The following is a 144,179-nucleotide window of genomic DNA, read 5'->3' on the forward strand; positions in this document are numbered from 1 at the left end:
ATCCATTTCCAGAAGTTTTCCATTATCCCAAACTGAAACTCTATCCCCATTAAACACTAATTCCCCGTCCCCTCCCTCCCCTTAGTCCTGGGCAAACATTGTTCTACTTTTTTTGTCTATGAGTTTCTGTCCTCTGTGAGTGCCTCTAGGTACCTCATGTAAGTGAAATCATACAATATTTGTCCTTTTGTGACTAGCTTATTTCTTATTTCACTTAGCATAATGTCTTCAAGTTTCCTCCATGTTGTAGCATACGTCAGAATTTCCTTCCTTTTTAAGGCTGAATAATATTCCATTGTATGTATATACCACATTTTGTTTATCCATGTATCTGTCAATGGACACGTGGGTTGCTTCCAACTTTTGGCTACTGTGAGTAATGCTGCTATGAACATGGGTGTACAAATATCTGTCTGAGTCCCTGCTTTCAATTCTTTTGGGTATATGCTAGATCATTTGGTAAATCCATTTTTAATTTTTTGAGGAACCATCATACTGTTTTCCACAGGGGCTATACCATTTTACATTCCCACCAGCAATGCACAAGAATTCTGAATTCTCCATATCCTCGCCAACATTTATCTTCTGTTTTCTTTTATAGTAGCCTTCCTAATGGGTATGAAGTGGTATTTCATTGTGGTTTTGATTTGCATTTCCCTCGTAATTGATGATATAAAGCATCTTTTCATGTGACTATGGCCATTTGTTTATCTTCTTTGGAGAAATGTCTATTCAAATCCTTTGCCTATTTTTAAATTGGATCATTTGTTGTTTTGTTGTTGAGTTGTTAAGAGTTCTTTATATATTCTGGATATTAATCGCTTATCAGATATATGATTTGTAAATATTTTCTCCCATTCTGTAGGTTGCCTTTTCACTCTGTTAATAGTGTCCTTTGATACAGAAAAGTTTTGAATTTTGACAAGGTCCAATTTATTTATTTTTCTTCTGTGGTCTGTGTTTTGGTGTCATACCTAAGAATTCATTGCCAAATCCAGTGTCATGAAGCTTTTCTCCTATGTTTTCTTCTAAGAGTTTTATAGTTTTTAGCTCTCACATTTAGGTCTTTGACCCATTTGGAGTTAATTTTTATGTGTGGTGTAAGGCATGGGTCCAGTTTCATTCTTTTGCATGTGGTTATTCAGTTTGCAAGCACCCTTTGTTGAAAAGACTGTCCTTTCCCCATTGAATGGTCTTGGCACCCTTGTTGATCATTCACTTTTATTTTACATTGAGAAGAGGAAACTGTTAGAATTACATTTCATCTTTTAGATTTACATTTCACTTTTTGATAGGTTTTCAAAATCTATCCATCTGCCACAGTTTTTTACCAGCCCTTTGCTCGAGAGTCAATGGGGGTAGTGACTTTACCTCTATTAGGGATGACAAAACTCTGCCAGGCTGATGGCACTTGGATGGTTTGGGGAATCCAGACTGCTCCACATTTTCTCTGCTGGGTATCCTACAGATTGAGCTCTCCTCCTAAGGAACATATTAACAAACTTCTGGAATGCCAGTGCACATGGGAGGAATAAAAAATATTAGTCACTCACATGCAAGTGTGAATTCATTTACATTACTTGCCTCCCAGTTGATTACCGAGAAGAAGGCAATTTTAACTTTAACTTGATTAGAGGGTTGGGGCGAAGTAGAAGGAGAAGGAGAAACACTATTTTAAGGACAAGGCAACATTTCAAGAAGGGCAGGCCCAGGTGTGGTGCTACCCCAGACAACATGAGGCATCGAGCACTGTGTATGGACCCACAGAGAGGACCATGGCCCAGACAGGGAAGTAGGAGAATCTAAAGATAAATTTTGCATACTCCACAGCTGTGCCAGGGAGGGGCTGTGGAGGTGAGCATGAGTAACCCAGAGATGTGCAGAGCCAAGGCCTGGCCCTTTCATGGTTATTTTAAAGCAGTAGCCCATATTTCTCTAGGCCTGGAGACATTTCTTTTAGGTATTGTCTGTCTAATCCTTCTTTTAAGGGAAAAATGAAAAGAGCGCAGAGCTGAAGAACATCTTACTGGGGGAGTGGGAGCTCTCAGACAGCTAATGTTTCTGTGACCCTCACCTCCACCTCCAAAACACACATGCACACACACACACACACCCCTCTCGGGAATTTGTCCTCATTTTGTAATGATTTTATTTTGAGTTGATTGCACATATTTACATAACAGATATTTAAAATGTAGACTACATTGTTGATGTTGATGCTGGTGTACCTCTGGTGAGTACTGGGTATTTTAAAAGTTCCATTCATACGTTTCAAGAATTAGGATGATTTGTAAATTATTAAAGATCGACATTTTGTCCTGGAAGCTCCTGTTCCTAGTCAAAATCGTCCCTACTACACAGTAGAGAAAAGTAGTTCTACAATTTGGTTCGGCTATTTTTTTTTTTAATTTTATTTATTTATTTATGGCTGTGTTGGGTCTTCGTTTCTGTGCAAGGGCTTTCTCTAGTTGCGGCAAGCGGGGGCCACTCCTCATCGTGGTGCACGGGCCTCTCACTGTCACGGCCTCTCCCGTTGCGGAGCACAGGCTCCAGGCGCGCAGGCTCAGTAGTTGTGGCTCCCGGACCTAGTTGCTCCGCGGCATGTGGGATCTTCCCAGACCAGGGCTCGAACACATGTCCCCCGCATTGGCAGGCAGATTCTCAACCACTGTGCCACCAGGGAAGCCCTGGTTCGGTTATCTTTAAAGCATCTTTTATTCACAAAGGGAAAGATGTATCTAGATCACATTCAAAATTTCACTAATGCCTCATTGATCTAATTAATTTGGCCACATAAGACTTGACCATTGCTGGGTGTTAGTCCCATAGAAAAGTATCACAGAGGCCACACCCTTAGCCGGGAGCTAAGGGTTTTCCCTTTTCTATTACAGAACTACTTATCTCTCACTTCTCGATCTTTGTACTGTTACAAGAGGGTTGACTTGTGACACTAGAGTGCAGGATATCACAAAGCACTCCAGCCAATGCTTTTTCTCTTTAACAAATCACACTTGACCATTAAGTTAACAAGAGAGGCTATCTTATGCTATCATTAGGAAGCTGGGGATTCCACTTTCCATTATCTTTCCATCAGCATCTACTTCCTTTTTTTTTTTTTTTCCACTTATGTTGTCCAACACTTCAGGCCCTCAAATTGTGTGACTAATTTCCCCTACTTTCAGGTAGACTATGTGACCATCCCCTTAGCTGCAAATATATATATACATCAAACAAACAAAAATATATTTTAACACAGTAGTAGACATCTTGCTTGATTAGCTCTTATATATTTCCTTTATTTACATTTTGGGGGAACACATTTTTTTCCTATTTGGAATTATTACTATTATTTGAGGTAATCTCTGACTAAAATAGCTAGAAAGTTTTTGAATAGGGAAGAATAGAATAGAAAGCACCTTTAACCTTGGAATAAGATTTTTCTGATAACAATTTTTTCTTTTAAAGATTCCAGTGTGGGGACTTCCCTGGTGACGCAGTGGTTAAGAATCCGCCTGCCAATGCAGGGGACACGGGTTTGAGCCCTGGTCCGGGAAGATCCCACGTGCCGCGGAGCAACTAAGCCCGTGCGGCACAACTACTGAGCCTGCACTCTAGAGCACATGAGCCACAACTACTGAGCCTGCGCTCTAGAGCCCATGAGCCACAACTACTGAGCCTGTGCTCTAGAGCCCATGAGCCACAACTACTGAGCCTGTGCTCTAGAGCCCAGGAGCCACAACTACTGAGCCTGCACTCTAGAGCACATGAGCCACAACTACTGAGCCTGTGCTCTAGAGCCCAGGAGCCACAACTACTGAGCCTGCGCTCTAGAGCCCATGAGCCACAACTACTGAGCCTGTGCTCTAGAGCCCAGGAGCCACAACTACTGAGCCCGTGTGCCATAACTACTGAAGCCCACGCGCCTAGAGCCCATGCTCCGCAACAAGAGAAGCCACCGCAGTGAGAAGCCCGCGCACTGCAATGAAGAATAGCCCTAGCTCGCTGCAACTAGAGAAAGCCCGCGTGCAGCAATGAAGACCCAACACAGCCAAAAGTAAATAAATAAACAGATAGGTAAATAAATAAATATTTTTTAAAATAAATAAATAAAAATAAAGATTCCAATGTGGTATCATGGGTGTATGCGTTTGTCCAAACTCATCAAATTGCAACATTAAATATGTGCAGGGGTTTTTGTGTATCAGTTATGTCTCAATTAAGCTGCTTTAAAAAAAATAGCTTTGTTTCTGTCAGGTAAATAGAGACTCAGTCTTGCCAAAAAAAAAAAAAATTCCAATAAATGGAGAGAGATACCATATTCATTGATTGGAAGACTCAATATTGTTAAAATGTCAGTTCTCTCCAAAGTAGTGTAAAGATTCAATGTAACCTCAGCAGACTTTTTAATGTGTTAGAAATTAACAAGATAATTGTAAAATCTATATGGAAATGCAAAGGACCTAGACTTGTCAAAACAATCTTTAAGAAGAATAAAGCTAGGAAATAAAGAGGAAAGTATGGAGTAAGGACAGAACAGAAAGTCCAGAAATAGATCCTCACTTACGTGGTCAGCTGATTTTTGTCAAAGGGTCAAGGTAATTCAATCCAGGAAACAATAGTGTTTTCAACAAATGGTGCAGGAATAACTGGACAACCGCATGCATAAAAATGAACCTCAACCAGTACCTCACAGCATATACAAAACTTAAGATGGATCCTAGACATAAATATAAAAGCTAAAACTATAAAGCGCTAGAAAGATAACATAAGAGAAAACATTCATGAAGTGGGGGTAGGCAACTATTCAGACAGGACTCAGAAAGCAATAACCATAAAAGAAAAAATTTATAAATTAGATTTCTTCAAAATTAAGTATTTGTTTATTAGAAACACTATTAAGAAAGTAAGCAATCCATGGCCTGGAAGAAGACAGTGGCAAAGGTATATCTAATAAAGGAGTTGTATCCAGAAGATATAAGGAACTCCACAATTCAATAATAAAGACAACCCACTTCTTCTTTTAACCTCATCAACGTTTATTGAATTGTGAACCGTTGCAAATACTGCTGAAATCTCAGACTCACTCACTCCAATCCCTCTCTCAGTTTCCGCTTGAAAAGGAAGCCTAGAGAAGGACCACCCCATACACACACACACAGGCAAAGACCAGGGTAGAAGGGAGCCATGGGGGAATGCAGGGAGATGGGACATAGTGGGAAGAGGAAGGAAGGAGCAGGACCAGCATGCATGGTTAGCCTCATGGGACACACACACACACACATACACACACACACACACAGGCAAAGACCAGGGGTGTCCATCTCTGCCCCACCCGGTGGCCGTGAGGACATCAGGGAAGGACCAGGCATCCATGAGACATTTCAGTCCTTCCTGTCATGAAGCGAAAGCCCACTTTTTAAAAAATGGACAGAAATCTTAAACCCACACTTCACAAAGGAAGATACATGAATGATCAGCAAACACATGGAAAGATTCTCAACATAATTAGTCATCAGAGAAATGCAAATTCAAACGACAATGAACTAAGACTACACACCCATTAAAATGGCTAAAATTAAAAAGACTGAGAACATCAAATGTTGGTGAGGCTGTAAGCAACTCCTGTACAATGCTAGTAGAAATATAAAAGAGTATATCCACTTTGGGAAAAGGTTTAGCAGTTTCAGATAAAAATCAAACACACACCTACGCTTTGACTTGGAAATTCCACTCCCAGAGAGAAATGAAACACATGTTCACAAAAAGGCTTGTACAAGAATGTTCACAGGCGCTTTATTCATAATAGCTCGAGAATGGAAACATCCCACATGTGCCTCAGTAGGAGAACGGATAGACAAATTTTGGTGTATTCATACAAAGAATGAACTACTGATACATCCAACAACATTGGATAAATCTCAAAAACACATGGAGCAAAGGAAGCCAGACACAAGAGGACATGCTGTGTGATTCCATTTATAGAAATTCTAGGAGAGGCAAACTAAGGTGGGAAAAACAACAACAGCAAAGCAGTGGTTGCCTCTGAGAATGGGGAGGAACTGGGAAGACACAGAGGCACTTTCTGGGGAGACGGAATGTTCTGAATCGAATGAGGAGTGTGGATTACAGGTGTGTATCCTTTTGTCAGGTTGTACAGCTGAGATTTGTGCATGTCAGTGGATGTAATTTTTACCTCAAAAAAACTGCAAAAACATAATAATTGAGTGAGGAGTAGGAAGACATAAAGGTGATGCAAGAATGTCAGGATATTGGTAATTGTTAAACGTGTGTGATGGATACGTGGAGGTTCATTATATAGGTTCATATAAAGGTTCTCTTTATATGTGTTTGAATTTTTCCATAATAAGAAGTGTTGAAAGTGTGTATGAAATTAAAAAGTGAATTGATGGATGGATCATGAGTTGCTCTGGTTGCCATACTTTTCTGGGCAATGTTCGATTATCCATATTAATGGGGGAGAGCAGTGGTTGAAGATTACAAGCTTTGGAACCATTTACTATCTCCATGGCTTTGAGAAAACGCCTTGATTTCTCCATAGTTCAGGTCTGCCATAGGGCTTTGTGAGGTTTAAATGAGACGAAATACGTGTAAAGTGCTTTGCCAAGTTCTTGCTCAATAAATGTTAGCTATTACGATTAGCGGAGGGAAGATGTGGCAGAGATCACTTTAAAAATTTATTTTTACTTGGCTTTGAAAAAATCCTTTTCTGTGTAATTTGAGTGTGACTGTTTCTGATATTTGAGGAGTCGATATGATGGGATCCCACTGGGGAAGGTTTGGCTGAGAAGAAATTAGAAAAGCGCTGCTGCCCTTGCAGTGAACTTGGAAATTAACACCTAAACTTTATCTCCATGAGGTTGTCTTCAAATTCCTAACATGAAACGATGACATAGACAATCCCAAAATCTTTTTTTCTTATTTGTTCGCTTTTCGAATTTGAACTTTTTTTTTCTTTTCTTTTGATAGCACCTGTCTCTGGGATGTTTTGCTTGGGCCAGTATTTAAATTGGCTGTTTTGTAACTTCAAAACAGCTAGTGGTAGGGAGAGAAGGATAAGATGTTGGGACCTAAAAATAGCAAAATAAATAATCCCCAGCTGGCTAATAAAAAACCAAGTATATAACCATATTCACTCTCAGGCCTTGGAGAACACTTGACTCTGAGCGTCTTTTGTTAGCAGCTTCTAACTCCAAGCCTTCACATTGTTATAGGAAATCTTTTCCTTTATGGCTGGAATTCGTAACCTCATTCATTCAGGGATAACGTTTTGAGCACCTTGTTTATCCCGGCTGTCAGGCGCTGGGGAGGCGAGGCCGAGCACGGCCCGCGGCTCTAAGGCTGGGACACACTCAGTAAATAAGGATGATCTCATGGGGACACAGGAAGGGTTGTCAGGGAAGGTCTCTCCGAGATTCATGGATGCACGTCCTGTCGGATGAGACGGGCTCCGTTGGTCTCTTTTTCTTGCTTTACATACTGTTGGGTTTTGGTGTCATTTTTCTTTAAAGGACCTAAATGGAATTTGCCAGACAGAGCTGGCTTTGAAGACTGATTTGTGGTGACAGTCTTTCCACTTCCCATTAGTTTCTCTGAGCACCACACATATTTCGTTGTAGAAAAGCAGATTTCGGCCCATCTGCTCAGGGTCAAAGTTCTCCACACACCCTCACGTGTAGCAGAGAGGTTCCCACGCTTGGGCTCTGGGCGCGCCTGTGATTCCCTCCTTCCCTTGCCCCTGAGGGTGCTCACACGCTCCGATCTGTTTCCGCCCTCTCCCTCCTCATCCTGAAATGTAAGGAGCGTCTTTTCAAATGGAAGTGGCCTTCCCAGGAATCTTCTCCAGGACATCTTGTTTTGGAAGCTTCAGTGTGTTATCCCCCTTTATCTTGCATTTTTATAAAACCTCTTTTGTTGTTGCTTTTTCATCTTTTTTCCTCCGCTTTTTAAAAATAGAGGCATTTATGCTAATTAAGGTTATAGCTGCTGCTTTACGTGTGTGTATTATTTTCCACGTTTCTTCAGGATGATTTTGAAGGGCTTGTCTCCCTCACATTCTGGTTTCCCCAACTGTACTTCTGAAATAATTGGCTAAATTTAGCTTCATTTGAATAACTCAAACACATATCACATTACTCCACACGATTTCTCTGAGTATTTTAATCAGTTGGGTTTTTTTAAATCCCTCTTTTAGGTTTTCACTAATATTTATTGAGCACCTACCATTTCCTCATGTCAGGACTGGGATTTTCTCAGTAACCTGGACCCTTGCTTCTCACCCTCCTGCCTTCAGGCACCCCCCCCCCACACACACACTTCTCTCCGTGTCCTTCCAGGCCTCGCCGCTCCGGTGTCCCCGTGGTCAGGCGGTGCTCCGGGGCTGCTCTGGCCCACGGCCTTCTCTGCCTCGTGAGCGCTTATCACCTCCATCACTGGCTTGGCAGTTAGTCATAAACAGCCATGTGACATGTACCAAACTTCTCCTGTACTGTCTTCCACGATTACTAGAGTCTTTTCATCCCTGGGCCCTACATCACTCTCTTCCTCCTGAGTGTTCAAAATATTAGATTTTTTAAAAAAGATTAATAGCTCCTTGCCTTCTACTTCTCCAGCTTTAGCTTCAGGCACCTACTTTGGTTTTCAGATGACCAAGAAAAGTTTCTCCCTTTCTCAAAAGAATAGTCAACCAGGCAGCTTTACCTGCGTCACAGAGGAACTCATCTGAATTTATAGATGTGTTGGAACAAAATGAGCTGACTGGCCTCCAGTGATTTGTGACCTCTTACTTAGAGACAGAACTCAATTAGGTATTACACCACCAACAACCCCCCTTTAAATAGTTGCCTAACAGATTGCAAAAGACTGTGCCCCAGGCTTTTATGGAGCACAGCTTCTTAGTGCAGTTTCTCAGAATATAAATCAAGGGCAAGGTTTATAATCAAATCTCATAGGCTTAAGAATCATTTTTGCTTAGAAATCAACATAATTTGATCTCAAACAGTTCTTGGGACTAGAGGAAATATTTTAAATTCATTTTGTTTGCCTAAAAAACAAAAATCAAAAGACAAAAACCCTCTAGAATTTCTACATTCCACAGATTTGTCTTAACCAGTGAAGATGAAAGAAAACATCTGTCCAGTCCCCTCTTTAAAGATCTTCATAGGAGGAATTCTGGGCATGTGAAAGGAGTCAAGGTCACAGTATAGGCTTCCATCTACAGTACAGCCAGGTCTGGATAGGGCCTTGCAAGGAACTCAGTTCTGGCTTCCTGCTAAGGATAAGTAGAAGGCATTTACTCTTCATTATGTGGTTGCTTTCAACAAAATTTATGAGAAAGCAAAAGGAAGTTTCTAAACTACTGCCATATGGCAAGTACTTGGAGCACTGAAATGAGACTAAAACCCAATCAGAAAGAAGCATAACCTATTTAGGACAAGACATCCAGGCCTCTTTTGAAACTGAAGCATTTCCAGACCTTCTGTAAAGACATATAGGCTGATTTTACAAAGTTATTTCTTGAGTATAACATTTAGAAATAAAAGTCAAACCTGAGTGACAAAGTTGACCTCAAAACAGTCTCCTATTTGCTGTCTGTTCTTTGCTCTTGTTAAGTAAGTTTCTTCCCTGTTAAAGCTACTTTTGAAGCTTCTTTTTCCCCATCTTTTGTACAGAACAACTGGTATCATCACCCCCTGGTACAAATGATGGCTTTTCAAAATATACCCTTGTAAGAACACTTGATATGTATCTTGTTTAGTCCATGATTCTATGTGTCTTTTTCCATTCTCACTGAAGCCATGCTGAACTAGTCTTACTAATCCATTATTTTTAACCTTCTGACAGTTTTACTTACTTGCATCACTCCTTATTCTGGTACTTTCTGTATGAACAGGGACATTTTTAAAACAAACAAATCAAAATAGATTCCAGCTACTTTCAAGATCGCCCTGCTATGTAAGCAGTGGCTTTTATCTATCATTCCTATCCTGTTGACTTTCTGTTCATATATTTATAAAGCACTTTCAAATCATGAAAGCCTAATTTCTTGAGAGTCAACATTTTGTTCAGAATTCCTCTCTTATAAAGTCAGCATCTGTAGAAGGCTGGATCTGAAGGACACACTTTAATACTAAGGTGGGCAGCAAGGGAAGGTGTCAAGTAAGTTCCCTGACTCCTCTGCTATGACCTGGATGGTTTAATAAGATCTGGGTTGACATCCTCACAAAGGCTTATAAGTAACAATGCTGTGATTTGTATATTGACCAGAGCCTTGAGCTTTATTTTTTTTAATTTATTTATTTAATTTATTTATTTTTGTCTGTGTTGGGTCTTCGTTGCTGCACGCGGACTTTCTCTAGTTGTGGTGAGCAGGGGCTACTCTTCGTTGCGGTGGCTTCTCTTGTCGCGGAGCACAGACTCTAGGCGTGCGGGCTCAGTAGTTGTGGCGCACGGGCTTAGTTGCCCCGCGGCATGTGGGATCTTCCCAGACCAGGGCTCAAACCCATGTCCCGTGCGTTGGCAGGCGGATTCTTAACCACTGCGCCACCAGGGAAGCCCCGAGCCTTGAGCTTTAAGTTGATTTTCTGATTGAGCTTATAGATCTTTTCTTATCCAGTCCCTCATGTGACTAAGCCTGCATGTTCACAGAATAGTGGTGCCGCCCGTGAGCATGAAACAGAGCAAAACCAACTGGACCGCAAGGGGAATGAACCCCTGACCCTGGGCTCATTAGCTCCATTTGTAAACCAGGGCAGCCCAACAGTCAGCCAATTAGTGCTTCACTTGGCAGGATGGGCCAGACCCATGTGCTGATCCAGTCCAGATCCAGGAAAGTCTATCAGAAGAATAGAGTGGCAGCTGTCAAGAGCAAGGCTCGCTTACTTCCATTTTTAATGTTGAAAAAATCTTGTACATTTTAAAACTTGAATCATACTATGTGTTCTGCAAGCTAGATTTTTGATTCATCATTAGGTTGAGATTCATCTATGTTGTTTTGGAATTTATTCACTATTTTGATTGCATTTATGACTGTATTATATTTGATCCATTCTACCGTGATGGACACTTGATTTCTGGTTTTTTGCTATTATAAGTAGTTCTGCTGTGCATGTTCACGTTTGTGTCTTCTGGATTGCATGTGCAAGAGTTTCTCCAGGTTCTATACATACCTAGGAGTGGAATTGCTGGCCTATAGGATACATCTTTAATTTTACCAGATGATATCAAAGTGTTTGTGCAGGGCTCTGTTCCAGTTTATATTCCCACCAACAAGTATTCCAGTGATGACACATCCTGGCCAATACTTGATATTGTCAGACTTTAAACATTTTACCAATGTGGCATGTGTGAAGCTGTATTTTAATTGTATTTAAAATTCGTTTTTTCCTCCATTTTCTAGAATACTAGTAGAGTTGTACAGTTTTTTGTAGATTTACTGGCCATTCAGCCTTCCTTTTTTGTGAAGTACCCATTCCAGTCTTCTGTCCATTTTTCTTTTGTCTTCATCAGTGAGCGTGTGTACTTACATTCCAGATGGTAATGCTCTGTCAGTTATGTGTTGCAAATATCTCTCCCAGTTTGATTTGCCTTTTTACACTTTATAATATCTTTATAGTTCTCATTTTGATGTAACTGGTTTGTACTTTTTGTCTTATTAATACACAAGCTCTTTCCCCACTGTCATATAAATGCTCTCTTATGTTATCTTTTAAAAGTTTTATTCCTTCCCTATTTAAGTATTTAATCCATCTGGAGTTGACCTGGACTACTACATTCATAGATGGGGTTAGTGGTCTAAATTCCTTCCATAAAGATAACCACCAGCACCGTTTGGTGGGAAGTCCTTGTGTTTCGTGCTGATCTGCAAGGCTGGCTTTCGGAAATCAAGTTTCCCTCTGTGGGCATGTTTGCTTCTGGGGTCTGTTTGGGATCTTCGATTATTGTATTTATCTCTGTGCCAACACCACACTTTCCGTCTAGTGTTATACGACTTCTTGCTGTCTGGTAAGGCCTCACCTGTTGTTCTCTAAGAGCATCTTAGCTATTCTTGGCCCTCTGTGCTCCTGGAATAGAAGAAATGCTGTTTTCTAAATGTTCCTTCTAAGAGCTAACTGAATTTGCAGTTAGGCAAGGAAGATAGAAACAAGGTTTAGATGTTCTGAACAGTAAATATCAGAGTAAATGTGTTTACTTGAATTTTACTTGGTCATAAAAATTAAGTTCATGAAATTTAGATTTGAGATGAGAATTTATGTTCAGAAAAAGTGTTTTTTTAAAAAAATTGTCCAATATCTACAAACCATATTAATACAGATATGTTAAACCTGTCTGGTTGGTTGTGCTGTTTTTATCACAAATTTAATTAACATTGAACTTGGACCACTTCCCTGAGCAGTAATGTAGATGCTTGGCCAGTGAAGCCACATGAGACTATAACTAGAGCTCATGAAATAATGGTCTCAAATTATTTTGAGTGCTTGTAATTTTTAGTAATATGCAGGCCCAGGTACAGATATCAAAAGGGAGACTCAACTAGGGGTGTGTGTGGGGGTGTGTGTGTGGGGGTGCGCACTCTGGTAACTGCTCACTAAAGGAATAAATAGAGAATTTTAATGTACACATTCAGCCTGGGAAACTTTGTATTGTTTATTAAATAAAGCAGAGAAAGCAAGAGAGGAGTCAGCACAGCGGGAAATAAGGTCACCAGATAAGGCTTCTTTGCTACCCTGTTTCCTGTTCTGGATGGCTCTGCCGTCCACTCGGAGTTTCATTCCTCTTACCCAGCTTGACAATTTCCCATTTCCTGTCACTCTCTCTGCCACCTCCCCCATTCTTGAGCTGCCAAACCAAAGCAGTTCAAACAGATATAGACACAGTTAACTTGCTGAAGAGCACAGAGCTTTCAGTAAACACCTTCTTCCTGCATAGTACTGTGTAGAGATGACAGGAGCTTTATCAGCAGAATGAGAACTGGATCAACTTCTTACTGTACATGTCTATTAGGTCTACACCCAGATAGCAAGTCAGCTCACCTCTGCCTTTCTTTGCAACTATATAGCTGCAAAAAGAGGGAATGGCTACAGTAGCCACAAAAACGTTTTGGAAGGGGGTGGCAGGATTTTTTGGAATCAGTGTCTGCATTTTTAGAATAAAGCAGAGCATAGACGGCAGCTGTGCAGGGTCATGTGTGGAGGAGAGGCATTCAGAAGTATCAGTGATGATACTCTGTCACAAGGGATGGATTTCAGAAAGCCCTGTTCTTATTTTCTGAATTATCAAAGTGGTGAAGACATTACCATGTTTTGATTGATGGTCTAAGAACAGCAGCAGCCCTTGTCAAACTTAATTATAGGGGGTAGAAAGAATTATGAAAGGTACAGGATAACGATGCATTCCAGAGAATCAAAAAAGTTTTGAGATTAAGACAACCTAACATTTTACTAAGAAACTACTACATTCAGTGTAGGTACAGTTAACCCTGTGTGGTCTTTCCTACATAAATTAAGGGTCAGGAACCTAGGTTGGTCTGATCCCACTACATCACTGATAACTAAAGCACCTTAATAAGACTTTTAACATAAAAAAAAAAAACTGTGGAATACAAAATGAAATAAGCACTATCTGCTACACTGTTGCTTTTTGGCCTGTGTAAGAGCAAGTCAAGAACTGCCAATTGGCTTTCCTTCTACAAAGTTCATGTCTCTGGGGTTATAGCTGTGTTAATTAGCTAGGTGGTGGGAATCCTTTCAGTGTGTACCTCCATCAAATCACAATGTACACTTTAAATATCTTAGTTTGGTCAATTATACCTCAGTAATACTGGGGAAAAATAAGTTCACATCTCTAGGTACCTGACTTGAATTTCAAGGTTTTGTAAAAAATAATTTGTACCAAGTGAAGATTACTGATTAACTACATCAGGGGCTTCCACCTTGTCTCTAACCTCCTGATTTAAGAGAAAGAGTCAGAAGGGAGCTTAGTCTCCCATCCCCTGAGCCTTTACATCCACTTAAAGCTGAGTCACTGAGCAGAAACCAGAAACTATGTTGCTGCAGGCCCTGCCAGTGTTCTTTTCACGGACTGGTATCATCTCTGTAGAGAGATCACCACCAATAGGGTTCCCCAGGATTCTTGAAGGCTTTGTTTTTAATACCACTGGACAGGGAGATGGGAACCAGGGTTCCACTTCTAGCTCTGCCTTGGCACTTGTCAGTTATAGCTGTGTGACTTCAAACAGGTCACTTGGCCTCTCTGAGCTTCACCTATAAAATGAGGTTGAATTGCACGAATCTTTAGATAATGTATGTGAAAGCACTTAGCATGCCTCTTAGTGCACAGTTGGTGTGCCAAAAATGTTTCCTCCGTATTAAACTATGCTGAGGCTGAAAAATTCTAAGTTGTAATAATTCCTTGATTTCCAAGATGGCCATCACTATATTCAATAAACAAATGTATGTTAACTGATCCTAGGTAGAAACCATGAGGCTCAGATCCAGTCCTCAAGGAAGTAATAATTTATTAGGGGCAATAGGACATACTCAATAAAGATGATTGCTCTTAAGTTCCAAAAAGGACCAAATTCAATGGCAGTTCAGAGTAAGAGAAAATTTTTGGCTACAAGGAAACTTGGAAGTATTCATGGAAGAAAGAACACTTGAGCTCTTTCTAAAATTTGTAAAATGCTATAGAAAGTTGAGATTTGGACAGGTGGAGACTAGAAGGTTTGGGGATGAAGACATCGCAGGTTTGGGGAATGACATGGAGATGGGCAAGTGCAAAGTGTATCTGCAGCCGCCCAGTTTGAGTGAAGTATGCAGAAGACAGTTGGGAGATGAGGGTGAAAAAATGTGACCTGGGAAACAGGCCACAGACCTCTGAGCACTTAACTGGGGACTTTTAGCTTTTATGCTGTAAGCAACCAAGAGTTATTAGAGCATAGCCTGTTGCTGTGCTGGGGCTAAATTAATCTTGAAATCACTGGGAGGGCAGTGGGGCAACCAGAGGCAGGGAAGTCAGCACAGAGGCTCCTCTCTCCCTTGTGGGGAGGCCATGGGACCATCATCAACGACTCGGGCACGCCATAGACTAAATATATTTTAGGGCTTTTAGCAAGTGACTGTACAAGTTGGTGATCTGTACTTAAGGGAACATATTATTACCTTTTTTTTTTTTTCTTTAATGGGAAGGAGCTCTTAAATTTATGTTATGACCTGGCCTTAGAGTACAAAGAAAAGCCATGGAGAATGTGACACAGACCAAAGAAACCCCTGAATTCAGGGGATGGTGAGAGCAGTGACAAACGAAAGACACTGGGCTGCATGAGGGAAATATCAACAGGGCTTGGCCTGATTAACTGCAAGGGGTAAAGGAGAAAGTCCAGAACTGAAGTTCTGAGTCTGAATGATGATGGGATAGCAGTAACAATACAGAGGAGTAAATTCATAAAAACTGTGTTTTTTGAAACTGAGTCAGTCGTTTTACTGTTTAAAACCAGTTCTGCCCAAGTCAACCAGTGTGGTTCATCTGTCATATTTCTGTTTATAGCTATATTTCTAACATATAAATATTTTACAGTTCATTCCTAAGTAGTAGGAAAAATGAGGGGTTTCTATTTAAGTGGAAGACTCCATCTTAGAGATTAAGTACGTCTGTCTGGTGACACTGCAGAATACTAAGCAAGCTGTTCTTACAAGCTGCAGGTAAGCACTTCCAAAAGGCAAAAGATCATTTCTACAAAGTTAATGCCATGTAAACAGTAAAAACAAGAAGTACAAAGAAACATTAAATAAAAGATTTTGCTTTTATTTAAAATAAAATGCATTTATACAGTCTTTAAACCATGGATTATTGAACAATACTGGTAATCTACCCCTCCCTGGCACCCTTCTGGGCTACGTGAGCTAGGAATTTTCTGACTAGCACCAATGCAGATTGTAACAGCGCAACAGACCAGAACACAGCCAGTCCAGGCATTCGAGTTAAGGACACTGTGGCAAATCATGACTATAATGAAGTCATCCTTAATTTAGCAGATATTAAAACTGCACATTAATTATATTTTAAAGAGCATTTAATTAATGCAAAGAAGCAACATCCAAGCCATTTGCTAGTTGTGAGTAGTTTTTTAAAAAACTGTACAATTTTATAAAATTTGTGTTTGTACATTAGTTACATAAAATGCATACTTCATAGACCTTTACTTCATATTGTAATGCAAAAGTTGCATATTTTAGGCAGACAGTGAATATGCTGGTGAATACTAAAAGTGTTGTAATACAATATGGTGTAAAAATAAAAACACAAGACAATATACATACATGCTTATTCAAGGACAAAAACAAACCAGGCATGACGACTAACAGCATTTTCCTTCAAGATCAAACAACGACAGTATTAAATATCAGGCACCTTCTGCAGGCCTGATTTATTTGGGGGGGGGGGGGGGGGGTTGGGGGCGGACGGATGACAAATGGCGACCAGAAGTAGGCTGTTTGAAAAATACAGGTCAAATTAAACATACATTAAAACACATGCATTAAACATGATAAATAGACTTCATATAGTTTAAGCCCTGGATAGCTTTAAAGTAGATGGCTTGAGTTTCTTACATACAGTTTGGCTAGCTTGAATCAGTGATGTTTTGTTTCCGACTTGCCCACTACTTCAGTTTTCAATTCATGGCCCTAAGGAACGTGCGCCATATTCGAGTCCGTATACTGTATCACGATAGCGATTAATAGTCGTGCTTGTTAGTGCACATATTAACTGGTCTGGTAAGGCAAAAATGTTTTCATGGTAAAATAATAAACTTCAAGCTTACTTTATTAAGCAGCATATAACAAACAACAGCTTTTAAACTTAAATAACTGTTATGGCCATGGAGCTTCATTACACAGCGTTTCTGTTCACACCCAACCGCTGGTGAGTTTGTAGAACATCTCTTCATCTAAACTCTCATTCTGGTCTTTTGCGCGTGTTGAGAGGAATATGTAGCCACCGATGAATTCATGAACCACTTTGCAGTCTACTTCAGTACAAATGAAGGACAATCGTACTTCATCTGCAAACTCCACAGTGACCTAGAACAAAGACAGAGAACGATCAGTCCCTGCAAAACTCCAGATGGCTGGGTCCAAGCGAAGCTACTGTGCTTAAGGTCTGTCCTTATCACAAAATACTTGCTGGTCCTCAAATATTTTTTTAATCCTAAACTAATAATGCCTTTAAGTCCAAAAGCATAAGTAAAGTTTACTAGCCCCTCCCCTCCTCCTTTTTAGTTTTCTTGTTCTGAAAAGGAAGACTGAATGCAAGGGGGCTTTAGGTCATTAGGTTCCCAAATGGTCTCTGGTGATTCAATTAATGAGAATGTCTCTCTTGAAGTCCTGGGAGAAAACCTACTTCCTGTGTTTAATATCTGCTTTAGAGATTTAACCTTTAGGTTTCATGTTGGAACATTTCAGAAATACAAGATTCTATGAAGTAACTGAAATCGATACAACAAGCCCAGCGACCCTAAAACAGATGACTTACTAGTAAAACATTCTGTTTATTTTAAATGATAATCATGCACTCTAAGGCTAGGGGTAGCATGATGTGCCAGGCTTTAGAGCCCGAAGCATCCCAGGTGGAATCCTGATTCTGTTACTAAGCGTGTGGTCACGGACAGTGACGGCCCTCAGTCCTCTAAATTCTAGTGTCCTCATTTGTAAAGTGGGGATAACCCATCAACCTTACAGGGCTGAGGTGAGGTTTAGAAATGTGGTACAAATGTAAAACATCTAGTATCATGCCTGACACAGGCATTCAATAAAGAGTAGCTGCGGGCTTCCCTGGTGGCGCGGTGGTTGAGAGTCCGCCTGCCAATGCAGGGGACACGGGTTCGAACCCTGGTCCGGGAGGATCCCACATGCCACGGAGCAACTAGGCCCGTGAGCCACAATTACTGAGCCTGCGCATCTGGAGCCTGTGCTCCGCAACAAGAGAGGCCGCGATAGTGAGAGGCCCGCGCACCGTGATGAAGAGTGGCCCCCGCTTGCCACAACTAGAGAAAGCCCTCGCACAGAAACGAAGACCCAACACAGCCATAAATAAATAATTAAAAAAAAAAAAAGAGTAGCTGCTATTTGTGAGTGGAAAGGATTTATCCATTATAGAAAGATAACCTTAAAGATGAGGCAATATTGTAAAATATTATGTTCTTAGAATTTAATACCTAGGCTAGTTATGAAATAGGCAAGTTTAAGGAGGAAATGAATAGAATAACCAACCATGTTTTACACTTTAAGAGGTAATGGTACAAATAATCTTCAGAATTTATAGGCCTTTTTCTTCTTAATTCATTCATTTTTAGCAGACGGACTACATACGCATTCAAGTAGCATAGTTACAGCTTACCATTTTTATTTCCCAGTTTACATTCCACTGTTTCATGTTACTGAAACGCCAGGTTTTAATTGCATCTCCTGTGCTGGCATCCATCCTAATCAGTCTGTTGTATGCAATTCCAATAAGTTCTTCTTTTTTGCCCCCTTGGAATCTACAGCATTAAAAACAAAAATAAATGTTTTAAAACATGTTGGGGGTGGGAGGGGGACATGTTGGTCTGTTTTTCTTCAAGACACGTGTGTTTTAATTCTAAAAAAAGTGCTATTCTTGCACAAAACAGAAAGGCAATCATTTTGAATTTTTGATGAAACAATTTTAAGTATAGAAAATACCATTCCAACAGTCTTTAAATTTTACTGTGTAACAGGTTAATGGGTCTCAGGAGGTAGCTTTAAATGTTTAATTTCTAATTAGATGAAGTAGATTAAGTAAAAAGGCACAGATTAAGGTTTACACATAGGTGCTTAGTAGAACCACTGACCTTGCAATAAAGTGTGTGATGCCGAATTCTGGTAATGACTGCCAAGCTTGAATAAATCTCATCTTGGCTTCAATAAGACTCATCTGTGCTACATTCTGATGGGCCTCCAAGATTCTTGCTGTTATCTAAACGTGATTAAACATCACCTTTACCATTAGATATTATTCTTTCATGGTAGAATCAAGACAAAAAAAGATTAAAACATTGAATTATGTGCCCCACCCAAAATTATGTATTGCAAGAGTTGGAATTAGAAAATATCTGAAGCTACATTTGGGAATTTTAGTAAAATAATGACTTTCCAAAATAAACCTCAATATATATTTTTTCTTAATTTTAGTTTCCATATGTCAAGAAACAGTGAACTATTAGGAGTGCATAACTGCCATTCTTGAGACATATTCAAGTACACATACATATGATACTGCATTATAAAACTATATTTTGTAATCCTCATATACATGACGGGTTTTAAATTCAGCACCAAGATATATGATCAGAATGAGTACCTGGCATACAAGTTTCTAGCAGGAATAATATCTATTTTAGCAGCTTTAAAGTACTTGAAATCACTGTAATAACTTTAAAATGTTTCTAAAGCAATCATTAGAGAGGTTAATTTTTTAATTTAAATTATACTCACTTTGGGATGATTATTCCCTCAAAGAGTAGAAGGAAATTAATCCATGAGGGGAGATTGTAGCTAGGGCTTTAAATATTTTTAATTATTTCTTTTCTTTTTCTTTTTTTCTTTTTTTTTTTTTTTGTAAATATGGAGAACTTACCAAATCTCTTATATAGCCTGGCTGTAGATGGCAATGCGAGGAAAAGAAAAAGGAAGCAGAAAGAAAAAAAGGCAATCAGAAAAAATGGCAATGAAGCAAAGAAAAAGTTGCGGTAACCTGCAAACCAAAATTCCAGCCAAAAACCATGCAAAAAATTACTTTAGATGGAAACCAAGCAAAGTAAACGCAAGCATGAAAATGAAAATGAGAAAGCAGCAATTACTTTCCATTTAGAATACTGAGAAACACTCCACATTATTTTAGATTGTTAAGTGTTACTAAAATTAAGGGTAGAAATTTGTAGGGAGAAAATTAAGAGCAAATAACCTTTCCCCCCTCATGTACCAGTTCTTACTGGTTAGGGTAAAGCTAATTATTTTAGTAGCAAAATAAAAATTAATATTCAAAAGCCTTTAATGTTGTCTCATATTGAGTCAGCTAATATATCCATGCACCGCTTTTCAGAAATAAGTTGAAGGCATAAAATAAGTGCAGTGACCATTACTGTTTTTTTTATTTACACAAGAAAAGCAAACCCCTCAATTACCATCTGTTTTTTGCATCCTTTTTCCTGGAAGGGAAAATAAAAATATGCCATACACTACAGTAGGAGTGGTGGCTATAAACATATTGGTCCATTTCAATTTGGATTAACATGGATAAGAACAATTCTTATCCTTTAAAACGTAGAACAATTCTATCCTTTAAAATGTTAAAATCCAGTTTGGGAGTCATCTATGTAAAAAATATCCATAGCAAATTTAATTAATATACAGTTTTTGGGAATTAAAGTAGATTAACTATAACAAAGGCTATATTGATGGACCCAAAGACTTTATGCCCTGGTAGGGCTGAATGACCCCATGGCCTGCACATCTTAGACCTACCTGACTCCAGAGTGCCACTGGATCATACAGTTTAACAAACAATTACTGAGCAATATATCCAACGACTACTACAGCACCTGACACAACTAAACTAAACTAAACTCCCGCTTCTCAGCACTTACTAGGTGTCAGGGCAATAATATGACTCAATCTCCAAGTCTAGTTAGGGAAAGGAGAACTCAGAAAGAATGTGCATTTGATAAGATGCCAATGTGGAAGACAGGGCTAGAAAGATCCTTAATCTCAGACCACACACATACTGCCATCCTGCCAGTTAAAGACAGTCACACATTCTCTGTTCTCAAGAGAATTTTTAGCTGACATCTATTCAAGAACTCACCAACAGAAAAGTACCTTTTTAAAGCAAAAACTATCATTTTAAAGGCTTCTGAGAAAACAATACCTGTCTGACAACTAAACCAACATTTGGCAGTCTTCACAATTAATACTTTAAGATCTTTTTTTCCTAATACCTGATAGTGAAATGAGATTGCTAAAGATCTGAAACTATTCATTGACTTTGAAGGCAAATGAATCCACTTTTAGAAACAAGTCCATTTATAAATAATTTTTAAATGAATTAACTAAGAATAAAAAATGAAATTAGAACTCGATTCACTTTCCCTTTTTAACTTACAATCTACATTCCACAAAGCTCCCCAGGGCAGCATTTCCTCCATTCCTCACTACTCCCACATCATATGACCGTGGGATAGACCATTTCCATACAGTTTACACAACCTCTGCAACTTAAAGACAAATACTTGGTGATTAAAACTTCTGAACATTTCTAGCTAAGTGATTTCAGATCCATATGATAAAGACTGTATTTAAAGTTAAGAATTAGTAAGTGTTCTGGATATATCACTGGGCCTTTCCAGTAATGTTTTAAAATTACTCCTTAACAAAAATAAAAATGAAACTAGATAAAAATGAAATATTTATTTCAAAGTTCTTCTTCCCTCCCCTCCTAAACTGGAGCCTTTTCCTTTTATGGCATGATGCTGGGTGTAGAGAATACTGGGGGCTATCCCAAGTGAAACTCCCCTGGCAAAGAACCTTCTTTGTTGTACCAAAGAACCTTTTTCCTAAATAGCAATCCTCTTATGGTATTAATTTCCAGGAAAGGAATTCTAAACAGAGGGAACAAAAGCAGTGAATTGCAATGAAAATTTACCAAACTTTGTCACATTATGCAAATGTTGCTTAGGTCTTGACTGTTAATGTTAAGAAAAGACAATGTTCAACGTGGACTATATCTACCCTCGTAAAGTTTATTTCCAAAGCTGAAAAAGTCAATTTTGACAGCAAGAAGAGTCATCACAGATTTGGTTGGGAAATGCTGGCTGTGCTTTATATCAGACTTACAGAACATCCTGTTAGCAGAGTGATTTCCTCAGGTTGTTTAGAATAAATATGCTCCCAATATTCCACCTCATTATCTTTCATATTAAAATAATAAGGCTTTTCTTAAACGACCAATTTAAACTGACTGAAAGCTATTTATTTCTTATTTTATATTTTAACCACCTGATATGAAATTAAGACTACCAATTAAAATGAAAAAGTTGTGTTTAAGAGGGGGAAACTAAAGTATATGTAGAAAATTATAAAACAAATCAGCAGAAAATAGCAGATGAAGTAAAATGAATCAAGTACCTGCTTGTTCTTGTACTTTTTTAGATAGCGAGGGGACACCAAACATTCAGGATTTATATCAGTTGTGATCTGCTCTGGTATTAACTGAGGATCTGGATTTAAATGCTGCATCTTCAGAAAGGAAAGAATATTTTGAACTTCTAAGTTATAAGAACTGTCCGCCATGGTCTTGCCTTTGGAGGCCAATCTGCAGGCTGCCATCCAGTGTGCATACTGTTTTTCCTGTTGAAAAGAAATACTGAGGTTTGAAATCTATCACATGATGGGTCCTTTGAGTATAAAATATAAGAATGAATGGTCAACTCACTAAGTAAGGAAGCAAAGAAAATTGAGGTTTACTTTTAATCAGAAAACTTACATTGTCACAACGAAGCCAGATTTCATTCATGCCCTCTGCAACTGGAATGAGGAGTTTAATGTTAAATTTTTGGCCTGAAATGTTCACATCTGGGGTAACTTCACACCCTGTAGTAAAAAAATTATTAAAATGATCAAATTTACTCTTAAGAAATCCCAAGCCAATATAGGCAGCCCTCATTTTATCGCATCTTAACATGTTGAATTTGCTGTCGTGGAATCTAAGTCAGGGAATAAATTCTTTATGCGCAGTAATTTTGTCCGGGTGTGGAGCAAAGAATCAGATCTATATAATATACAAGAGATTTAACTGCACAGAGTTTGTGGCCCTTGATTGAGAAGAGAAGGAAAGAGTCCTATTAAAAGGATATTTTACCAAAAACACTTGCACTCCATCCCACAAGTTTTATTATGTATTGTTTTAATATCATTCAGTTCTTTGAATCTTAAGTTATTTGGGATTTTTTCCCGAAGTTTCTAAATGTGCAGGGATTTTTAAATATCTTTCTATAATTAAATTCTAACTTAATTGTGTTTGGGTCAGAATAAATGACTTTTATGATGCTTTTAAAAAAAGGCATGTTTCAGGTGGATTACCCAGTTTGAGCTGGAGTCCTATATAAGGGCCTCCTTAGGACCCCACTGCTCCCTAACTCAACTGCTCTCCTCTCCTATTCCTGTGTGGAAGCAAGAAGCTTAATGGCAGAGGGGAGGGGAAGCACAGGATCTCCTGATTCAACTGAATGCTCCTGGGCACAGGCCTCCTTCCAAAACTCCAGGGTGTTGGAATACTTAACAAGCAGTTCGATTCAGAGGGTGATCATCTGAACAAAAATACTTTCTTAGTCATTTCTTTGTACATATGAAAAATTAACTGTAAGCACAATATATTAGAAGTCCGTCTGGTATAGAAGGTAACATAAACTTATATACATGGGAAGTCAGTATGAAAATAAGTGGCATGCAGAATTTCACTCTACTGGCAAGTTTTCAGGAATACATACATTTATGGATTATAAAAATCCATGTAATCAACTCTGTTAACCATTAGCTGGTGGCTTTACAGAAGAGAACACAGATCTATTGAATGTATATACCCAGTTAGATAATGGGACAATGCTCAGAATAAATTAGTAACCAGTATAATATAGTGAAGAAGAGCTCTGCAAGCAGACAGATTTGGGTTCCAGACCCTTCTCAACCACTTCATAATCATGTCCAATTTATTTATGCCCAAATATCCTGACCTTAAACTCTACCTCACAGGGATGCTGTAAGGATCAATAAGATAATGAACATGTCAAAGCTCCCTAAAGAGTATTCCAACTGTTAGTACTTAGTTCATGTCACCCTCAATACGTGTTAAGACCATCCAGTAGGCTCTATGAGGAAGAATGTAAACTGTTAGTTAGCAGGGCCTGCTGTTGCCTTTCTCCTTGTACTGGAGCAACTTCTCCCGGCACAGAGAGTACAAGGAACAAGATAATAAATCTCTATGTATCTATCACACAAAAAGAACATATGTTTAAATTGTCATTTTTTTCCCCATCACATAAATGTTTTAAGTATCATATAAAAGAAACAGAACATGTTAGATAAATGAGAGATCCTCTCCTCTCCAGAATTAACTTCAATCATTCACTTGATGGACCTTCTCCCCTCTTTGCTTTCTTTTTAGAACATTTACTCCACATAAATAGCTACCACATTAACTCCTATACAATCATTAGAAACAATTAGGAAGTTGTGTGGCAATGTGTTTAACCTTCAAAGTTAAAACAAAGAGATGTTTGAAGATACACAATCTTTTCCACAAATTTCATTGATCATGCAAGTAGATTTAAAGTACCCAAGCCCATAATAATTAGACCTCTTTTTAAAGTAAAATACCAAAAAAACTAAAAAGGGAGAGACCAAGCAAGTGTTAACTCAGGCACTACTGTAAGCACAGAGGCACTCAGTAGCCACATTTCAGACAGTATTCACCCCATGCCTGCTCCAAGCACAGGCTACCTGCTTCCATGGTAACATGCTGGACCTCACTGTAACCCAATTAGTAGTCCTCTGAAGCATTAAATGCAAACAGCCCACTCTGATCACAATCTTCCATCCTAAATCTCCTCAAGTTCTTTGAGAGACCCAATCCTGTGACCCCATCACTTTCTCCCCATCATGTTTCCACCTCTTCCTTCTCTGCAGTCCAGCCTGGACCCCGCTGCGCCAGCTGTCACCTCCAACTCCCCAGACTCACTGTCTTTCCATTATACACACTCAGCAAAACCTTAACCCCAGCTCAACCCAGCCATCTACCACTTACTTGCCTGTGCTCTGGCTGCTGAGCACTCTACAAGGGAAAGGGGGAGAGAAAAAAAAATCACAAAACTGAGCAGATAAGTTTCACCAGAAATTCGTAAATTCCCAACCTTAGCCTGCCCCTTGACACTGGCAAGCCTTCTGTGTTAACAGACCTTCTCAACAATGTTTATTTCACATCTTCTCAGGCCTCCTATGCCACTCACTCTCAGGGGACAACCTCACACGTTACTTTCCCAAGAAGACGAAAGCCATCGAAAGTGAGGTGCCCTAACTTCCTGCCACCAAAGCAGATAAACCTGGCTGCCCTTGCTTCCACACAGTGGAAGAGGTGTCTCTCCTCCCAAGGCTCTTCTGTCCGAGGGGGCTGAATTTTCTACCACCCGTCAGGAACCTTGCTCCATCACAGAGATCTTCTCCTCCCACCTCCCTTCCTTTCATTCTACTGTGACGTTTCCATCAGCATTTAACTTCCTTGATTCTCTCATCTTAAACCATAAAACGCCTCTCTCCTCTACCTTATACCTCTCTCTTCTATTACTGCCCTCTTTCCTCCTTCTCTGTCACAGATAAGGTGCATCAAAAAGCTATCTTTGTTTCCTATGTACCTCTCAATGACTGTACTTTGGCTCCCATACTTAAAAGCCCACTGAAATCTGCTGAATCTGTTCTTAATCAAGGTTACTAACCACCTCCATGTAGCTAAATCCTATGGAGGCTTCATCTTACTTTTCTGTAGCATGTGACACTATTGACTGCACTGTCCTTTTCGAAACAACTTTTACCTTAACTTCCATCATGCCTCATTTCCATGGTCTTCCTATACATTATTTTTTGTGGTTTATTTCCCTTGCAAGTTCCTCCTCCTCTAATCTGCCCTGTCCCTTCAACACGGGTGTCGTGCACGGTTCTGCTCCTAGCCTTTTCATATTGTAGACAACTATTCCGATGGCCACGTCTACCATTAATACTAACTGCTACCACATCGCTATCTGCAGCATGGATCTCGCCCGTGCTCCAAACACATACCCAACTGGCACCTCAAATTTAAAATAACCCAGTTAAATTAAGCTCATCTTCCTCCCCAAACTCATCTCTTCTATATTCTCAATCTCAGTATCACCCTGTCCACCCAGCTATACAAGCCAGAATCAAGTCCCTCCCCGAGCCTCTCCCAGGTCAATCACCCAGTCTGTTGATCGAACTTCCTCAGAATCTAATGAAGTTGCGCCCTTTTCTCCACCCATATTGATAAACGTAATTTGGATCACTATCACTGCTCTAAAATTACTCCTCTACGCTGTAGCCAATATAAATATGATGGATCCCATCATTTTCATAATAATCTTTCAGTGTCACTTCATTGCTGCCAGTTTAAAAAACTTAACAATTTTATCCTCTAATTCCTGCCAATTTCTTCTGCCATTACCGCTCATAGTTAGCAGGAATGGATCAACAGCTCTGAAGGAAGGGTTCATCCTCCCCCCTTAAACTCCACAGTCCGGAAGGACAACCCGCCCTGTGACTGCTGATGCTTCTCTCCACGCATGTGCACACCAGTCTCTTTTACCAACTCTCCTCCTTCCTTCCACAGATCACAATTTTCTCTTTTGGATCTTAACTGTGACATTATTTCCCCCACGAAATCTCTCCTAATTCTCTCCAACGTCACTGAAGACTAACTGATACAGCACCCTTACCTCTTTGCTCCTCTGATCTATTGCTTACTTTTTAAAGTACGATTTATTGCCCGAACTGTAGCAGTTTATCTCCTGACGTGCTCTAAACATCTTGGAGGATGCGACTATAATCTGTTCTTGCTCCTGTCTCTAGTACCTGGCAGGAGATCAATCAGCATCTGCTGAACTGCACTTTTTAGAACTGTGCATTTTAGATATCTTAGGGGCCTTAGAGAGCATCCAGTCCAACACTCTCATTACTCAGAGGAAGATACTAAGGTCCAGATAGGCTACTTTTCCAAAATCACAGAGCAGAACAGAATCTAGGCCATTTGATTTAGTTTAGTGGCAGAGCAGAATCTAGGCCGTTTGATTCTTAGTCTAGTGTTACCTTCACCAGTGTGACGTGCTAGAAAAGTGCTCCTTTGAGAGGACTTGGGAGAAGTGGGATTAGGACACCCTGTAGGCTGTTCTCCATACCAGGACTTAACTTCTCAGTTATAGAAGGAGAAGACTAAGGATGTAATAGGGACAGAGAAGACAGGGGCCAGAGAAGACAGGGGCCAGAAGACAGATTAAGTCTCTAAATCAAGAGTGGATAATTGCAGCTGGTCCTGAGCAGCTTAGAAGGGAAGCAAGAGGACAGCTGCAATAGATTTTGAGAGTAACAAATAATGGTAAAGACTCAAAAGTTAAACTCATGACTTAGAGAAAAAGACAGTGAGTCTAACTAGAAGTTGTAGGAAAATTACAGAATTTCAACCCATAGGCACAGCAATCATCCACCCAGGGCAGAGGTCTTCCTGTTTATTAAAATGTGTGTAACAATACAGCAATAGTTCAGATGGCTACTGGGCAGAGTAGAGATAGGGTAGAGATTTGGACATCTTGTTGAAATATACTAAAAATATACTAATGCACAATTTACTAAGAAAAATTAAGAATACAGATCTACAGATGTAACTCCAGAGTCTGGAAGCACCTAAGTCCTTTCTTAACTGCCTCTCCAACCCCTTAAAACTCAGGAATTCAAGTCTCACAAGAATGCATCTGACTGGAATCTAAATCTCACTGGAAATGAGTCTGGAAAATGTATTTTAGTCTTCCAGCTTTTGCTGTAAGGGAAGGCACAGTAAAAGGAGTGTGGAACAGTGAGGAGCCCATCTGCTGCATCCTCCACCAAGTATGCTGGGTGCCACGGGGGCAGTGAGTGCTGTGGGAGCCTGTGGGAGAGCAGGCTTCCTGGAGGAAGTGGTATCTAAACTGGAAGTGAGCTGGCAGTTTTAAGTAACATCACCGCAAGTGAGAGGCTCATGAACAATCTGCAAGACCAGATAAAGGCTGCAGAGAATCACAGAAAGAGGCAGCAGGATGTCTTCCAGCCACAGAAGAACCAGACCAACCTGGAGAGGGAACTCTCCTACCACCTGAACCAGTGCATCCAACAGATGAGAGTGGTGAAGGAGCAGTGTGAAGAACCAACAGAACTCACTAAAACCAAGATGAAGCTGTAACTCCACAGACCTGAACAGAAAAAAAAAGACCAAAACCAGCAGCTCTGAGCCCTCGGCCAGGCTCAGTCTGGGCCACAGGAAGCAAGCCTGCCACAGCTGCCACAGGACTGTGGAAACAGGTCCAGCAATGTGTGCCTCAAATACCAGCCCCTGTTCTGAGACAGCTTTGGATCTGAAGAAATAAGAGGAAACCAATGAGATTCAGGTCGTCAGCTAGGAGGAGCCTCAGAGGGGTACCCTGGGGCTGCCCCAGGAGCCAGGACGAGAGCAGTGTTGAAGATGATGAAAATGTGCAGGGAAGAGGTGTTGGGAAAGGGGAAGAACTCAGCCAAACCCTGCAGGTGGCTAACCCACTGGTGAGCCAGAAAACCAAGAGACTGGGGACCTGAGCGGGACCAGCTTGTTACCAGTGAAGGTCAGGAAGAGGAGCAGGATGCTGATGAGGGAGAAACCAGCAAAAACTGGGAGGAGGTGACTACAGCACAGATGAGAATGAGGCAGAATCCGAAAATTCAGTGGGCAGCTCCTGCAGGATGAGGAAAACCTAAATGTCCTAATACTGAAGAACAGAAAAGAGACATCAATAAATTTACTTGGGATAAAAGTAGAATCACACACTTCAAGTGAGGACTGCACAGAGATTACAACAAAATATTCATGTGAAGTTGAATACTAAACATAAAAAAGTACCTAAAGGAGTTAAGAAACTAAAAAACTAAAAAACTTTATCCCCCAGCAAAACAAAGTTGATTGAATATTAGCTAACAGATACTCCACCATCAATACTGGTCATTCCAAGGCTTCCTCACCTCTTAGGTTCATCTGATGAGCTGGTGTGCCACTGGATTCTTCTTTGCTCTTATAGCAGGAAATAGACGTGTCTTTAAAGGTGCACCAATACTGCCTGTAACCTTTTAGAGTCAGTTTTTTTGGCCTATGTGTCAAACAGAATTAGAAGAAAAAAAAAAAAACACTTTTGAAATAACTTTATCAATGCTATGTTTTAGCAGCAAAGTTTCACAATGTTAAAAGTCTGAGACCAAGTTTTACATATGCTGAATTCAGTTCCCTTTTGGCCAGTGTGTTACATTCAATGTTGCTGTTACTGGATTTGCCCCTCCTTTCTCAATCTACTCAGGAAGATCTTACAGTGAGTGGGCAGAGGAAGACAGTAAGGCAAACATTCCAGTATTTCTGTCAGTTGTAGCTGTCCCTATCACTAGCAGATCACATGGAAAGCACAGGAAAATAAAGGTGAAGTAAATGTCAATAATTGGAAGGTTCCTAGGTCCTGTAATTACCTGCAAGTTCGTGATGTCCATAGGGCTGCCTTTGGAGACTCTCTAAACAAGCAAGTTTACCTGGCAAGACTAAAGTGAGGGAAGTGCTTCTCTCTCAGGCATGTATTTCAGTGGTGACTTTAACTTGTCACTCCAATGTCAAACATGAAGCATGAGGAAGAGAGGATAAGGAAAAGTGCAGGTAGATAAAAAAGGTGTGTAAAGGGAGAACAAAGTAGGGGTAGGGAGCAGCATTTGAAATTGTGCCATTAGCTCAGAAATGTTACATATGTGGAGCTGTTGTATGTTCACCTACAGTAAATGGTTTATTCCAAAATGGCTTTATGTATCTTATATTCCACATCACCTCCTTTCCTCTTTCTGCCTTAATGCCTAGCGCTCTTGATTCTGTGGAGTATGACTAGATCGACTGTTCAAAAGTCTAGATAAGATACACTGGAACCTTGTTATAAAATGTCCCATCCACAAATGAACAGAATTCAATAGATTCTGGGGCTCTAAACAAGGAAACCGCCACTGACAACAGCAGTTCATTATGTACCGCTTTCACCCAGACGGGATGCTTTATACTGATATGCCACTGTATGTTTCAGAATCTGCATGATGCAATCCATCTAGGTTTACACAATCTCCTCCCCCACCTTAAGGAAAATGTTTATCAGATAAAACAATAAGTACTGCAATTTTAATTTGGTAAAGATGGTTATTTTCTCTCATTTGCCAGTCAGAGTAAATTTCAAAAATGTGAACATGGCTATAAAACTGACATTTATTCATTAATATTTGGAATTCCTCCTCTTTTGTACTTACTTGAAAACTTTAATATAGTCAGCAAGTTCAGGAATGGAAGTGATGTCACCCTAGGAGAAGAATTAAATCATTTTTTTCTCATTAAAAAAAATTGAAACTCTAATGTTTAGTATCTGATATCAAGAACCAGCTTATTCAGTAAACAAGGAAAATTACATAAAACACAGATTATAAAGATTTTAAAGGTACAATCATATTATATGGTCACATAGTACAATGGTATTTTCAAATGGCATAAAAAGCTATTAAAAATTTGATCAAAATAGCAATTTATACAACCCACAAGAATATAGTGTTGATTTTAATATAGCTAAAACTGCTTATAGCTGCATATGGAACTTTTGTAACTCATAACAGTCCTTAAAATAGTGTTTCTTCTGTAAAAACTAATACCTAAGCATTTAAAAATTTTCCTGAGATGTATTTTTCTCTTCTTTTTGTAATATTTCAAATTTGGAGATCACTAAATGGATTTTACCATGACGAGATTAATTTTTCCTCTGAAGAAATATTCTCCCACTACTTGTAAGAGAATGTGCAGACTGTCAAGATCTATCTTTACTGTGTTGGAAGCACTAGACACTAGAACAATATTAATGTTAAAAACTTCCCTGAAAGTTTCTGGAAAATTGATGTCTGTATTTTCTAAAGCGCTAAATATTTCTCTGTATCCCCCAAACACTGCATGAAAACCTAATTCCACAGAAAGGTATAAACATCAGTTCAAACTAAATTAGTAGGTAAAAGATTCACCCTACCAAAATTGTTGATGTTTTACCCCCTTCCAAAGTAATCTCCAGGTCTGAAAGGGCAGCATCAACTTCATCCACTTCTTTGTCACTGTTGTTCAAATGATTCTCTGATGTCATGATCGACAGCTTATTGATATGATACTGAAACCAGAAGTGATATTTTATTTAAATGATTGTTCTAACTATAAATTTTAAAATGAGGTTATTATCTGTATCTATACTGAATATCTTTCATCACCTAATCTGAAAAGCTAAACGTCTCTAAGAATTAGAAGGATAGGAAAATAATGGGCATGGCACCTGAAATCAATGTCCTAAACCTGCTAATAAATGTTTACTCAAAAAAGTAGGGTCCCTGGACAAATACAAATGAATTCAGTTTGGGTGTCCCTAGGATTTAGAGAGTTAAACACCTCTCCCACTGAACTCTACATGAGCAGAGACTTTTTTTTTTTTTTTAATAAATTTATTTATTTTTGGCTGCACTGGGTCTTCGTTGCTGTGCACGGGCTTTCTCTAGTTGTGGTGAGTGGGGGCTACTCTTCGTTGCGGTGCGCGGGCTTCTCGTTGCAGTGGCTTTTCTTGTTGCGCAGCACGGGCTCTAGGCACGCGGGCTTCAGTAGTTGTGGCTCGCGGGCTCTAGAGCGCAGGCTCAGTAGTTGTGGTACACAGGCTTAGTTGCTCTGTGGCATGTGGGATCTTCCCGGACTAGGGCTCAAACCTGTGTCCCCTGCACCGGCAGGTGGATTCATAACCACTGCGCCACCAGGGAAGTCCACGAGCAGAGACTTTTAACTGTCTTTTTTCCCCACTGCACTTTTCCACGTCTAAAACGCAGGCTAGAACCAACAAGTATTGGATGAATGAACAGAATATGCATAAGGTCTTCTGTAGAAATCGATTAACATTGGTTACCTTATATTACTACTATTATCCAGCAGAGGAAATTTAGTTATCACTATTATGTTGAAAACTAAAGTTCCACTTTCCCCCATCCTCAATTCAATGCTGAAAACCTGATCAGAGAGAGATGACATTTACCTTCTCATTCATACGTTAGAATAAGGTAGAATACGTTTATATGTGAATACATATACCACCACTGACACACACGAATACTCCCATATACATATATGTATATATATAATGAGTAGTGATAACTCCTCCTATATGTAGATAGAAAAATCTTTGGGTATAGAACTAGTCATGATTTTAAATACACTTAGGTAAGTGGTTTAGAACAAATATTAATGATTAGATTTTGATGCTAAACTTTAGAGAGGTTTTATACAAAGTTAAGCAGAACTTTTAAATCATTTAATCAGTTACCTTTCAAAGCACTAAGTAGCAATCTGTATTTCTGAAGGATTCATTCACTGAATACAATCTATTCATGGGAACATTTAATGAACTAATCCTGAGCCCAAATATCAACGTTCCTCTGTATTTTAAGATTTAGTGAATTGGTAATGACTACTCTCTGGCTGTATCTTCAGTTGTGCTGAAATGAGATCCTTATAGTGGTAGAAATTTTCATATTCACAAATCATGAAGAAAAAGGCAGGGTGAGGCCCCCAGGCAGTGGCCGCAAATAGCAGAGCATATTAAGAAGCATATGGAGAGCTGGTTAAAAATATAGATGCTTAGGTTCGTTCACCCCCAGAGACTCTGATTCAGCAAATATGGGGTCCAGCCTGGAATCTGCATTTTTACTAAGTACCTTAGATGATTCTGATGCAAAAGGTCCTTCTGAGTTACACTGGAGAAATCCTGGATGTGAATGGGACTGGTCATAAAATCCAGTTTTGCTTTCAAAGGGGCATGGGGTATCTGTTAAATGTTATAATACATGACTGGTCCTAAATACTTGAAAAACAGTGTTACTAGCTTACCTAATTTTTTTTATCCACAGCTTCTTACTTTGAGTTATTTTGTTTCTTTTTACTATTGTAGATTTATTTTACACAAGGAACCAGAAGCTCTAAGGAGAGAATAGTTCAGATTGTAACCTATGTCTAAAATAAAAAACCCTAGGCGTCTCCTTGCCATACTTTCAGAGTTTCCCCCTTCTTGTACTGGATGGCTTCCAAGAGGCTTTGGGTCAGTCTCTTGGAAGGCTTCTAACAACTCAGGGGATTTGTAGTCCAAAATTCTCTCAATGAATCTAGATTCTAAAATGGTCCAGGAAAGCTATGCTTTGGGGCATTCAGTCTCCATGAATTAAAATCCATGGTTCTGAGGTGTTTTTCACTGAATCGAAATGGAATATCTAATGTTTATTGGGCTGGGGTGGGAGTTGGGCAAAGCTGAAGAATAATCCCATTTCTATGACAGCACGACTGTGTGTATACTCATTCAACAAATATTTTTTGAACACCTATGTGCTGGGATATATCTGTTGGCTTTTTTAAAAAATGCATTATTTTTATAATAAAAAGATAAGAAATACTATATAAGAAAACCTGTGGTTTTCCCCACATACATTTTACATGTATTATTATTCTGTCATTAGCAAAACTTTCACTAGAAAATTATGAGCCCATACTCTAAGTGAGAAAGATGTAGAGAGAACGCTATATAACCAAGTGAGATACTTTGAATAAAATTGCTCCAGAATTTAATTAAAGAAATTCTTCAGGTAGTCTGAATCACCCAGAAACACAATATAAGAGTCTTAACTGATTAGGCAAGTCTCTAGAAAATAACTAAACTAATTCATCTGTCATTACCAATTTTCCCTGTCTGAGCTTCATTTTGATTCCCTTCTTTCAGTGTGTAAACTAAGGAGAAATGAGCTGCTCTTCCTCTCCAAAGGACAACTTTTTTGAGTCTTAACTGAGAAACTCTTCTGGGTACATAAAAACATTTGGAAGATTGAGAGCATTTTTATTTGTGTTCTAAGGAAATAATTAAATCATTGTGATAGTGAAAGATATTCATAACTGAATGTCAACCTTGCTTCCAGTACTTAAATAGAATTCCACCATAATCTGAGGACACTCACCAAAGCCTCACTCAGATATCTGAAATTATTAATCTAGAAAAATTTATCTAGTGGTCAGACCTCAGTGTCTCCAAGAATGATTTGTGGATGCCACCTTAATATTACTTTACCAGAAGGGACAGCAGTAATGAAGTGGGCAATTAATTTTTTAATAAGCCCTACTGTAATTCTGAAACAGGTGGTAAGCAAGAACCACATTTGGAAAAATACTAGTTTAACGTTAGCTACCTACTTCTTAAGGATTACCATTCTAAAAACTTACCTATGTTTAGTTTCACTAGTCTCTTAAAATTTTATCATCTTAAAAGGTATTAATTTCTGCCATAGCCCATTTTACAAATATTACCATCCCCAGTTATTTATGAAGTTATGCAAAGCTTCATTTCAGAAATCTGACTCTTAATATAGATTTTATTTCCAGGGGAAAATTGGACAGTTTTAAGCTTATATACATCTAGGGGTGGAAGGATATTTTTCTCCTACAGGATACAGAAAAGTAACTATTAAGTATACTACTAATCTCTTATAAAAGACAAAAATTAAATTAAATTCACACATATTTTGCCTTCTAAGTGTCTATTCACTTTCTACATAGCAAAAAGTAAAACACTACCTATCAAAATGCTACTGGAATTACTATGCCACTTTACCATTTAAATAATCCCCTACCCTTTCCCCTGAAAAGTCCCATTTACCAATACTCGCCACTACCTGCAAGGCTGCAAACATCATCATTTCTTCTTCGGTGCATTCAATTTCTTCCAAGAGAATAGCCCATTTGGCCTGCTCATAAAGCTGATTAATTCTGATTGCATCATACTGCAGCAAAAGAGATACAATTCTTTTGTAATATATTACCTTTTACATTAACAATAAGGAAAAAAGCTACCTATAGGGTTACGTATACCTAAATATATCCACATCTAATTTTTCATTAAAAATGGCATTAAAATATGCCAAAAGATTTTTACATATTCAGTATTAGAAGTAGATTCTGTATGTTATTTTCCAGGGAAATAACCATTAGGTATTACAGCCCTTAATAAAAGGAATTTAACTTGAAGACATTAAAGTAAGGTAGAACTGACTGTTTTTCAGTATTGTTGTTGCAATTTACCACACTAACATGTCATAATCAGACAGTAAATTAATTATTTCGGGGAACATCTTGCTCACTCTGGAAAAGCATAGCCAGACAAAGTGGCAGGTCCTTGGAAACAGTAATTATTTTAAGAATCCAAAATAGAGGGCATACACAAACATACATAAGCACACACACACATTTGTAGAAAAGATTTACTTAAATGTTATTGAATTATCCATTTAGTTATGTTAATCAAAATCAATAGTAATACTGTAACAGTACTATCTTAGAATGGTCACAAAATACATAGCCCCCTCCCACCCCATGCAAATATAACTATGTTCCCAGAACAGCTTTGGCTTTACCAAAATTAGGTATGATATAGCCTAAAAAGGGATTAAAATGATTTTTTGTAATTCTACTATATACGTTTTACTGTTGTATGAAGAATTATTTAAGCACATAATTTAAAATGATAAATATATACATTAAAATCTAGGCTATAATCTAGCATGAAAAGGATGAGAAGCAGACAAGAGAGGTCCCCTCACCCGCAAGGATGACATGAAAGCAAAAGACCCAAATCTCTGTGCCATGTGTTTTCTGGGAGAAAACACTCCAGATCTCTACAGCAAATTTAAATCTTATCAGAAAAGCAAAGTACTTCAGTAGCACAGATGATGCCAACCGTCTGATAGTAAAAACATATTACAATATGTGGCTATTAAATTGAGAGAAATATAGACTTAAAAAGAATTTTTTTTTGAAGCAACATCTTCTGGGATATATAATTATGTACAGTTGAAGAGAGATGTTAAAAAAAAACACATAAACTAACTTTACCAATTCTGTAGTACCTAACTAGTTCCTTTAAAATACAAATCAACCAAAAATTCAATTATTTAACAAAAAGAAAAGGGTTTAGTTATGCTTCCAACTTACTAAAACAATAGACTACTTTAAAATACAGGTGCCTTTGTCCAAAGCTTTGAGTTTTTAATATTATTCAAGACTTGCTATATATATCCAAACAATTCCTTACCCCACCAACTTCCAAAAAGCAAACAAAAAGGAACAAAAGACATCCCTCTAAACCCTCGGTACCTTTGGATTCAAATCAAAAAAGCTGTAATACTTGAATCGGAGCAGCAAGGCCTCATTTTCCTTCACATCTTGTTCCATGAGAGATCTTGAGGAATCAAGCCACCTGGACAAATTAACAATAGTGGAACAGAGCAAGACAAAATTAATTCTACCTCTATGTGGATAAAGAAATTCTTAAATTGTATCTATATTTTAAAACTTACTCTTGGTTGGGCGGGATAAATTAGGAGGCTGGGATCAACATATACACACTACTATTTATAAAATAGATAACCAACAAGGACCTACTATACAGCACAGGGAACTATATTCAATATTTAGTAACAACCTATAAGGGAAGAGAAACTGAAGAAGACTATATATACATATACACACACATATATATACACATATATATACACACACATATGCTATATGTATATATAGCTGAACCGCTGTATATGTGTGTGTGTATATATATACACACACATATATATAAGTGAACCACTGTGCCGTACAATTGAAACTAACACAATAGTGTAAATTAACTATAACTTCAGTAAAAAAAAACAAAAACAAAAACAAAAAAAACTTGTAATTGGTAAACAGCAAAAAAACAAAACAAAAAAAACTTACCCTTGGTTGATTTTTGCTTTGTCAAGAAGGGCTTGAGGCTTGAACATTTTGGCCAAGATTTCCGGTGATGTTATTGGCTGACTGACAGCAAGTATACCAGGGTTGCCTTCTGACAAAGCACTGTCACCGAACCAAGCAGAAGTTGGTGACAAGGGGCTTCCATCATGAGCATCGTAAGTGGGGGTCATTGTTTTACTATAAAGTCCTGGGCTTGAATATATACTTCCTAATAAATAACATGAAAAACAGGTAGTAAGTATGAAGTATAGTTATCTTAGTTTTCAGTAATACATGCTATAATGATATAAAGCATACTGTGAAACACAAGCTTCATTCTGGAAAGAAAAGCTTTAGTACATTATTTTACCTCTCTTAAAAACAAGTGAAATTAACTTTACTTGTATAACATTAAGAACATGTATAACAATAAGGTCAAAAAATATAACTAAGTTGGAAACTCTAGGGAAAAAATCAGTTCAAGAGAGTTAGAATATAAGTTAAGGATATTGCTGAAGCAGATAGACCAACACTTTTGTTTTTTAATTGTGCCAAGGCTCACCTTTCAGAGGGCCAATGTAAAGAACATCAGTGCCTATAGAAAAGGAAAGAAAGGAATTCAGAAGGTAAAGAAAGGCAATAATAGGAGACAGAAACAAAGAATGAAAATGAAAAGAAAATGGGAAGAAGAAAATACAGATTTTTTCCTAATTGTGAATTATAAACTGAAGTAAATATTCCAAGTGTATTTAAGAGTAAAGAACCTTAGAAGCTATAATCTAAGTAAAACAAGTTTTGTCCAATTCAGAACAATGAGGTTGGGCTTCCCTGGTGGCACAGTGGTTAAGAGTCCGCCTGCCAATGCAGGGGACACGGGTTCGAGCCCTGGTTCGGGAAGATCCCACATACCACAGAGCAGCTGGGCTCGTGTGCCACAGCTACTGAGCCTGTGCTCTGGAGCCCGCAGGCCACAACTACTGAGCCCGCGTGCTGCAACTACTGAAGCCCACGCACCTGGAGCCTGTGCTCCACAACGAGAGGCCACCGCAATGAGAAGCCCGTGCACCGCAATGAGGAGTGGCCCCCGCTCACTGCAGCTTGAGAGAGCCTGTGCAGCAATGAAGACCCAATGCAGCCAAATAAATAAATAAATAAAAATAATTTTTTTAAAAAGTCATTAAAAAAAAAAGAGGTTGTGCTCTAGTCATGTGTTAGTGACAAACATGTATACATTTATCACCCTTTGAAATCACTGTACCCTGTTTTAAGACAGCTCAATGTAACTGAATACATTCACATAAATTAAGGGAATAATTTTCTCAGTGAATAGCTGAAACTGGCTCCAACAGATTTACAAATAAAGTATTCGAGCAAAGGGATATATAAATATTGCCCTAGAAAGAGGCTAACAAGGTGCATTTTATAATTAAAGCCCTGAAGCTGTAGAGATACTGTCTTTTTAATCTTCTGCTTTCTCAGTGTTAAAGGGCTAGGTATGTAGTAGAGGCACATTAAAAAAAAATTGTTGAATTAGTCCACTGATGATCTATCCTCTGTGATTTAGACTATAAAAATTAAGGAGATTAAATTAAGACTTTAAAAAATTCAGAATGACATTAAGTAAAAGCACCCCTTCAAAGTTCTAACTCTGTTAATATATTTTATCCTGTAGTCATAATTTTTAAAAAGAAAATGTGTAAATGGGTGTCACACTGTTAATGGATGATGTTAATGGAATGGCTGTTTTCCTTACCTAATTTAGGAATATGCTTAGGAATTTCTCTCCTTTCATCTCTAATGACATACCAACCCCCAACACACAATGACAGAAACAATTACCTATGAAAAAGTGGTGGTAATGCTAGAGATTTTTGAAGTTGTCAAGACGGAGTCTAGGAAGAGAACACAAAGTGAAAAAAAAAAAAATCTCTTAACTAGCCTCAGGGTATCTGATTTGATACCCCTAAATGTATTCTCCCAATGGATACTTAAACAACTTGTAGAATGTGAACATTGTTAAATAAGCAACAAAGAAAGCTGTGAATGCTCCTTTTCAGCCTTTGAGGAAGAACACTGGGATATTTAGTTGTACCTTTAAAGCAAGAACCTTAAACTACAAAGGCATTTTGTGAAAGAGTTACTTATTAAAAGGGCTGAAAACATTACTCCAGCTCATCTGGGCAAAGAATAATTCTGCTATAGGGAGTATACATGTAAATACCGTGTGGAAAAAAAACATTACCTTCTAGGCAGAATCTTCTCATTGTTTATTTCAAAGATCTAGCAAACAAATCTTTTACTAAACATGTCAGAATACTGAAAATTCATTCCTGGTATGAACTATAATTACTATTCAGAACTGAGTAAAGTTAGAATTGATTTAGAAACTTCTTTATGAAGTTTCTAAAACAGAAAATATATTCCCCTACATTACATATCATTTAATAGAATCAGCCACCCAATCAATTCCCTTCCCTCTTATTTACCTATACTTTGTGTAATCTACACGTCGTATCTGATCACTTCATTTTTCCCGTTTGTTCTTTTTTGTTAGGCAATCTACAGTAATAACTCATTTAATGTTCCCAACAAACCTATTATTGTCATTTCAGAGGAGCAAACTGAGGCAAGGAGAAGTTAATATACATGTCCAATGTCAAGAGCTATTAAGTTGCAGAGCCAAACTGTAAATCAGCAGTCTGACTGCAGCTAAATACACTGCCTCCCAGGTACCGTAACTTATTAAGCCATTCCCAGTTGGTGTGCATTTATTCATTTTAGAGCTTTATTACTGATGTCACCACTGCTATTGCAAACAGTGCCTTCCGATAAACAGTTTTGTACCTATTCCCCAATTCTAGCAGCACTGCTGGGTCAGAGGGCATGTGTGTTTAAGTCCCAGTTCAGTGATAATCCCAGCCAGCCTGTATTCCTGATTGCCCAATTTAAGCCGTATTTGAAGCAGAAAACGAATACAGGGTAAGATGAAGTAGCAATAAAATATGAGTTTCCTGAACAACATGCAATGATAACTTAAAAACTATAAGGATGAGAAACAAAGACTTCAACAAGCACTACAGTCTTGGGACACCTACTATAAATATTAAAAACCCAATGTAACCTAATAGCTCCTGAGAGTATCCCTATATTTTAATACAGTAGAATCTGCCTCATAACTTAGTTATTATACTCACATATATCCTTTTTAAAAAAATACTGAAGTATTTAATACACTTAAGAAATTTTTCCATCAAAGTATCTAGCTCATACCATACTTAGAAAACACATTACAGGTGAATTAAAAATATGAATATTGATATTAGATAAATTAAAATATATAAATATGAAGTAATTATAAAAGTATTAAAAGGAAATATAGAAAATTTTCTGTAATATTTGTGAAGATTTTATTAACAGTGAAAACAGAGAACTACAAAATAAATGCCAGATTTGACTACATAAAAATGTAAGACTTTAGTATAGTAAAAAAGAGCACAGACAAACTTAAATACAGAATGCCAGTATAGGGAAAATATTTATCACATCAAAAGATTAATATCACTAAAACAAAAACATAGATAAAAGAAAATGGACAAAGTCTATAACTGAAAATTAAGAGAAGAAACAGGAATGGCTAATAAATATATGAAATATTATTCAACTATTGTTCACACTCAGTGTTTACCAGGAAAATAAAAAAGTAATTCTGAGATACCTGTCACATTGGCAAACATTTTTGTAAAGATTTACAACATTCAGTATTGGGCAGAATGTAGGAAAAGGGGCACTTTCATGTACTGTTGATGGGAGTGCAAAACCGTCGCCTTCATAACTCTTTCTGGGAGTAAAGTCAACCCTTGAAGAACGTGCATCAACGTTTGAACTGCGTGCGTCCACTTACATGTGGATTTTTTTCAATCCTAAATACTACGGTACTACACGATCTGTGGTTGGTTGAGTCTGTGGATGTGGAACTTCGGGTATGGAGGGGTAACTACAGGTTATATGCAGATTTTCGATTTCAAAGAAGGTTGACCTCCCAACCCCACATTGTTCAAGGGTCAACTGTATGTCTGAATCTTGGAGAAACTTTCTGGAGTATATTTGACAGAAAAATTAGATACTAGTTAGCTAGAGAAACAGTTAAATGTAGTTCTTCTACATGGAAAAATTTGACACTATATACATAGAAGTAGGGAGACCTCTACTCTGACACACAGAAAGATCACCAAAACATACTGTTCAATGAAAAAACTCATACTGCAGAACAATATATAATATATATGTCTCTCATTAATGTTATAAAAACAAAACTAGACATGCAAGTAGATATAAAACATAGAAAAGGTACTGGCAAGTTGTACTCCAACTGTTTACAATATAGTTATACACAGTGATTAAGAAATGGCTACTTCTTGATAGGGAGTACCAAGGGAATGAACTGAAGTCAAATTTTCAGCTTTGGTTTAGTACATTTTCTATACTATGGTACTTCTATTTTTTATAATGAGGCTGTACTAATGTATAACTTTTGTAATTAAAAAATGATATAGGGCTTCCCTGGTGGCGCAGTGGTTGAGAGTCTGCCTGCTAATGCAGGGGACGCGGGTTCGAGCCCTGGTCTGGGAAGATCCCACATGCCGCGGAGCAGCTGGGCCCGTGAGCCACAATTGCTGAGCCTGCGCGTCTGGAGCCTGTGCCCCGCGACGGGAGGGGCCGCGATAGAGAAAGGCCTGCGCACCGCGATGAAGAGTGGCCCCCACTTGCCGCAACTGGAGAGGGCCCTCGCACGAACCGAAGACCCAACACAGCCAAAAATAAATAAATAAATAAATAAATAAATAAATAAAATCAAGTAAAACTTTAAAAAAAAAAAATGATATAAAGTCCATTAGTATGTATCACTGAGTGAAAAAAAACACAGATTATAAATGCATGTATAACACAGTCCCACTTTCATCATTAAAAACAAAAACAGGGGCTTCCCTGGTGGCGCAGTGGTTGAGAATCTGCCTGCCAATGCAGGGGACACGGGTTCGTGCCCCGGTCTGGGAAGATCCCACATGCCACGGAGCAACTGGGCCCGTGAGCCACAATTGCTGAGCCTGCGCGTCTGGAGCCTGTGCTCTGCAACAGGAGAGGCCGCGACAGTGAGAGGCCCGCGCACCGCGATGAAGAGTGGTCCCCACTCGCCGCAACTGGAGAAAGCCCTCGCACAGAAACGAAGACTCAACACAGTCATAAATAAATAAATAAAAGAACGTGAATTTCTAAAAAAAAAAAAAAAACATAATTCTGTAATATTTGAATTTTTACTATGAGCATGCATCCCTTTTATAATTTTTTTTTTTTGGCCACGTCACACAGCTTGCAAGATCTCAATTCTCCAACCAGGGATTGAACCCGAGCCACAGCAGTTAAAGCCCAGAATCCTAACCACTAGGCCACAAGGGAACTCCCATTGCTTTTATAATTAAAGAATAGTTTTTAAAAATTTTTTTTGATGTTTAAAATGGCAAATTCCAGTTAGGAAAAATGGCATCCTGCACGGTGATTTTCCTGACAGTGCCAAGCAAGTTAAGTACTGATTACTTTCTCTGTTACTTTAGGACCCAGACTTTTCCTTTGTCTAGCTGCTTTTAAGATTTCTTAGGAAAGTTTCTAATGAAGTAATTTTCTATTTCTATTTACATAATAAATCCTGAAATTGGTAGTCTGTAAGTCAGTACTATACTGTAAAGTTAATTCTTACTTGGAAAAGCTGTTTCCCCCAGACATGGGATCAGGCTACTTAAATGGTTCCTTCCTCACAGGTATTTGGAGATTAGATATTCACCTAGTTACAGCTATGAAGTGGCAAGGCACTCAAGAGTGTATCACTTGAGCACAGTCTGTAAGCAAGGTATTTAAAAACTCAGAATTTTACCATAATTCTGTATAAGAGTTTGACTGAAGTCTGAGAATCATTAATTCACTCATGATCCTTTACCTCTTGAAACATTACTTTTAAAAAAAGCTTTGTTGAGGTATAACTTACACACCAATATTTTATCATATGTTCGTATGAGAATTCATAAAATATTTACTTTAAATGTTATAATTGGAGAGATGATGTTACATAAGGGTTAGAAACATGAGTGCTAGAGCCAGAGAGTAACCTGGATTTGAATCCTAGCTGTGTCCCTAATTAGCTTTGTGACCTTGGGCAAATTACTTAACCCTTGTAATGTTCTTTCCTTGTAAGTAAAATGGGGATAATGCTACCAGAATCATAGGTGTTCTGTGAGGATAAAATGAAAGATAATGTATGTAATAAATAATAATCATCATTTATTGAATATATACACACATATACATAATTGTTAACCATGCTCACACTGAGATGCTCACAATTCAAGAAGCACGTGCGCACTAAGGGAAACTGAGCCTGTTTCCTCCTCAGTAAAATGAAAATTACACCTACTCCTTACCACACCCTGCAGTACAGGAACATCTTTGAAGCACTGAGCACAGTATCTGACACCCCGAAGATGTCATAAACTGAGACATATGGACCTGTTGCTAGTTATTATGGGCACAACATGCAAGTGATCATATTTTTCAGTATTTGGTGCAATAATTGACTAACATGACTGATAAATCATAAAGTCATGCAAACTAGATATTTAATATTTGTTTTAAAAATTAATCACATGTTGGGGCTTCCCTGGTGGCGCAGTGGTTAAGAATCCGCCTGCCAATGCAGGGGACACGGGTTCAAGCCCTGGTCCAGGAAGATCCCACATGCTGCGGAGCAACTAAGCCCGTGCGCCACAACTACTGAGCCTGTGCTCTAGAGCCCAAGAGCCACAACTACGGAACCCGCGTGCCATAATTACTGAAGCCCACGCGCCCAGAGCCCATGCTCTGCAACAAGAGAAGCCACCGCAATGAGAAGCCCACGTACAGCAACGAAGAGTAGCCCACACTTGCCACAACTAGAGAAAGCTTGCACGCAGCAACAAAGACCCAACGCAGCCAAAAATAAAATAAATTAAATAAATAAATTAAAAAAAAAATTAATCACGTTACTTTTCATGTGTATATGGGACTTCTTCTCTACAGATAATCAGTCCTCTACATGTCACTCTATCTTTGTGTACTTTCTTAGGATTTCACATCAACTCCTCAAATATTTTTTTTAATTAATTATTTAACTTTTTTGGGGGGCTGCATTGGGTCTTCACTGCTGCGCACAGGCTTTCTCTAGTTGCAGTGAGTGGGAGCTACTCTTCGTTGACGTGAGTGGGATTCTCATTGCAGTGGCTTCTCTTGCTGCAGAGCATGGGCTCTAGGCACATGGGCTTCAGCAGTTGTGGCACGCGGGTTCAGCAGTTGTGGCTTGCGGGCTCTAGAGCGCAGGCTCAGTAGTTGTGGCTCACAGGCCTAGCTGCTCCGCGGCATGTGGGATCTTCCCAGACCAGGCCTCAAACCCGTGTCCCCTGCATTGGCAGGCAGATTCTCAACCACTGCGCCACCAGGGAAGCCCCCAAATGTTTTTAATTAAACTGCTTGAGTGTAGAAATGTTTTTTGTTTTTTGTTTTTTTTTTTTAAATTATTTATTTATTTATTTTTGGCTGTGTTGGGTCCTCGTTTCTGTGCGAGGGCTTTCTCCAGTTGCGGCAAGTGGGGGCCACTCTTCATCGCAGTGCGCGGGCCTCTCACTGTCGTGGCCTCTCTTGTTGTGGAGCACAGGCTCCAGACGCGCAGGCTCAGTAGTTGTGGCTCACGGGCCCAGTTGCTCCGCGGCATGTGGGATCTTCCCAGACCAGGGCTCGAACCCGTGTCCCCTGCATTGGCAGGCAGATTCTCAACCACTGCGCCACCAGGGAAGCCCCTAGAAATGTTTTAAATTTTTTTTTTTTTTTTTTTTTTTTTTTTTTTTTTTTATGGCTGTGTTGGGTCTTCGTTTCTGTGCGAGGGCTTTCTCTAGTTGCGGCAAGTGGGGGCCACTCTTCATCGTGGTGCGCGGGCCTCTCATTATTGCAGCCTCTCTTGTTGCGGAGCACAGGCTCCAGACGCGCAGGCTCAGCAGTTGTGGCTCACGGGCCTAGTTGCTCCGTGGCATGTGGGATCTTCCCAGACCAGGGCTCGAACCCGTGTCCCCTGCATTGGCAGGCAGATTCTCAACCACTGTGCCACCAGGGAAGCCCCAGAAATGTTTTTAATTAAACTGCTTGGGTGTAGACAAATAAAACCTTTTTTTTTTTTTTTAATTCTTTCACTGAGAACACAGTCACTTCACAGACACAAGAGAGCACACATAGTGTATGATTCCATTCACAGAGGTTTAAGAACTGGTAACACTATTCTGTGCTGAGAGAGGCAAACAGTGGCTATTTGGGAAAAGGCACGCGAGAGGCCTTCTGGGGTGTTGGTATCACGCTATACGCTACATCAAGTTCTGGGTGGTTACAAGGTATATACATCTTCAAATATTCATCTGTAATTTAAAATCTGTTCATTTTACTGTATGTAACACCTCAATTTAAAACAAGAAAGAAAAGAAGCCCATAGTTACTTACTCTTAAAAGATTTGGAGCTTTCCCTTGTCTTAATTCATTATCTTTTGTCTTCAAATTGTATTTTCTTAAAGCAGTATATAAAAGCTCTCACTTGAAATTCTAAGACCAATCCTGACTGATTTCAACCACTCCAAAATCATCCCATAAATATACTTTTCTATGTAGCTCTTTGTCTTAAGAATTAAATGAGTTTCCATTTAAACTAAAAAATAATTTAAAGCAGGGACTGTGTCTACTGTCAGATGCCTTCATCTATATAGTCAAGTCTAAATCAGATTTTTTACCTTATTCTAATGACAGACACGTTCTTTCATTCTCTTTCACCTCCTAATCTGCAGGCTTCTACCACTACTCTTTCCCCTCATTCCCTCCTCCTCATTTTACTGGAATTAAATTTGGTATTTTCTAAAATAATGATTTGTTCATTTTGTAACATATTCAGAAACCAATGACTCTACCATGCACTAGCCTATATTCCTCAGCCTGACATTAAATACCCTCCAGTGTGATCCAGAAGTTCCTTGGAGGTCTCTCTCCCATGAATTGGCTCAAATGGTTTATTTACACATCTTGTACTTTTCTTTTGCCAGGATGTTCTTTGTTAATATCATTCTTTCTACTAGGATTGCCTTTTCTTCCCATCAAAATCCTTAGCCACTGGAATCCTAGCTAATTCACAAACTTACCTCCCCAATCCCAAAACTGAATATACCCTATTTGGAATTGCTTTGTCTTCTGAATTCTTATAACATTATTTTCTGCAACATTCATTTAACATTGATGTATTACCTCCTTAAATATAGTACCTGTAATTGTGCTTTTCAATGAGCCTATAAACTACTTAAGAGTAAGGACTGTCTTATTTCTTGGTATCTCCCAAATGTAATCAGTACATGAGTAGTGACATAAAAGTTACAAGGTATGTGACCTTAGACATTCCTACTTATCTTCATCCTTATATGTGAGTAATAACATAATCCACCTCAATGGGTTGTAGTGAGAATTAAATGAGTTTCCATGAGTAAAATGTATGAAATAGGTCTGGGCATACATAACCTCTATGTTCACTGTGTACTTTCATTACCATCATCATCACCCCAGAATTTAAAAAACCAGGAATGAACTGAATAGTAAAATTAGTTTACTTATTTGCTGCTGGGATCTTTCCTAAGAAATGGATTTGTAAATGTGTGGCCAATGGAAACATGAGAAACTAATTTCCCGGGACTAAAGAACCATGTAATCTAATTAATTAGTCATCTAGCTTCTCAAAAGACACTGCCTATGTTCCTTTTGCATGGCATATGCTGAGCTGGGTCCTGGTAACAAAAAGGTAAGAAACAGTCTCTTCATGCAGGGGCTCATGATTATTAGGGGAGAACATGTAGTATAATACCAAACACAGAAAAGTCTGGTGACTTATGACAGAAGGATAACCTAATTCAGGTCGGGGAGGTAACAGAAGGAAATCTGAGAAAGCTTCTTAAAGGAGCAATACCTTAAAGGAAAAAGAGAGGCACTAAGAGACCAGCATATGCAAAGCAGAGACAGTTTTAAGTAACCAGATAAAAACAATAATGTCTTAACTAAATACTGGTGGTTTTCACAAAATACCCAAAAAATGGAACTAAATGCTAAAAAAAAAAAAAAAAAACTGTCCAATTTCCACAAAGCAAAGAACTGAGGCCAGTTAAGGTACTGTCTCCTTTTGACTCTTCCTGAGCAGAGAACCAGCTTTTCTTTTTATTGACGCAACTGCTAACACCTGACATGATGATCTGCACATAATAGACTCTGATGATGATTTCAAGATTGAGGGAAAAGATGCTGAGGGACAGTGTTCTTTAACTTGACCACTCTCCTGACCTACACAGTCCATTTATCCGGATCTCAAAAACACAGAGGGAGACCTACTGTATAGCACAGGGAGCTATACTCAATATTTTTTAATAACCTATAAGGGAAAAGAATCTGAAAAAGAATATACATATTCTTTTTCTGATTTACACACACACACATGTATGTGTGTATAAATGAATCACTGTGCTCTACACCTGAAACTAATACTATATTGTAAATCAACTATACTTCAATTAAACACATACACACACACAGAGGCATACAGTCCATGGTTCTCACACTGAGCCCATGCTTAGTCAAAGCCTCACCAGATCCAGGAGTGATAAGAGGCCCCTCTAATTCAAGTGCCTCATCTTCAGACTGGTCATCTAGTTTTTTCTTTTTTTTCTTTGTTGGATCTCTGGGTTTTTTCAATAGAGAAAGCTCTTCAGGGTGTCTGATATCTGTTAAAATAAAAAAACATTATTTTACTAGCATAACAGAAAATTTAAACACATTACACTTGGTAAATCTATTAATCCATTCAAGAAAAGAATTTGTAATTTCCTTCTGTGTATGTGTGTGTTTGTATTTTGCCAGATACTAATGCCATGCAAAAGATTGGAGTATGACACTTTTAAAAACAATATACCAAAGCACTCTTAATTCATAACTATCCAATAAATGTAGTTACCTCAAAGTGGAAAGATAATAATCTACTAGGGTACAGAAAGAAAATATTAGAACTCTTATTTATATATTTTTAAATCCAAAACTGTAAGAAATTAAGGTTTATATTATATGGTAGCCCTCATTCATTCTGTATGCCATAAGTTAACACAAGATATGTGAAGTAAATGTAAAGAAAATATTTTCCCATCATTACCAAATCTCAAAATTTTAATCGACTCTAACTTTTCTACCTTGATATCGAATGGCTACAAGTTTTTGTGTTTATTCATTTTCATGTGCAGAACCTGATGAGAAGCAAAATGGTTACATGAAAGTAACAAAAAGAATTAAAAATGACCCAAATAAGTATAAATATTACATTACATATTATATATCATGTTTATAAATTGCAAGAATGGTTAAGAAGTCAGTTCCCCCCAAATTGAGCTAAAGATTCAATGGAATTCTCATCAAAATTCCAGCTTACTCTTTTGAACAAGTTGATTGTAGAATCGTTCTCATTTCCTTATAAATTTTATGAGTCAAAGCAATTTAAAATAAAGTTGGAAGACTTATACCACCTGATTTTAAGACATCATAAAACTACAGCAATTAAAACAGTACAATTACTGGCTAAATGATAAGACGTATAAATGAATGGAATAGAAGAGAGGACCCAGAAACAAACCCAGATACAGGCAGTCAATTATTTTGGACAAAGGCGTCATGGCAATTCAAGGGAAAAGGGAAATCTCTTCAATAAACAGTGCTAAACAAGAGATTCATGTATTTTTCTAAAAGAACATTAGCCCTCGCCTAACACAATATGCAAACATTAATTCTAAATGTATCATAGACCTAAAAGAAAATTTAAGTAGACAAAGATTTCTTAGATAGGACACCCATACCTCCCATAAAAAAACTGCCCTTTACTACAAGAAAACAACACCACCACCACCCTGCTCCTTGAAAGACTGTTAAGAAAACAAATGCAAGCTGTATATTGGGACAAAATATTCACAAAATATATTATGCATATCTGACAAAGGAGTTGTATCCAAAATACATAAAGAACCCATACAACTCAATAATAAGCAGACCAATGAGCTAAAGATTTGGACAAGCACTTCACCAAAGAATACATAAGAATAACCAAGAAGCATATGCAAAGATGCTCAACATTACGGGTCAGGGAAGTGCAAATTAAAACCACAACACACATATACACCCATCAGAGTGGCCAACATTAATAAAACTGATAATACCCAGTGTTGGTGAGGATGTGGAAGAACTGGAACTCTCATAACCAGCTGTTGGGAATGTGAAATGAGAATTTTTGAAAACACTTTGGCAGTTCCTTATAAAGTTAAACATATACAACTCAGACACTCCCCTCCTAGTTATTTACTTAAGATAATGAAAAGCATATTTGTAATAGCTTTACTCACAAAAGCCAAAACTGGAAATAACCCAGCTGGATAAACAAAATGTGATCCTTTCATATCAGTGGAATACTACTCTTACAATGTAACACAACTCATCAGTAAAAAGAAACAAACTATTAATACATGCAATAACCTGAATGTATCTCAAAATCATTATCTAAGTGGAAGAAGCCAATTAGAAAAGGGTATATACTGCATGATTCCATTCACAATATTCCAGAAAATGACAACAAATCTATAGTGACAGAGCAGAGTGATGACTGTTAGGCTAGAGTTTGAGAGCTAATGGAAATGTTCTATGTCCTGACTGTGGGAGTTACAGACATGTAAACATCTGTCAAAACTCATCCAACTGGGCTTCCCTGGTGGCGCAGTGGTTGAGAGTCTGCCTGCTAATGCAGGGGACACGGGTTCGAGCCCTGGCCTGGGAAGATCCCACATGCCGCAGAGCGGCTGGGCCCGTGAGCCACAACTGCTGAGCCTGCGCGTCTGGAGCCTGTGCTCCGCAACGAGAGAGGCCCGCGCATCGCGATGAAGAGTGGCCCCCGCTTGCCGCAACTGGAGAAAGCCCTCGCACAGAAACGAAGACCCAACACAGCCAAAATCAATCAATCAATCAATCAAACATACGCATCTGATTCAAGATCCTCATTAAAAAAAAAAAAAAAAAAAAAAAAAAAAAACTCATCCAACTGTACACTTTAAATGGGTGCAGTTTATTGTACATCAATTATACCAAAATAAAGTTAATTAAAAAATAAAGAGTGTAAGGAGAGGGAGAGCAAAGAAAAAACAATAAAAGAAAAAAGCAGCAAAAAAAAAAGAAGCACTAGGTCGTATCTCACAGTGTTTGGTGGCACTACCCCATATGTCACAGACAACAAAATCCAAGTCGCTGCATAACTTGTAATGATGCAGACTGCTAAGTCACTGGATCAGAATTTGACAGGGGGTAGTCTGTACCTTCAGGAACCCACAGTATTCACTAGATTCAATCCAGCATTACAAATTCAGGAAGCTTTTTATCAGTAGGGGAACTCAAACTAGGATGGACCACACCTGCTGCAGAGCTGATGCGGCACAATTTGAGGCAGAAGCACGCGGCCAAGCTACCTGGATCTCAGCTCCACGATTTATTAGCTGTGTGACTTGGGCAAGCTACTTATTAGCCTGCCAGCGTCCAAGTCTCCTCAGCTGTAAAATGAGACTAATACTACCGCAGGAGGTTTTTGTGAAAATTCAGTGATTAATATGGGTAAAGTTTCTTGCACAGGGCCTGTCAAGTACTTTGTAAGTATTAATGGTTTTTTCCTAATTTAAAAAAATATACAATTATGGTATACATTTGGAAATTATGAAAAAGTATAAGACATTTAAAATCTGTTCTTGAAAAATGGAATATGACTATGTGAATCAGTGATCATTTTAATAGATGTATAAAATTGTATTAATATAACATAATTTAACCATTCTTCTAATACTGTGCCCATTATAAATAACGGTTCTACAAACATCTATCCATATACATATTTTTCCACATTTTATTTCTTTAGAAATTCATTGGAATAGAATTACTGGATCAAAGGTTATAATAATTTTAAGGCAAAAATGGAGGAAGATGGGCACCTGTGTTATTTTTTTTAAAGCTTTATTTTTAAAACAGTATGTTTATCTCCTTGTTTTAATTTACATTTCTTTAATACTGATGTTGTTACACTTCCTCATGGGTTTTTAGCCATTTATATTATTTCCTTCCTTTTACTCATTTTTCTATTAGATTTCTTCAAATCAAAGTTAAACTGCATATAAAGATTAACATGGTAGCAATCACTGCAAACCACACTGAACTTTCTTTTTTTTAATTATTTTTTATTTTTTATTTTTATTTTTTTTTAAACATCTTTATTGAAGTACAATTGCCTTACAATAGTGTGTTAGCTTCTGCTTTATAACAAAGTGAATCAGTTATACGTATACAATATGTTCCCATTTCTCTTCCCTCTTGCATCTCCCTCCCTCCTACCCTCCCCATCCCACCCCTCTAGGTGGTCACAAAGCACCGAGCTGATCTCCCTGTGCTATGCGGCTGCTTCCCACTAGCTATCTATTTTACATTTGGTAGTGTATATATGTCCATGACACTCTCTTACCCTGTCACATCTCACCCCACCCCCTCCCCATATCCTCAAGTCCATTCTCTAGTAGGTCTGTGTCTTTATTCCTGTCTTGCCACTAGGTTCTTCATGGCCTTTTTTTTTTTTTTTCCCTTAGATTCCGTATATATGTGTTAGCATACTGTATTTGTTTTTCTCTTTCTGACTTCACTCTGTATGACAGACTCTAACTCCATCCACCTCATTACAAATACCTCCATTTCATTTCTTTTTATGGCTGAGTAATATTCCATTGTATATATGTGCCACATCTTCTTTATCCATTCATCTGTCGATGGACATTTAGGTTGCTTCCATGTCCTGGCTATTGTAAATAGAGCTGCAATGAACATTTTGGTACATGACTCTTTTTAAACTATGGTTTTCTCAGGGTATATGCCCAGTAGTGGGATTGCTGGGTTGTATGGTAGTTCTATTTGTAGTTTTTTAAGGAACCTCCATACTGTTCTCCATAGTGGCTGTATCAATTTACATTCCCACCAACAGTGCAAGAGTGTTCCCTTTCCTCCACACCCTCTCCAGCATTTATTGTTTCTAGATTTTTTGATGATGGCCATTCTGACCGGTGTGAGATGATATCTCATTGTAGTTTTGATTTGCATTTCTCTAATGATTAATGATGTTGAGCATTCCTTCATGTGTCTGTAGGCCATCTGTATATCTTCTTTGGAGAAATGTCTATTTAGATCTTCTGCCCATTTTTGGATTGGGTTGTTCGTTTTTTTGTTATTGAGCTGCATGAGCTGCTTGTAAATCTTGGAGATTAATCCTTTGTCAGTTGCTTCATTTGCAAATATTTTCTCCCATTCTGAGGGTTGTCTTTTGGTCTTGTTTATGGTTTCCTTTGCTGTGCAAAAGCTTTTCAGTTTCATTAGGTCCCATTTGTTTATTTGTGTTCTTATTTCCATTTCTCTGGGAGCTGGGTCAAAAAGAATCTTGCTGTGATGTATGTCATAGAGTGTTCTGCCTATGTTTTCCTCTAAGAGTTTGATAGTGTCTGCCCTTACACTTAGGTCTTTAATCCATTTTGAGTTTATTTTTGTGCATGGTGTCAGGGAGTGTTCTAATTTCATACTTTTACATGTTCCTGTCCAATTTTCCCAGCACCACTTATTGAAGAGGCTGTCTTTTCTCCACTGTATATGCTTGCCTCCTTTATCAAAGATAAGGTGACCATATGTGTGTGGGTTTATCTCTGGGCTTTCTATCCTGTTCCATTGATCTATATTTCTGTTTTTGTGCCAGTACCAAACTGTCTTGATTACTGAAGCTTTGTAATATAGTCTGAAGTCAGGGAGCCTGATTCCCCCAGCTCCATTTTTCGTTCTCAAGATTGCTTTGGCTATTCGGGGTCTTTTGTGTTTCCATACAAATTGTGAAATTTTTTGTTCTAGTTCTGTGAAAAATGCCAGTGGTAGTTTGATAGGGATTGCATTGAATCTGTAGATTGCTTTGGGTAGTAGAGACATTTTCACAATATTGATTCTTCCAATCCAGGAACATGGTATATCTCTCCATCTATTTGTATCATCTTTAATTTCTTTCATCAGTGTCTTATAATTTTCTGCATACAGGTCTTTTGTCTCCTTAGGTAGGTTTATTCCTAGATATTTTATTCTTTTTGTTGCAATGGTAAATGGGAGTGTTTTCTTAATTTCACTTTCAGATTTTTCATCATTAGTGTATAGAAATGCAAGAGATTTCTGTGCATTAATTTTGTATCCTGCTACTTTACCAAATTCATTGATTAGCTCTACGAGTTTTCTGGTAGCATCTTTAGGATTCTCTATGTATAGTATCATGTCATCTGCAAATAGTGACAGCTTTACTTCTTCTTTTCCGATTTGGATTCCTTTTATTTCTTTGTCTTCTCTGACTGCTGTGGCTAACACTTCCAAAACTATGTTGAATAATAGTGGTGAGAGTGGGCAACCTTGTCTTGTTCCTGATCTTAGTGGAAATGGTTTCAGTTTTTCACCATTGAGGACAATGTTGGCTGTGGGTCTGTCATATATGGCCTTTATTATGTTGAGGAAAGTTCCCTCTATGCCTACTTTCTGCAGGGCTTTTATCATAAATGGGTGTTGAATTTTGTCGAAAGCTTTCTCTGCATCTATTGAGATGATCATATGGTTTTTCTCCTTCAATTTGTTAATATGGTGTATCACATTGATTGATTTGCGTATATTGAAGAATCCTTGCATTCCTGGGATAAACCCCACTTGATCATGGTGTATGATCCTTTTAATGTGTTGTTGGATTCTGTTTGCTAGTATTTTGTTGAGGATTTTTGCATCTATGCTCATCAGTGATATTGGCCTGTAGTTTTCTTTCTTTGTGACATCTTTGTCTGGTTTTGGTATCAGGGTGATGGTGGCCTCGTAGAATGAGTTTGGGAGTGTTCCTCCCTCTGCAATATTTTGGAAGAGTTTGAGAAGGATAGGTGTTAGCTCTTCTCTAAATGTTTGATAGAATTCACCTGTGAAGCCATCTGGTCCTGGGCTTTTGTTTGTTGGAAGGTTTTTAATCACAGTTTCAATTTCAGTGCTTGTGATTGGTCTGTTCATATTTTCTATTTCTTCCTGGTTCAGTCTCGGCAGTTTGTGCATTTCTAAGAATCTGTCCATTTCTTCCAGGTTGTCCATTTTATTGGCATATAGTTGCTTGTAGTAATCGCTCATGATCTTTTGTATTTCTGCAGTGTCAGTGGTTACTTCTCCTTTTTCATTTCTAATTCTATTGATCTGAGTCTTCTCCCTTTTTCTCTTGATGAGTCTGGCTAATGGTTTATCAATTTTGTTTATCTTCTCAAAGAACCAGCTTTTAGTTTCATTGATTTTTGCTATTGTTTCCTTCATTTCTTTTTCATTTATTTCTGACCTGATCTTTATAATTTCTTTCCTTCTGCTGGCTTTGGGGTTTTTTTGTTCTTCTTTCTCTAATTGCTTTAGGTGCAAGGTTAGGTTGTTTATTCGAGATGTTTCCTGTTTCTTGAGGTAGGCTTGTATTGCTATAAACTTCCCTCTTAGCACTGCTTTTGCTGCGTCCCATAAGTTTTGGGTCGTCGTGTCTCCATTGTCATTTGTTTCTAGGTATTTTTTGATTTCCCCTTTGATTTCTTCAGTAATCACTTCGTTATTAAGTAATGTATTGTGTAGCCTCCATGTGTTTGTATTTTTTACAGATCTTTTCCTGTAATTGATATCTAGTCTCATAGCGTTGTGGTCGGAAAAGATACTTGATACGATTTCAATTTTCTTAAATTTACCAAGGCTTGATTTGTGACCCAAGATATGATCTATCCTGGAGAATGTTCCATGAGCACTTGAGAAAAATGTGTATTCTGTTGTTTTTGGGTAGAATGTCCTATAAATATCAATTAAGTCCATATTGTTTAATGTATCATTTAAAGCTTGTGTTTCCTTATTTATTTTCATTTTGGATGATCTGTCCATTGGTGAAAGTGGGGTGTTAAAGTCCCCTACTATGATTGTGTTGCTGTCAATTTCCCCTTTTATGGCTGTTAGTATTTACCTTATGTATTGAGGTGCTCCTATGTTGGGTGCATAAATATTTACAATTGTTATACCTTCCTCTTGGATCGATCCCTTGATCATTATATAGTGTCCTTCTTTGTCTCTTGTAATAGTCTTTATTTTAAAGTCTATTTTGTCTGATATGAGAATTGCTACTCCAGCTTTCTTTTGATTTCCATTTGCATGGAATATCTTTTTCCATCCCCTCACTTTCAGTCTGTATGTGTCCCTCGGTCTGAAGTGGGTCTCTTGTAGACAGCATATATATGGGTCTTGTTTTTGTATCCATTCAGCCAGCCTGTGTCTTTTGGTGGGAGCATTTAATCCATTTACATTCAAGGTAATTATCGATAAGTATGTTCCTATTCCCATTTTCTTAAATGTATTGGGTTTGTTATTGTAGGTGTTTTCCTTCTCTTGTGTTTCTTGCCTAGAGAAGTTCCTTTAGCATTTGTTGTAAAGCTGGTTTGGTGGTGCTGAACTCTCAGCTTTTGCTTGTCTGTAAAGGTTTTAATTTCTCCATCGAATCTGAATGAGATCCTTGCTGGGTAGAGTAATCTTGGTTGTAGGTTTTTGTCCTTCATCACTTTAAGTATATCCTGCCACTCCCTTCTGGCTTGCAGAGTTTCTGCTGATAGATCAGATGTTAACCTTATGGGGATTCCCTTGTGTGTTATTTGTTTTTTTTTTCCCTTGCTGCCTTTAATATGTTTTCCTTATATTTAATTTTTGACAGTTTGATTAATATGTGTCTTGGCGTGTTCCTCCTTGGGTTTATCCTGTATGGGACTCTCTGTGCTTCCAGGACTTGATTAACTATTTCCTTTCCCATATTAGGGAAGTTTTCAACTATAATCTCTTCAAAAATTTTCTCAGTCCCTTTCTTTTTCTCTTCTTCTTCTGGTACCCCTATAATTCGAATGTTGGTGCGTTTAATGTTGTCCCAGAGGTCCCTGAGACTGTCCTCAGTTCTTTTCATTCTTTTTTCTTTATCCTGCTCTGTAGTAGTTATTTCCACCATTTTATCTTCCAGGTCACTTATCCTTTCTTCTGCCTCAGTTATTCTACTATTGATCCCATCTAGAGTATTTTTAATTTCATTTATTGTGTTTTTCATCATTGCTTGGTTCCTCTTTAGTTCTTCTACATCCTTGTTAAATGTTTCTTGCATTTTGTCTATTCTATTTCCAAGATTTTGGATCATCCTTACTATCATTATTCTGAATTCTTTTTCAGGTAGACTACCTATTTCCTCTTCATTTGTTAAGTCCAGTGTGTTTTGAGCCTGCTCCTTCATCTGCTGTGTGTTTTTCTGTCATCTCATTTTGCCTATCTTACTGTGTTTGGGGTCTCCTTTTCACAGGCTGCAGGTTCATAGTTCCCGTTGTTTTTGGTATCTGTCCCCAGTGGCTAAGGTTGGTTCAGTGGGTTGTGTAGGCTTCCTGGTGGAGGGAACTAGTGCCTGAGTTCTGGTGGATGAGGCTGGATCTTGTCTTTCTGGTGGGCACTTCCACGTCTGGTGGTGTATTTTGGGGTGTCTGTGGCCTTATTATGATTTTAGGCAGCCTCTCTGCTAATGGATGGGGTTGTGTTCCTGTCTAGCTAGTTGTTTGGCATAGGGTGTCCAGCACTGTAGCTTGCTGGTCGTTGAGTGAAGCTGGGTCTTGATGTTGAGATGGAGATCTCTGGGAGATTTTTGCCGTTTGGTATTACGTGGAGCTGGGAGGTCTCTTGTGGACCAGTGTTCTGAAGTTGGCTGTCCCACCTCAGAGGCACGGCCCTGATGCCTGGCTGGAGCACCAAGAGCCTTTCGTCCATACGGCTTTTTGGAGGTCGGACGTTTTCTGCCAGCGTTCAGTGGGTGTTCTGTAGGAGCAGTTCCACGTGTAGATGCATTTCTACTGTATCTGTGGGAAGGAAGGTCATCTCCGCATCTTACTCTTCCGCCATCTTCTCCCCCTCCCTGAACTTTCTTTTTAATTTTATTTTATATATGTCTTGTACCATGTTTAAAAAAAATTCAAATAAATCTTTTAATAACTATATGGATTTTTTGTTTCTCTGTTGGTTATTTGATTTTTACTATTAGGAACACTCTGGTACACATTAGGTTTTTGTTTTGTTCTGTTTATTTTTTTTTATAAGTTGAGTCTTATTTTTTTAATATTAATTTATTTATTTAGGCTGCACCGGGTCTTAGTTGTGGCACACGGGATCTTCGTTTCAGCATGAGGGATCTTTAGTTGCAGCATGCATGTGGGATCTAGTTCCCCGACCAGGGATCGAACCCGGGCCCCGTGCATTGGGATCACGAGTCTTACTCACTGGACCACCAGGCAAGTCCCTTGTTCTGTATTTTACATGCTATTTTGGGAGGAATATTATTCTGAAACATGAAAATGGAATCAGCAGTAAAATTGTCCTGAACAAATACTTTACCAGAGAGTAGGTGAACACAAATGCTCCTTACTTATTAATAAATTAATAAATTTGGGCTAAGTACATCTTAGGTACTAAACAGCAGAAATCACATTAAAAATAAATTCTTAAATTCTGTCACTTTCTTAAAAGCTTCCAGGCATGTCTTTTTCAAGTTAAAAATAGGACAGCATATTCTTTAGCTAAACTTACAAAATTATGGGACTTCCCTGGTGGTCCAGTGGGTAAGACTCCCCGCTCCCTAGGCAGGGGGCCCGGGGTTCGATCCCTGATCTGGGAACTAGATCCTGCATGCATGCCACAACTAAGAAGTCTGCATGTCACAACTAAAGATCCCTCATGCAGCAACTAAGACTCAGCACTTCATGCATGCATGAATAAATAAATAAATAAAGTAACAAAATTAAAAATCAAAGATTTTCTTCAGTCTTGTATATTCAAGTTGAGATAGGCTGGGACCTGGGACCCTTTACCAGAGTGCTTGCACCTGGACAAATGTCTCCTCAAGCAACAGAATACACAGAAACTATAAGGGACTAAAAATAGCTGCATGTATGTGCAGTTAGGGCAATTATGAACACTAAGATACAAAAAGGCCACAAACCAACTGCCATTTTGGAGGTGCTGGGAAGCAAAACTAGGGTACTGAGCATGATCCCTACACACAGCACCAAGGGGTGGGCAGACCATCTAAGCCACCGCTCCAGCCCCGCCCACCAACCTGCCCCTACCCTCACCCCATTTAAGGATCCAGCCCGCCCTCCTCAGAGAGAGAGCAAGGGAAACTGTTGCTTGTTTTTGCTCTCCTGTGCACAAGTCCCAGTAAAGCCTTGCTGAATTCCTTGTCTGGCGTTTTATTGATTTCTATTGATTAAAGAGTCCAAGGGCACAAGTCGGTAACAAAGTTAACCCATTTATCCTCAAAAGTAACTTTTGGGGTTTGAATCAGTAGTGCTAATTGCTATGATTATGTAGATTCAGGAACTCAGAAGATATTTCAAGTATGTCTTTTGAGCCATATTTATCTAATTAACAGAACTGAATCATCATTTCCTAGACTACTTTTAAAAGAAACAAGACTTAACATGCTAAGAGACCTAATGATTTACGGGTTGTACTTTCAGTTCTCAACGTACCCTCAGCTTTGCTATCACTGCCATGTGGGGAGAAAATAAAGGCTTTAGAAAATTCCTAGCTTCTGAATAATCACTTGTCCCCTCTGCTTCGGTATTAAGTGTGGGCAGGGTGGTAATCTATCTCTCCACCCATTCATTTCCCCAAAGTAAATCATAAACTGGTACAGGGTGAAAAATCTAAAAAGTATGTAAGGACATAAAACTAATCACGCCTGAGAGATATGACACGCTTCTATCACAATTTACCATTAACAAGTTTAGCGGGAGAGGGGAAAGCAAGCATGTATAATTGGAAAAAGCCTCCTAAATGTTTCTGGTATGTCGTTTCTGCTTGAGAAACACTGCACTACATGATTCATCCTTTGAGATTTTTGTTCCTAGGTCATTTCCTGTCAGCTCACAAGCCAACTATTATTAGAAAAATCAGTATTGTTAACTAGCTTTTTGGTCAGTCATAGGCAGATGAAGCAGCTCCTAACTTGTATGTGCCCATGAGAATTTCCTGTGATGTAAAAATAATGATATTAAAAATATATGCTTAGGCCACACCCCCAGATAATACTCTTAGTGACTCAGGGGTTCCAACAGCTTGCTTTATGAAAGTTCTAGTGACGGATGTTAACTAAACTTACTGTGGTAATCATGTCACAATATATACAAATACTGAATCATTATTTTGTAAACCTGAAACTAATATAATGTTATATGTCAATCACATCTCTATTTTAAAGAAAGCTCTATCGGTAATTTTGATTCCAACTTTTCCTTGAGAACTAGTAGCTTAGGGAAAGGGGAGGAGGGAGAAGAACGACATCTTATTTCTCTAATGACAGGTAGTTCTATATTGGAGCAAGGTAGCTGTTGGCTACACATGAAGTATGTGAATAAGTGGTTTTCATTTCATTACAACAATAACAGAAAAAGTGAGGTAAATCCATATAAAATACTACTTCATTGATACAGGAATTTAGGACTTCTTATTTACTGTGTCTTATATCAAGAAGAAATTAAACTAGTGAATTTAGGAATCTGAATCACATGTATAAGACTGGATTTGGTGAAGAGCATAAGTAGTTAAACAAGGTTTATACTGAAATAAAATACACCTAGAGGACTATGAGTTATAAAAACTTTAAAATAGGCACACCAAAATACAATGCTATCTTTCCTTTATGCTAAATTATAGTTCAATAATAAAGATATACTAGCATTATGAGTCACTACACAAAGCAATAATCCAGGATCTATTTATAACAAAAGGATAAACTACATAGCAATAAAATTTAACGTTCAAAATCAATATAATGTTATCAAGTAGAATACAAATCTAGTGGAAGACAGACTTCATAAATTATCTATATAATTATGTAATTATATATAGTACATATATATATCTCCAAAACTATGGGGCTGAGGAAGTGGGAAACTAAGGAGCAGAGAAGGGTTCTCAGATAAAATAATAATCATTTTAGTTTAAAAATAAAATTTTCTGGAGTGTTTCCAGTTAAACATGTATGTTGAGTTTGTGCATTTACTTTCACTCCTTTCCAAAAATCATACCAAAATGTAAAGAAATAAAACATGAACCTAAAAGGACAAAAATAATAGGAGAAAACATCAGATAAGCAACATCAGAAGAATGCTGAGACAAAAGCCAGATGGGAAAGAAGCAAATGACTTAGCAAAGTGGACAAATAGAAAATCAAGGTGTTTGCAGGAAGTACCAATGGGAAACACACTGACTCATTGTGCCAAACATCAAGCATGATCATGTACTGAAAACAGAGAGACAAGAAAAATGAATCCTGCCCCACATCGGATTACACCTACCCCTTTGATACGCACCCTTTAGAATTCCTTAGAGGAAAATCTGAAAAGCCCTAGGGAAAAGATCTTCTAGATACTGACATTTGAAAAAGTGTGCTCAATGTCTAAATACCCTGCAAAAGGGTGACAAGCTAAACCCTGTTCAACTAGAGTTTCCTATTAGGTATATGTATGAATGGACAATTAAAATGGACAATCAATGACTGATAGATCTTATAGAAAGGACTCTGAGATAGGCAGAATTCTAGAGATATCTCCTTAAAATTCCTGTCCCTGGTTATACAATCATACGCTAATCTAGGAACTGCTGTGAAGAGACTTTGCAAATGGAATTTAGGTTACTGATCAACTGATTTTAGGGAGATTATCCTGAATTCTCTCAGTAGGTCCAATGCAATCACAGGAAGCCTGCCTAACAGAAGAGAAAGGCAGAAGAGGGAAGCAGAGGAGAGATAAGAGAGGAGAGGTCATACAGATTTGAGGAGTAAGAAGAGCTGGACTTGCTGTTGCTGGCTTTGACAAAGGAAGAGACCACAAATCAAGGAATTCAGGAGGTCTGTGGAAACTTAACAGACAAGCCAAGGGGAGCGTCAGTCCTATAGCCACAGGGAACCCAATTCTACCATGCAAAATTCTTTCTCAGGGCCTTCAGGAAGGAACAGAGCCCTGCTGACACCTTAATTTTGGCCTTATAAAATTCTAAGCAGAGGATCCAGCTGAGCCATGCTGTGCCCAGACTTTTCACATAGAAACCGTGAGATAATAAATGTGTGTTTTAGGGTGCTAAGTGTATGGCAGCAATGGAAAACTCACAGACCTTCCAATGTGAAAGAGAGCAAATGAAATGAAAAAGAACAACATGGAAACAGAAATAATGCAAAGAACAGAATAGAATAAAACAAAAACCTCTTAATTACAAATCTCAGAAAGATAAGACAATGGCATCCGTGAGAGATGAATAGGATGTTAAAAAATAACCAGAGGGACTTCCCTGGTGGCGCAGTGGTTAAGAATCCACCTGCCAATTCAGGAGACACGGGTTCAAGCCCTGGTCCGGGAGGATCCCACATGCCACGAAGCAACTAAGCCTGTGCGCCACAACTACTGAGCCTGTGCTCTAGAGCCCGTGCTCCACAACAAGAGAAGCCACCACAGTGAGAAGCCCACATACTGCAACACAGAGTAGCCCCCGCTCACCGCAACTAAAGCCCGCACACGCAGCAACAAAGACCCAATGCAGCCAAAAATAAAAAAAAATAAAAATAAAAAAAATTTTTTTAAATTAAAAATAAAAAAACATAGATAAGAAGGGGCTCTTGGATATTAACAAGGGGGAGGAAGGGTCCTTTCCATTTTTAAAAAGAACTATTTTGTTAAGGTTTAACTTATATAAAGTCTACAACTCTTAAATATATTCATGAATACCTGGGTGACAAAGATCCAGATAGAAATATAAAACACTGAAAAATAAAATTTGAGAGCCACAATAAAAAAGCAACAGACAAAATATAAAGTCACGTAAGAGGATCAATGCAAGAACAATATCGGACTAATTACTAGCAACAAAAAGAAGAAAAAAAAACACAGGGGAGGAATTAGGGCACATTACTATGAAATTTCAAAATGGCAGGGAAAAAAATCCTAAAACATTCCAGAGAGAAAAAGCAGTCTACAAAGAAAGGATGAAAATAAAAATTAAGAACACTATCAGGACTATAAATAGCAATACTGGAAGCTAAAACAACTGAACAATGAATTCCCAATTCTGAGGGAAATTAATTTTCAACCCAACAATTCCTATCAAAGGACAAAATAAAGACATTTTCAAATATAACATCTCAAAAATTTACATCCCATCCACCTTTGATGATGGAGGACATACTCCATCAAAATAAAAGAGCAAATCAACACTGAGAAAAATGCAAGGATCAAGTATGAGAGAGAAGACACTTTCCTTGGACAATGGTGGAGGGAAGTTCTGGGGCTATGACTGTACAACTTGCCCTAGAAGCCATCTACTCCAGATTGGAGCAGGAGGATGGAGGGACTTCACAGTGTATTTAGGAAGAAAAAAAAGGAGGGAGGGAGAAGATTATTATCAGATAATGTATTTGATCATGAAAATTATAGAGAATCTAGAATGTAGAAGAATCAACAACAGAGCAGTTTGAAAACTAAGTAAGTGATAAACAAAAAGGCATATAAGATAGAAAAGGTAAAAGTATACACTTTGGTTCAGCAAGTAAAAATATTTACCTTGTTAAAATAATGCAAACTGATACTGATTTAATAAAAAATTATAATAGTTATAATAAAGTACGAAAGAAAAAGTTGAGAAAAAAGAAGTGAACAGATATCTAAAATGGATAAATCAAGAAATAACAGCATAAGCACATTATTTAAATTATGGAACTAAACGAAACAGTAAAAAAGTAGAAAGTGGTAGGGAATGTGCTTGGGGTTGGGGAGAAATAGGACAGAAAAGTCCTTTTATGTTATATGCTTTTTTAGCTTTAACTCTGTATCTATGGCTTTGATTAAAAAAATAATTTCAAAATCTTTCTGCTTATTGTGTAAAGAATAAATTGGAAGGAACAAGGATGGATAAAGCAGACCACTTAGGGGCTGTTGGACCAGTCCAGAAGAGAGATGGTGGTGGTGTGGCCTATGAGAGCAGTAAGGATGGTAGAGATAGAAAGATGTGAAAAGATTCAAGACATATCTTGGAGGCAAAAGTAACACTTCTGGGTGATGGATGAGATGTGTATAAGGAAGAGAGTGGTGCTAAAGATCACTCCCAAGTTTCTGACGTATACCCGGGATGGTGCTTTTACTGCTAATGGAGACTTCTGAGGGGCAGAGTGGGAAGGGCGGAACACAGAGATTTGGAAAGGAATACCATGAGCTCAGTTTTGAACATGTTCAGTTTGAAATTTCTGTGAAAGAAATGGTTTTGTTATTATAAATAATGCTTCAATGAGCAAATGATGGCTTTCTAAAAAAGGTACATGGCTAGAAGAAAATCAAGGATGAGTTAAGAAGGGTCTCAACTAAGACGGAGTAACAAGAATTTGATTTACCCTCCTGCTTTATTTAAACAATAAGAAAGGAAAAGAAACTTTTTCAGATATTAGACAACAAGGAGCACAGGAGAGAAGAGAAAAAAAACAGAATGAGCTCTTTGACTGTACCAGCTTACTGCCTAGAAGTAGTTTGGGGTGGAGAGGGGGCAAACAGAGTCAGGTCTTGCTGAGTTGAGAGATCTGAGATGGAATCCAGGGAGGCCAAGATGGCTAAAATTTGTGGGTCAGAGTACCAGAGAGAAGAGAGCTCCACAGAGAGATCTGGAGAGCTGTAGTTATCCGCTGGGATCTGGGTGAATACTGATCTGTGCATTTGTGAGGGGGAAGTCTTCCTAATACACAGGATATTGAGAAGAATCCCCAGAAGGAGATTAGCCCTGGACTAATGGTGGCTCTGGACCTGCCCTAACAGAGCTTAAAAGCAAGTGTCAGGGCTTCCCTGGTGGCGCAGTGGTTGAGAATCTGCCTGCCAATGCAGGGGACACGGGTTTGAGCCCTGGTCTGGGAAGATCCCACATGCCGCGGAGCGACTAGGCCCATGAGCCACAGCTAATGAGCCTGCGCGTCTAGAGCCTGTGCTCCGCAACAAGAGAGGCCGCAACAGTGAGAGGCCCGCGCCCCGCGATGAAGAGTGGCTCCTGCTTGCCACAACTAGCGGAAGCCCTCGCACAGAAACGAAGACCCAACACAGCCAAAAATAAATAAATAAATTTTAAAAATTAAAAAAAAAACTTAAAGAAAAAAAGCAAGTGTCAAAAGGATCCAACTGATTCCAAGTAATTTGACTGAAAAATTTGACAGAAAAAAAGCCAATGCTTTTTAAAATTAATTAATTAATTAATTTATGGCTGTGTTGGGTCTTCATTGCTGTGTGCGGGCTTTCTCTAGTTGTGGCGAGCGGGGGCTACTCTTCGCTGCAATGCGCGGGCTTCTCACTGCAGTGGCTTCCCTTGTTGTGAAGCACGGGCTCTAGGCATGCGGGCTTCAGTAGTTGTGGCAAGTGGGCTCAGTAGTTGTGGCTAGCGAGCTCTAGAGCGCAGGCTCAGTAGTTGTGGCACACGGGCTTAGCTGCTCCGCGGCATGTGGGTCCTTCCCAGACCAGGGCTCAAACCCGTGTCCCGTGCATTGGCAGGTGGATTCTTAACCACTGCGCCACCAGGAAAGTCCCAGCCAATGCTACTTTAAGGAATACAAAAAGAAATCCAGCCACCAACAATGAAAAATTAACAGACTCTAGCATTCAATCAGAAATTACCAGACATAAAAGAAGCGACCCATTACCAGGAGTAAAAGGGGGGCAAAAGTAGCAGAAGCAGAAATAACTAATGATAGAATAACTAATGATAGAATCAGTAATAACTAATCAGTAATAACTAATGATAGAATCAGTAATCAAAGATATTAAAATATCTATTATAAGTACACTCCATATGTTTAAGAAAGGAGAGAAAAGCATAAAAATAAGAAAAAAATTAAAGATTTATGTATTTTTTAAAAGGCCAAAATCAAACTTCTAGTGATGAAAAATACATCTGAAATGAACACTGGATGGGATTAACAGCAGATCAGCAGAAGACCAATGAACCTGAAGACAACAATGGACACTATCCAAGATGAAACATAGAGAATAAAGACCGAAAAAAGGAAGAGAGCATCAGTGACCTATGGAAGAATACAGTTGCTCTAACATATATGAAACAAGCCCAACAAAGGATAGGTGTGGGAAGGGACACCAAAAATTATTTGAAGACCTAGTGGTTGAGAATTACACAAATCTGATGAAAACCGTAAACCCACAAATCTAAGAAACACCAGGATCCTAGAACAGAATAAACCTAAAGAAAACTATGCCAGGACACATCAGAATTAAATGCTGAAAACCAGGATAAAGATAAATTCTTAAAAGGTTAACAGAGAAAACATTCAGAGGGGAACAAACAGAACAGCCGTAACGGACTTTTCTGAAATTATGCAAACCAGAAGACAAGAGAAAATTACTGAAAAGAGGAAAAATCTAGAATTCTTCACATAGCTGCAATATCTTTCAAAGATTTTTGTAGACAAAAGTTAAAAAATAAAATTATCACCAGCAGACCTGTACTATAAAAAGGTCATATGAAGTTCCTCAGATAGAAGAAAAAGGATATCACATGGAAAGTATTCTTACAAAGAACGGTGAAAAATGATAAATGTGTGGGCAATTATAAAAGACCATTTTTCTTATTTTTTTAATATTTAAAAAGACAATTATTGTTTTAGGGGAAAATAACGTTGAGTTTTAGCATATTTGAAAGTAACACATATGACAATAGCACAAAGAACAGGAAAGGGGAAATGGAACTATACTGTTTTAAGATTATTATACTATGTATGAAATGGTATACTATTTGAGCACAGAATGTGAATAAAGTTTTCATACACTGTAACCCCAGAACAACCACTAAAAAGACAAAAGTGGTAATAGCTAGTAAGTCACAGGTGACAATAAACATAACTGTAACAAACCCCCCTCAACTTAAAAGAGGAAAAAGAAAAAAAATAGAACACACAGAAACCTTAAAATAAATACCATATAAAAAACAAATACCAAGGTGGCAGATTTAAACTCAGTGACACTGATAATCACATTAAAAGTAAATGGTCTATAACCGTGTTGCATGCCAATTTGATAGTATCATTATAAAGCAATATTACACTTAGAAACCTAATTGTTTTCCCATAATCACTGAATTCTCTGATATCTTTTTTCCAGCTTCCTAGCATTTCCTCTCTGAAGTATTTAAATTAACTGTCCTGGATGAAGTTTCCTTTAAAAGGCAATGTCTATAAAGTCCTATGGCTTCAACAGATTCAATTTTGTTTTGAAAGGTAATAAAAATAGTGAATTTCTATTCCTACGTCTAAACCACTGGAAAAAATAAAATAAATAATCTAATGGAAGCAACCTAAATGTCCATTGACAGATGAATGGATAAAGAAGATGTGGGGTGTGTGAGTGTACATGTGTGTATGTAATGGAATATTACTCAGCCATAAAAAAAAGAATGAAATGATGCCATTAGCAGTAACAGATAGACCTAGAGATTACCATAGGAAATGAAGTCAGACAGAGAAAGATAAATATCATATGATATCATTTATATGTGGAATCTAAAAAAATGATACAAATGAACTTTCCATTTTCTCTTAACAAGGCTTGTCATTTGTAAAGCCTGCATGTCAGACCCCACCTTACATAAAAGAACTTAGCATGCTTTGCAGTGTTTCCTTCAAAAAGGAAACAAAAATGTAACTAAAAACCTCGTTTAATCATTACACAGAAGCATCTTCTTTAGAGTTACGTTATAAAAAAATCAAGATAATTTTTACCAAATAAAAAACTTAGACAGCAGTCTGCCAAAACTCAAACAAGAAACAGACAATCTGAATGAGTCTATACCTATTAAAGAAATTGAATCAATAATTAATAACCTTCCAAAACAGAAAGCACTAGGGCCAGACAGGTTCACTGGTGCATTCTACCAAACATTTTTTCTAGTTTTACTGAGGTATAACTGACATAACAACACTGTGTAAGTTTAAGGTGCACAGCATAATGACTTGACTTACATAGTATTACCACAGTAAGTTTAGTTAACATCCATTATCTCATACAGATACCCAAAAAAAGTTTATTTTCCTTATGTTAAGAACTCTTATGATCTAGTCTCTTAACAACTTCCAAATAAACCATACAGTAGTGTTAACTCTAGTCATCGTGCTATATACCACATCCCCAGTACTTACTTATCTTGTAACTGGAAGTTTGTACCTTTTGACTACCTTAATGCAATTCCTCCCCTTAGGTTGTTTCCATGTCTTGGCTATTATAAATAATGCTGCTATAAACATGGGGGTGCAGCTATCTCTTCGACACAGTGCTTTCATTTCTTTTGGATATATTCCCAGAAGTAGAACTGCTGGATCATATGGTAGTTCTACTTTTAGTTTTTTGAGGAACCTCCATACAGTTTTCCATAGTGGCTACATCAATTTACAATCCCACCAACAGTGCACAAGGGTTCCCTTTTCTCTACATCCTTGCCAGCATTTATCACTTGTCTTTTTGATAACCATTCTAACAAGTGTGAGATATATCTCATTGTGGTTTCAATTTGTATTTCCCTAATGATTAGTGATGTTGAGCACATTTCCATGTACCTGTTGACCATGTGTATAACTTGTTTGGAAAAATGTCCATTCAGGTCCTTTGCCCATTTTTAAAATTGGATTATTTGGGTGTTTTTTTGCTATTAAGCTATATGAGCTCTTCATATATTTTGGGTATTAACTCATCAGATATATGGATTGCAGATAATTTTTCCCATTCCACAGGCTGTTTTTCATTTTGTTGGTCATTTCTTTGGCCATGCATAAATTTTTTTGTTTGATGTAATTCTACTTGTTTATTTTTGCTTGTGCTTTAGGTGTTATATCCAAAAAGTCATTGCCAAAACCCATGTCAAGGAGCTCTTTTCTTGACATTTGAGGAAGAAATTAAACTAATTCTCTATAATCTCTTTCAGAAGATAGAAGCAGAGGAAATACTTCCTAATTCATTCTATGAAGCCAGCATTACTCTAATACTAAAATCAAACAAAGACACTGCAAGAAAAGAAAACTATAGACCAATATCTCTAATGAACATAAATGCAAAAATCTTTAATAAACTATTAGCAAATCGAATCCAACAATGTATAAATAAAATTACACACCATGACCAAGTGGGATTTATGCCAAGTATGCAAGGCTGGTTCAACATCCCAAAATCAGTATAACCCATCACATCAAAAGGCAGAAGAGGAAAAATCACATGACCATATCAATAGATGTTAAAAAAAAAAAAAAAAGCATGACAAAATCCAACACTTATTCATGATAAAACACAGTAAACTAAAATAGAGGGGAACACTTCCTCAACTTTTTTTTTTGGCTGTGCTGTGTGGCTTGTATGATCCCCCTGGTGGTCTAGTGGTTAGGATTCAACACTTTCACTGCTTCAGTCTGAGTTCAATCCGTGGTTGGGGAACACTTCCTCAACTTGATAAAGAGTATCTACAAAAAACCTTCAGCTAACAACGTACGTAATGATGAGAAACTAGAAGCTTTCCCACTAAAATCAGGAACAAGGCAAGGATGTCCTCTCATATCACTGCTTTTCAATATTGTACTGGAAGCCCTAGCTTATGCAATAAGACAAGAAAAGGAAATAAAAGGTGTATAGATCGGAAAGGAAGAAATCTGTCTTTGTTCACAGATAACATGATCATCTCTACAGAAAATCTAAAAGAACTGACAAAAACTCCTGAAACAAATAAACAATTATAGCAAGGTAAAGGACACAAGGTTAATATACAAAAGTAAATTGCTTTCCAGCAGTGAGCATGTGGAATTTGAAATGTAAAACACAATACTATTTACATTAGCACCAAAAAATAAAATACTTAGATATAAATATGACAAAATATGCACAGGATCTATATAAGGAGAACTATAAAACTGTGATGAAAGTAATCAAAGAAAGAAATAAGGGGAGAGATATTCCATGTTCATGGTCAGGAAGACTTGATCTGTCAAGATGTCAGTTCTTCTCAGCTTGATCTATAGATTCAATGCAATCCCAATCAAAATCTCAGCAAGTTATTTTATGGATACTGACAAACTAATTCTAAAGTTTATATGGAAAGGCAAAAGACCCAGGATACCCAACACAATATTGAAGGAGAAGAGCAAATATGGAGGATTGATGCTACCTGACCTCAATTCTTATTGTAAAAAGCTACAGTAATCAAGACAAGGTGGCATTGGCAAAAGAATAGCAAACAGATCAATGGAAAAGAATATAGAGCCCAGCAAGAGACCTACATAAATATAGTCAACTGGTCTTTGACAAAGCAGCAAAGGCAACACAATGGAGAAAAGATAATTTTTCAATAAACAGTGCTATAACAACTGGACATCCACATGCAAAAAAAATGAATCTAGACCCAGACCACACACCCTTCACAAAAATGAACTCAAAATGGATCACAGACCTAAATGTAAACTGTAAAAGCCTTAAAAGATAACATAGAAAAAAATCTAGATGACCTTGGGTTTGGTGATGACTTTTTAGATATGATAACAAAGGCATGATCCATGAAAGAAATAACTGATAAGCCAGACGTTATAAAAATTAAAAATTTCTGCTCTGTGAAAGAAACTGCCAAAGATAATGAAAAGATAAGCCACTGACTGGGATAAAATATTTGCAAGACATATCTGATAAAGGACTGTTACCCAAAATATACAAAGAACTATTAAAACTCAACAGTAAAAAACCAAAAAACTTGACTGAAAAATAGGCCACAGACTTTAACAGATACCTCACCAAAGAAGATGTACAGATGGCAAATGAGCATATGAAAAGATGTTCCACATCATATGTCATCACGGAAATGCAAAATTAAAACAATGATATACCACTATACATCTATAAGAATGGCCACAATCCAGAACACTGACAACACCAAATGCTGGTGAGAATTCAAAAGCAACAGGAATTCTCATTCACTGCTGAATGTGAATGCAAAATGGTATAGCTACTTTGGAAGACAATTTAGCGGTTTCCTACAAAACTAAGCATATTCTTACCATATGATCCAACAATCATACTCCTTAGCATTTACCCAAAGGAGTAAAAAACACGTGTTCACAAAAAAAAACCTGTACATGAATGTTTACAGCAGCTTTATTTATAATTGCAAAACTTGGAAATAACTAAGATATCTGTCAGTAGGTGTGGAAAATAAACTGTGGCACATCCAGACAAGGGGATATTATTCAGCGCTTAAAAAAATGAGTTACCAAGCTATGAAAAGACATGAAGGAAACTTAAGTGTACATTACTAAGCAAAAGACACCAATCTGAAAAGCTACATATTGTATGATTCCAACTATGACATTCTGTAAAAGGCAAAACTATGGAGACAGTAAACAGATTAACAATTGCCAGGGGTTGGTAGGGGAGGGATGAAAAGGCAGAGTACAGATTTTCAGGGCAGTGAAACCATTCTGTATGATATTATAATGATGGATATGTCATTATACATTTGTCCAGAGCCGTAGACTGTACAACACCAAGAGTAAACGCTAATGTAAACCATGTAGTCTGGATGATAATGATGTATCAATGAAGGTTTATCGTTACAACAAATGTCCCAGTCTGCTGTGAGGTCTTGATAGTGGGGAGGTTTTATGTGTGGGAATGAGGGTAAATGGGAACACTCTGTACTTTCTGCTTAATTTCGCTGTGAACGTAAAACTGCTGTAAAAAAAAGTTTATTAAAAAAACTGATAAATGATATAAACAGGCAATTCAAAAAAGAAACTGAAATGGCCAGTAAAGACATAAAAACATAGTTATCTTTATAAACTAAAATGAAATACTGTATTTTTTCACTCAGAGAAGCAAACACTAAAAACTGACAACATTCAAGTGTTAGTGACAACTTGAGGCAATGGGTTTTCACACATTGACGGTTGGAATGTAAACTGGTATAACCACTTGGGAGAGCAATTTGACGGTATCTGAAATGAATTATGTGTACACTTAAAACACAGCAATTCTACTTTCTACTTCTACACAAACACAAAAGAGAAATTCCTCCACACTCGTGCAAAATGGCATTAAGAAGATGCCTGCACAGCAATTGCAGTAACATTTTGTTTTTGGATATATACACTCACAGATGTGGATACATGTATGTATGTTTACATATTTTCAAAAGTACTGGAAAGATACATACTAACCTTATGACGGTAGTTGCTTTGTGAAGGGAGATTAGAGGAGAATATTAATCAAGAAATTTACCTATATTATTTTGACTTAAAAAATAGTTTAGCAAAATGATAAAATATCAGCTACTAATTCTAGATAATAGGATTTAGGTAAATGTTACATAATTCTTTGTATTTTTCTGTATTTTAATTTGTGTCTTAGAAATTCCATTAAACATAAAAGAACCTTGTAATTTGAGTCATTAGAACAAAACAGTAACGTCCTGTATCTCCCCAAATCTATGGTACAATGGAATTATGTACTAATGATAATGACAATGGTTCACATTTTCTCTGATGGTTGAATATTTCCTGTCATATGACAGAACTGGGTCAGCCAAAAGTAATCTACATCTCATTTCAGAAAATATAAACAGAACTGCTACAAGAGTGTTCAAATTGTAGACTGGTTAAGGAGGATATCACTCATGGTCATTTCCTTAGGAGCTGTGTCAGGCCTTCAATGAAGGAACACAATCTGCTTGAATCACTAAAATCAAATATTGACTTACGTTGAAGGAAATACTACAAAAGCTACATCACTCTGAAGATAATTGCCTGTTCTCTTCTCCTTCCCATAAAAATAAAGTCATCAGAATGAGGTATTAAATAATAATATATATTTCTAATAAGGAAATACTAGACACCTCCTGTTCTACCTTAACTCAACATTTCTTTACCTTAAAGTAATATAAAAACTTTAAAGAATAAAGTAATAATTTCACAAATACACAAACACAGATAGCTTACCCCAATCCCTACTCCTTGAGATAAATTCAATGTCAGTCATCAGTCATATACATATCATGCAACTCATAATTTCATGAATTTATCTAATACTTACTAAAAGTCTTACAGATGTCAGAAACAGCTTTGAAGACTCTGTCAGAGAAATTCACTTTCACCTTCACATACTTCATGTTGGGAAGTTGCAGGCGGAGCAGCTTGTGCTGGGGGGTGAACTGAAGCTTAGCATCTGCCTGAACGCCATACTTATCCAAGGTCCAATGTGTCTTGAGGAGCCAAGTTCTCTTCTTTTCCCACCACAGAGCATGGTCAGACCAATCTTTTTTTACATCTATTAAACAAACAAACAAAACACTTCTAAAAATCAGCAAGATTACCTTGAGAGAAATCATAAGCAGAAAACTAAATAACTGGGTATTTAATATGATCAACTAATTAAATACTAAGTGCCTGTTTTGTGATAGGTACAAAAAAATACTAAATAGCTGAGAAAACATTCTGCCCTTGAAAGCTAGTACAGAAGGGAACTGCGGCAGAATACACAGGGTAACTAGTAATGCTTAAGGTGGACACACCAATGACGAGGAGAGTAAGTACTCTCTGTAGGCATTCCGAGAACAAAGGGAACCCTGGGGACTAGAATCAGAAGGGTTAATGATGAGGTGGAGCTGGTGGATTCTGAGCCCAGCCTCGAGGGATGGACAATATTCTGATGATAAAATAGGTGAGAAGGCTGAGGTATATGAGGCTGCAGAGGCATGCTGAGGTTAATGAGTGGTGAAAAGTAAGATGGAACCAAAGTGAACAAAACCCAATATCCTAGGTAGAGAAGAGACTGGAAAAGAAAACATCCACGAGTAACACTTAATAACTTATTAAGAGAAAACAAAAACAAAAAAACTACATTCCCAACCACACACCCAAATACATTCCAAGAAAAGTAACTTATAAGTCACACTGTCCAACTTTTTTTCCCCAATATATTTCGGTACAAGAGAAAACATTAATATCTGTTATACTCTTTAACATCCTTATGCAATTAAATTAAATGAAAATAAATTTATACCAAATAAAGAGTATAATTTACACAAGATTTGGCTACCCCCAGATACAGCAGATCATAACAATAAACTTGCAAATAAAAGCCAACTTTAACTAGTTCTTAAAGTAGCAATAAAAGTAAAGCCTTTTTGGATCAATTATATGATAAACTAAGAACCAAAAAAGAGGGACAGGATATTTAAAAAAAAAAAAAAAACAGTATTAGCCAAACAAAGCTTTCCAGGGGAAGAAAATAAAAATGAAAAATATTATCATGATTCTGATACAAAGTTCATTTTAATAGTTTTTAAAAGAACTGGTCAATTTTAAGAAGATAAATTTAAAAGTATACACTAACCTGTAATGTTTTTTTAGCACCTGTCTACCAGAAAGCTTCAGAGTAAAAAATCAAACTACCACATTGATTATGAGCCTAGAAACACTTTCTATAATGGTGAAATTTACTTGATATAATTAACTTCTCCTCATTATGGAAGAAACACATCACAGGTGGGAAAAAGACTTTCAATTCCCCCAGACAGTAAAAGAAATATTTTAATTAGTAAGTACTTTAATGGGAGAACTGTAATTACTTGTGATTATAGTGCCATTTTGAAATTTCAATATTTGTTTCGGGAAAGCCCAGTCAATTATGTTATTTGAAGTTTGGCTGCAGAAATACATATTTTACAACTACTTACTTAGTTGTGACACAATGTATATAGTACCCTGCATCTTAAATTATCTTCCAGCACAGAATTTATCAACTAAATTTTAGAAACAGCAAATCTGATCTAGCTCACAAGAAGACAACCAAGGTTGGGACCTTTTCATATACTATGCGGTAAATGTCACACACGTTACAGATGGTTTACTTTTTTCTTCAGGAATAAAGAACCCAAGGCAGAAAAAGATAATTTGTAAAGAATGATAGTAACCAAGCAGGGCAAGGCTGAGCTGAACTGAATTAATTGTAGGTAGGTATCTAATACTTTCTTCCCCATATCTCAATCCATTCACTTCCGCTGCCAATATCAACCATTAAGGAAGCTATATATTCCCAGTGCGGGGGAGAAGAGAGGAAAAAGCTGTACACCGCGAATAATAATAATAGTTTTGTAAATACTGACTTAAGTCATTTGGGTTCCCTTTGACTTAAATCAAAAGACAATCCTGAAATAAGAACTTTGGCACAAGTAGCTTATTTGGGGTTGGGGGGGAGACCCCAGGAAGCATACCTGAGGGGATTAGGAAAAGTGAAACAGAGGGAGAAAAGTCTATTAAGGATTCATTAACTTCTGTGGATAACTGGAGTTCAGTCCTGTGAGATACCCTCCGAGGAATCACACAGAACATGACTTAGAATTATCCCCCTAAGGAAAGAGAAAGCTGGGGTATCTATCCAATTCCTTGGTTGAGGGTTGCTCCTAGGGCCATTAAATTCCCAGCATTTCCCCAGCTGCCACGCATGGGCTGGCCTCCCTACACTCAAGCAGTTAACTCACCAAGGCTGAAATATTTACTACATGGACTTTTACAGAAAGACTTTGTAGGCCCGGATGCAATAAAATCTCAACTTTGCATCAATTAGGATTCAAACGCTGACCTTCAGAAACAGGTACTTCCCGTGATCTTCCTCTTTAAAAATTTAACCCTCCCCATCAATTCCACCTTGGTTTTTTACACCAAAGGAACGGCACCCCTGCATCCAATAAGAATAAACATTGACAAGAAGGACATATAATCCAAAGACTGTGTACTAGAAACCTATGAATAGTTTGTTTACCCACAGAAAGAGAGAAAATCTTTTAGTGACTGGCAACACCGGTAAAATCAGTGTTTTTTACCCACAGAAAATAGTAGATAAGTAACAATATAGGAAAGAAAAATTACCCCAAATAAAAGCAGAAACAGGACACCAGAAAAGATCTGAAGTGTCGATAGGGCACATGCCAAGAGACAAAAACAGAGAAAAGCAGGCATTCTGACAGCAAAAGAAGTAGTTAGTGCTAGAAGATGGAATGGTTGGACTACGGGAGCCTGTGACATATGTTCAAATAGTATAATTTTTGGTAGCATTCTTGAAGACTCAAAATACCAGCAACCTAATCAGCATTAATTATAAGATAATCACTACTACAGAACAAGAACAAACAGCATCTATAAAATATTCATTAATTCCACAAATATCTGCTGAACATTTACTATGTGCCAGAAGGCACTATTCTAGTGCTAGAGATACAGTGATGAGAACAAAGTTCCAGCATCTTTGAAGAAGGCCAATATTATGACTAGAATTGAGGAGGTGAAGCATCAGAGAGCTCGGCAGAAGCCTTATATATTATAAAGTTGTTCAGCTTTTATTATGTGTGTGAGAGAAGCCACTAGAGCACTGTTTTTCAGCTTGTTTGGCATTAGAATTATCTGAGCAACTTTTCAAATAGAGTAATGCCTGGACTCAGCCCAAACCACTCTGGGTGTGGGTCTAGAAATTGATTTTAAGCAGGGGAGTGATTTTTTATTTCAAAATCATCAGATAATTCTGAAGAATGCAGGGGCAGGGGTGTGCATGAGTGAAATTCAGAGGCCGTGCAAGAAGTTAACATGGGAGTGGACAGGATGAAAGTTTGAATTACAATGGTTGGGCAGCAAGGAAGGAGAAATAAGGAACACAGACAACTTTTCCTGATTATTTTGTTACAGTGGGGAGCAGAATCATAGATGGCAGATGAACGGAAAGGGGGTGGCAAATCCAAGAAGTATTTTCAGTCTTGTTTTTAAGAACGAAACCTATTTCAGCATTATTTAAATAGTGATGATCCTATAAAGCTTAAAGCACATTTCCAATTATCATTCTTTCCTTTGACTGCCCCTCCACAGAGAGTCATTGTGTCACAGTGTCATTTTAAAACTTTTTAGAGACTTGATTGAGCTCTCTTAAATATGCAAGACAATATTTTCCCACTTACTAGAAAAGCTTTCTTTGGTTCTGGCTTTGTATCACACTATGTATCTTATTTTGAAACTAACAATAGCTACACATCAAGTCCCACAATTGGCTCCACTACAGATATCATAAGAATCTATTTATTCTATTCAGAAGTAGCAAAAACAATTTTACACTCTGATCAAAATCCTGAGAAAGATGATATACCAACTGAGAATCATTAACCAAGGCAAACATAAGCGCCAACTGCACATCAAAAATACTTAACTACACAAGGTGTGTGTGTGTGTGTGTGTGTATGTGTATGTGTAAAGCTGTATATCTTAATGCAATAGCTCCTTCATTTCAAACCAGGTAGATTGAAACAACTATTATAAATTTATGGCCAACAGGATCCAAGATAGCACCAGGCAATCCTACCATGTTTCTTCTATCCACCACTGTATTTCAAACTTGTCATCCCTCCTCACTGCCTGAGTATCCTCCTTCTCAGTAGACAACCACGGATTCTACTTTAGAAAACAGAGAAGCCATCTGATTGGAACTATTTCACCTAAGTGCCAACCAAATGTACAAACCTTCTTGCATCTGTACCTGTACGGGTCTCCTGCCTTTGTGTTATGATGAGAGGAGCGTCTCTCCTGTTTATCTGAAACCAATCCTGCTACCTATGCTCTGCTGCCCTTCCCACCTTCTAGAGACCATGCACTTCCCACTCTGACTCCTAGGTATCTCATCCATTCTTATGGCTTTACATGGTATCTACACACTTACCTTCCTAATTTTTATCTCTAGCCCAACCTTCTGCTTAGAGCACCAATTTATACATCCTACTGACTATCCCACATCTCCACCTGGATGTCTCACAGGCATCTCAAACTTAATATGTGCAAAACTTAACCCAATTTTCTCCTAGCCCTACTGTTATTAAATAGCCCTAACTGTCAACCCAAGTTGCTCATGCCAGAAATCTAGTTTATTTATTTATTTGGCTGCACCGGGTCTTAGCTGCAGCACGCGGGATCTTCACTGCTGCGTGCAGGATCTTTAGTTGTGGCGTGTGAACTCTTAGTTGCGGCACGTGGGATCTAGTTCCCTGACCAGGGATCGAACCCGGGCCCCCCACATTGGGAGCACGGAGTCTTAGCCACTGCACCACCAGGGAAGTCTCATGCCAGAAATCTAAAAGTGATGAATTCTTCTCCTCCCCGCAGTCCACACACTCATCAGGTCAGTTCCACCTCCCAAAACCTCCACTTCGGTCTGCACTGGTACCATCCTGTCTTTCAGGTAACCAGCATCTCTTACACCGGCTACTCCAACAGCCTCCTAACTGGTCTCCCTGATTCCGTCCAGCACTTTCCACACAACACCCAAAGTGATCTATTTAACGCTTTCATGTCATTCCCCTGCTGAAAATCTTTTAACAGCTTCCAACTACACTGAGAATGAAATCCAAATGCCTTTGAGTCTACACAGTGCCACACAGTGTAACGCACCTACTCCTCCATGTCTATCCTGCGCTATTCCTCCTCTGCTCCAGCCACACCTGCCTTCTTTCTACTCTGAGAACTGTCAAGTAAATAAGCTCTTTCTTGCCTCAGTGGCTTTGCACGTGCCATTCCACTCTTTGAATGCCTAATTCCCTCTTGTCTTTCAAACTTTAGTTTAAATTCCATGTTCTCAGAGAGGCCTTTCTTAACTACCCTATCTAAGATGAGACCTCCAATGTCCTATGTCCCTCCTTTATTCTCTATTTCAGTACACTGTAATATCACTTATCCAAATTTGCATTCATTTTGTTTGTTGTTCATGGGATGGGGCGGTGTCTTTCTTCCCTACCAAACTCTGAGAAGACAAGAACAATGCCTATTTGGATCACCATTGTATTTCTAGCACACTGCACAGGTGACTGGCACACATTTGATATATGAATGAATCCTCATATTGAAAATTTTAAAGATCCTTCATTACTTCAAGAAAACATTAATCCCAACGAAGAAAGTATTCTTAAACCAACAAGAAAAATTATAATAAGATTTATTAGTTTAGTTGTATGTTTAAAAAAAACCTGTCTTGCCTTCTTCAACTTCAGAATTAAAACGTGTCTACACTAACTGAAAGTATGGTACAGATTCCGCTGGACATGGGCAATCAAACCCTATTGACTTCCTCTTCTTCCTCACATCTTCTTTTGCTCAAGACAATCCCTACTATATGAAATGATTATGTTCCAGAAGTTCTTTTAAGTCTTAGAATTTAGATTTGCCACAAAGAAACATTATAAATAGGTTCCAAATCAGACTGTTACTCAAATCTAAAATAGCCCAAAGTATACTACTAGCAATATTACACTAAACTGATATCATAAGGCTTTTGCAGAATATATGGTTGATGTTCAACTAGAGATGTAAGGAAAACTGCTAAGTGGCACCTGCAGACTGTGGGTTGGATGGAGAGGAAGAAAGACAATGTTGCTGGTAAGCTGTGAGGGAGACAAGGGCTTCCTGCTAAAGTAGGGCACCTGGCTACTCCCTCGTCATCCTTCCATGAACTCCAGGAATTAACTGGCCTCCTTCCTCTTTCCCAGCTACTATTTGTTGTCTTAGGCCAAGGTTTCTTTCCTCTACTAAAGCTCCTAAAAACAGAAGAGCTTTACCTTCTGCTTTCCTCTCTAATTCCTGAAACATACAACTATTCTAATGTTTCTAATGAAATGTTATTGCCAATCATGTGTAAAGACAAGGTCTACAAGTAAAATTAATGCTTAAGTAAGTTTAAAAAATTATCTCTATAATGTTATCCCTAATGTTTATTGAAATGTAAAGGACATTAAATATTAATTTCACTTTTCGATCACATAATCTTTTGTTCTTAAGAACTCCTCCCTCTCACTCTTTTAGGTCTCTCTCCTCCCAAACTCCTTTTAATTTCAGAGGTGAGGCAGCTGAGGATACGCTCCCTTGTTTTTAGGATGTGCCCTCTTGTTCTTGTTTTTAATCACTCAGACCTTCAAAAAAGGAAACAGGCAAAATGGACGGAGTGCTGCTCTTCAGGTACACAACCAATAAATGAATCAATAAACATTTTCCAAGGACCTACCATATGCCAGACACTAAGCTAGGCCATGGGAATATATAATTAGTTACGTAAGAATTCCCATCAAAGAGTCACTTACAGTCCAAGTGAGGGACACAGACAGTGGCAGAAAGATCAGAATCCTGTTCTAATAGGTATCTAACTGATATCTCAACTGAAGAGTCAGCATGAAAAAATGGGCTCAAAGACTAAATTTATGTTCACTCAGCTCTGCCCAAGGTAAACAAACTCTGTCTCCCAGGCACACAGAGACCTGGTATTTCCACTTTATTTAATAATTTCTTTACCTCCCTACAGATGTCCAATCTGTCCTCTTCCTCACTCCTAAATACCTATTTCCGATAAGACTGCTATTTCATTAGGGTCTCAAAGAGCTACGGGGAAATAGTCACTCAAACCACTCCATTTCTCTGTTCCAATACTATCCATACTTTGGAATGTCAATTTATTTATATATAATGGACCCCAGTCCCCACCATACACCAAGAAGCTAATCAATTCAAGATACATCCTAAGAAAGATAAGGATTACACCAGATAATTAAGGACTAGACCATGGAAACCGTGATTCAAGTGAGGGCTGGTTTCAGGAGGTCCTGCCTAGAACCGACCAACACTACAAAGTCACTCATCAGTTCACTCTCAAAACACCAAGTGTGAAGGAATATTTATATTATGCATGTCTTTAACTGATTTAACAATGGCAGCTACAGACAATAAAACTCAAAAAGGTTATGGTTAGTAGCTATTTTACTATTTGAAGAATGCGTATAGTACTATGTAAAATTAAACTGAGTTCAAAATAAGTGAAGAACACAAACATATCAACTGCAAAGACGCAATTTAGAAAAATAATGTAATTAACCACTCTTGATTTTACATTAGAAACTAGAATTATATTATAAAATGAATACTCTATCATCTAAAAATAATTGAAATAACTTCCAAGTCATTCCTCTCTTCCTTAAGACTGTTCCACAGAGACCAGAAGTAAATTCCTCAATTATTTTTAATCTTATTCTAGAAGAGTAACCCTCTCTTCCAGACTACGCTTCATTCTAGAGGAATAATCCCCAACAGATCCTCAGCAGTGTATTCTATACTACATTACTACAACGCTATCTATGACTGAATCAAAGTTACTATAATAGGATTAGTACACTAGAAAGAAGTATATTCCTGATTTTCCACAGCTATGAAAAGCAGAAACAGACTGCTTTAAAAGAAGTCCCAGAGCTAACTCAGCTGACATACTTTTGTTAATCAATAAAGTGAAAACAGGAAACACTAGCAATGAAGCATGTAAATATTCCGTAATTCAGTAACTGTCCCCCACTCACCCCGTCCATTCAACAAATTAAGGGAGACTACACCAAGATCATACAAATAGAAATTATATTAACCTAATCTTTAAATCTTTAAAATTGAATATCTCTCTCCAAGGTCTAGTTTCTTCCTCAGTTTTTCTTTCTATCCAAGTACTATGGAATTTACCTCTCAAACAGCTGTTAAATTTGTCCCTTCCTTTCTTTTTATTACACTGCTTTAGTTTAAGTCCTCAGCATCTCTTGTCTGAACTACTATAATCCCATTTTTTACAAAACTATCTGAGTTATCTTTTAAAATGCAAATTTGATCATTTTACTTCTCTACATAACTTTACAGGTCCTTCTGTTGCTGAAGTGTTTTATCACCTCTTAGCAGGTTGCACAAATCTTAACCATCTGTGCCCCACACTGCTTGGCTATCCCCAGGTACAGCTCATGCTCTGGCCCAGTTTGTGAAACAACTTGATGTTTTGTGCATCCTTGATTGGATATCTTTCTCTTCCCCCCCCATCAGGCTGACAAAATCCTACACAAAAACCAAATATTACCATCTCCAAGCCTTCACTGACCCTCCTGTTAAAGCAGTTACGTACATCTTCGCACTCTGAATAATATACCACACTTCATTATAATTGATTTTATGTAACTACCTTCTTCCACTCGATTAAGGGTCTTTGATCTTATTTATCTTGTACCTCAAAGGCAGAGCCCAGGGACTTTGCTGGTGGTGCCGTGGTTAAGAATCCACCTGCCAATGCAGGAGACACGGGTTCGATCCCTGGTCCAGGAAGATCCCACATGCCGCAGAGCAACTGAGCCGTGCACCACAACTACTGAGCCTGCACTCTAGAGCTCGTGAGCCACAACTACTGAGCCCTCATGCCACAACTACTGAAGCCCACGTGTGCCTAGAGCCCATGCTATGCAACAAGAGAAGCCACTGCAATGAGAAACACGTGCACTGCAAGGAAGAGTAGCCCCCACTCGCCGCAACTAGAGAAAAAGCCCGTGTGCAGCAATGAAGACCCAACATAGCTGAAAATAAATAAGTAAAATAAATAAATTTTTAAAAAGGCAGAGCCCAAGGCCTGGCACATGGAATTAAACCAATAAATATTTGTAATATGCAGGCAACGTGCAAACTCTTAAGTGTATACAGGCAAATGAAAAAATAAAACTGGTATTTACTGTACTGTAATTTAAAACATTAGAAATATTGAGAAGTGTTACACTTCTTTGTAAAAACTTACCAAGAGTAGTTTTATTCATTTATTTATTTTTGCTGCACCAGGTCTTGCTGCATGAGGGATCTTTAGTTGCAGCATGCAGACTTCTTAGTTGCGGCATGTGGACTCTTAGTGGAGGCATGCATGTGGGATCTAGTTCCCTGACCAGGGATCGAACCCAGGCCCCCTGCATTGGGAGCGTGGAGTCTTACCCACTGGACCACCAGGGAAGTCCCCAAGAATAGTTTAAATACCACTTGTCTATGCCCTGGCAAATTATCATACTCCTTTCTAGGTTTGGATCAATTTCCAACATTTTATCCTGTGTACTTTCAATGCCATGATATATCTCCGAGAGTTCCTTTAATATGCAGTTTTTTGCTGGTGTCACTTCCTCTGAGACATCTTTGTCTTTTTTGTCATACCACTTATCTCATTTATGTCGATAAGTTTGCCTTCACTAAATTCCTCTGGCTGTATATCTAGAGTCTCTCAAATGGCGACAGCACCCACATTCCCGTGGTGAGCTGTTTCTTCTATAACTCCATTTATGCTTGATTCAAATTTCAGTTCTGGCATCACCACTTTTTGGGTTTTTCTGCTGCACATTTATCTTCGTTGGCCAATTCCCTCTTTCAGTTATCCGTTTAAAAAAAAAAATCTCATGAGTTTATCAGTGGGAGAAAAAGAAGCAACACAACTACATATGCTGTCTATGCATGAACACAAATATACAGTAACCAATCATGGACAGACTGAAATATGTGATATAACTGGTCACTGATCATGATACACATGTTATTGACACAGTGAGTTGTAGACTGAAGAGCTAGAAGCAAAGTTGGTACTTTATGCAATTACTCAAAGTATGGTGGTAACTAAAATGTGAACCATGTTGTTGGATAACTGGTGTTAACTAAACCATGATAACTGAAACATATGCATACTGAAACTGTGCAAAATACTGATGGTTTCCAAAAATCTGATATGTCCTTTTCTTAAAAAAAATGTTTTTCATCTGTTAGCATAAGCAGTAAACTGTTTCAAAGTTTACATATCATTCAAATTGCCAAAATATTTCAATTAAAATACCCCATTCAATTTTAGCTTAAGAAAATTATTGGTTTACATTAAGACTTCAATGACTGACTAAAGCAGATGTATCACCCAGTTTTCAAAAACATTTAGATACTAAACTCCTGATTAAAAAGTGACTGATGTTTCTTTGACATAGCTAACTTGATTGAAAATTAGGAATTCACTCATCAAAACAAAACAAAATCAACTAAGTTTACAAATGGCCTTCTGAAGTTACTCACAAACCCAAAATAATGTTTATCAATTTCAATATCAATTATTTCCTATTACAAAATACACTAACTCAAAGTAGTTGAGAAGCTTTACCAGACGACATACATGCATGCAATTACAGAGTACGCACAAATAGAAGTCATGTCAATTATTCATTTCCAGAGGGTGGGTAACTTTCTATCCAATCCAAAGGCTTACTACTAATTTGGTTCAACTTGACTTAGTTCCTAGAAGACTGGACTCAGAGTCCATGCAATGTCAACATGTAACAAATTCTAAGAGAGTTAACATCAAGGCTGAATTTATCAGTTAGTATTTGACTCACAGAAGTAATAACTGGATTTGTCTTTTAAAGTTGGTCAAAGGCACTAGCTATTCTATAGTTCAAAAAAGAAGTAACTTAAGAATATTTTATTGGCTTTGACATTTAAAATTTATCTCAGAAACAAATTCTAATATAGGACTGGAGTGCAGACTACTGAAAAAATATTTCTTGGAATCCAAGAGGCTTATTACTGCTTGTACCTTATGTTACTGACACATATGTACATGATGAACTCCAAATTTGTAAAGATCTAATGTCTCTTCCAATTTAAAATCTATTATTGGTATCTCACAGCTCTCAGTACAACACTCAGTCTTTTAAACCTGGTTTACAATGCACTTTAAGCACTTGCTTATTTCTTAAGCCTGTCAAGTCACCGGTTCCCCAGGACCATTCCTCCATCATCATTAGACTTCTTTCAGTTCCTCAAATGGCAGCCTTCCCTTGTTCCCATACTCTCATGCTGGGACTTCTCATCTTCTCCCAACCTGTTGTTCTTTTATCCCATGCCCCCATGCTAAGATCCTCTGTCACTCTTCTGGCTAATTCCTACTCTACCATCAAACCTCGTTTTAAAAGTAATTTCCTCCAGAAACCCTTCCCCATTGACTAGGTCAGGTTCCCCAGTACATACTCTCATAACTATTTCAATTATCCTAACACTCATCACATTATAGCAATTACTTATTTAAAGACTGTCTTGCCCCTAAGACTACAAGTTGAATGAGTGTAAGGAATAAGCTAATTTTGTTCACTTCTTGTCTCTCCCATTCATAGTATGGTATCTAGCATTCAGCAGGTTCTCATTTAAAACATTAAGTGGGTGAGTGAAGGAATAAAAGAACAGAATATCATTTCCTCACTTACTTAACTATAACTTTCCTCTCTATAATTATTATCTTCTACTTCTCTAAGCTAGTCTCCAGAACACCATAAACACTGCAATCCTCAATCCAGAATGCCTTTCTTCCTAACTTTTCACCCTGGTCCTCTTTAAATAAAGCCAGTTTCTGTTCATGCTTCTAAATCTCCACCACCTTCCTGTACCACTTATTTGGCACTTCACAACCAGACTGTCAACTCAAAGCAATCTTCTGTTTTCATTTTGGTACTAGAAAGCTGCTCACATTTTGAGTGGGGACTATGTCCCATTACCTAATATAATGGTTGGCCCTCCATAAATGTTTTGCTTGCTGCTACTACTGATGAGGTCAAGTTCACGTACCTCTTTAATCCCCACAAAAGTCTCATGTTATAAACCTCTCTAACCTATTGAAAACAGAATATGAGTGTACAGACTTTAGGTAGGAATATTTACATGTGAATGTCTCCTCTTGCTCTAAAGCCCCTCTTTCCTAGTCTTAAGTTCTTTAAGGCATTTATTCCCCAAATTCATAAGGTAAGATATTTAATAGTGAGATATCCCAGAGGTCCATTAGGACCCTCAATAAAATAACACCAGTTACTCTAACAGAACTTACTATGTGCCACTGTGTGCTTTACACATACGTATTCATTTAATCCTCACAACAACCCTATGAGGTAAGTATACCATTATCTCCATTTTACTTGTAAGGAAACTAAGTCACAGCAATGCTAAATAACTTGACACAAGGTCACAAAGCTTATAGGGAGTGAAGCCAGTATTTAAACCCAAGGCAGTGTGGCTTCGGGGAATATATTCAGAGTTCAGAACCATTAAACAAAACTTACAAAAGCAAGAAAATAAGAAGGGGTTTCTGGTTAAGTACTACATAAATACAATGAAAATGAATTAGCCTACTTCAATCCACAGTTCAAATTTATGTTTTAGGTTTACATAGTATTTGAAGGACAACTGAGGATAATATTTTTTTGAGCTCTTAATATAGGCATTCTACTTATTACCAGGGATTCTGTTAATACTTTTAACACCATACTCAGTTGGTTAACTGAGTAACTCCAAGAAACAGGTAAGTAAACTAAGGTTAAGGTTAAATGAGACTAATAATCAGGATAGGTTAAAATAACATGCCAAGGTCATATATAATTCTAAGTGGCATGTCTTAGACTTAAGTTCTTAAATATTAACAAAGTTCACCTTTTAAAGAAGGTACTTGCCTAAACCAGAATATTAAATTTTTTGGAAATACCCTCCATTTAAGCATAGTTTATCTATAATTTTGTACATATTGAAGCATAAAATCTACTGCTTCTAAAACATGTTATACTTTTTAAAAATATTACCCATAGTGATGCAAGTTAGCATAATAAAGTTAAAATGCATTCCTAATATGGTAGAGAATAAATCAGTACTATTTGGCTTACCTTTATAAATGACTTTCTCAATCTTTTATAAAATATTATTTCTCTAGCTCAGTAAAAGGGAACATTTTACACAGCTACATTTCATCATCAACATAGCTACATTTACAAAGGCTATTCTAAAACACTTCATATATATTAACTAACTGAATCCTTATAATAATCCTAGGATAAAGATACTATTATTATTCCCATTTTACAGATGAGCAAGCAGAGGCACAGACAGGTAGGTCACAGAGCTGCACAGCTAGAATATGGTAAAGTCAGGACTGTGACACAGTCAGGAGGCCCTCCCACAGTCTATGGTCCACAACAAGGGCATTCTATCACAGCAACAGATTTCATCAACACCTTGCATAAAACCTTAAAATGATACAGCAATTGTTTGCTTTCTTCAAGTTATTTTTAATTTCAAAGGTTATGAAATTCAGGAACTGCATTAAGGAATAAGCTGGGAGGCACTTATCCAATAGACATCTTCGTCTACAATAAATAATGCTGGCACTTTATTGGTGATTTATTCATAACCTTGAGTGTTCCATTAAGATATCAAAACCATCAATACACTGATGCTTTAACATCACAATTGATCTTTACAATACTTAATGTAGTTTTTAGTTACAGCATAATATAAGATAGGTAAATATCTCAGAAAAGATTCACTACAGATTCCAAAGCAAATGTCACCTCCTCTGGGCTGAAGGTTATCGGCTCCATAACCTTGAAAACTGTATAAGGGTTGCCCAAGGATACACTGAAACTGGATGGTCCTTATAAAGCTAAATAGTAGATAATCGAGACTGAAAACTGAATCGTGAAAGGAAATTGAAATGTAAACTCAACATTTCAATGATTTATTGCTTATCTTCTTCTCTTAAGTACACTGATTCACTTCGAAGCAGAATTATTGAAACTGAGAGAAAGTATCAGAAAATAAAATTTTCAAAACATTTTACCATGTAACTCTGAGTCACTATGAATAGTGTAGTATTCTCAATGAAGGAAGGTAGACCAGGATTTGAATAATGACTCTTTATACACAACAGTACTGTTTTAGTTTATCTTCTAGTTTAGAGAGATCACATTTGAAAAATAATTTTCAAAGAACTCTAATAACATTACAAAGTTAAGGGAACAAACAAATGAAGGCTTATTCTGTGTTTATCTATATTGTACAAATAAGGAAACTGAGATCCTTAACGTGAAAACCCTGACTTAAAAAATTAAAAAAATCACACAGCTATTAAGTGGGATGGTCAGGATTGGAATCCAGACTTAATTCTTTCTATAACATTAAACCCTAAAACTTTTATTATTCAATGATGCTTTACTATAGATCTATTTTTATGACTAAAGTTCTAAAAAATCTAACTTTTCTAGTAGATTGATGATAAATCAGTGTTCATTGGACTATTATTTTACACCTCAGATTCTACCAAATTAAAGTTGTAATTACATTATTTTAAATTGATATGATGCAATCATTTCCTTTCTAATACATTATCACTACTGTACCTCACCTATTCCTCCTTATTAACATACAAATAGACAGAAGCTATACAACTTACAGGACAAAATCTTTGAGACCTTGACTAGGCCAATTTCCCTGCATGAGACAATTTTTTAAAAGTTCAATCCAGAAAAGAAAAAAACTTGATAAAATGAACTTCCTCAAAATTTTTAAATTTTGCTCTTTGAAAGATACTGTTAAGAAAATAAAAAGACAAGCCACAGACTGGGAGGAAATACTGCAAAACACATATCTGATAAAGTACTTGTATCTAGAATAAAGAACTCTTAAAACTCAGTAAGAAAACAAACAACACAATTTAAAAACATAGGCAAAAGATATGAAGATTGTTCACTAAGATATACAGATGACATATAAGCATGTGAAAAGCTTCCCATCATTAGTCGTTAGGGAAATGTGAATTAAAATCATAATGAGATACCACTACATACTTTATTAGACTGACTAAACAAAACTAAAAACAAAAACACCTGACAATACCAAGTGCTAAGGGAGGACTGAGAGCAATTGGAACTCTCAAAAAATGTTTTTTTAATTCTTATGCCATGCTGATAGGCATGCAAAATGATGTGGTCACTTTGGAAAAGCTTGGCAGTTTCCTAAAAAATTTAAGCATAGGGGGATAGTGGGAGTGGTGGTGGTGGGATGAACTGGGAGATTGGGACTGACATGTATACACTGACATGCATAAAATAGACAACTAATGAGAAACTGCTGCATAAAAAATAAAATAAAATTCAAAAAATAAATTTAAGCATATACTTAGGATACTACCCACCAATCCCTCTCCTTGGTAGTTATCCAAGAGAAATGAAAATACACATTCATGGAAATGTTTACAGCAGCCCAATTCATAATCTCCCCAAACTGGAAACAACACTGGTAGACTGGAAACACTGGAAACAAGTGGCAGATGGATAAACTGTGGTACACATCCACACAATGAACTACAGCTCAACAACGACAACAAAATACTACTGATACACACAAATCTAAAATGTATTATGCTAAAAATATTTTTTAAATAAAATAAAATGTATTATACTAAGCGAAAGAAACCACCCTGAAAGCTCCATGGTTCCATTTATATGACATTCTAGAAAAGGCATTCAGTGGTTTTCAGAAGCTGGGGTTGAGGGGATGGGCTGGTTATAAAGGAACACAAAGACATTTTCTGTAGTGTTGGAAAAGTTCTATATCTTGATTGTGGTTGTTTTACATGACTGCATGGGTTTGTCAAAACTCAGCACATTATACTAAACAGTATGAATTTTACTATATGTAAATTATACCTCAGTAAGCTTGACATTAAGAAAAAATTAACAAGCAAAAAATGCAATAATTATGCAAAAATTTGTTACAAATGAATTATACTGGATGTGAATTTGTAACCACAAACCCAAGTGTAGAATGTCGTTTAAAAAATTTAAACATCTCGTTTAAAAAATTATTTTATAATATTCTTTTAGAATATTTGTTTACCTCACACTGGGCATATATACCATTTTGTAATGTGGCATTACAGTGGCATCAGCATTATTAATTTTTATTTCAGTAATATAATTATTCAAATAAAAATACTGAATACGTTACCTTTTTTCTTAAACCACTTTCATCAGTTTCTAAATGGGCTTAATGTTTTCATATGCCAAGACACAATTATATATCATTCCTTTGTTATAAGTGAATAAAAAACATACTACTGAGGCCTTCGTGGTTATAAATTTTTCAAATCTCTGGAATACCATCGTCCACTTGTTGGTCCATTCCATTTCAGAAATCTCATGAAAACAGTAGTTAAATAGCTCTTTGCTACATTACAGGGGCAGGTGTGTTTGGAAGTGCGCGAAAGAGCGGAATGATAGCTATTTTCCTTGCTGTTTAGGGGGTGAGAGCACAAAGCAGTCCCAAACTAGGCTCCTTCTGAGGAGTACAGTTCTCCACGATTAAAGCTGGAACCTATTAAACAGTCTAGATTATAGCTTAACTCCTTTCAAAAGGAGTCCCTCCCCCACCCCCACCCCCAGTTCAGGGTATTCAGGGACTTTCAATGCCACTCTCATTTGTATAGCACAAAGAGTCCATGTAATGCATTTTCACATGTAGTATCTCTTTTCCCACCAAGACCTATGAGAAAGTTTTCTTAAATTTGCATTTTACGGATGTCAAAACCCACTCAGCAGATTGGATTAGTTGTCCAGTGATCACACAAACCAATATGTGGCAGAGGCAGAAGACTGTTTATTATTCTATGTATGCATTAACATTTACTACAGTCTAAAGACAACCAACACTATGGGAAATCTATACCCAATGATGTCTAAAACTATTATCTATACCTTATCCAATAGAAAGCTAAGAAGAAAACTGAACTTTAAAGATAAACGTGTATGAAAAAGAACCTGTAAAAATATCATTCTGAAGTGAAATTCACACTGATAAAGAATCTTATGGCTTTTCCCTCCATGGTTTCTCTCCGCTCCCGTGAGTAACTTGGCTCCGGGGGCTCCGCTCGCCTGCCCGCACGCCGCCCACCGCCTGGGACCGCGCCGCCGGCCTCTGCTGCTAGCAGACCCCTTCTGACGGCCCTCGCTGCGCAGGCTGGGACGCCTCTCCCCCCTCCGCCCCCGCCGCGGAAAGTTAAGTTTGGAGAGGGGGGAAGAGAGAAACATGGACATGAAGAGGAGGATCCACCTGGAGCTGAGGAACCGGACCCTGGCAGCTGTTCGAGAACTTGTCCTGGACAATTGCAAATCAAATGATGGGAAAATTGAGGGCCTAACAGCTGAATTTGTGAACTTAGAGTTCCTCAGTTTAATAAATGTAGGCTTGATTTCAGTTTCAAATCTCCCCAAACTACCTAAATTGAAAAAGCTTGAGCTCAGTGACAATAGAATCTTTGGAGGTCTGGATATGTTAGCAGAAAAACTTCCAAATCTTACACATCTAAACTTAAGTGGAAATAAACTGAAAGATATCAGCACCCTGGAACCTTTGAAAAAGTTGGAATGTCTGAAAAGCCTGGATCTGTTTAACTGTGAGGTTACTAACCTGAATGACTACCGAGAGAGCGTCTTCAAGCTCCTTCCCCAGCTGACCTACCTGGATGGCTATGACCGAGAGGATCGTGAAGCCCCTGACTCAGATGCCGAGGTGGATGGTGTGGATGAAGAAGAGGACGATGAAGAAGGAGAAGATGAGGACAAGGAGGAGGATGAGGATGGTGAGGAAGAAGAGTTTGATGATGAAGAGGATGAAGATGAAGACGAAGATGTAGAAGGGGAGGAGGATGAAGATGAAGTCAGTGGGGAGGAAGAAGAATTTGGACATGATGGAGAAGTTGATGACGATGAAGACGATGAGGATGAAGATGAGGATGAGGATGAAGAAGAGGAAGAAAGCGGGAAAGGTGAAAAGAGGAAGAGAGAAACAGATGATAAAGGAGAAGATGATTAAGACCCCAAATAACCTGCAAAAAAAGAACTGTTCAGTATTGGTTGGACTGCTCACATGGATTTGGTAGCTGTTTAAAAAAAAAAAAAAAAAGTAGCTGTGATACAAACCCCAGGACACCCACCCACCCAAAGAGCCAAAGAATAGTTCCTGTGACATTCCGCCTTCCTCCATTTAGTCCCTCTTGGAAATCCACCACCAAGCTTGGGGACTTCACCCCAACAAAATTGTAAGCATTGTTAGGTTTTCGTGTAAGACTCTTGCTGTAGCATGGATAGCTGTGATTGGTGAGTCAACGGTCCGTGGCTGCCAGTTACACTGAGATTGTAACAGCATTTTTACTTTCTGTACAACAAAGAAGCTTTGTAAATAAAATCTTAACATTTTGGGTCTGTTTTTTCATGCTTTTCTTTTTAATGAAAATTTTTTTACATTAGGACATTTTATGTGACAACTGCCAAAAAAGTATTTTTAAGAATTTAAGTGAAATAAACACATTCCTCTTCGGTAAAAAAAAAAAAAAAAAAAAAAAAGAATCTTATGATTGAAAAAAGGTAAAACAATGTCTTGAAAAGACAAAGGCTAAGGAACTGTTCCATAGGGTGGCTATGAAGTCTGAAAACAGGTACAATTGCTGTACACGTATCTTAATGCAATATTAATAGGCCACATATTACATACTCTCCTATGGTTCTAAACTTGGTAGCCATTGTGTATATTAAAGGAAACTAAGTAAAGAGGTCAATTTAGTGACAGTTAAATGTAGAATGAAATCCTGGATGGAAAAGACAAAGGCCAATACTGGAACAACTGGCAAATCTGAAATACGGATCCATGTCAGACAATTAGTATTGAACATGTTAGACATGTTAGTACTGAATCAATGTTACATTTCCTGAATTTGATAACTGTAACGTAATACCTAAGAGAAAGTCCTTGTTCTTAGGTGATACATATTTTAAGTACTTAGGGATGAAGGGTTATGATGTGTGCAACTACCTCAAATGGCTCCCAAAAAATGTGTATGTGTTTACATGTACAGAGAAATCAAATAACAAAATGTTAACTGATGGTCTAGATGAAGATTATAGTGTTCACAGTTACTATTCTTGAACTTATAAGTTTGAAATTTCAAAAAACAAAGAGTTGAAAAGAAAAAGCAAAACTTTAAATTTTCTTTCAATTTTCTTCAATAGCTAATAGACATTTCCAACAAGATCTTTCCTAAGAAATTGAATAAAAAAGATATATTCTTTCTAGTGCCTCTGTAAATAAGTTAACTCTAGTTGGAATCAAACAGTATTTGTTGATCTTTTAAAAACTGGGTATAAAACACGGGAGCAAACAACACATAATGTATCCAAGGAATAGCTTATACTTTATTAGGTGCTATGAGAATTTCAGTAAAATTTACATACTGTCCTTTATTTTAAGGAGCTTAAGATATGCTGAGAAACATAAAATTCAATGTCCAGCTCCTGTGGATCATTAACAGTACTCTAAACACTTAATAAGACAGTACATATTTAACTAAAATTTTACTCACTCTAATATATAATGATTTCACCATTAGGTGTTTCTCCCACCCCACTCCAAAAGATTTTCACATTTATTTTTATCTTAATATATTTCACTATGAATGCAGTGAGGCTGCATCATGTAGACATTTTACTTCCATGAATTCAACCATAAGCTCTCAGGGGGAAAAACTGAGGATTTCAACAGCACAGCACATTTCCACGAAATAAGCATACCTTCCCCAAGGAGCACTAAGCAGGAGTATAAGGGAGCTGTCCAGTAACATATGTGTCTCTCCCTGTGTGCATCTTGCCAAGCTCTGATCCTAGTATTCAAAGTATTTTTGTGTAACAAAACCCCTAATGCAAGCCAATTTCTTCATCTGGTGCTCAACTAAAGAAATTTATTTTTGGAGTTTCTGAAGGAAAAACTAGCTATTTTGCACTTCTGTGAGATGGAATGAATGTATGGAAACCATACTTCATGATGACTTTAAGGGATTTTTAAGGTAATTTGAACCAAAATCTTTTTTTTGGGGGGGGGTGTCATCACGTGTGCTAAATTCACAGTTTACCTCAATCCTAACATGCAACTCCAACGCAAATGTACTCTATTTCATTATTATAGCAAGAACATGACACTTTAAAGCAAGGATAACTTCTTTCCAAAGGCTACATCCAGAAACATATTCCTCAAATTTTCTAAGTCAACTCCATGTATTTTTTTAGGTACTCCTGAGTCTGCCAATTTACATTTTTTTCCTCTGGATTATCATTTAATCTGATTTAACCCAACTTCTACATTCTTCCTACTCATAGAATCAGAGTTAGAAGAAACTTAGAAATCACACAGCCTATTCCTCCCTCCAACCTCATAGAGCTGTTGGCTGGAGATTTCCATTCACTAAGTTCCATGTTATAATAAATTCCTTACTCTCTAACTACCATAAATTTTTCTAGAAAATTAAAGATCTAATTGTACACAGTTCTAAAAAGACAATTTTTATAAAGTGATACTAAAATGCAGTGAAACAAAGCATCTCTTTGGCATTTTGAATCCTCAACACTTACTAACCTCTGAATCCTATTGAGTAGAACAGTTTTAATAATTCTCAATGATCTCCAGAGGAACGTCAGGGAATCCCATAAAATTGGGCCTCTTCCTTACAACATTTATTTTGAATACAATTATTTTATAATTTTATCCTCTGATGTCTTATTTTTATAATCCTTAACCCTGATGTCTTATATTTTAACTCTTTCCTTAAAAAAAAAAAAAAAAAACCTAGGGACTTCCCTGGAGATCCAGCGGTTAAGATGCCGTGCTTCCACTGTAGGGGGCGCGTGTTCCATCCCTGGTCAGGGAACTAGATCCCACATGCCGCCTGGTGCGGCCCAAAAAAAAAAAAACAACTATAAGCTTTCAAAACTGTTTTCAACAAAAAGTACAATAAGTTTTAAAAATTCTACTTAAAGCTTCTAATCTGGATTTTTAAAAAAATAAAGTGAGGTAATTTTTCATTTTCAGAATGAGGTCGAAATTATTTGTCTAGTAGCAACCTAAAGTCACAGAAGCAAAAAGTTTCTGTGACGTCAGGATATAATTCCCTAAAGCCCACTTTTTCACGGTACACACTCTTTATTTTCTTGTAAAAGATTAGTGCAGAATGACAAATGTGTTGTGTACTAAAATTTAAAAGGGATCGTTCAGATCTTTGAATGAAAGTCATAAATCTAAGAATCATGGGTGAATGACCTTAGCTGAAGAAGCACACAAGTTCTTTATAAAATTCTGACTAAATATAAAGATGTTGTTGACATTCCAAGGAACCATTACTTACTTTTATAACTTGCTTAATTAAAGTGCCTAAGTCTGGGATGAACACTGTACCTTCAAAATAAGGCTGACCTTCAAGGGCCAAACCTTAGAGTTGTATCATAACCCTTTTTTTGATCACAGACCTCTTTGTGAATCTAATGAAAGCTAAGAAGCCTCTTCCCAGAAAATTTCACATGTGCACATACATGCAAAATTTTAACACAATGTTGAGGGAAGGAGTCATCATGGACTCTATCCATCCCAGAGAAATAATTGCTGTCACTGATTATATGGAAGACAGCCTTAAAACATAATGCTTTGGTATTCATACACACTCTGATGAGAATAAGAAGGGTATCAAACACGCATCCCGGAGTTTGAAAACGTAGGTGAAGGCGGTTCTGCGGTACCGTAAGTGTTCTGAGGCCAGAGCACCCTGGTCCTGATAGCTGTCCATCCCTGCTCTGCAATCCCAACATGAAACCCTGCGCCTTCTCATCCCTACCATGACCTCCACCTCTTATCTAGACTCGGCAAGCTGCTTTGATCTACTTCGTTGACAAGTAACCATCCAGTCTGCCCTTTAATACCTTCAGTAACACAACTTAGGGCTTCAGAAGGCAGGCCATTCCAGTTTTAGGCAACTCTGAAGAATTATAAAGTTTTTTTCTAATCTGATTAGCCTGGTTTGTAAATTTTAAATGCTGTCCTGAATTTCTCCTCTATTTATTTGCCAATAGGTAACAAAATAGCTTGCCATTCAAAGAATCTAATCCTAAAACCAGGAGCAAAAAATCTTTTAGCCTTACTTTTTACCAAACAGGAGAGTCAGAATTACGCTGAAAAACACTTTCTATTTGAAAGTCAAAATCTAAGAGGATCAGTATTGGCTCAGTTCAAGAAAGATGTAAGGCTTTCACGTACACAACATCTCCTACCTTGTTGGGCTTCTTTTCACTGCATAAAATATTTAAAATGCATCAACATTAAAAGATTAAAATTATAGTCACTGCAAATTAACATCAGTTCTGTCTAAAAAGTTTATTCCCTGCATTTCTATTTATGCCTGTGATTCTGTAATAAACAGCTCTAATCAATGCAATATAAATATAGAAGTCATTATTTATTCATTAGATAAAGACTGGCTTTCAAGAACTACAGGTTATCTCAGTCACCTTCAACAGGTCCTTTTTCACAATAAGAAATATCTCTTATTGAAACCAGAGTATTAATAAGGTCATTTATCATATATAAAGCAATCTCTGAAGAAAATGCTTGCTTCCTTTGAAAACAAAGGAAATACAGACAATCATATTTGATATTTTCTTCCTTAACCGTAATCCCTCACTAGTGCTGAACAAAAAAGGTTCAGAAATATTTTGCACAGTGATTGATTAATCAGATAAGAACAATGCTAACCAACAGTTAAGTGGATAAACACACAGCAAAATCTCATTTTCAAAGGGCCACCCAGGGGGGTCTGTGCTGGGTTATGTCTCAGAGAACCAAACAATGCACAGTCCTAAGAAGGAGGCTACCCTGCAAGGAGCTTCTTTATGGTCCTTCAATAATTAAACTTCCTGCAGGAATCCAAAGAAGGCCCACCTAAATGAATGCTGTCTTACACTGCAAATTACATTGGAGCACTATTTCGGTAAGTTTATGTGGTAGGTATACACTAATCCCTCGGTAAGAAATACATTTCCTGATAAATAACCACTTCTCTACTTTTCCAGAATGGCCAGAAGAAGGAATGCTGTGTTTTAAAAAGACACACACACAAAGCCTAAAAAGATAATGCCATGCATTTCCACTTTTCAGAAACTGTATTACAAACAAATGGCATGTTAAAGCTCAGGAACAGTCCTCCAAGCACTTCTCTTGTAATAAAAGCATCTACTGAATCATTTTAGTTGATTCTTCCAGCTGAAGATGGTTTCATCCATCACAAATGTGTACTGAAAAATTTTCTTACACTTCACATTGTTGGATACCCTATTATTTAAGACTGAGTCAGTTTTAAATCAATCAACAGTTTTAAATCAATATATTTGTACCTAAGCAAATATTGTCAATCTCGAGTAAGTTCAATAATGTCTGCTTTTTAAAACAAAATTCTTCCACCAGCTTGTTATTCATATAAAATCGAACGCGGGAAATAACTTACTTAAAACACGGACTACTATAGGTAGTCAAACACTGCCCTACCCCTTGTAAGAGTGGATGACTGCAACATTTTAATATACTCCATCACGTAGTAGTACAGCTACAAAACCTTCATATCAGCGCCAGAAGTTGAACAATTTCCAGTAGAATTTATTCTTAAATAGATTCTGCATCATTCTCAATACCAAACGTCACCAACATCCAGGTACACTGAAGGTAAGTAATTGATAACCACAAACCCTGTAATATAACCCTCTCAACATTCACTTGCGCACTCTTCTCATTCCTTTTCATGTGAAATCGCTAAGTGTAAAGAATTAAGGAATCTTCTCCATTTACTACGCAGTTGAGCGTTATTAATCGGGAGGCTGGAATCACCACATTATGAAAATTTCAGAGTAGCAATACAAAACAAGATTCAAAAGGAAAAAGGTCTATTTGCTTAAATACGGAGAGAGCTTACATTTTTTAAAAAAGTATTTGCGGGATGCCAACCAAAATTTCCAAAATCCACCCCTCCTCCCGCCTTAAGTCACCCCCCCAACACCCGCGCCCAGTCTGGGTAGTCGTTACTTTGACGCGGCCGGGATGCTACTCACCGAGTTTTTCCACCAACTTGAGCATCACCCCTCCAATGTGCACCTCCCCGGTCACTCTTAGGGTGACATCGCGGTTCAGGTCCGTCACATGAACGCTCAGTTCCCACGTCCCATCCGCATAGCAGCCATCTGGCATCCTTATCCCGTCTAGAGCCATGGCTCCTTCCTGCAAGCACGGAGGAAATGGCTCTCGTCAGCGTCACTCCCCCAAAGGAAGGCAAATCCCACCGAACTCGCAGTGTCGGCCGCGGGGTGAGAGAACGTGGAGATACGCGAGGGTTTCCGCACGAACCTAAGTTCGGGAGAGCGGCGGCAAGACCAGCTGCAGGCAGGATCCTGCGCTCCGCGCCCCTTCCCGGCGGCCGCCCCGCGCTCCCGCCCCGCGGCGGCCCTCGGCGGACACGGCGCCGCCCGCCCCGCGCGGCCCCAGCCTAGCGGCCCTCGCCTAGCGGACCGCGGCGGGCTTCACCTGCCCGCCTGCTGGCCGCACCCAGGCTCGGGAGACGCCGCCTGCGGGCTCCACAGTCCTCCTCCCCGCCCGCGCTCCCCTCAGTCCCCGCCGGGCCCGGCCCCTCACCTCGCGCTCCTCGCGCTCCCGGCCCGGGGCTCGCGCGGCAACAGGCGCGGGGCGAAGGCTCGCCCGGCGGCGGCGGCGGCTGCGAGTCCCCTCCTCTGCGGGTGAAACGCTGCGTCCCTGCCGGAGCGACTAATGGAGTCCGGTCGTCGCGGCCCCTCGCCTCTCCCTCGGCGCTCCACCCCTCTCTCCCCGCCCCCTCAGTCCGAGTCCGGCTCCCTCCCCCTCGCCCCGCCAAGGCGCACGCAGCGGGTCCGGCCGCCTCGCCCCTCCCCCCCCGTCCCCTGCGGCCGCACTCGGGGCCGAGGCCGTGCGGACTCCCGGGCTGGGGGCGGGGCGGCGCGCGGCGGGGGAGCGAGCAGTGCGGGGGAGGCGGGGGCGCCCTCGGCGGCAGCAATCTCTGCCCCGCCGTGCCGCTGCCCTTTTATGGAAATGAAGGACCCGGCGTAGGGATTGAATCCAACATCCGGGCTCTCGGCGGCGGGACCTGAGGAGGGGGAGCCACGGGAGCGCAGCTGCCTCGCACCGGGGCGCGGGTGAGCGTCGGGCGCTGTGTTCCGCGCTCGCGTCTCTGGCTCGGCGAGGGCCCGCGACGGTGGGTGTCGGCGCTTCCAGCCGGCGGAGGGGGCTCGTCCGTGAGAAACGGCCACAGGAAATTCCCAGGGCAATGTCGTTTGCAGGGAACAAAGTCCCCCCGCCCTCTTCCCATGCCTGGAGCGAGCCCAAAAGTCTCAGGGCGGTGAGAGGGGCCGCACTCAGGGAGCTGGGAGACAGGGGATTGGGGACGTAAAAACTTTAAAAAGTAAATGCCCAGGCCAGCTCCGTGAACCTCCAACAAAAGAATGAGAAAATCCGGAGGGAGGTGAACCACAAAAATTGCTTTGCAAGCAATGTCCGGCACAATCAGCAACTCCTACTGGACTCCCAAGAGTTTGCTTGCGCTCTTAACCCATTCGGAAGCTCCAACCAGAAGTGAGTCATTGAGGTCCTACGATGCGCTTGTTAGAGGCGAAAAAAATCAGGGCAGTGAGTTTTACTCGGAAACTTTTTTTTCCAGCCTTTTCAACTCTTTGTATGTATTTGTGTATTTTTATATGCAAAGCACTAACAGCCTACTAAGGCATTTAGAAGGATATACAACCATCCTCAACCGCACCCTGAGCCACACCTTGAAGGAATTTTAATAGCTCTGGACCGGTGCCAGCAGGTACGGGAAAAACTAAAGAATGTTACCTGTGGAGGGAAAAACTAAAGAATGTTACCTGTGGAGACTGACCAGTGATGGAGAACGGTCCTCCTGCTTCCCACTTTACTTCCACTTCCCCCTTTTACTGGCGCGCTCTGTGGAGAGGGCTCCGGTCAGAAGCAGCTAGCCGGGGAAATTGCCTCGCTGGCAGATGCATGGCTCGACGAATTTAGGTCAGGAAGACGCAGATAAGATATCCCGGATCCCACAAAAGACCCCAGTTTTAAAAGTCTCAAAGTCTTCTTGAACTGTGTCAAAAAGACGGACCTCACCCCCCCCCCCGCAAATAACCCTGTGTTCAGCAACACAATTGGGAAACGAGGTTAGAGGCCTCAAGTAAGGGGTGGGACCCATAAAGGAGTGAAAGAAAAGCAGCGAAATTTAGTCAGATGCCAGAGGTTTGGCACCAAAAATAGGGAAAACCACTACAGTATTTTCAGCTAGTCATCATGGAGAAATTGATGCCTCGAGTCTGTAGTCTCTCCACTCTCCAATCATTTCTACTCATGGAGGGTCTAAATAGTGCACTTGGAAGCAGTATGAACTTCCTGAGAGAAGGGATGTTTATGTAAATTATGGTGTTGGAAATATATAGGAAAATATTTTTAATAAAATAGAGAATAGCTTGTTAGGGTAAAAGAAAAAACTACAGAACTGTACATGCAGCTGTAAAATCACAAGCGTATCTAGTCCTAAATATTCAGAGAAAAAATACTGAAAGGAAATACACCAAAATGTTAAGAAGCTCTCTGGGTGTTGAGATCAGGAGATTTTTTTTTTTTCTCTCTATTCTTTATTTTCCGAAAACTCCGAAGCTTTGCATTCAGGACTTGTATATCGCCAGCTTTAATTGCATCCAGCATCTCGATTTCTCTGGGCATGCCATTACCTTCACAATGATAGACACAACTGATAGAGCAGCTGCTGGACACCTGGACAGGACTTTCAGAGGTTTCCTTTTCTGTTTTTTAATATCCCCAAATAAAACATGAGTTCTTTGAGAGCAGGGACTTCAAATTCTTTGCGTTGCCCACAGATTCACAAATAGCTTGGCACAAAGAAAACGGAAAACATGCTGGTACCAAATCAACACAAATGTCAAGGAAACACTAGGTCTGCCCCAGGGAGAGATTTCATTTTGGGGGAAATCCTGGCTTTTAAATCTATGTGGTTTATTTCCACACCTTATCCCCCAAAGACTTATGGCAATGTATAAGATGCATAAACTATGAGATAGCATACATTATAAAAGGCACAAAACAACAGGAAAAAAGGTGGGAAGTGGAGGGTTAGAAATTTCAAATAGAGCCAGGAATGAGGCTAAGAACTGTACCTTAACAACCTTTGCAAGTGCTCCAGTAAGCTCTGAATGACTATGGCTTCTCAAACATGCCTTTATAGAACCAAAAATATCCTGTCCTTTCTGAATATTCCCTTTTCTTCAGACAAATTTGTTGAAGCCAACTGTCGTGTCTCAGAAACCCTCTTAATGCTCAGTTTCCACATTCTAGTTCTTGCTTTCTCACTCACTGGAGAGTTACTTTCTGAACAACCTCCCACCACAGTGCCCACTACTCTGACTGCTGCCCACTTCTGTGAATGATCCCTACATTAGGGACGGGGAGCTGGAAGGGGAGATGTGAATATTGCAAATACCAGCCCCATTTCTTAGCATTTGAAACAGCTTAATTATATCTTTATAAGAGACTTTACTAGCTTTAGAAAGTCAGCAGTTTGTGTTTGAGCAGTATAAAGCACAGGAAGGCAGTGACCCTCTGAAAGAACCACTGGAGGAATAGTTAGGCTGAGATGGGAGCAGCTGGTCCCTTTAGGCCTTCTTTTTGAGTATTTCAAGCTGTTGATTGCTTTGAAGATTAAAGAAGAGTCAGACTTGAATCTCTGAAACTGGGGATTTTTTTCTAGATTATCGTGTGAGACCTTCAAGTGAATTTCTTAGATGTTTACTTCTACCTAACGTTTCCCAGTGTGTTCAGATGTGGAATCTTATCTGAAATCCCCCACTAGAACCTCTAAGACAATGCAATACTTCTGGTACTTACATCATACTGAAAAGTAGCCGAGAACTCCAGTGTTTGGAAGAACAGCTCAAACATTGAAAGCAGCAATATCCAAATAAGGTACCAAGCACTGGGCTTAGGTTTAGACCAAATGATACCTCACAGATCGGCCGTCAAATGCAGCCCTTCGGCTTGGTAATCCGCAGGTTGACTTCAGCTTTTTCTCTGAGCCTGCTTAAACTGTGCTTTATATTCTTAAAAGGTTAATACAAAATATAACCACTGAGTTTGAAAGAAAGAAAGGTTGGGGGAGAGGAGAACATAAGGGAAGGTTTGTGTGAGTGTGAATGTGTAAGGGTAGTTTAAACTGCACGTAAAAATGCCATATGAGGCCAGCAAGACGAAATGTAATGAATTATTCCTGTCAAATACCAGGTGAGCAGAATTCCTGTTTGTCTCAGGGATTACCAAAAATGGAGCCCACTGGTAAAGCTACTAAGGAGGTAGAAATCAAGGGGCATGGAGTGTGAACTAAGAATGGGAAGGAAGGTTGCAGGGGCCACTTCTTTGATAGAAGTGGATACTCACGGTAAACAACAAGAAAAGGCCTGGCAAACTGAGCAGCAAGGAAGACTTGCTTCGGAGTGGGGCTGTTCTGCCACAGATCTAAAGAAAGCCTCTCAGATAACAATGAAATCTCTACTTCAAGGGGAAAGAAACGCACTGCTTGCATTTACTGGTCTAGATTATAGAAAGCTTTTCGTAGAAAACCATGCTGGGTGATACTTAGAAAACAATTTTTGAGGACCACGTCATCTTGTGAAATGTTCTGCCTCTGACAAAAATATGCGCGATTCACACAAACACTCACACGAACAAGGCAGCTCACTGTGTGTGTAGCACAGTGCAGGGCGCTGAGACACACGTGTCGATGTATAGCACACGCCACAAGTGCTTAAGGAACAGCTATCTAATACAGGAGACATATTTAAAACACCAGAAAGGATGTCCATATGCAAAAAAGAGTTAAATTAGACTGCTGCCTTACACCATATACAAAAATCAACTCAAAACGGATTGTAGACCTAAATGTAAGATCTAAACTATAAAATTCTTAGAAGAAAACAGAAGTAAATCTTTGTGACCTTGGATTAAACAATGGCTTCTTAGATAGGACATCAAAGCCAAAATGATGAAAGAAAAACTAAGTTGGATTTTATCAAAGTCAAAAATGCCTGTATTTCAAAGGACAGCATCAAAAATGTGAAAAGAAGGAGGGAATTCCCTAGCAGTCCAGTGATTAGGACTCCACACTTCCACTTCAGGGGGCCCCAGGTTTGATTCCCTGGTCGGGGAACAAAGATCCCATAAGCCAAGTAGTGTGGCCAAAAAAAAAAAAGTGAAAAGACCCACAGAATAGGAAAAAATATTTGCAAATCATTTATCTTTTAAGGGACTTATATCTAGACTATATAAAGAGCTATTACAACTCAACAATAAGAAGAAAAACAAGCTGATTAAAAATGGGCAAATGATCTGAATAGGCAGTTCTCCAAAGAAGATGTACAAATGGCCAATAAGCACATAATAAGATGCTCAACATCATTAGGCATCAGGGAAATGCAAATCAAAACTGCAATGAGCTAACACTTCACACCCACTAAAATGATATGATTAAAAAAAAAAGATGACAGTAACAAATATTGGCTAGGATGTAGAGAAATTACAACCCTCATACATTGCTGGTGGGAATGCAAAATGGTCAGCTGCTTTCAAAAAGCAATTTGGCAGTTCCTTAGAACATTAAACAGAGAGTTACCATGTAACCTAGCAATCCTACTCCTAGGTATATACCCAGAAGAATTGGAAACATATGTCCACACAAATACTTATATGCAAATATTAATAATAGCCGAAAGGTGGAAACAACCCAGATGTATTTCAAGTGATGAATGAAAGACATTTGGGTTATTTCCATCTTTTGACTATTATTAATATTCATATAGAGGTATTTTTTAGGGATTCATTAAAAAATCAGAAGGGAGAAAAACTTTATTACTCTTAAGGACTAAATTGTGAAGTACAGACCCACTTTGAAGATTGTGATAACCTAGCCTCTGAAAGAAAGTCATCAATGCAGTCATGGAACGTTTTATGAAGAAGATAAATCTAAGCAGATAGGAAGGAGTAGATGGAGTTTGGCCTTTCCAGGGGAGTGATATGTGAAATCATGAGGCAGAAGTGAGCATGGCATGATCAGCCAGGGAGAAGAAAGGACGAAATGTCAAGGAGATGGTCTGAGGAAGACTGAGCATGGAGTGAGGCTGACTAGGGAGGACAGAAATTTAGAGTCTGAGATAGAAAATGGGGAGTCATTAAAAAGTTGGCGCAAAGTAGTAGCATCATGAAAGCAATGTTCAAATGAGATTAATCCAAGAAAAATATGCATGATGGATTGGAAGAGCAAGGGACTAGAATTCAGAAGGTAGGCTTGGAATCTGTTCATGACTTAGATGTAAGAAAAAGCCTTTGGCTGATGAGGTAAGTAATAGGGGGTGGGAGACGGAGGACATTTCAAAAAAGTTACTATTATCAAAAGCTTTTGTGTATTTTTGATGTTCTAAGTGCTATGCAGGACACTTTACTTGTTCCTCACAACAACCTTGAGTTTTTATTATTATCTTTATTTAATGTGCGTTAACTGATACCAGAGTGATTATCTGGTTGTATAACTTGTTCTAAACCACACAGTTGGTATGTGGAAGAAGTGGAATTAAAACCGAGGTCTGAAAACAGAAGGTCATAAATCCTTCAACGTTTTCACGTTTGGGTGACCAGGAAAAACAGTGGAGTTACTGAACTGGGAAAGGGAAATTGGGAGGAGCTGATTTCAGGGACCAAGGGAAAGATGAGGCTTTTAAAAAAAAAGAAATATTGAACTTGGGGTGAAAGCTGTATATCGCAGTGGAAACATTTAGATAAATAAGCCTGGCAATCTTGTGAGAGGATCAGATCACACAGAGAAAAATCATTAACAAAGAGGTGAGCCTTCATGGATGGCTCAACCCCCCAAATGAGACTGACCCTTGGGGAACTGCTCCCCAAAGGCAGAAGCTGGAAGAAGAGGCATCTTAAGGCAACAGAGAAGAAAGGATCAGAGGCGGGAAAACAATCAGGTAAGTACAGTGTCAGACAAGCCAAAACAAAGAAAGAAAGAAACCATTTCAAGAAGGAAAGGTGGTCAGTAGTATCAAATGATGCCGAGAAGTCCAGGAGAATAGACGTGCTTAAGAACACGAGGCTGGTGAAAATCATTGTTCACCTTGCAGAGACCACTTTATAGCTGACCGACCAAAGACAGAGTTCAAAGAGCTAAAGAAAAGGGAAGTTTATCAATGAAAGGAAAGCAAGAAATAGGATGGTGATTTGGAGGTGCCACAGGAGCAAAGACGCTTTTTTGAAACAAAGGAGACCTAAGCATTCGTAAAGACTATGGAAGATATAAGGGGGAAATTGTTGCTTAACACTGAAACCAGGATTCCCTCCAGGATTATCTGGGATCATGCCAAAGATTCAGGGGGAATAGGAGCAGTCCTTGCCAAGACAGAAGAAAGACACACCAAGTTGCAAGGATAGAATTGGGTTATTGGAAGGCTGAAACCATCTTATAAGTGTGGAAACACACCACAGGATACAACAAATCAGCGCATAAACATATTTAAATAAATAATGTTTATATTAGGCAATAAGAGGGTGGGGCTGGCTGAGTTATTGTGCTGCTCGGATGGACACCCTCCCAGGAGGTCAGATTAGGGCCAGGATGTAAGAAAGGAAGGATGTGATTAAGAGATTATTTCAGTACAACGAGGACAGAGATTCAGAGGCTCACAAGGGAAAACCAGTGTTAACAGCACAGATGCCAACTTGCCTGGCCCGTAGGTGCTGCTGGGGATCAGCTGGCCTGGGGACAGTACAGCCGTCACGTGTAAGTCACTGGAAGGCCACAGGCCAACGAGGCCAACCCCCAGAGCTGCCTTCATGCAGTCAATTCCTGCAACACAGCAGAAACTCCCACTTGATTAGTGTTTCCTTGTTAATGAACACATTAGACTCCTCCCAGATTTTCAGTGTTATTTACAGTCTAGCAAGTTCCTCCCTGTTTTTCCTGGCTGGTAAACTGCTTACTCCCAGCCCTCATTCTGAGAAAGGCTCCCTATCCTTTGTGCTTTGTATCCCAATGTCCTCTTCAAATGCATAAACCCTCTATTCTTCCCAAACCAGGAGTTGCAATTCCACTAAAAGAGCCAAACCAGAAAGTCACCTACAATTCCAGTTGCCCTAAGGCCAACTCAGTTCAACCTGGAAGGACAAAAGTGCCTTTCATCAGCTTGCTCCTAGGCAGGTACTCAGGTGACAGAGACTTGACCTCAGCTGAACATCACCACCTGGTGCCTGGGAGGTGTCACTGCAAATCTTTTCTCTCCCTTGAACCAAATTCAACATAAATTTCAATGTGAACTTAATGAGCAAATGGAAAAAATGCATCTATTAAAAGATAAACTCTTCATTTTTGGGATCCCATCCTTTCTTTAGGACAGCGCTCTTGGAGGTATCCACCTATTCCTGCATCAGCAGTTTTTCCTGCTTCATCTAATTCTCCCCTTGCTTCTAGATCATTGCCATCACCATATAAACAGACTCTACCATCTCCCATTTAAGGAAAGAAAGAAAAATGTCTTTCTTGATGACATACATCCCTGCACTACCCGTTACTGCTATGGTCCCTTTGAACTTAAAACCACTCAAATGAAATACCTATATGCAACATCTCTACTTCCTCAAGTCTAAATTACTTTTTAACTCACCCCCAAATCGGTCTCTGTTTCCACCACTCCACTGAAACTAATGGCCTCTCTGTTGCAAAACCCACAGTGCTTTTTCCATCCTCTTCTCACTCGACCTCTCAGCAGCATTTGATGCTGTCTGCTCTTTCTAAATGCTCGCTCCTCTTGGACTCTTTCTTCTACCTCTCTGTCTTCTTTTTTCAGTCTCCCTTGCTGGATCCTTTGCCCCTAGCCAATCTCTAAATTCAGCATGGTAGGTAGGGGACCCAGCTTGGGACCTCTTTTCTTCTCTATATGCATTCTCTCTCTAGCCTACCTCCTTCTACCTCGAGACTTTAAATACTGTCTCTATGCTGACGATTCCAAGTCTCTAGCCCAGACCTGTCCTTGGAGCTCCAGACCTGGAGATCCACGTGTAATAGATATTTCAAACTAACCTGTGCAACATGAGACTGACTTTCCTACAATATCTATTCCCACTCCAGTGTTTTCCATCTCAGTAAATGACACCATCATGCATCCACTGGCTCAGCCTAAAAAACTGGGAGTCAGCCTTGGTTTCCCACATTCCTTCACGACCCCTCCTCCAGTGACTCAGTTCATGCTAAGTCTGTGTCTACAATAGATCCCAAATTCACGGACTTCTTTACATCTCCACCATCACCTGCCTGGTCCTGGCCACTGTCTTCTCACTTGGATTATTTATTCAATAGCCTCCTAAATTGTCTCTCCGCTCTTCCCCTCTCCAGTCCATTTCCTACACAGTACCTACAGTGATCCTTTAAATATGTAAATCACAACATTTACTCTTTTTTTTTTAAATTTAATTTATTTATTTTTGGCTGCATTGGGTCTTTGTTGCTGTGCGCGGGCTTTCTCTAGTTGCGGTGAGCGGGGGCTACTCTTCATTGCAGTGCGTGGGCTTCTCATTGCGGTGGCTTCTCTTGTTGCGGAGCACCGGCTCTATGCGCCCGTGTTCAGGAGTTGTGGTGCGTGGGCTCTAGAGCGCAGGCTCAGTAGTTGTGGTGCACGGGCTTAGTTGCTCCGCGGCATGTGGGATCTTCCCAGACCAGGGCTCGAACCTGTGTCCCCTGCATTGGCAGGCAGATTCTTAACCACTGCGCCATCAGGGAAGCCCCTACTCTTCTCTTAGAAACATCAACAGCTTTCCATTGTGCTTAGAATAAAATCCAAACTCCTTACGGTGTCTTAAAAGGCTTCACCAGACCAAGACCAACCTACCTTGCTGACCTCCCACTCACTGTCTCCAGTCAGGCAGGCCTCCTGGCTCTTCTGTCTTAGCGTTTGCCACTCCCCTGCCCCCAGGCTTTTCCCTGTCTCTTTCCATGACTCTGTCTTTCTCAGCCTCAATGTCATCAACTCAGAAAAGCTTTCCCTGGCCACACAATTAAAGTAGCCTTTGCCCCCACCCTCTACTGCCCAGTTACTTTCTAATTCCTCATCTGCTTTTTTTCTTCAATAAAATTTATCAAAAATTTGAAATTATCTTGTTTGTTTGCTTATTTGTCTCCTTCCCACCCAGCCTTCCCCTCTGCCATTAGAATGTAACCTCCTTGAAGGGAGGAAACTTCCAACTGCATCACGATGCACATGGGCACCATTTGTGCTGTAGTCCGTGGGAATGGAGGTCCCTGTGGCCACCTGCCCTCCTCTGCCTTGTGCACAGCCATAGCCCCCCAGCACCTAGCACAGTGCCTGGCACATGGCAAGTGCTCAATAAAAGGTTGTGGAACCAATGAAAGAGTGAAATGTAGTGAACCAGACGATCCCAGATGTACATCTCAGATCCAAGCCTCCAAGCAACGTACACTCTAGAAGACCATTAGAACCAAAAGTATAAACATCACATATAAATATTGATGAGTTTCTTGGAGCCACATGCGTATTTAGTAGCATGGTGCCTCTGGTCTTTGAGCTATAAACAAATGTATCAATGTACATAGATGCTGTCCTCATCCTCACACAAGGAGAGTCCACTTGAGAAAGTCAGTTTGAATTCAAGCAATAATTTTTTTCTCCAGTGTTTAAAAAAAGTCATTCTCCAATCTTCTCCACTGTCCTTGAATAGTCAACACTGGCCCCTTCCGTCCCAGCCTCCCTCCTCACTCTCCCACGTCTTCATCTCCTATCTCAGAGGGAATGTTGAAGCCATCAGGGTAGAACTGCCTTGACTTACATTACAAATCTTCCACCCTGCCTGCATCAGCACAAGGTGCCCTCTCCTCTTTTGTTGCCATTAGGCAGAAGAGACATCCATGTTCTTATCAAAAGCTAATCCACCTGTGTCCCACATCCCACTTCCTCCGATTCTTAATTCATCAATTCTCAATTATGCCTCTCCAGGGTCTTCAAACTCTCTCCTTAAACCAGAGACTTCTCATCAGCACTTTAATACACTCAAGTCTTTCCCAACATTTGAAAGGCTGGTGGAGAACAGGTCAGGTAGACCTCCTAGACCTCACAGTCTCCCTAGTTGCTCTCCTCCCCTTCATAGAGAGCAAAACTTCTCAAAAGCATGTTGAACATTGTCTATATACTCACTGTCTTCCTTTCCTTAGTACTCTCGTACTATGGAACCCATTTCATCCTTGTTTCTACCTCCACTGAAGTGGCTCATGTTGGGGGCACAATTACCTCCAGGTCATTAAACTCAAAGGCGTTTTTAACCCTCATCTTACTTGATTTCTTGGTCACTCTTTTTTTTTTTTTAATAAATGTATTTATTTTATTTTATCTTATTTATTTATTTAGGCTGCGTTGGGTCTTCGTTGCTGCACGCGGGTTTTTCTCTGGTTGCGGCGAGCTACTCTTCGTTGCGGTACGCGGGCTTCTCATTGCGGTGGCTTCTCTTGTTGTGGAGCACGGGCTCTAGGCGCGTGGGCTTCAGTAGTTGTGACTCGTGGGCTCTAGAGCTCAGGCTCGGTGGTTGTGGTGCATGGGCTTAGTTGCTCCACAACGTGTGGGATCTTCCTGGACCAGGGCTCGAACCCATGTCCCCTGCATTGGCAGGCGAATTCTTAACCACTGCGCCACCAGGGAAGCCCTCTTGGCCATTCTTAACACTGGCAATCACCTCTGCCTTGCAACACTTCCCTTGCCTCCTGTCACACCATGTTTTCCTGGCCCTTCCTTGCTTCTTCTCAGACCCCTTGGCCAGCTTATGTTCCTCATCACATTCATGATTTGTTGGAGTCCTTGAGGTTCTTTCTGAACCCCTTTCTCTTCTCATACAAGGATCTCTTTCTAGGGTCTCACCCTGGCCCACGGCTTCAAACACCAGCTCCATGTTAATAACTCCCAAATTAAATCACCAGCCCAGAGTGCTCTCTGAGCACCAGTGTTCTATACCTAATTGCTCATTCCAGATCTCTACTTGGATGTTCCACGTGGACCTCAAACTGAACATGCACACAAGTGAAACCTGGGTATTCTCTTGCCAGTGAGATTCATCAATTCAACTATACAGACCAGACACTTTGGGGTCATCTTTTATGCATTCTTCACCTCTTTCCTCTTTTTTTTTTTAATTTTTAAAATTAATATTTATTGGAGTATAGTTGCTTTACAATGTTGTGTTAGTTTCTACTGTACAGCAAAGTGAATCAGCTATACATATACGTATGTCCCCTCTTTTTTTGGATTTCCTTCCCATTTAGGTCACCCCAGAGCATTGAGTAGAGTTCCCTGAGCTATACAGTAGGTTCTCATTAGTTATCTATTTTATACATAGTATCAGTAGTGTATATATGTCAATCCCAGTCTCCCAATTCCTCCCGCCCCCCACCTTCCCCCCTTTGTGTCCATACGTTTGTTCTCTAAGCCTGTGTCTCTATTTCTGCTTTGCAAATAAGTTCATCTGTACCATCTTTCTAGATTCCACATATATGCGTTAATATACGATATTTGTTTTTCTCTTTCTGACTTACTTCACTCTGTACAACAGTCTCTAGGTCCATCCACGTCTCTACAAATGACCCAGTTTCATTCCTTTTCTCTTTCCTCTTCTTAATCCATCACCAAGTTCTGTTGACTTTTTTCTCCTACGTATTTATTAGATGCACCTACCTCTCTCCATCTTCACTGCCACCACGTTAATCCAAGCCACCATCGTGTCCCATCTGGATTTGCAGTAGAAGCTTACAGGGGTCCTCACACCCACCTTTGCTCCTTCTAATGTTCTCAGCGCTGTAGCCAGAATGCAAATCTGATGGGCTCACTCCCCTGTTTAAAACCACTCGAAGCCTTTGCCTTTCTCTTAGGAAGAAGGACAAAATCCTTCCCACGCCCCAGGCCCTGACTCATCTGACCCCCGCACACTTTGCCAGCCTCATCTTGTTCTGCTCTCTCCCTTTTGCCACTACCTTCCGGTGGTCTAGCTACACAGACTCCCTCCAGCCTCAGGGTCTTTGTAGAGGGTTTTCTCTACCTAACAACCCTAGCTCCCCTCTCACCCTTTGTCTCCTTAGCGCCTATGATTCCTTAGTTCTTAGTATGTAGCGGACACTGCTGATGCTCTGCCCCATAGCTGGTCTGGAGCAGTGGTTCTCAACGTGTAACCCCTGAACAAGCAGCATCAGCATCGCCTGGGAATTTGTTAGAAATGCACATTCTCCAGCCCCACCCCAGACCTACTGAATCAGAGGCTCTGCGGTGCGGCCCTGCAACCTGTGTTTTATTCAGTCCTCGAGGCAATTCGGATGATTTGAGAACCACTGGCTTGTAGTGTCTGTGTAAGCTTCCTATGTCCCTCTGCTTAAGGGGGTGGCTGCGAGCGCGGAGAACTGAACACCCCTGGAGTGACCCTTAACTAATGAGGAACGGGGGTGGGTGGATAACTGTCCCAGCCTCATACCCCTTCATGAGACGCTCTTAGGGATGTTCCACAAAGTCTCCCAGAGGGTCCCCAGGAGAACTGAACCCTGGTTACTCATAGTGGCAACTTGCTCATTAATGGTTTTCCTTCCTTTCTTTACTCATTCACAGAGCTTTCCGGAATCAACTCTTAAATAAGTCACTTGTGCCCAAATCTTTGTCTTAGGGTCTGCTTTTGGGGAAATGCAAACTAGGATACACAGTGCAGATACCCCATGTAAGGGAAGCTTTCCTTTACTCCCAAACTAAATCAGTTCACTCTGCCACATGCTCTTTTTAAGCCCTCTTCCTTTGCATCATAGCACTTTCCACAGTTTATAATTAGATATTTGTGTGATTCTTTGGTTAATGTATGCATCCCCACCTTGAAGGAACAGTGTCTATCCCACCCTGTTTTATCCTCAACACCTGCCAGTGCCAGGCACAGTAAATGTCTGTCGAATGAATGACAATGAATGGATAGTACCCTTTCATTCATAACTTGCTGAAGGGCTAGCTGAGAAATTCCCAGGTTTTCTGTCACCTACATTTCAACATATTTTTCTTTTACATTCCTTCTAGTCTCCTTCTCTCTCCTTTCATAAAATTCAATATTTTTCATCTCATGGTTAGGACAATGACGTTCTCCACATAATACTATGACTCTCCCTTAGTTTGGTCCAAGTTTATCTTTTAAAGTATTTCCTTTCCAACCAAAACATTTGTCCTCTTATTCTAACTATAGAAACGACTCCTTCTGTAATAAGATTTTAAATTTCAAATCACAATATTCCTGGACATCCATCCTCAAAGCCCATAAAGGCTTTTCATTGAAGGCTTCCATTGGCTTTCACACTTCTACAGGAGGTGAACATATGAATACATATTAAATAATTTTTGCATTCCTGAGAATCAGCCTTCATAAATAATTTACCTTTGTGTGTGAGAAAATGGGAAAGGACACATCCCCCTTCTCCCCACAGCTTTAGGTCTTTGCCCACCTCTGTTGCCTGCATGCCCCAAGGGAGGAGTTGTTAGTTTGTAGTTTAGATTATGAGTTGGGGCAGTTTTGTTAACAGGCAAGTTTACTGTATGTTCAAGTTGGAACCTGTATCCAGCATCTTTTGCATGGCAGGTATCCTCTACCTGGGGCAGGCTCCGTGCCTCCTCTCTTCCATTCTATATGGCTTCCAGAGACTCAGGCGCCTCCTATTTGGGAGAAAGAAATGAGACCTCACCTAGACCTTAAGCGGAAGCTACATTCTCCAATCCAGCCAGCGACTCCCTCCCTCTCTGTGGGAGTATGAAGTGCTTGCTCAGATATTAATGAAGGAGAACTTCACCTTGCATTTGGCTCTTTGTTTTCATGTGGTCGAGCCAACTGGGCATGAAGGATGCTTGGCAGTGCAGGATCTGGGCACACCTAGGTCTCTAGACTAATACACTCAAAATAGGACTCAAACCCTACCTCCAACCTCTATGAAAATGCTTGTTTTTTTCAGGAACTCTGAATAGCAATTTCAGAGCTTATGCCTGAAACTGAGCACGTGGGGTTTGCTTCTTGGCAGAACCTTTCAAATAAATAATATAAAAGCCCCAACAAGTCTTCCAGTCTGTCTCCCCAAAACCAGAACAGGATCATTTCCTACATTAGGCCTATCTAATGTTTTATCTGATTTAATTTTTAATATTTTGGATGATGACTTTCACAATTTCCCTGAGGAGACCATTTCATAATTCAATATTTATCTCCTAGACAGGGAGTGTTTCCAGTAATCAACCCAAATTTTTAAATTTCATCTTGTTCTCATGGAGAGTATTTCCTCTCTGTGAGAAGATAAAATTTTCAAATATGGTATAAGTATACCGACAATTTCCCAGTAGGCAATCTATTCCTTCAGTCTCTTCAATGAAATTAATACCTCTAACCATTTGTTTTATGAACACCTATCATTTTTTCTATCCTTATCTATATGAACTTATTTTCTACTTGTAGTCTCATTCTTTTTTAAAAATTAACTCTTTTTAGTAGTGACTTCTTGGTGGTAAAATATACATAAGATAAAATTTACCATTTTAGCCAATTTCCAGCATACAGTTTAGTAGCATTAAGTACATACACGTTGTTGTGCAACTACCACCACATCTGTCTCCAGAACTTTTTCATCTTCCCAAAGGGAAACTCTGTACTATTAAGCATTAACTTGCCATTCCCCCCAACCCCAGTCCCTAGTAACTGTTTTGCTTTCTGTCTCTATGAATTTGACTATTGCAGGCACTTCATATAAGTTCATTCTTATTTTTTAAAGGAAGTAACACCTCTAAACTCTAACAACTATGCTTTTAAGTGATGACAAAAATAACAATAACCTTATTACAGCTGTATTAATTCAAGGGTGACATTCAAAATATTTAACAACTGGCATGGCAGGGGCACTGGGCAATGAGAACAAAGCTCAGCCCAGGCAGACTGGATGACGGATGTAAAGAACAGCACAGCCTGGCCAGTTCCTACACCTGCACGGCAACTCTTTTTCTCTCATATAACTCATGCTAATGTTGCTGTTTGTATTGTATTTTTAGATATTTTCTTTTCATGCAATATAATTGTGCAGCTGATTTTATTGACTCTCTAGATTTTTTTTTTTTTTTTTTTGCAGGCCTAGTGGAGTTTTAAGTCCCCTAAAGTACTTGGGGGAGAGGAATAAACTACATGTCTCAAGGAGAATGCTGTCAGTGGCAAGGCACAGAAAACTCCCTCAGAGTCATCCCATGGAGGACAGGGTTGAAGCCTTGGTGTAAAAGAGCATTCTGATCTATAAATTCTAATAAGAGAATTTATGGTGATAAGCAAAAGGAATGCATTTTTTACAAAGGATACTAGGAGATGGCAGTCTGTGGGAGGTCACAGTACAATTTTAAAAAACATGACTTTTATATAAATGTATAATAAGCATATGTCAAAAATTTATTTAACTTATTAATGAAGGAAACAGTATGATGGTGAAATTGATCCAGAGGGGATCTAGGAAGCTGATATATAGGATTGGTGAAAAAAAGAATGCTGGAATAAGATGGCAAAATTAGATACAAAACTGGTAGATGTCCTAAGGGCAGTAAAACCATAATCTTTGAGGTTATCTTATTGACTGGGCAAAAATCATTATCAATTTTCTATGGTAATATTTAACTTTACAGAGCCTAGGCTCTGATCAACAGTAAATGGTCAACCAAACAAAATTACATTTCCTAGACAATCAGCCTTGTTAGGCAGTCTCGTTAGAGATAACGCTCTAGTAGAATATTGAAAGGGCACACAGTACTTTCTGTTTTACTTGTTAAGTTTTGGGTATTTTTCTTTACAGTGATGTGCAGAGAGCAAGTCTTCTCAAATTTCCCCACTATCCTTTTACTAAAGGCATGTCTGTGTTGGTGGAAAATCCTTCCTATCCAGAATGAAGTCTGAAAGTTGGGAGAAGACCTAAGGGGGCACTCACCAAGTTTTTTGTACTCCCCAGTCATGTCACCATGAAACTCTAGCATAATTACCTTAGATAGTTATAAAATCTGCCTTTAACAAGTCATGTCACCTAGTTCTAGCATTTGGGTTCCAGGTACAAGCTCTTATACTATGTCACCTATGCCATAGAAAAATTGCAAGAACAGTACTATGAATACGCATATATCTTTTGCTTAGTTTCACTAATTGTTAGCATCTTGTAAATTTGCTTTATCTCTTTCTCTTTCTCACACTCCCACAAATATATTTTCTGGAACCATTTGAAAGTTAACTATACATATTATGAAATCTCACTCCTAAATACTGTGACATATAGTCTTAGAAATAAGAACTTCTTTTTTTTAATAGTAGATACTATGATGCTTTCCCCAGATGCCCCTTGAGGGATGAAGAAATTATTCCTCCCTATTTTGGGAGTGCCACTGGCAGATAGCCCTTAGCTGTCGGCCTTCCCTGGAAATTGTCTTAGCTGGGGAGACCATGTAAACCAAGGTCACACCCTCCCCAGGGCCATCTGTATTCCATGAATGATTGATGTGAGTCATAAAGGCCTGGACTCCTTCCTGAATGAGGACAACTTGGAAAGGCCATTCCAGCTTCAGCCCCCCAAGGGGACATGAGGCCTTAGCTGAGACTGCATTGCAACCCAAACTTTCTCTCTGTTCATTTCTGCTTTTTTCCCCTCTTCCTTTCTCTTCCATAGGTGTTGATTCCAAGAGCACTTCCCAGTGAAATTCCTGCACATTAATCTCTGTTTCAGAGTCAGCTTCTCAGGAACATCAACCAGAGTGATGCCGGAAGTGGCTTGAGAGAGTTGAAACTAATATTATCAGTGTTAGTGACTCATTCCAGAATTTTATCATCATGGCAGCTAAAAGTACTTTCTCATGTTAGACTTAAAACTTTCCTGTTTCAACAGTCTCCAAGATATATTAATTGAAAAAAATTAAGATACAGAGTGTTGTATATTAAGAGCTTCCATTTGTGAACAAAAGAGAGAATGCAAAAAAGGGAGAATACATTTACATATAGGCTTATATGTGCATAGAATATCTTTGTAAGGAAATACAAGAAACCCCTAATAGAGGTTGCCTTGGAAGAGAAGATCAGGGGTCTGGGGGCAGGTGACTTATTTTTTACTGTAAGCCCTTTGATATTATTCTAATTTCTGTCATGCACTGTATGACTTTTTTTTTTAAGGCTGGAAACAAAATAAGACAAAATAGTAATGGTTACTAATTCTGGGTGGTAGGAATATGGGTTTTGTTATAGCGGTTGTAATTTTCTGTAGTTTTAAAAATTAAAATTTCTAACACCAAAACTCATCTGTTTAAAGTGATTTCTTCTTGTGGATATAGAGACCATCCTACTTACTGAAACATTTCATTTATTTGAATGTGTTCGGTGAATGAATGAATGAATGAATGAGAGTTCATCAATTATTATACAAAGAGGGAAATACGCTATCATCGAATACAGGGCCACTGAAATTGGGCCCCCTGCCAGCGACACAAATGTGAAATGTCATGAAGCGCTTGTTAAAGCTGGCTGGAAAAAAAAAAAAAAAAAAAAAAAAAAGCTGGCTGGATCCTCTCCCTTCTGCTTCCTGTTTGCCCAGTGTGCACATGGCAGCGCTTGATGAACTCCTCCACTGATGAGAAGGCCGGACATCAAACCACAGAAAGGGAAGAGCTAGCACAGCTTTGCACTCAGTAGATACTCAGTAAATGTTTTTGACTCACGGATGACTATTTGGACACTATCAATGTATTTGAGTCTCTGGGCAGGGCCTGAGGGTTTGCCTCCTGGGACGCATCATGAATTAGTTAAGGTCACAGTGGTGCTGCTTTGCTTGCAGTGGCTCCTGAGGACTAATACATTCCTGAAAACTGGAAAAAGGCCAACTTCATGTCTTTCTGAATGAGGGATGAAAGGGATGACCTTGAAAACTATTAAGCTTGCAGCAATACCCTGAAAAGTAGTGCAATAAATCAGCCAAATATCAATTTAGAAATGCTGAGAAGAGAACAAAGCATAAGGTATGGTTTTATAATAAATGATCCTTGTCTGACTCGTTTAATTTCCTTCTAGGCAGAGGGATAAGCCCGGTTGAAGGAAAAGAAACAATAAATTAAACAATTTTTAACCTATCAAAAAATTTCATTTTGTCTTGTATAACAAATTAAAATGAGAAAAATATATTCTAGGCAGATATACTGGTAAGAGGATTAAACTCTAAGAAGAATCATTGTCAACCTTACAACAAATGTGTTCCAAAGGGATTTCAAAGGGATCATGTAGATACTGGCTCTACATTCATTTTAAGGAAGACATATTTATTGAACACTTACTATTTTCCAGCCTCTGTTCTAGATGCTGGGGACACAATATCGAACAAAGCAGACTAAAATTCTTGCCCCCGTGGAGCTTACATCCTAGGGGGAAAGAGAATATATACAGACACTATGTTAGATAAAGTTAAGAGTTAAAAAGAAAAAAAAAAAAGCAGGGATAGGGGATAGGAAGTGTGGGGTAAAGCCTTACAATTTTAGATAGAATAGCTATTGGAAGGCCTTATGAGAAAATGATGTTTGTATAAAGATTTGAATAAGGTGAGAGAGAGTCATGCAGACATTTGGGAAAGAGCACTTTAGATGTGAAAATACCATGTACAAATGTCCTGAGGCAGGAGCATGCTTGGTGTTTTGTATTGAGGCTACAGCAGAGTGAATAGGGGTTGAGGTCAGAGAGGTAGCAGAGGTCAGATCAGGACAATTTACTGACCCTCAGCCCCAACCTTTGAAGTGGAAAGGACCCTCTCCCCACTTCCTGGTCAATGAGGGAGCAAATAGACTGGGCAATTGATTGTTCTTAGGACTTGGAGCCATAAGAGAAAGAATCAAAGCCTTTGGCACAGGCATGGTGGCAGTAAGAGCCCCATGGTAGCCGTGTCCACTGTGCAGTGTGTGCAGTGCCAGCAGCAGTGCCCCGCCCAGAGTGTCATGGTGGAGTCACCGTGGATATGCCTTCCACCCAGCCTTCCTTAGGTTCTGTCCATGTTCTGAGTCTAGTTCTCCAACCTTCCTATCCTCTATGAACTAACTGGTAAACGAACAAAAATTCCCTTCTGCTAAAGCTAGCCAGAATCACTTCCTGTGCCTTAGAACTGAAAATACTGATGGACAGTCATGAAACTCAGGATTATAGTTCAAAACCTCCTTTAGAGCTGAGGTACTGATTAGTAAAAAGCAGACAGACACAGAGAGAAAACAAATAAACTAATACTAGGTTCATTACTACCGCCCACAACTATGGTTTATAGTGGATTAACAGCTAACATAAAACAGGTCTGTACAGTAGTTCATGGTTCCAAAGATGGCTGCAATGATATCACCCCTCCCACATGCTCTTCTGCATCATGACCTTGCCATTCCCCCAACAAGAAGTGGTGTATGTTTCCTATGTCTTTGAATCTGTGCTGGCTCTGTGAGCTATTTTGACCAATGAAATGTGACAGAAGTGATGTGTAATTCCCAAGGCTGGTCTTCCATCTTGGAAGTCAGCTGCCATGTAGGAAGTTTTCTCGCTCTGCTGGAGACCAGTAGAGAGAGGCCTGAAGACACCTTGAACACTCCAGCACTGACCAAACTCCCAGCTGAACACAGTCCCATGAGTGAGCCCAGCCAAAGTTATATGAAGCAGGACCACCAGCTGAGTCCAGCCCAAATTCCTGATCCACAGACTCCTGAGCAAATAAAATGGCTGTTATTTTAAGCCTCTTCATCGTGGGGCTGTTTGTTACTCAGCAATAGATAACTGAAACATACAAATATTGTCACAATACAAAATTTTAATTAATCAATTGCATGAGGGTTCAGTCAGGAAGTTTACAAAGACAGGTGTGTGTGTGTATGTTTGTGTGTGTGTGTGTGTGTGTTGGGGGGAGGTCAAGGAGATGTCTAGGAAAATTGAAGGAGGAGGAAGAAGAAAAGGGAAAGCAGTTAACAGAAGGGCTCACCTTTCAGGACCATATTTTAACTTGAGAAGCACTGGAAACCAGTTTATTAAACTGATTGTGTTCAACTATTGATCATAAAAAACCATTTATCTACCACCCCACCCTTCAGTGGAGAAATTGGTAGGGACATGATTTCACTGGTTTTGCTCACTGATGCATCCCCAGGTGACTGGAAGGGGAACTCATAAGTGCTCACTGAGGACTTGTGGCAGGAAATAAACACACATGGAAACCATAATATAATTAAAAATTCTTACCTAATAAATATCAGAAATGGAATAGAGTAGTTCATCCAATTTAGGGTTTCCAACCTGATGACTGGTGAGATGGGAAGAGGCGGAATGAGTTACTTGGAGAGAGTTCCAGAAACCTATAAAAGAGATATAATACCATTACCAGAGGCTCAGAAGAGTTAGGAAGGCTCACAGTCAAAATAAAGCCAAGGTTTGTGAAAACTATTCATAAAAAGGCTTTAAACCTATATTTTTCAGCAGTAGTTCTCTCTAATTTAGACCTCTGATTTTACCTTCATCTTTTTCTTTTGTTTCATTTTCTTAAATCAGAAAAAGACCTTCACTTTGGAAAGTATAAAATATACACGAACAGAGATAAAGGAGATGGAGCATCTCACTGCTTTAGATGAGTTTAGGTCTCTAGGCTCCAAAGTAAGGTTTGGCAGAGGGTGGCGTGGCCCCACTGAGTGTCCTCAGTTGGTTCTGTCTCAGAGGGCCTGGAGGTCCAGCCTTCTTGAAGGGAGATGCGTCTCATATTGAGGTTGGGTCTAAAGCTCAGACATTGTTTAGGCTGAGTAGCTTCATAAGACCCACGGTCCTTCTCTTTGAGGAAATGAGCTCCTACAAGCCTTTGGTAAGTTCTAGTAATACTCAGTTGGCCCTTTCCAGCCCATCACTGCCCTCCAGCAGATGTAGCATGTGCCATGCCTGAGGGCTCGCCTCAGTAATCAACCCTGCCAACCAGCCACATAGGAGGGAGCCGCTGGATGGAATGCCCTGTGGCCAAGTGGGACACCGGTCTGTACAGCAGCAGGTATGTACAGGATAAACATACAGAATCCCACACAGGTCTATTCCGTACTGGGCAGTAGACAGGGAACCCACAACTGACCTCTCAGCCTTTGGAATGAGCATGGTTTGACACTGATGCATTATGCCTTCCTTCAAAGGCTTATGGTGCTCTGGATGGACACACTGAGTCCTTCCTCTTTTTGTAACTTCTGCTGAATACAACACATTAGCATCCCAAGTAATAGTAAAATATTACTGATCATCAAAAGTACCAAAATGATTAAGATTTTTCCCAAGGGGGATCCCGGAATGCTCCTTTGTCCAAATGACCTTGGCAGAAACTGCAAAGCTTACACATGCGCTGCTTGCTCCATTGAAATGAACTCATACTCTGCTATGTCGTCCAACATTCTTATGGTAAATGCCCAGAAATGAACTCATAAAGTTAAATAACTTTTTCAGGTCATTGATTTGTGGTTTAACCTTAATGTATTCTTTAGCAAATGTCATGTATTGATTGGTCCACAGATGAAAAGTTTCTTGAAATAAAGTATAAAGTCAAAATGTTAAAAGAATTATACATTGAATAGTATAGCATCATGTCAAGATTAAATGTGCATCATTATCATAGAAAACAAACTTATGTTTACCAAAGGGAAAGCAGGGGAGGGATAAATTGAGAGTATGGGATTAACAGGTGCATACTATTATATATAAAATAGATAAACAAGGATTTACTGTATAGCACAGGGAACTATATTCATTATCTTATAATAAACTATAATGAAAAGAATGAAAAAGAATATAGATATATATATATAGATATATGTATAACCGAATCACTTTGCTGTACACCTGAAACAAAAACAGGATTGTAAATCAACTATACTTCAATACAAAAAAATAAATTTAAAAAATTTGTAATGTGCATCATTATAGGTGTTACAAAAAAAGACTAGAAGCAACTCAAATGTATAGCAATAAAGGTTTAGTTAAGTAAATTATGATGCATTCACATACTGGAATACTGTTCAGCTGTACAAAAGAATGAGGAAACAAGTTATGAACAGGTAAGGAAAGGTTTCCAAAACCTGTGAAGTAAAAAACAGAACAAAACAAAACACAGTTCAGAAAAGTATGGCATGCTTTGGTAAAGAAGTAAGAAATATAAGAATGTATATTTGAAATTTGCTTGTATTTGCACTAAACAATTCTGGAACTAAGTATATGTAAGAAATTAAGAAGAGTGGTTACATATGGAGGGTAGGAACTGGGTTAATGGAAACATGGGTTGGATGAGGGGAGACATTTCACTATATAACTTTTTATACGCTTTGGTTTTGACTCATGAGGATGTATTACCTATTCAGAAAGTTAAATTAAAAAAAAAAAAACCCTAAAAGTGTGTAACAGCAAAACTTGAGTAGCTCAGGTCCTACTCATAGGGAATTTGCGGTGAGTTGAACATGTTAAAGGCAGGGGTGGTGAGTTTTGTCTTCATTCCATGGGGAGGAGGGAAGTGCAGAGATGCTGGAAGAGAAACAGACTTTTCTCCCAAGTCTCCAGCTCTTGTAGTGGATGAGTGGGGAGAGAAGAGAAACATGCCTCTATCTTGGTCCTAGCTTTATCCAGGTCCCCTACAGGAAGTCCAGTGCACATGCAAGTTTTTAACAAAAGCCTAAAACCATTGGAGACATGCATTCGACAAACATGAAATACCTACTATGGGCATGTAGACATTAATAACAATCCACTCTAGTCCTTAAAAGAATCATGAGCCAGGAGTCAGGGGGCAGGAAAGTAAAGTGGTGTGAGACAGCGTGAGAGGAGTGTCCTCCAGCCTAGGAAGGCATACACGCATGTGGATGGGGAGGCGTGTAGGTGTAGGTGTCAGGATTCCCCCAGCAGGAGAGAGGTGAGCTGAGTTTTAAAAGACTACCAGGAGTTAAGTGAAGAGGAAGATGGGAGGGGATTCAGAGAGAGGGCTTGTGATGTGCGGAATCACGGAGGAACAATTTTCCCAGCTCATGGTATGGGGGCAGGGGGTGAGAGGGAAGGAAATGGCGATGATAATGCTGGAGAGGAGACAGAGACCAGATTATGAAGGGCGTTGAATGCTGGGCTAAGGTTCAGATTCTGGTGTAAAGGCTAAGGGGACTGACATATTAGGTTTGGGTTGTGGAGAGAGTTCCGCTGCCACTAAAGACGGAGATGGAACACTTTGCCTGTGAATTACTGCTTGTGACGATTATTGTCCTAAAATGTACAATTGCCTCACTAGGTTCTGGTAATATGTACGGTATTTGCTACTATCATTTTTGAGAGTTAAAACAAAGCAATAGGGCTTCCCTGGTGGCGCAGTGGTTGAAAATCTGCCTGCCAATGCAGGGGACACGGGTTCGAGCCCTGGTCTGGGAGGATCCCACGTGCCGCGGAGCAACTGGGCCTGTGAGCCACAACTATTGAGCCTGCGCGTCTGGAGCCTGTGCTCCGCAACGAGAGAGGCCGCGATAGTGAGAGGCCCGCGCACCGCGATGAAGAGTGGCCCCCACTTGCCACACTAGAGAAAGCCCTCGCACAGAAACGAAGACCCAACACAGCCATAAATTAAAAATAAATAAATAAAAAATTTAAAAAAAAAAAAAGAGGTAATTAGGCCTTTGGGAGGTAATTAGGTTTAGATGAGGTTATGCAGGTGGGGTCCCCGTGATGGGATTACTGCTTTTATGAGAAGGGACCAGACAGTTTCTCTCTCTCTTTCCCCACCATGTGAGGAGGACAAGGCAAGAAGGCAGCTGTCTGCAAGCCAGGAAGTTGGCTTTCACCAGAAGCTCACCATGCTGGCACCCTGATCTCAGACTTCCCAGCTTCCAGGCTATGAGAAATAAATGTCTGTTGTTGAAGCCACCCAGTCTATGGGACTTTGTTACGGCAGCCGAAGCTGACTAAGCTGGGATGACCAACACAAAGCCCATGTGGACAAGGGCAGGGAACTGCTACTTGAATCCGGAAGCAGTGAGACAGTCATGTGAAACAGCCAGATCGAGAGGAGTAGTGAACTTTGGTTAGGACCTCACAGGGAGCAAACCAGGGCCAGAAATATCCTGACCTCCTTACCCTCCCTCCCACTCATCTCCCAGGCACTCAGAGGACTGAGAGGCCCAGAGATGGAAGTCAGTCTTCAGGGACTGAAAGCAGGGTACAGAAGGATGGAGCATGGGTTTAAAGGGGCAAATGACAGAGGCTCAGCACAAACATTATAATTAAATTTCCCTCAACTTGTCCCTTCTTGTGTGTCTCCTCCTTCCCCCAGAAAAGTAAAAGGGAAGAATTTTGCTACGCAAGTGTATGACTTAGAAAAGGCTAACTACTGCAACAGACTGACCCTAAAATATATCATGGCTGAAATACCATAGAGTTATTTCTTGTTCACAGAACAGGGCTGGGTAAACTGCACGGGTCAGTGGGGCTCCTCCTTGTGCATCATCTGGGCAGCCGAGCTGATAGAAGCTCTGCTGTCTTTAATTGGTGGCTTCCAAGGTGGTCCTGGGGGTCATCTGCATTCCAGCCAGCTGCAAGGGGCAAAAAGCAAGAAGGGTCAGCGCGGGGTTTTCATGGGTCAGGCCTGGCAGTGGCACACACCAATTTAGCTCCTCCCACTGGCTGGGACTCAGTCACAGGGCTACTCCTGTTGGCAAGAGGGGAGCTGGGCCATGTGGTCTAGCCACGTACCCAAGAAGAAGAGGAGAAGCAGTTAGCTTCTCTGCCACAGAATGGAAATGATGTCCTTTTGCAAAACTTTGTACTAGGTTTGTACTAAAATATTTTTATTTTATTTTATTTATTTATTTATGGCTGTGTTGGGTCTTCGTTTCTGTGCAACGGCTTTCTCTAGCTGTGGCAAGTGGGGGCCACTCTTCATCGCAGTGCGCAGGCCTCTCACTATCGCGGCCTCTCTTGTTGCGGAGCACAGGCTCCAGACGCGCAAGCTCAGTAGTTGTGGCGCAGGGGCCTAGTTGCTCCGCGGCATGTGGGATCTTCCCAGACCAGGGCTCGAACCCGTGTCCCTTGCATTGGCAGGCAGATTCTCAACCACTGCGCCACCAGGGAAGCCCTAAAATATTTTTTAATTGAAAAAAATTAAAAAAAAATTTTTTAATTCTAAAATCAAGACTAAACTTTTGATAGAACCACACTATTCAAAACAGTTTTATAAAGTTTCTGTCTAGCTCCTAACAGTAAGAATTGTAAAGTGCAGTACAGTGCATGGACCCAATCACTAAAGTTCTGAATTAGCCAACAATGTCAAATTTTAATTGCAAAATGTATAGCTCCTTCATTTTACTTTCCTTACAGAGAAATCTCTCTCTGCTTCCAATTTATACCTCTTGTTTGATGGTCATCATCCTCCCATGACATATGTGATTGAGCCCAGTGAAGTCTTTGAAATTTGCTAAGAGCACATCAGGAATATACACTGCCAAGAATCACAGGCATTCAGTGCTCGTTTCGGCAGCACATATACTAGAATTGGAACGATACAGAGAAGATTAGCATGGCCCCTGCGCACAGATGACACACAAATTTGTGCAGCGTTAAAAAAAAAAAAAAAGAAAAAAAAAAGAATCACAGACATTCATAATATAAGACAAATAAACAATTCTGTTCAGATGGCCTGGTATTACCGTTATAGTATAGTAATATAGTCCATCCTAGAGCCATTAACAAAATTAATCATCTCTATGACTTTTACTGTCTGAGGTCTCCTCTTTAAGCTCCTCGCTGGTCCCTGGCATGGCAATTCACTCCTTTCATGTGGGCTGCTGTGTGCTATTACTGTACCCATCGTAGTGAATCATGCATACTCAGCTACAAGGCTGTCAGCATCTTGAGAGCAGATTCCCTGCCTCATTGCTTTTGTCCTTAGCCTCTAACACATTACAAGGCACATGCAGGCAATACATTTGAATGAAAGAAAGAGAAATGAATATCAATGAGTGCAGTTTTATTTTGGATCTCCCAAAATGCTTACTTATTGACAGACACAATGATCATTATCCTTAAATTTAACATTCACACATAAGCCTGTCTCAGCTCTCTGAATGGAAAAAAATCCCCAAAAAACAAAAAATGGCCTATGTTCTGGGGTTACTTTTCTTTTTTAAAGAGAATCCAGTGGTAACAATCATCCAGCGTGCCCTCACTTTTATCTAACCATATTGTGGAAGGTGTAAACATACCCGAACAGTCCAAAGCTACAACAAAGAAATTAAATAAGTGGAGGAAGACAAATTTGATTTGCCAACAGATTTCAGGCAGCAGCAATGTAACAAAGCACCAAAATCTCACAACTGTGTGCCAAACTGTTATTAGTAATATCAGTGTCCTTTTAAAAAATATTTTTAGGGCTTCCCTGGTGGTGCAGTGGTTGAGAATCAGCCTGCCAATGCAGGGGACACGGGTTCAAGCCCTGGTCTGGGAAGATCCCACATGCCGCGGAGCAACTAGGCCCGTGAGCCACAACTACTGAGCCTGCGCGTCTGGAGCCTGTGCTCCGCATTGAGAGAGGCCACGATAGTGAGAGGCCCGCACACACCGCAATGAAGAGTGGCCCCCGCTTGCCGCAACTAGAGAAAGCCCTCGCACAGAAACGAAGACCCAACACAGCCAAAAAATTAAAAAATATAAAAATAAATAAATTAATTTAAAAAAAAATTTTTTTAATTGAGTATGCTTGATATACCAAAAAAGCTGTACATGTTTACCTGGATGAGTTTGAAAGTAAGTATACAGCCATGAAACTGTCACCACGATAAACACTGCCATAAACATAACTATCACCTCTAAATATCTCCTCCTCCCCTCTTTTTTGTGATAAGAACATTTAATACGATATCTACCTTCTTAACAAGTTTTGGAATATGCAGAACAGTATTATTAAATATATGCACTATAGTGTAGAGCGGATTTTCTAGAACTTACTCATCTTGCATAACTGAAACTATGTACCCTTCGGCCAACACCTCCTGATTCTCCCTCCTCTCCACCGCCCCTCATAACCACTCTGCTTCTATCGCTGTTTTTTATGTAAACAAATGAATAGTTTGATAGTTGTTTGTTTTTGATTAAGCAATTGTTGGCTAAAAGGTACTCTTACATAACTCTGTGAAAACTACATCCTAGTTTATAGAAGCAATAGGAATACTATGCTATTTTTTTCTTAACTGTGTGTTTGTATGTTAAGGAAAGGAAGGTGCAAGATAAAACCTCAGGTAGCACAAAAGGGTATATACTTCAAAATGTCTCCCTCCTGCCCTTGCCCCCTTCAGTAGAGGCATCAAATGATACCATTTCTTATACATCCCGAAGTTAGAATTCTAAGCATATATAATAAGTGAGTTGTTTTTAAAAAGTTATATATATGTAGTTAGCAATACGATTTTAAAGGGTTTTTATTTGGCACGTAAGTTATGAAAAATGATCTGAGTCATACATTTTTATGTAAGTCTTGGAGATGATTCTTCTTAATCACTTATAATCAGAGGCCCAAGGAAGAGGGTCTCAGAGAAGTGCTTAAATCCTGTATTAGTTTCCTAGGGCTGCCCTAACAAATGACCACAAACTGGGTGGCATTAACCAATAGAAATATATTCTCCCATGGTTCTGGAGGCTCGAGAAGTCTGTAATCAAGGTGTTGGCAGGGCTGTGCTTCTTCTGAAGGACCAAAGGGAAAATCCTGCCTTTCTCCTTCTGGCTTCTGGTAGTTTCAGGCTTTCCTTGGGTTACGGCAGCATAAATACAATCTCTGCCTCCGTCTTCACTTGGCCTTCTTCTCCCTGTGTCTTTGTGCTTCAGATCTCCCTTTCCTCTTACAAGGACACCAGCCGTTGAATTTAGGGCCCACCCTAACTCCAGGATGACCTCATCTTGAGATCTTTAACTTAATTGCATCTGGAGAGACCTTATTTTCAAATAAGGTCACATTCACAGGTAGTAGGGATTAGGACTCTGACATATCTTTTTTGGTGACATAATTTAACCTATTACAAATTCCCATGGGTAGATAAGCCACCGGTTCCTTTCCGACCTGCCATCCCGCACCCGGGATTCCTCTAGACCCAAGGGGCGGGGTCGGATGGATAGTTGACTCAAGACATGAACTGCATGTTCTGCATCTGGAAGACACTAAAGACAGGAGCCCCTTTTCTGTGATTCCCTTCTCCCCTCTCGCCTCTCTCCCTACAAGTATTTACTGAATGCTTACTATATGCCAGTCATAATTCTAGGGTACTGCGGATTTAACAGCAAGCAAAGCAAAGTTCCTACACTTATCAAGCTAATATTCTAGTGGGAAGACAAATTATAAACAAATAAAATCTAACGTGTCAGATGATAAGGGCTATGAAAAAAAAAAACAGAGGAAGGGAACAGGGAATGATGCTGTTTTAGACAGGAAGGTCACAGGAAGCCTCTATGATGAGCAGAGACCTGAATGAGAGAAGGAGTCAGCATTTCAGTGACCGACCCCCCCCCAGCAGATGTAATGGGTGCAAAGTTCTTGTGATGGTTACAAAAAATATGTCCATGAATGCTTGGTGCTCTTTAAGAGGTGGAGCTTGACTCCCTTCTCCTGGAGTGTATGCTGAATTTGAAATAAATAGAATATGGCAAAACTGATGGTATGTTACTTCTGAGATTAGGTTTTAAAAAGATTACAGCTTCCACTCTGGGTGCTCATTTTCTCTCAGATCACTCTCCCTGGGGAAGCAAGCTGCCAGGAGAGCTGCCCTCTGCTCTACAGAGAGGCTCACGCAGCAAGAAATTGAGGGCTGTGTCTGGCCAGCAGTCAGGGAGGAAAGGAAGCCCTCAGTCCCCAAATCCACGAGGACCTGAGGTTTGCCAACAACCTCGTGAATGAACTTAGAAGTAGCCCCTCCCCCAGTTGAGCCTTCAGATGACACTGTAGCCACAGACAAAAGCTTGACAGCAACCTTATCAGAGACCTTGATTCAGAACCCCCCGGCTTTCTGACCCTCAAAAACTGAGAAATAATAAAGCTTTGTTATTTCAAGATGCTAAGTGTTGGGATAATTTGTTATGCAGAAAAGTATAATTCATTAAGGCCCCAAGGCTGCAGCTTGCTTGCCAAGTTGGAATGTGGCTGGAACAAAGTGAACAGGAGGGAGCATGGTAGGTGATGAGGTCAGAGAGCAAACGGGGAGCCCGTTCCCATGGAGAGCAACAGTAACACTCTGGCTTCTAAGCCGAATGAGGTGAGGATCCAGAGTGCAGAGTTTTGAGTAGCTGAGTGACATGATGAAAGGACAGGCTTGACGGGACAGACTGTACGGGGGAGTGTAGAATGTGGGAGACCAACTGGAAGGCTACTGTCATAGGTGACTGCTTGGATTAGAGGAGAGAACCAGGGTTATAGAGGTAGTGGTGACAGTGCTGAGAGGGGACTGGACTCCAGATAGGTTCCGATGGTGGAACCAGTCATGGAGGAAAGAATGGCGGAAACATTTCTGAAGAGGCTGCCCTCTCTGCTAGAATTAGGATAATTTTATGAAAATTTAGGGAAAAAGATGAAGTAATAAAATTGATTTCCAAAGCATCTGGCAGCCTGTCCTTTTGGCTTCTTGCAGAGCCTCTTGTCCTCACATGTATCTTCATGTTTTTTTCCTTCCCCCTTTTACCTACTAAAATCTCTCCCAGGGAAAAATCTATGGAACCTCTCTCCAGTAAGGTATAAATAATTAATGAGACAAAAATCAATAGCATTTCTTTACACTAGCAATAATAAACTAGAAAATATATAATAGAAAAATAAGACATATTTCACAGTAGCAACAGACTGTTAGAATATCTAGGAATTAACAAAGAATACACTAGAGCTCTATAAGAAAAAATTTTAAACTCTATTAAAGGACATAAAAGAAGAGCTGAATAAATGAAGAGTTATTCCACACTCATGAACAGAATGGCATAATATGAAAATGCAGATTCTCTCCAAATTAATCTATAAATTAAATTCAATCTCTGTCAAAATGGCAGGGTTGGCTTGTTTCTTTTTTGAGAAACACTGAAAATTTATCCTAAAATTTATTTGGAAACACAAGTCCATGATTTAGCTAAGTCTACTTTGAGAAAGAAAGGCAAAGAGTATTTAAGAATACTACTAAGCTATATGATTCGAACATTATGGTACTGGTTCAAGAACAGACAAAATGGACAACTGGAACAGAATGACAGAACTCAGAGATAGAACTGCGTTTAGATTGGAACTTGGTCCCCACATATAAGTCTGGGAAAGGATGGACTGTTTACTAGATAGGAAAACTGGCTCACTATATTGAGAAAAATTAAACTAAATCCCTATCTATTACATAAACAAATGTTGGCTCCAAAAGGGTTAAAGACTTTTTTTTTTTTTAATTTAATTAATTTATTTATTTATGGCTGTGTTGGGTCTTCGTTTCTGTGCGAGGGCTTTCTCTAGTTGTGGCAAGCGGGGGCCACTCTTCATCGCGGTGCGCGGGCCTCTCACTGTCGCGGCCTCTCTTGTTGCGGAGCACAGGCTCCAGACGCGCAGGCTCAGTAGCTGTGGCTCACGGGCCTAGTTGCTCCGCGGCATGTGGGATCTTCCTAGACCAGGGCTCGAACCCGTGTCCCCTGCATTAGCAGGCAGATTCTCAACCACTGCGCCACCAGGGAAGCCCTAAAGACTTATTTTCAAAGCTATCATGAAGCTAATAGAAAAATATATATATATACTTGTGACCTATGTGTGGGAAAGGACTTCTTAAAACGCAGAATGCACACACCGTGAGTGGAAACAAGATTTGCTTGACATTGTTGAGGTTGCCCTTCTTGCTCACCGCTGCAGCTGTTGAGTGCTGGGCCTCCAGGGTCACCTATTAAGACAATTTTATCTGAGCCAACCTGATAGCTCTTCAGAGTTGTCCACTCTGCTGATGGGTAAACTCACTCCCAGAGACACAGGCGTTCCCTCAATCCCTTACCTGAGACACTGTGCAAATGGAGTCCCATCCCTGTCACTTCCTGGAAACCTGTAAAAGCTGCCCTTTCCCAGCTACCCAAGTTTGGGGAAATGCCTAGTCCCTTTTTTTATAAATTTATTTATTTATTTATTTTTATTTTTGGCTGCGTTGGGTCTTCTTTGCTGTGCGCGGGCTTTCTCTAGTCACGGTGAGCAGGGGCTACTCTTCGTTGCAGTGCACAGGCTTCTCATTGTGGTGGCTTGTTGCGGAGCATGGGCTATAGGTGTGCGGGCTTCAGTAGTTGTGGCTCGCGGGCCCAGTAGTTGTGCATGGGCTCAGTAGTTGTGGCTTGTGGGCTCAGTAGTTGTGGCTCGTGGGCTCAGTAGTTGTGCACGGGCTCAGTAGTTGTGGCTCGCAGGCTCAGTAGTTGTGGTGCACGGGCTTAGTTGCTCCGCAGCATGTGGGATCTTCCTGGACCAGGGCTCAAACCTGTGTCCCCTGCATCGGCAGGCAGATTCTTAACCACTGCACCACCAGGGAAGCCCCGAAATGCCTAGTTCTAAGCTCAGCCTTATCCCATCCTCCTCTACACTCACTTAGATCAATCCTCCATGCTGGGCTTGAAGTACAAAAACTCTTTCCTTTTCTCTGGGAGAAGAAGAGTAGTAAGGACCACTCAGACACAATATACAACAAATTTAGCACCGACAACACAACGAGTAATTGAGGAAGAAAAACCCTGATGTAACATTTCCTCCTGCACTACACCGTAGTTATGGGTTTTGAAAATTCAGAGAAGTCCTTACTTATTCAGCACCTCCCCTTAGATACTCAGAGTGCTATTCTGATTTCAGTGTTTATACCTGGGGCATCCTAAGGGCTTTTGGAATTACTCTGAGATTTGGAAATGAACATTGGAGTGTTTTGTGCCTGGCACTCATTCTTAAGTTGCAGGTCCTATACAAAGACATTGGACAAGAAGAACCCAATCCCTGCCTCAAGCGCCCCACACCCCCCCCAGTGCAGGTGACTGGAACATAGAGAGAGAAATACAGTGGGAAGTGGGAAGTCTAAGGAGGCCTGTACATGTGTAATGCTGTGGGATGCCCCCTGCTTCCCTGAGTATGACAATTACTGCAAAGCTGAGCTTCCCTTGCTGCTCTGTGTTTTGAAGCTGATCATACTTTTCGATAGTTTAAAATTCTGATTGAACTAGTAGAGTTCATGAAGGTAATTTGAACTCCTAGTTAGTTTTGAACATCCTCAAAAATAAGTGAAAAAGCTAAAACAATAAAAATACAAGATATATCTTTGACCAAACTAGGCAACTTCTTTAATTCTGTACTAATTAGGAAGCTTTTGACTGCAAGTAGCAGAAAGTCTGACTCAGACTGGCTTAAAGAATAGGGAAATGTATTAAGTCATATAACAGGAACTCCAAAGATATGTCAGGCTGGACAATATCATCAGTCACCCAGATTTTTTCTGACTCTTTTTGCTGTTGTCCATAGGATTCATCTGAAGGTTGGTTCCCCTTGTGTTCCTCTTGTAGCTGCCCAGAGCAATTTTGGCTACCTGATTTCTTGTTCGCATCCTCTAGTTGAGAAAGCCATAAAAGTCCCGATGGGCCAACTCAGTTCACATGCCTGCCTCTGGATCAATAACTGTCACCAAAGGGATTGCCACGTGCTGTTTGGCTCAAACCTCGGTCACTGAACCAAACACAGGTGAAGGAGGGGGAAGAATTACTGAAACCGGTTTAGGCCAACCACAGCCCATTTCTTGACTGAGAATCGAGGGATGGAGCCATCTTCCCCGGAATCTCCTGGGCTGTGTGTGGGCATGTTGGATGCCTGAAAGAAGTTGGGGTTTTGTTAGAAGGAGAGAAAAGGGGAATGGTACTGAATGGGCAACCAAAGTGAGACTACAAGCCCTGATCTACGACAAAGAGGAAGTAATGCCAGATGCAGCGAGGATCAGTGAGGGCTGGTGCAGGTGCCAGGCAGAGGCCTTTTAGCGTGGACCCCAGACAGATTCCTCCGTGCGGCGTGCCTACGCCGCGAGGGAGAATTCCACACTCCCCTGTCAGAGAGGGACGCGAAAAGGCTGGCTTAGGCAGCCGCAGGAGTTCCCAGGTGGCACTGAGGAGTGGCAGGGGAGGGAAGGGTACAAGAAGAAACACACACCCTTGCTGTATTTGCTGGAAACAGCCTGTCAGTGAAATAAGGTAGGAAAAAAAATACCTATGAATTGTGAATAGCCCCGCAGCTGTTGATCGCTACTGACTGGGGAACAGAAAGGGCTAAAGCATCTCACACACACGCACACACACATGCGCGCACACATACAACTTTGTGTTACAAGGAACAGGGAAGAATTTTTGCCAGCTGACAACACCGGTTCAGTTCCTCCTTCACTCAAACCTCCTATAAGTTATTCTTCCAGGAATACTCATCTTATGTCTGGCTCTGCCACTTACTACCTGCACACCCTTGGAAAGTTATTTAACCTCTCGGTACTTCATTTTGCTCTTAGGTAAAATAAGGATAACAATAGTACTTACCCTCATCGGGCTGTTGTGAGGGTTAAATAAGTTAATATGTGTAAAGTACTTGGAATCAGTAAGCACGATGTAAGTGATAACGATGAAGGTGGTGACTAAAAGAGGAGTAATAAAAAAGAAACTATATGCATTTATAAAGAAAGGAGCAGGAAAAAACAAATGCACGAGATAGAATAATATTGCTATTGAGCTCTGGAAATTTTGAACAAACCCAAACCTGTGAGTTGCTATGGACAGTGGCTCCTTTGCACACCCCACTTCTCTCCCTTTATGAATGGGAGTGGCTCTGGCTGTCATCCTTTGCCATCCCACCTCTGTATGTCGGGTATGTGGGCGGATGACTTGTCTCATTAGTCTCACAGGTTCACAGGCAGAGGAATTGTGCTCTGGGGGGCTGGACTTCATGAACCACACCTGAGGCGCCTCAGCCCCACCTGGGACTGATTTAGACGTTGAGATTCTGGACCTCAAAGTGATGCTGTAATGGGATGAGACTTCTGGAGGACTTTAGAGGTGGGTGCATTTTGCATGTGGGAGGGACACCAATCACTGGGGCCCAGAAGCAGACACACTCTAGGATGGCACCCGATCAATCCCTTGTGTAATCCTCTCCCCTTGCATGTGAGTGGGGCCTGTGGCTTTCTTCTGACCAACAGGTTACGGCATGGCTGATGGAATGTGGCTTCTGTGTATTGTACGTCCACCTCGCTAGTGGACTCTGCTGACTCTGCCCCTTGCTGGCGTTGATGAAGCTTCCTGCCATAGGAGAGGCCCACGTGGCAAGAAACTTAGAGCGGCCTCCTCCAGCCAGCCAGCAAGAAGCTGAGGCCCTCAATCTGACATCCCCTCAAGGAACTGAATCCTGCCAACAGCCACGTGAGCTTGGAAGCAAATCCTTCCTCAGGCCAGCCTCAGATAAGACCCCAGCCCTGGCTGACACTTTGCAGCTTTGTGAGAGACCCTGAAGCAGAAGACCCAGGTAAACGTGTGCCTGGATTTCTGACCCACAGAAACTGTGTGGTAATAAATGTGTGTTATTTTGTTCCTAAATTTCTCGTGATTTTTAATGTAGCAATAAAAAACTACTGCACAAATTTATATGGAAACTTAGTTTCTGATAGAGGTAGCATGGGTGAGGATTGGATTATTCAGTAAATGGTGTTGGAACAACTGGATAGGCACCTGAGGAAGACGTAGACGGAGCCCTACTTATCCTGCCACTACAATAAATCCTGGCTGGATCAGATTAAAATGCTAAACATAGAATAACAAATCTTCAAGGAAATGATATGGGGGGAAATTCTGTCATTTCAGGGGACGTACAATCTAAATGCTAAACTTTCTGGATGCCAAGAATAAAAAGATAACTTCAACAACATAAAACTAAAGAGAGTTCAGTATGAAATAAACAATGTAAGTACAAAGGGAAGAGAAAAATCAAGTGGAAAAAAATTGTCCTGTATGTACATTGACAAAGGACTATTTTCCTTAACATACAGAGTTCAGTGAATCAGAACAAACAATGCCATAGAGAATGGGCAGAGAACATAGTTCACAGAACAGAAAATGCCAGCAGCTCTCAAACATAGGTAAAGATGCTCAGCCTCATTTGTTAAAGAAGAAACTAAATTAAATTACAACGAGATACCATTTTTTAACTTATCAATTGGCAAAGGTAAAAAAGTTGAATAGGGGAAACTCTCATGGATGTGCGTATACATTTGTATAATCTCTATGGAGGGAAATTTGACAAAATATCTATCAAAATGTCAAAATGCAACCTCCCACCTCTAGAAATCTGACCTACATGTATACCTGCACATGATATATGTTCAAAGATATTCACTGAAGCACAGTTTGGAATAGGGAAAGATTGAAAATAACCAACATGTATATTAACAGGCTATTGTTTAAATATCTAGTTAAAAATCAACAAATAAACAGGGGAGTTCTTTTTGTACTGATATGAAACAGTTTTCTAAGTTTATTAAAAACAAAGACTGGAACATTGTGTAACATATACTCTTTGTACAAAAATTTACATATACCAGACATGCTTGTACATGCAAAAAACACTTCTGGAAAAATATGTAAGAAATAAATAACAGTGCTTGCTTCCAGGATGGAGAACTAAGTGACTGGGGTGAGCCCAAGTGAGAGGGGCACTTACTTCTTATTTTACAGTTTTTCAAATATTTTGCATGGATATTACGAATATATTCTCTATTCATAGTTATCAATAAAAACACTTAACAGAGGGTAGTGTTTTGACACCAAAGGCTCTCTCCAGGACTTAAAAGGGAGGAGTGCTTTCAGGCAGGAAGAAAGAGCCAGTGAATGCCCCCTCTGTTGGCATAAAAGGAGAGAACGCCTACTGCATTTTTAAAGAGCTTCTTAAAATAGTGTACTGCACAGCTCAGTGGGCTCAGTCCTTTCTGGTTGCTGGTTAGAGGACTGTCAGGATCATTTTCCTCCAGCTAACTTGCAGTTCATCTAGATTTCAGGTTGTTTTTCCTGTGAAAATGTCTGGGGCTTAGAGGATGTGTCTATAAGAGCCCACAGCTCCACGCAGAGCAGGCGGGGGTGCTTCAGAGGAGTGGTCCCTACACAGCTTTTCCCTGGTTGTTTTCTTTCCTCATTTCAGCCAGTGCTGACGCTCCTCTTTCCCGGTCTAGACTTTGACACAAGCTCTGCAGTTGCTGCCACCGACCCCTCCTCCCTCGTTCCCTCTCTCAGTCTGGAACAACCCTTGCTGGCACCTCTGCAGCTGTGACTCATTGCAAATGTTTTGCATTCCGGGATGTTCTGCAGGGTTTTGGGTCTCCCCTGTGGCTCGAAGCACTAGGCAAGTTGAAAGGGAGGAGCAAAAGAGGTCCCGCAGCTGCCAAAACATTGCAAGGATGAGGGGGAAAATTGTTAGGGAAACTGAAAACGTTTTGTGAGAGCAGGACCCTGGCCAGCCGCTCCCTGTCGTGGGCCTGCTGGTAATTTGATCAGGGCTGGGGGAAGCCATAGAGGCCGACTTGTAGAGAGTGGTTGTCTAAGACCCGGTGAGGCCCAATCACCCATGCAAAAGCACCACAGGCCATCTGGAGACCACCTCCATCTGCCCAGGAAGGACCTGGGTTGAAGCCACTCTGGAAAGCGGAAGTGTGTGTCTCATCCAGAAATGTCTGCTTCAAATATGTTTACCTTTAATTCACTGGAATTACTTTGTTAGCTTATTTCTCCTACCCACCACCTACAACTGTACACAATTTATGTTTATATTCAGGTCAACTGATATCTACTTTTAAAACAGTTGTGTTCCTTTTTTTTCTTCCTTAAAGCTATGGAACCCTGTGCTGAAGTCTTTGTATAAAAGAAAGAAATTCTAAACTGCCCAGGTTAATTAAACAGACATGGGTGGGAGCTGGGGGAGGGGAAAGCCCTCCCCAGTGACCTTTACCTTCATTTCTTCCCTGGTCCTCTATGCAGGCTCCAATAGGGCATAATTTAAACAAATCTTTTAAATAAACTTCATCAAGGTAAATTTGCATACAATAGAATACACCCATTTTAAGTGTACAGTTTGATAAGTTTTGGCAAATTGTATATACCCATGTAAGGTATAATTTGAAACCATTGGCTTAGTAGATATGAAAACAATGAAATAAATGTACATTTTTTAAAGGGGAGATAAACTGTATTTAATATTCATCTGTACTGTCCTAACCCCATGGGTGTAACATCATCTCATGTTAAGTCTCCTTTACTATCAAACAAATAATAGTATTTGATTTAGTTTCACTTGGATTTCATAGATGAAAACAACTTGGATTTCTTAGAAAACAAAATTTAAGTGCAAAGAATTGCTAAATTTCCAATAACTTTTTCTTCTTTATAAGAAATATTAGCTCCTAAAAGATCTCTTTAAGATTAAGAAGAGAGGGACTTACCTGGCAGTCCAGTGGTTGAGACTCTGCCTTCCAATGCAGGAGGCGCGGGTTCAATCCCTGGTCGGGGAACTAAGATCCCACATGCCATGGGGTGCAGCCAAAAAAAACTAAAAAAAAAAGATTAAGAAGAGATTTTCGAAGTCACTAAGCGTATTTGAGTCACGTGTTTCAAATTCATATAATAGTTGACCCCTTCTATGAAAGATGGGAATAACATGCTCACATGGTCCCCCATCTTCACACCCTCTCTCCCCAACTTTTATAGTACTATCTTTATATGTTTGCAACAGTAATGTTCTCTTCAGTGGCAGTGCAACAGTTTGTACTGGTCTATATTTAGATAGATTTGGTGTTCACCGAAAGCCCTTTATATGTTTTCTCTGTTCCTTTTATTCTTAAATTTGTCTCTTAAATCCCGGGATATCACCAAGTAGTTTTTTTGAGAGGCTCATGGGTGCTGTGTTTCCTGATTTTTTGCATGTTTAGGAAAGTCCATTTTGCCTATGTACTGGAATGGCAATTTATTTGGATAAGACACTCTTGGTTATGTTACTTTAGTCATTGTTCCTGTTTTCTGACATTAAATTCTGAGGTCAGTTCGTCCCCTGCAGATAATTTGATACTGTTTGTCTGAATGCCCAAAGAATTCTTTCTTACTTTTGAGTTTCAATAGGTAAGTCATGATATGTCTCAGTATTGAATGTTCCATGTTGAAGTTTTCTGAAACACAATGTATTTTTTAATTCTGCAGATTCACTTTCCTTTGTTTCAGGGGTGTTCTCTTGAATATTTTTTGTTTAATTTGATGGGTTTACTATATGAGGGACATCATTTGTGATTATATTAGATAATCTTTAATCACCATTACCTTCCTTCTTTCTACTTACTTCAGTCTTGGGTTTTTTGGGTTTTTTAATCTGTATTTACTGTGATTACTTCGAACTTTTGCTTAGTAAATCAAGTTTTAGCTATTTCTACTGTGTTCCTTGTTGTTTTACTTTTATTAGTTTTATAATTATGTTGTTTTGTCCTTATTTTCTTTCAGCTCATTCTGCTTTTCTCTTTTTTCATCACAGGGTATGTGAGCTCTTGTTTTATTTAATGCATGCTCTTAAAATGTTTTGTGGTGGAAAGCATTTGTAGGAAATTCCCTTGTTTCTAGGGCTCTTCTAAATTGTGTCCTTTATCTACCATGTTTATGTTCTTTTCTTTCTGTGAATTGTTGGAAAAGCAAGTATGTTTATAAAATTGCTTTGCAATTTTTTTTTTCATTTTGCTCACATTCTATCTAGATTTTCTACTTTCTATTTGCTTTGAATCAGGATTCTTTTTCCTCTGTAAACTTCTGAAACCAGTTTGCTGCACTTTGTTTCCCTCTCTATACCTCTCTATATGGTTTGAGGGCTGGAAATTTTGTGTCTTCACACTGTGCTGTCTGTGACTTGAGGTGATGGTAGTGGATAGAGGAGATGATAGACATCAACTGAGGCAATTCTCAGTCTTAGAATATGTGAGCTCTGTTTTTCTGAAATGTTGTTAAATATCCTGTACCAGCTTTCTTTCACCCAGCTGGAGGTTGCATTTTCTTCTTGGGGGTGTGGGGAGGAATACTTTTGAGTTTAGGTTTGGATAACTATTTCCTGAAGATATACATGTGGTCCTCAAACCAGAGGGAAGCCTGGTCACAATGCTTACTTTTGACCCTATCCTGTGCAATCCTTTGACTGAGCCTGGAGAAACACAGAAGACTAGCTTAGAAAATGGGTAGCAGCAGAAACCTGGTAATGAAAACTAATTAACTGGATGATAGCACCATTACTTGAAAGATATTAGTTTTAAGTTTGAACCCAAATTAACAAAATGCAAATTTATATACCCAGCAAGGCTCTCATTCAGATTTGGGGAAATCAAAAGCTTCACAGAGAAGCAAAAGCTAAAAGAATTCAGCACCACCAGACCAGCATTGCAACAAATGCTAAAGGAACTTCTCTAGGTGGATAAGAAAAGGCCACAACTAGAAACAAGAAAATTACTAATGGAAAAGCTCACTGGTAAAGGCAAACATAGAGTAAAGGTAGGAAGTCATCCACACACAAATATGATATCAAAACCAGCAGTTGTGAGAAGAGGAGAGTACAAATGCAGGATATTGGAAATGCATTTGAAATTAAAAGGCCAGCACTTAAAACAATCTTGTTTATATACAGACTGCTATAGCAAAACCTCATGGTAACTACAAACCAAAAATCTACAATAGATATACACACACACAAAAGAAAAAGGAATCCAAACACAACACTAAAGTTAGTTATCAAATCACAAGAGAAGAGAACAAAACAGGAAGGGGAGAAAAAACACCTACAAAAACAAATCTAAAATGATTAACAAAATGGCAATAAGAATATACATATCAATAATTACCTTAAATATAAACAGATTAAATGTTTCAACCAAAAGACATACACTGGCTGAATGGATAACAAAAACTCTTAGAGGAAAACATAGGCGAAACACTCTTTGACATAAATTGTATCAGTATCTTTTTCAAGCCGTAGGGTAATGGAAATAAAACAAAAATAAACAAATGGGACCTAATTAAACTCAAAAGCTTTTGCACTTCAAAGGAAACCATAAACAGAACGAAAAGACAACCCACAGAATGGGAGAAAATATTTGGAAACGATGTGACCAACAAGGGATTAATCTCCAAAATTTATAAACAGCTCATGTAGCTCAATATCAAAAAAACAAACAACCCAATCAAAAAATGGGCAGAAGATCTAAATAGACATTTCTCCAAAGACGACATATTGATGCCAAGATGCTCAACATCGCTAATTATTAGAGAAATGTAAATCTAAAACTACAATGAGGTATCACCTCACACCTGTCAGAATGGCCATCATCAAAAAGTCCACAAACAATAAATGCTGGAGACAGTGTGGAGTAAGGGAACCCTCCTACACTGCTGCTGGGAATGTAAATTGGTACAGGCACTATGGAGAACAGTATGGAAGTTCCTTAAAAAACTAAATATGATCCAGCAATCCCACTCCTGGGCATATATCTGGAGAAAACCATGGTTCAAAAGAATACCTGCACCCCAATGTTCATTGCAGTGCTGTTTACAATAGCCAAGACATGGAAGCAACCTAAATGTCCATAAAGAGACGAATGGATAAAGAAGATGTGGTACATATATACAATGGAATATTACTCAGCCATTAAAAAAAATGAAGTAATGCCATTTGCAGCAACATGGCTGGACCTGGAGATTATCGTACTAAGTGAAGTAAGTCAGACAAAGACAAATATCATATGATATTGCTTATATGTGGAATCTAACAAAAATGATACAAATGAACTTATTTCCAAAACAGAAACAGATTCACAGACTTAGAAAACAAACTTATAGTTACCAAAGGGGAAAGGTGGGGGAAAGGGATAAATTGGGAGTTTGGGACTGACATATACACACTACTATATTTATTTGTTTGTTTATTTATTATTATTATTTTTGGTTTGGTATTTTTTTGGTATTATTTTTTTGGTTGTGTCATGTGGCTTTTTTTAGTTCCCCAACGAGGAATTGAACCTGCGCCCACGGCAGTGAAAGCCCATGTCCTAACCACTGGACAGCCAGGGATGCCCCACACTACCATATTTAAAATAGATAACCAACAAGGATCTACTGTATAGCACAGGAAACTCTACTCAGTATTCTGTAATAACCTAAATGGGAAAGAATTTGAAAAAGAATAGTTACATGTATATATATAACTGGATCACTTTGCTATACACCTGACACAACATTGTAAATCAACTATACTCCAATATGAAATAAAAATTAAAGAAAAAAAGATAATGTGCATATAGTAGATATTCATCATATTGGTTGCCCAGTGTCCAAAAGCTTTACCTATCTGGGAGGAACTCTAAGATAATAATAGGGAAGCAGCCCCCCTCCACTATGGAGGCCAAAAGGGCTGTTATCCCCCTGGGAGTATGAGCAAGGACAAGATCTAAGCACAGCCAATCAAATGCTGCCACCTGGACTTTATATCCTGAGTGGGTGACAACACAGCTCAGGCCAATTAGGGATGCTTCCTGGTGGCTGTGCAGGGAGGAGAGTCTGGAAGGGCAAAGTGCATGTCCAATGACAGTAGAACCCAGCACAAGGATGGTAGGTGTCCAGTGGTGCAGATACCAGTTTTGGGGTGCTGAGTGCCCTGTCGGTGAGTGGCATGTCCTGAGCAGCCTGCTACTGTGGCAAGTATCTGATCCATTTCTACTTTTCTTTGCTTCTAGGAGCCACCAGATACCCATCCAATACATTCCATTTCTACTTAAGGAACTGTAGTCGGTTTCTGTTATTTACAATCAAGAACCCTGACAAGTATAATATATCTGGGTTCAGGATTCAAAAATCAACTGAGAAGACCTGGATACTTGGCAATTCATGTGAAATAGACTTAGGAATTTTTGTGCACCATGATATAATGGGTCAATAAAGTGGCGCGGCTGCCAGAGGCTACACCGGGTAGGACAAAGAAGGTCAGAGGCCTGCTTCCTCATCCTCCTGCTCTTGTTAACTACAACTAGAGTGTATTTTCCCGTTTAAAGCATTTTATGGGCTTCGCTGGTGGCGCAGTGGTTGAGAATCTGCCTGCCAATGCAGGGGACACGGGTTCGAGTCCTGGTCTGGGAAGATCCCACATGCCGCGGAGCAACTGGGCCCGTGAGCCACAATTACTGAGCCTGCGCGTCTGGAGCCTGTGCTCCGCAACAAGAGAGGCCGCGATAGTGAGAGGCCCGCGCACCGCAATGAAGAGCGGCCCCCGCTTGCCACAACTAGAGAAAGCCCTCGCACAGAAACGAAGACCCAACACAGCCATAAATAAATAAATAAATAAATTTAAAACTTGTCCAGTGGAAGAGTGATTAGGAAGGCGATGAGTCTTTATATGAAGAACCGGAGAAATTTAACTTAGAAAAGCCATACGGAAGACATTCTATGGTTCTTTTAAATTATGTTACCACTGAGATAATTTTATAAAAATGTAATGGTACAAAGGCAGATGAAAAATGGCCTTAAAAAAACAGCACCCACTCTCTGCACCAAATATCGGATCTGGGTAGATATCACAAAAAGTGAGAGAAAATGAGAGATGAAACTTTCCAGATGGGACTAGGATGAGAAACGAGTGTTGTTTGAACAACTAACTTCCATCACTAGTAGAATGAGCCTGGAGGGACCATTTCCTGGTTCCACGCACTTTCCTCTTGGAGGCCCTTACTCATGGGATGCAGATATCTTTCTCCCAGAAAACGTTCATAAAATAACTAAATAACTGGAGTCCAGAGGCTCCAGATGATTGACCTTTTCCATCATAGAAGAAATACAAGATCTAAATTTACTGAAATATTCCAAAGGTATACTATTGTATACTCTCATATTCTCACTTTGCTTTCTGGTTTCTAATGTGTTAAAGTGAGTGATAAGCCTCAAACCCTGTTCTTTCCTTGCAACTTCATAATAAATCTAAGGCCACTTCCATCATCAGTGTGTCCCTGAGGATAATGGTGATTATTTTGAATTAACTATTTCAAGTAAGAAATGATAAATATATCTCGGATGTGCATCTATTGCATATCTCTTCTAACTTCTATGTGGAATGTAAGAATTGAAATAATTAAGGTTATTTTGCATTTGCAAGAAATAAAAATCTCTGAAGGTCATTAAACTCTTTTGCTAGCTTGCATGTAAACTGGTTCTACCACTCTCAGGATCCACTGGCATCAAGAATTGAGAAAAGTTGTGGGGAAACGAAGGCCTCCCCACCTTCAACTCTCCTTGGCAGAGCACGGAGGACCAAGGCTTCTCCAGGGGAAATACAATCTGGTGATTCAATACCAGCAGGATTTAGACAGTCAAACAAGAGCTTCATTCAGGCTCATGAGAGCTGCTAAAAGCAATATTGCTGTGAGGATCCTTCTGACTATTGAGCGTGCATATTAACCAGCCTAACTTTTGTTCCGTGTTTTTACAGTTATGGCAAATGATCTGGGTTAAGCCATCTCTTCTTCTCCCTGTCCTGTCTTGTGACACATATTTCAGCAAAGTCTGATTGAGGCCTAAAGAACAATCTGTACCAACAGAACAGGCTGTGAGCTCCTTAGGGTGGGGTTGGGAAGGTGTGGAGAGAGGGAGGCTTGGCTTAATGAGTTTTCTCTCTCTTTCACTTAAGAACACTTACAAGCAGGTAGTAAAGGACTGTTGGATTGAATTGAACTAAAAGGAGTGGAACTAACTGGCCCATAATATCAAAACCATACACAAACAAGGAATACTTGCTAGGTAGCTGAACAATTAAATTAATAGATAAAGCAATGTTTTGGCAGGGAGAGAAGCTGGGAAAGTATTTTTCCTTGATCTTCATACTATAGCTTGACCCATTGTAGAATAATTTATTAAGAAATAAGAAAACAGAGGAAGGCCATTTTAAAGAAAGTCAATAAGCATAGCATTTTTTTTTTTTACTCCTATTGTCATATTAGGTTTGTTACTTAGGAGAAATTGTCAACAATTCCAAAATAAAAAAATCACAAGACAGTTAAATTTATAATTATATTTACCTAAAACAAAGGAAAAAATTAAGGACTTTATTCCATTTCTCATCACTAAAATTTAATTCTCTCTCTTTAAAAAATTCTTCATATGGAGGGCAATAGAAATGACATACTAATTTTTATTTATTTAAACAATTTCCAAAATGCTACATTAGGCATGAACTGACATTACTGCACCTAGTACAGCAAGAGGAAGGAATGCATAAAGGTAAAAGTAGATTTTAAAGAATTCAAAAACAGAAAAATAGTAGTACTAATAAATAAATCCAAAACCCAACAAAATTAACCCTATTTTTAAAAATAAATTTATTTATTTATTTGTTTTTATTTATTTATTTTTGGCTGCATTGGGTCTTCGTTGCTGCACGTGGGCTTTCTCTAGTTGCAGTTAGTGGGGGCTACTCTTCATTGCAGTGTGCGGGCTTCTCATTGTGGTGGCTTCTCTTGTTGCGGAGCATGGGCTCTAGGCGCATGGGCTTCAGTAGTTGTGGTACACGGACTCAGTAGTAGTGGCTTGCAGGCTCTACAGCGCAGGCTCAGTAGTTGTGGTGCACGGCCCTATTTGCTCCACGGCATGTGGGATCCTCCTGGACCAGGGCTTGAACCCATGTCCCCTGCATTGGCAGGTGGACTCTGAACCACTGCGTCACCAGGGAAGTCCCAATAATTAACCCTATTTTTTTTTTTAAATATTACTTTATTTATTTATTTATTTTTATTTTATGGCTGTGTTGGGTCTTCGTCCCTGTGCGAGGGCTTTCCCCAGTCGCGGCAAGTGGGGGCCACTCCCCATCGTGGTGCGGGAGCCTCTCACCATCGCGGCCTCTCTTGCTGTGGAGCACAGGCTCCAGACACGCAGGCTCAGCAACTGTGGCTCACGGGCCTAGTTGCTCCGCGGCATGTGGGATCCTCCCAGACCAGGGCTCTAACCCGTGTCCCCTGCACCGGCAGGCAGATTTCCAACCACTGCGCCACCAGGGAAGCCCCTAACCCTATTTTTTTAATGGAGAATGCACACAAACTAAAAATAGGAAATGGAAATAAATTAATAACCCCAGACATGAGGGAAATGAAAAGTCTTATAAAAGCTGATTTTGCTCAGCTCTATGCAAATAAATTTTTTAAATGTACAAAATAGATTATTTTCTAGTAAAATATTAATTGCCAATGTTGTCCTCAGAAGAGACAAACAATCAAAACATAGCAATTACTATGAGAGAAATGTGAAAAGTTGTCAAATTTCCTACCAAAAATAAACAAATAAATAACACCCTAGTCACAAATGATTTTACTAGTAAATTTTACCAACTTTTAACTAAAAGATGACACCAAATGTTCTAGAGTATGTAGAAAAGACAAAAAACCTCCAGATCCTCCTGACGAAGCCAGCCTAAAACTGATAGCAAAACATGACAAAGGAACACAAAACAGAAATCACAGACCAAAAGCACTTATGAGTATCAATGCAGACTCCAAACAGATTCAACATCACATAAAAAGAATAGCATACCTTCTCCAAAGAAGGCATACATATGGCTAAGAAGCACATGAAAAGATGCTCAACATCACTAATTATTAGAGAAATGAAAATCAAAACTACAATGAGGTATCACCTCACTCCGGTCAGAATGGCCATCATCAAAAAATCTACAAACAATAAATGCTGGAGAGGGTGTGGAGAAAAGGGAACCCTCCTGCACTGTTGGTGGGAATGTAAATTGATACAGCCACTATGGAGAACAGTATGGAGGTTCCTTAAAAAAGTAAAAATAGAGCTACCATATGACCCAGCAATCCCACTCCTAGGCCTATATCCAGAGAAAACCATAATTCAAAATGATACATGCACCCCAGTGTTCACTGCAGCACTATTTACAATAGCCAAGACATGGAAAAAAACTAAATGTCCATCAACGGAGGAATGGATTAAAAAAATGTGGTACATATATACAATGGGAATGTTACTCAGCCATAAAAAAGAATGAAATAATGCCATTTGCAGCAACATGGATGGACCTAAAGATTATCATACTAGGTGAAGTAAGTCAGACAGAGAAAGACAATTATCATATGATATAGCTTATATGTGGAATCTAAAAAAATGGTACAAATGAACTTATTTACAAAACAGAAATAGAGTCACAGATGTAGAAAACGAACTTATGGTTACCAAGGGGGGGAAGGGGGAGGAGGGATAAACT

General features: G+C 39.3%; 2 protein-coding genes and 1 non-coding gene across 8 annotated transcripts; 2 read left to right on the plus strand and 1 right to left on the minus strand.

The window, feature by feature from the left end:
- Positions 1-15,798: 15,798 nt before the first annotated feature.
- FERMT2 (FERM domain containing kindlin 2) lies at positions 15,799-97,511 on the minus strand. Of its 6 annotated transcripts, XM_057542116.1 has the most exons (18): positions 97,307-97,511; positions 96,730-96,895; positions 72,162-72,395; positions 47,478-47,612; positions 37,307-37,339; positions 36,748-36,973; positions 36,133-36,235; positions 34,656-34,763; positions 30,947-31,081; positions 30,189-30,238; positions 28,887-29,011; positions 22,573-22,679; positions 22,215-22,436; positions 20,216-20,239; positions 19,669-19,689; positions 18,884-19,008; positions 18,412-18,553; positions 15,799-17,096 (listed from the first exon to the last, which is right to left on the minus strand). In XM_057542116.1, exons 2-18 carry the CDS (start codon positions 96,884-96,886, stop codon positions 16,923-16,925), a joined length of 2,121 nt encoding a protein of 706 aa, XP_057398099.1. In that variant the 5' UTR covers positions 96,887-96,895; positions 97,307-97,511; the 3' UTR covers positions 15,799-16,922. The 6 variants fall into 6 exon arrangements, with proteins under 6 accessions (XP_057398099.1, XP_057398101.1, XP_057398102.1 ...); XM_057542118.1 differs by lacking the exon at positions 20,216-20,239; XM_057542119.1 differs by lacking the exon at positions 37,307-37,339 and having other exon boundaries at positions 97,307-97,510.
- On the plus strand, positions 89,636-91,016 carry LOC103014375 (acidic leucine-rich nuclear phosphoprotein 32 family member B-like). Its single transcript, XM_057542123.1, has one exon. It carries the CDS (start codon positions 89,846-89,848, stop codon positions 90,629-90,631), a length of 786 nt encoding a protein of 261 aa, XP_057398106.1. The 5' UTR covers positions 89,636-89,845; the 3' UTR covers positions 90,632-91,016.
- A 25,835-nt stretch (positions 97,512-123,346) lies between the features above and the next one.
- LOC114239221 (U6 spliceosomal RNA) lies at positions 123,347-123,453 on the plus strand. The gene has a single exon (XR_003624404.1). It is a non-coding gene; the product is annotated as a U6 spliceosomal RNA (small nuclear RNA).
- Positions 123,454-144,179: the final 20,726 nt, after the last annotated feature.

This window comes from Balaenoptera acutorostrata, chromosome 3, assembly GCF_949987535.1.
Source record: "Balaenoptera acutorostrata chromosome 3, mBalAcu1.1, whole genome shotgun sequence".
Lineage (NCBI taxonomy): Eukaryota > Metazoa > Chordata > Mammalia > Artiodactyla > Balaenopteridae > Balaenoptera > Balaenoptera acutorostrata.

Bases quoted from the DNA above. Each gene is read 5' to 3' on its own strand.
- LOC103014375 (XM_057542123.1), top strand. From the start codon at position 89,846: ATGGACATGAAGAGGAGGATCCACCTGGAGCTGAGGAACCGGACCCTG.
- FERMT2 (XM_057542116.1), bottom strand. From the start codon at position 96,886: ATGGCTCTAGACGGGATAAGGATGCCAGATGGCTGCTATGCGGATGGG. The intron at 30,239-30,946 runs GTAGGGTGAATC...TTCTTCTCCTAG, and splicing joins GTAAAACATCAACAATTTTG to GGTGACATCACTTCCATTCC. The intron at 19,690-20,215 runs GTAATTGAGGGG...TGCCATCTACAG, and splicing joins AAGGATGCAAAAAACAGATG to CCAGGCTATATAAGAGATTT.